The 144179-nt window shown below is 41.8% G+C and overlaps 2 protein-coding genes and 2 long non-coding RNA genes across 5 annotated transcripts; 2 read left to right on the forward strand and 2 right to left on the reverse strand.

Annotated features, from left to right (window-relative positions):
- Positions 1–303: 303 nt before the first annotated feature.
- GABRG1 (gamma-aminobutyric acid type A receptor subunit gamma1) lies at positions 304–88512 on the forward strand. 2 transcript variants are annotated; one of them, XM_075930486.1, is made up of 9 exons: positions 304–1033; positions 19596–19744; positions 24631–24698; positions 49425–49645; positions 54638–54720; positions 55887–56024; positions 59661–59813; positions 70836–71047; positions 81988–88512. In XM_075930486.1, exons 3-9 carry the CDS (start codon positions 24696–24698, stop codon positions 82264–82266), a joined length of 1089 nt encoding a protein of 362 aa, XP_075786601.1. In that variant the 5' UTR covers positions 304–1033; positions 19596–19744; positions 24631–24695; the 3' UTR covers positions 82267–88512. The 2 variants fall into 2 exon arrangements, with proteins under 2 accessions (XP_075786601.1, XP_006112001.1); XM_006111939.4 differs by having other exon boundaries at positions 309–1083.
- LOC142829652 (uncharacterized) lies at positions 64775–68439 on the reverse strand. The gene is made up of 3 exons (XR_012904306.1): positions 68195–68439; positions 65526–65694; positions 64775–65330 (listed from the first exon to the last, which is right to left on the reverse strand). It is a non-coding gene; the product is annotated as an uncharacterized LOC142829652 (long non-coding RNA).
- Positions 88513–117483: 28971 nt separating the features above from the next.
- Positions 117484–118551, reverse strand: LOC142829464 (uncharacterized). Its single transcript, XR_012903882.1, has 2 exons — positions 118100–118551; positions 117484–117597 (listed from the first exon to the last, which is right to left on the reverse strand). It is a non-coding gene; the product is annotated as an uncharacterized LOC142829464 (long non-coding RNA).
- Positions 118552–118645: 94 nt separating this feature from the next.
- LOC112546692 (uncharacterized) lies at positions 118646–122620 on the forward strand. Its single transcript, XM_025187465.2, has 2 exons — positions 118646–119054; positions 122093–122620. The coding sequence occupies exons 1-2, from the start codon at positions 118767–118769 to the stop codon at positions 122453–122455; spliced, it is 651 nt and encodes a 216-aa protein (XP_025043250.1). The 5' UTR covers positions 118646–118766; the 3' UTR covers positions 122456–122620.
- Positions 122621–144179: the final 21559 nt, after the last annotated feature.

The raw sequence follows: 144179 nt of genomic DNA on the forward strand, positions 1-144179 counted from the left end.
CCACGGAGGAGACCTGTGGGCAGGGGATCAGGCATTATTAATCTAGTAGATGGTGGGAGACTGCATAGGTGACTCAAAATAGCACTTGGGAGGTGCACTGCCCTTACCCCCCCCCCCCCAACCACTGTCATTGCTAAGTGGGGTGAACCCTTTGCCCCTCCGCCAGTGGCGGCTGCAGAGACTGAGCGCGGCGGGCAGAAGCTTATCCCATCCCCATAGCAACCGCCCGAGAAACAGGCGCTCCTACTGCGGCCGCCCGCTCTAGCGCCGCGGGCCTGGGAAGTGGGCAGCAGCCTCAGTGGTGCCTCCAGGTGCCTGCTAAGGGCGCGCGCGGGAACGGGCTACAGCGTCCGGTCCTCTGCAGCCCGCGGGTGGGAGGCAGGAGCGGCAGGTGGGCGGAGGCGCTAGCAGGGCTTTGCACGCCACTGGCTCCCTTGCACTCTGCTTGGGGAGGCATTCAGCCCCACGCCGCGGGGTCCCTGGCCGCGGGCGGGCACGAGCTGGCGCTCTGCCCCCGGGAGCGCTGTCCCCCGCACACCCAACAAGGCGCCTCCGCCTTGCTTTGTCTTAAAGCGCTTTGCAACTGCGTCCCGCTCGCCGAGGCACTGCTCGCTCCCTTCCCTCCGCGCTGGGGTCTCGCTCAAGCGGCGCGAGGCGATCCACGCCCCTCTGTGGCGGCTTGTGTTTGTTTCGCCTCCTGCTTAAAAAGACGCCAACCTCCCTGCCGAGCAGGTTTGCCTGCTAGTAAGCAGGCTCCGCCCCCGCGAGGGCTTGATTCGTCTAGCACTTACCCGGAGAATGTGTGGAGCAACCTGATGAGCTTATTGGCCAGGCTGCACGGTCCTGTTCGAGTCGAACCCTACCTGGCTGGGGGGTTGTCGCCTCTCGCGCCTACCTGCTGGGGGGACCCCGGGATTGCAGAGTAACTCCTGGAGAATCACTTGTAAGACGAGCAGAGGAGAGAGACTTAACGCCCATGGATTCACAGAGGCGGCCCTCCTGCCCGTGGTCTCTGTGCAGTCCCTGCAGCAGGGTGAGGCTTCAGCTTCTGCTTCTCTTATTGTCAGTGCGTTGGGGGAACGGGTAAGTACAAGTGACGCCGGGACCTAAAGTAGCTGCTTAGTAGCCTCCCTCCCTCCTTTTACTGATCGCTCTGGGACGTTGCGCGGGGTAGTAGCCCAATGTAATACGGAGATCACGGGCCGGTCTGTCCCGCTCTTTTCCTCCCTCGCTCCCCCCATCACCCAGCTCCTCTTTTACGTTTGTTGTCGGATCACTTTCAGCTTTCACTTGCATCACTTTCACCTGCCTGAGAGAACTGGGCTCTCGAGGAAGGGGAGTGCCCTGTTGTGGGCACACATCAAATCTTAACATAAACAATAGCACTCTTCGCAGCTACCTCCAGTGTGAATCTGATGTTGACAAAGTAAAACTTTCCTCGATATTTTTGTCATTGAGTTCCAAGCGCTTGTGGAGCCCCTGTTTCAGGTTCGCTGCAGTAAGTGATCTTCAACTTAGCCTTCTTTTAAGACATGGCATTTTTCTTATCACTCGATGTTCACTGCATGGGGAAGGGGGTCGGGGGGCACTGTGGAAGTCAGTACAGTTAGGAATCTTATCAGACCTTGTACATACTTGTTTCACCTGTTTCCCTGGAGGACCTTAATGCTCAACGAAAAGAATTATTCCATGAAGTCTGAAAGTTACCAGAGTTTCATTTTTAGCAGTGAGTAGTTGTATGCATTTATTGATTTGGTTTAGTTTGTGAAAAATAAATCCTTGTCATCTGACAAGTGTCTGGTGGTTGTTCCTGCAGCGGGAAAATACTCTGCTATAACTAAATAATTTGGAAAATGATTTAGTCTAATCATTCATTTGAAAAAGAAATAAACCAATATATATTGTACAAAAAGAAAGGCAACTGCTTATTGTATGTTAGTTTTCCACCACGGTATTGGTGGTATTGGCTTTAGGACATAGGTCCTGATCCTGCAAAATTCAAGTCAATAAGGGTTTTGCCCTTTTTCTCTAATGGAATTAGGATCAGGCACATGGAACACCTATGGAACAGTTGACTAGGTTCTGAGGTACTGTTCAAGTCTGTGAAGCGGAAAATGCAAGCGTTAAGAGGGATTGGAAGATTGATCATATGGACTCTGAAGAAAACATTTTCTACCATGCCAATATGATATTTATAAATATCCATAAAAGAGAGAACAATGATTTTGTTTTTTTACTTGCATCTTTGTTAATTCAGAGGTAACACATTATTCCTTTATTCTTTAATAAAAATTAAGCAACTATAAAATGCAATAGAATATTGTCCACTGCACTCTAGCTTTTTTAATTATATGCAGCAAATTATCATTCATAGATGATGATGCAGCAGCTGTGTAATGTCTAGAATGGGAAGAAATCCATTAGCAGAGGTTTAAAGAAATCCATTAAAAGTTAGCCCTCTCCCATGGTGACCTATCATTTGTCAATCTGTATGAAGTGTGCAGATCTTAGCTTATGTGTCATCATCAGAGAACTACCGTTAGAAAAACGACTGATTGCCTTTTTCTGAGGGATGTACTATTGTCTGTTTCTTTTTTAAAAGCTTGTCAGATTAAGGTAACATTTTTCAAAGGCATTGATGGAAATGATACCAGCTCAACTGTGCAGCTTCAGAATGTTTCTTAAGCAACATGTTGTGCCTCAGGTATGAAGGAAATTATCAAGGAGTTGAGAGAAAAACATATGTATCATTTTATCAGTTCAAAGACCAAATTTCAAATATAGGAAGAGTTATCTTTAAATAACTGTGGATGACAACTCATTTTTTACACATTAAAAATAAAATTGTTTTAGAGGAACAGGTATGAATTTTAAATTGTATATATTTAAGTAGCAGTAGATTTATAAATAGGTTAATGAAAAACCTGCCAATGAGAGGAAGAAATTATCTTGGATGAATTATTTTATTCTGGGCTGCACAATCTCTTCTTAGATAAAATGGAAACTTCAATCTAAGTATGTATGTACTTCTATCAGCTGTTTTCAAGCTTGCTTTTGATTAAGGGACTAATTATTAATGTTTGTTGTTTAGCATTTTTCCATGTGACCACAAATGGATATGTTTTCTAGTGACTGAGTCTCTGATGTGTAGTTTGTTACAGCTCACTGATGTTCTGCAGGGGCTCTCTGTGGCTATTTGAAGCTGTTCTTAATATTCTGCCACTAAGGTGAAATAAGAATGGAGGGAATATTTTGCTTCTCTGCATTCTGTTCTAATCTCTGTCACAGATGGCTTTTCCTTGACTCTCATGTGTAAACCATTCTATAAAGCAGCAATTGCCCCAATGCCCCAAACTGCAGACACTTTCAAAAAATTGCCTAGGATAGGAGATCCCCAAACTCTGATACAAGGTCCCCATCTTTCACATCACACCATCTTCAAAAGACCTACATTGGAAATTCTTTGTTTCATGTGTATGCTCTTATGTGTAAATACCTACAATCCCCAATGGCTGCTCTGGAAGTAACATACTTAATGTAAATCTAAAAGCAAGGAAACAAAAAATTAGTGAGTACCAGTAGTAGTACTTAGCTTTTAGTTTAGGTGACCACCTAGAGTCGCATGTTCATGAAAACCTTAATGTGCTTTCAGATACTAACCTTCCAACATCCTGTCTTCAAATCTTATCAAACTCCAGCTACTGTGTTTCACTGCAGTGTAGATATACCCAAACAGACCAAACCAGAATTCCCTTTTCTGTTCTTTTTGTACAATTCTGTGTACGGTTCTGTGTAAGGATGTTGGATGGTTGGTACCTTTACTGAGGTGAAAATAAGGTTATGGTGCTTTTTCCGTTATGTATGATTGTTCCAACACAACCATGTACAATGAAATCTCAGCATTATGAACTGATCAGTCTATCATATACCTCATTTGGGACCAGACTCTAAATCAGATGGCGGCAGCCCAAAAAGTAAATACAATGAAGTGCTGTGTTAAAAGTAAGATACCAGTTGAACCTCTCCAGTCTGGCACCCTGGAGACCTGACTAGTGCCAAACCAGAGAATTTTCCTGGTCCACAGAAGGTCGATATTGTTTAGCAGCATTACCAACACGTCAACTGCTTATTGGGCTCTTAGAAGATGTTTAGTAGTGAATTAGAGCTAAATAACAGTACAGAACACTGAGAGCCTGAACTGATGACTATAGACAAACTTTGAGACTCCAGGAAACTTGGCCACACTCATGATAAATGAACAAACGGGTAACTAAAATCATGCTGGACAAAGGATGGCACCAGACTAGAGGCTCAACCTGCACTAAAAAAAGGAAAGAAAGCAACATATTTCTTCTGCTTATAAAATTTCAAAACTGTATTAAGTCAGTGTTCAGTTGTAAACTTTTGAAAGAACAATTATAATTTTTTTCCCAGACTTATAAACCCTTCAGTAATGGAGGTTGTTCGTAACACTGAGTTACTGCTAGGGATGTGCGTAAACAACAAGAAGTCCTGTGGCACCTTATAGATGAACAGATTTATTGGAGCATAAGCTTTCGTGGGCAAAGATCCACTTCGTCAAATGCATGTCAATAATGGATACAAATATTTAATAAATTTTATTCCCTCTTGATGTATCCTTTATGGAAATATTTATATACTGAACTCCAGGTAGAAACAATGTTACTTTTTTCTCACAACAGTCTATCAATGAAAATATTTTCTATTGTGGTAAAATATGTATTTCTTAATAATTTATAAGAATAATGTATTTGTATGGACAATTACATGTTATTAACAACTTATTTCCTGTTATGTGCTTGGTATATGATGGGATGAGGCAGGACACTGTTGTCCATTAGCAGCTGTAACTGGTTTTGTTTTTTTAATCGAAGGTTGTTTTATTAGCATTTCACCTCATTTTTTGCATTTTCTTTATTTAATACACAGCGTAACAACTCATGTATAGTTAAATACTGAGAAGAAACTCTTCTGGAAATAATTATACTTCCTTTACAAGAGACTTAAAAGGAAACTTTTAGACTTTGGCAAACATGAAAGAGGTTATTAAAAATTTGCCAGTCACTTTAATATGAGGGTCTTGTGACCTACCTATCCCTCTATTTGAAGAAGAGGATCCCAATTACCTGTTCAGAAAGAAATCTTGAAAAAAGAATCCAGGAAAACTCCCATTATCCTTAATTAGTCTCCACAAGGATTCAAGGGTCTATCCCTGCAGTGTAGCTGGCAGAATTGGCATCTCAGTTTCTGCTTGAACCCACAGTGAAGTTACAATTTCTTATGTATGATAATATCTGGTTTCTGTTAGGGATGTGAAAGATTAACCAGTTAAACATTAACCTTAATGGGTGATGCTTATTGGTTCTGGGTAATTGGACAGGGTTGGAGGCCATCCAGAGTGACACCTGTCTGTGGTGAGCCCAGGCACATCGCAGGCAGGGGCTGCTCTTAGCTGTCTGGAGGAGCCCCTTCCTGCAGTTGTGAGGGAGGAGGGATGCTCCAGCCTGGCTGCAGTGGGCAGAGGGCTGCTACCCTGTGCTCCCCTTAATTGGTTAACTTGTTAACCAATTAACTGGGATTTTACATCCTTAGTTTCTGTGAATTCAAGAAACTAAACTATAGACGCAGTGCTATTCAAACCTCAAGAGTCTGAAGTGGAGGGACGTCATTAGGAGTCCCTAGCAGTACTATTAAATGGATGCTCCTATTGCTGATGATAGCCTGGGGGAGGGGGATGATTTTTTTAGAGATGAGATTTTTTTTTAATAATATTCAGTACCACTCTCCTGAAATAGTTTTAAAGCACTTTTTAAACTAAGTCCTGTAGACTAACACAATCAATTCAGACCCTGACAGTCTCTCTCTTTGGGATCCCTCGAATCAAGTAAGATTTCCCCTTGGACACCTATAACTGATGAGTGCATAGATGAGAAATTTAAGCCAATTCTGGCAAGGAACAGTCTCTGGCAGTAGCTGCATATGAGATCTCTATCTCCAGCGGCAATGACACCAGTGGTGCTAATTTGGGCTCGGGCACAATCCTTGCATCGAGCTCTCTGATCTTCTTCATGGAAATGTTGCATGACCTCAAAGTGATGGGCACTGTTCTTGATGGTGGTCCTCTAGCTTACCTGATCCTTCACTTGCCTCTCCCAAGTGTCAACATCAAGAACATCTCTTCTTAAGAACATCTCTGTAGCGCTTCGTTTTCACACCATGAGACCTCATTCCAGTCCTTAGCTGAGCGTAGAAAATCTGTTTAGGCAAATGTGTGTCAGGAATCCTGACCACGTAACCAGACCATCATAGCTGCCTGTGTGTGACTATTGTCTCAACGTTGTGAGAGTCAGCTTCTGTGAGGACACTAATACTGGTCCTTCTGTCTCGTCACATGATGCCAAATATTCTCTTCTGTTACCTTTGATAGAATTTCTTCAGATTTTTAATATGTTGTCTATAGGGAGTCTAGGCTTCAGCTCCAAACAGCAACGTTGGGATGACTACAGCATTGTAGACATCAATTTTGGTCTGCGTCTTCATGTCACAGTCATCGAAGACACACGTCTGTAGACTACCATAAGCTGAGCCGGCATTGGAGATTCGATGGCGGATGTAATTGTTGATGTGAGCATTGATGGACAGATAGCTTCTGAGATAAGAGAAGCTGTTGACATTCTCCAGAACTTGATCATCTGCTATGATGGTTGGTTCGTATAACGGTATGGTGGGTGTTGGCTAATAGAGAACCTTGGTCTTTCAAGCATTGAGAGTCAGTCCCAATCTGTGGTAGTCCATGCTGACAACATTGATGATTGCTTAGAGCACATCTTCTGAGGTGACAATGACCTGGGCATCATCAGTGTATTGGAATTCTACCACTGACATTATTGTGGTCTTGGTCTTGGCTCTGAAGTGGCCATATTGAAGGGCCATCCTGTAGGTTATTTCAGCTCCACCTGGGAGGTCATCTCCAATAATCTGGAGGATAGCTGCCAAAAAGATATGACAGTATATAACTGGAGTTGGTAAATGCCAGTTGAATGGCTCTTTTACAGGTTCAGTGTCTGCTAGTAGGTCTGACAGGCTTTTTCACTTTTAAGTTAACTAGATCCTCTCTCAAGGAAGCAGAGCCAAAGACCAGGGGTTGGAAGAATGGGTGGATGGACATTAAGACTAGTGTCAGAGGGGTAGCTGTATTTGTCTGCAACTTTAAAATAAAACCCTTAAACCTGTTGAGACTAACAAAAACTATAGATGGTATCATGAGCTTTCATGAGCACAACCCATATACTCATCTGAAGAAGTGAGTTTTGCTCACAAAAGCTCATGATAGTATCTATATTTTTGTTTGTCTCTTTGGTGCTACAGGACCACTCATTTTTAAGGTTATTATTAGACTAGTGGTGCCCCAAATTTTCAGTTGTCCTCTACAGCTGCATATTCTGTGTAGGGGTAAGGAGTGCCATGGTGCCTTGACACTGCACTACCTTCTCAATTAATATTGGTATAGCAAAGGAATTCCTTAACCATATTCACTTTTACTCTAAAAAAAAAGTACTAGAGTTACAGATTTTATTCAAAATAACATATTGACACATCCTCATTACATTCACCTCACTTCTGAGATCGGGTCAGCATTTCAGGCAGGGCACTGTCCCTCTACAGCCAGGTCTTTGGGGATAAGGACATGCATGGCACCTCTTGCTCAAAAAAGCTCCCTCCTTAAATACAGTCTATCCCTTTTTGCCCATGTGCTCCATATAGGAAATTCCATTCTCTTCTTACAGTCTTGTTTCTCTTTAGAGAGTCAATTTTCTCATGGTTGCTGGGCCAGTACCATCAATGTTGGTGGTCCTAGATTGCTCTGCATGACGTCACCAGGAGATGTGATCCTATTCTGGGCAACACATTTCAAATACACAAGGCTTTATTGTACAGGCAGTCCCCGACTTACGCGGATCCGACTTATGTCGGATCCGCAGTTACAAACGGGGCTGCCCCGGAGTACACGGACTGCGGGACCTTGCGGTCCCGCCGCCCGTGTACTCCAGGCGAGAAAAGCTGCTCCGCGTCTCCCTGGTCTGCAGACCAGGAAGACGCGGAGCAAAGCCGCTGCCCGAGGAGCGGCGCTACTGGAGCAACCCAGCAGCACCCCAGCTGCTCTGCCCCAGGGGTCCTGATTTAGCCGCTGCTGAAACTGACCAGCGCTGACCACAGGAAGCCCGAGGCAGAGTTGCTCTGCCTCGGGCTTCCTGGAATCAGCTGCTGATCAGTTTCAGCAGCAGCTGACTTGGGGATGCTTGGGGTTCTTAAGTTGATTCTGTATGTAAGTCAGAACTGGCAGTCAGTTTCAGCAGCGGCTGAATCTGGACGCCAGTTCCGACTTACATACAGATTCAACTTAAGAACAAACCTACAGTCCCTATCTTGTACGTAACCTGGGGACTGCCTGTACTTCTGGATCATGTTCTCAGCATTCATGGAATATCATATCCTTTTTCTATGCCTTGTCTCCTTTTATGATATAATAATTTAGACTATAAATTATCTATGCTTATGCTTTTATCTTGAGTCCTCTGATTGTTCTCCACTTATCTATCCCTGTTTGATTTAGGTGGATAGCTCTACATTAGAGTGTGTTTGTTTACATTTAATAACACATTTAATTGCAGGATCTGGCCAAAATACAGGTGTGTGTGTGTGTTGGTGGTAGTGGGCGGTGGGGGAGAGGGAGGAGAGTAGAGGGGGCTATGAACTTCAGAAATTCAAAGGCCCTTTCGACCTGACTCATATGTTATTAGAAACATCAGAAAGATATTAAAACATTAAAAGACTTTCCAATCCATATTGCTCTGATTTTCCTGTTAACTCCAAATATTTTTTACTAAGCAGGATTTGAGTAAGTAAACTCCTCACTATCAGTTATTGATATAACATTTTTTGATGACTATATTATTTATTAGGATAGGTTTTTTTTGTTTATTTATATACAGGGCTCAACAAATAATGTAATCTACTTGCCCGTGGCAAGTAGATTGCACTGGCTCTTTCGGGTAGCAGAACGCAGAACTGCATGAAACCACACACCTGGCGAGCGGGGCTCGTCATGGTTTGGCGAGCCCTGTGTGTATATATGTATAGATAGATAGATAGATATCTATATATATATATAGAGAGAGAACCCTGACTTCAGAAGATACTTTGAGGAAAAAGTTGAGATGGTTTCTACTACAAGAGAATTTTGCAATTGAAAATCCCAGTCACTTTTACAATGTCTAGCTGTTCTTTGGCACAGTCAGAATAAGAATCCTATTGATGTTCAGGTGGTAACATTAAACATATCTGAATAGGAGGAAGGAAGTGCTTCTTTGCTGAAAATAATGAGCATGTTCAAGTATCTTGCTATACAAAGACTTGCTTTAAGGGACCATGGTAATGAGACAGGCCACTGACTTGCTCACAATGAGTGCAGATGTGTACCTCAAATGCAAAAGTGGATGTCACAATTATCAAGCAGCATAAGTTTTGACATCCAAAATAAACTATTTGAAACATCCTCAAAATTACATTGGAGAGAATTGACATGTGAACATGAAGTAGAGTGAGAAACCATTGCTACTGTCATCTGTGTTGGAACAAAAAGATATATATGGTCCTCAGTAAGACAGATAGCATTTGCATAGCCTTGCCTGATAAAACCTTTTCCAGGAAGACTTTTTTTTAACCAAGACATAAAAACCATATGAGAAGATATTTCTTACTCTCTCACAGGCATAAAAAACATAAAAAATGTAACTTAAACTGACCCTGATAACATATTTGGCCAATTTCAGGTTTGTGTGTGTTTGTGGAGGAGAGGGATGGGGAGGAAGCCAGCTGTTATCTCTTTGTTTGCTTTTCAGCTTATGTTATCTTAGTCACACAAGAATCTTATTTCTTATCTCAAATTATGAAACGAGGGGATGCATGAAAATCTAAGTGTTGTCCTTTAGAATTCCAAAATGCTGGAAATAAGGTTTTGCAAATGCTCACTAAAAGCCCTGTATTAAAAAGCAGCTTATCTGAAATCCCTCTGTCAATCAAGATGTATTGTTTTGGAGTCACAAAATTGAGCTCATTTGAAATTGGCACAAAGAAGTGCTCGTGGCTCTGAATAGAGTTAGTTAAGTGAAAAAACTCAACTAACTTCTAGACAGCTATGTAAAATGGGAAACATTGTTAGGGTTTCGAATGACTTTAAATTGATTTTGTGTACTTCAATGTCTGAATAAAGCTTTTCAAGTGAAACCAGAAGAACATACATGGTACAAAAGAGCCCTTGTTATACAATAACTCTGCTACATTAGGTCCAATGATAATTTCAGTGAAATCTTTACAGCTGTTTACTGATAGCAAAAATAATTACAAGAAGTCAATTTAAAGTTTATTACAGATAGTTTTTTCTCTAAAATTATATGTAAACTAGGAGAGAGCAATGTCTAACCTCCTCAGAACATCATTTACATGGAATATCTTTTAGAATCTATTCTTCAGTAAGTGACTTTATTCACAGATTCAACTAAGATTTCATATCTACTGAAAGAGATGACAGACAATATCCTTTTCAAGTACCCAGAAATAAATCTGGCTGTACTCAAAGTTCACTTAGACAGCTATGCAAGCATCAGGTGTTGAAGGTCATTTATCCAAAAATATAAGAGAACTCGTTCAAGTGAACATTTTACTGTGACTAAACTTACCTTTACTGAGCTTATTATTTGTGGGATTTTTCAATGTCTTTGGAGACATATTGCTAAGCTCTGATGAATCAGAAGAGGGTTTTAAATGGGTTTTCATGAATGTCTGACTTCAACTTCATGATGTTTCCCTTTATCCAGAATGGGCACCACGTTGACAATAACGGGAGATAGCATCAATTGCATTTGCTCTTAGCAAAATGGCTTTCTTGTCCTTTTATTCTTTGCACTTAAAAGTGAGGCTGCAATCTTCCATTTTTCCAAAGTCAGGCTGTCATCAGGAAATGAGACTGAATTTCAAATCAGCTCAATTTTGTGACTCCAAAACAATGAGACTGGAGAGGAGGGGTAGGGAAAAGGGAATGTTTTGGAGGCTAGAACAGGAGGTTAGTTAAGCAGAAATTAAAAGGTACAGTGACTAAAGTAAAATCCCTTAGGCCCAACTTAAATGTATACCCCAAATTAAAAAAACACAGTTAAAGAACTAAAAAAGAGCTTCTTTGGCTTAACAACAATGTAAAGGAAACAGTGAGGGAAAAAAGGCATCTTTTAAAAAGTGAAAGTCAAATCCTAGTGAGCTAAATAGAAAAGAGTATAAACGCTGCCAAAGTAAGTGTAAAAATGTAATAAGAAAAGCCCAAAAGGAGTGTGAAGAACAGCTAGCCAAAAACTCTAAAAGTAATAACAAAATGTTTTTTAAGTACATCAGAAACAGGAAGCCTGCTAAACAGCCAGTGGGACCCCTGGACAATTGAGATACAAAAGGAGCACTTAAAGATGATAAACTCACAGCAGAGAAACTAAATGAATCCTTTGCTTCAGTCTTCACGGCTGAAGATGTTAGGGAGATTCCCAAACCTGAGCCATCCTTTGTAGGTGACAAGTCTGAGGAATTGTCACAGATTGAAGTGTCATTGAAGGAGGTTTTGGAATTAATTGATAAACTTAACAGTAACAAGTCACCGGAATCAGATGGCATTCATTCAAGTGTTCTGAAAGAACTGGAATGTGAAATTGCAGAACTATTTACTATAGTCTGGTGATCCCAGGAATTATAGACCAGTAAGACTAACATCAATACCGGGCAAATTAGTTGAAACAATAGTAAATAATAAAATTGTCAGACACATAGAAGAACATAATTTGTTGGGCAAAAGTCAACATGGTTTTTGCAAAGGGAAATCATGTCTTACTAATCTATTAGAGTTCTTTGAAGGGGTCAACAAATATGGGGACCCGGGGGATCCAGTAGCTGTAATATACTTAGATTTCCAGAAAGCCCTTGACAAGGTCCCTCACCAAAGGCTCTTATGTAAATTAAGTTGTTATGGGACTATAATGTTTTGTTCAGAGTTGTAAACAGCCTCCATTCCCAAGGTGTTTGTGAGATTTTACTTGATTAGCAATGAAGGGGTTAACAATGGGCTAACAGTAAGTGCAATGCTCTGTGCACAACAATCATAAAAGTAGGTGTAAATTTCAGCTCTTTTAGAAAATTGGTGACCTGAAATGTTGACCAAGTTCTGATCACTTTACTGACATCTCATCATACCTCTTTTTTTATAAGTATTATTCTGTGTTAGGAAGGAAAACGAAGTGTCCAAGTGCACAAAGTCATAGGGAAAACTGCACACTCCCCTGTGATTTGCACCCTATTAGTTCCCATTATCCAGAAATAAAATGTCTTATCAACTATAATTAATCATTTAAGTAATTTATTGGAACTCTTAAGGTCATTTTATTTAAAACATTTAATCTTTATGGTCATTGATTGCATTTAGGCATTTACAGCATGCATAATGGTACAATGTTGTGGTACTTCACCTTACATATGCTTCATCTGTCAGACCAATATAACTGCTCTATTTTTTACAATTCATTGCATAACCTCACAGATATTAATTACAAAGTAAAGCTCATCTGAATATTTTCCCTCATAGTAAAAGTAGAACACAGATCTATGATATTAAAGTCTAAAGATGAACATGTTGCCTGATGCTAAAAAGACTTATTCAGTCATTAGTCACTTATGCTCAAGGATTCATTAGTCATGGTAATGTCTCCTGTTAGTTGAAGGGTATAGAGCATAATTAGGGCACTTTTCGTCTAATTACATTTAACCATATATATGTAGTTGCTGTCCAGTTTATCATAACTACTATAATAAAAACAATCTGTTTAGAAATAAAATTTTTGTTTGCTTATTTTTATTTTAAAATAATTCATAGTATAGTCAAACTCAGAATCTGAAGTTTAATCCATGATAATTAGTGTAGTGCCATGGAACAGTAAATATTTAATGTTTGAGAGTCTTATAAAATTCATTCCTAATTTTAGTACCTACAAACATTCTTCAAAGGCTTCATAGAGAGTGGATCGTGTTGAGACAAATTGTATCTATTTTCCATAACTTTATACTTCCAGTAATACACAGGAGGAAAGAGGTTAATCTGTCATGCAGTAGAAATACCGAAATATCCTGTGACTGAAACTGGAAGCAAATAAATGTATACATAAAAATGTAAAATTATTTACCAATTCCTAAAATCAGAGGAGTGGAAAGTTCTAGTAGATAGGATTTTGCAGAATATTGAGAACAAAGGGTGGGTTTAATATACATGAGTATCAATAATTTATTTTTATTATGGTACAGTAATAAAAAGGCTTCTTTTCTTTCCCAAGTCTACCCTTGCTAGATAGTAAGCTACAGTCTTTAATTCAACGGTTTCACCTCTATGCCACAGAGAAGTATAGCCAGCCAAGAAAATAAATAAAAATATCCCTTACTTGCCATTAGGTAGGGAGAATATTGAGAGAATTTAAAATATAGATCCTGGATAAATAATCAAAATAAGAAATGGGGCATTTTATAAGAATCCTAAGCACTGGACTTATTTAAGTGAATTTTAAAAAACTGAAAGGTGCGAGGGTGAAATTCTTCTGGTTTTCCTAGTACCATCTTACTGATGGACATTGATGTTAGTAGTCTATAAAGGATTATATTTGTAGTATAGAATTTTGAAAGTTGAGAGGAGGGGGGAAAAGTGAAATAATAAAAGTTAAATTTAAATTCTTTCCTGTGCTTAATGGATAAAAGAGGGGAGACTATGGCAGAATACATTAAAATACTATATTTAGAATGTCCTAGAATCAAATGGACCTTTTAGTTATGCCCCTACCACTTCAGCTAAAGGCATAACTCCTTTAGTAATGAGTTGATGCCTCTTATCTTTGGTGCAGGAAAGTCACTAAAAGGGGACATCGTCATATCCACTTCATCTATTCCCTCAGAATTTCTTGGAAAAATCCTCGATCCCTAAAGTCACCCCACTCAGGAAAATCCCTGTATATGCATGGAGTCCTGTTATTTTAGTGAGTGTTTGGTAGGTGCAGATCTGTCTGCATGGAATCACAGTTGCAGGGCTTGAGCCTTTAAAAAAAATTGTACCATGCAGTAGTGATGTCTTCTTGCAATGTAAAATTTGTTGTAAATTGAATCTAGCTATTCATTATGCTCAAGGGAAAAGCAAAGACAGTACAACACCCATATTCTCTTACTAAATTTAATCAGTGGTTAGAATAGCCCGTTAGGTAAAAAAACCAGGGACAAAACGTAAAATAATAGCAATTGGTAATTCTGCAGAGATGAACATGCAGTTGTGAGACTTCTGTTGTTATTCATTTTAGTGTTCAGTATGGAGCTCCACTAATGGAAATCTTTAAATATTTAAGGCTATTTGTGTAATGTCTATACAGTACTATAAAGATGTCAAATGTTATGCAATGTCCTTCAGCTCTAAGGAGCTAAAGTGATTTCTATACTCTAATGGGGTGCTGGAACTTTGTACCTAGGTTGCTTAATACTTTCCATTATAAAAAATTCTTACAACTTTTTGAATAGTTATTAACACCTCAGTTTTTTGCTGTAGATTCTTTATTTTTTTTCCAAGAAGGAAAGCCCTGGGAATCAGAGAAGTGCCTTTTGCTCATTCCATGAAAATCCATTGAGCTTTGGCTGAATTCTAAACTGCTGAAACAGTAATTTCCTTGCTGTGCCTGCCTAGTTTTGTCAGCAAGCCAAACACCGTGAATACTAAAGTCTTGATGCTGCTGTGGTAGTAAGGACATGCACTGCAGTAGGACCCTCAGGAACAGACTGAGCAACTCTGCGATTTGTCGCAGGGAAAGGGTTGGGTAGGGAACACCGCTGGGCTCCTCCAGACTCCTGGACATCCAGCATGTAGCCTTAGCAGCCTAGTCTTTATTCTATGGGCACTACATAAGCCAGAAAAACTTTCCACTCCCAAAGAATTGTAGACATTTCTCTTCAGTGATTCAAAGCATGCACTGACTTTTGCAATCTGTAGATCATCATTTATAATGCTGCATCTTAATGGCATTAATTAATTATAGGAAATTAAAAAGTTTTTAAAACTAAAGGTGGGATTTTCCTAATCACTTAAGTGATTTTCAGTGTGACTTAGGATCATTAGTTGCTTAGAATAGATCTGCACTAAGTATTAAAACTTGCAGGAGTAACACTCAGAGCTTGGGTCTACAGGTGCCTGCCACAATGCTATAAACAGCTGTATAGATTTCAGGGTTGTGCTAGAGCTCAGTCAGAGCAGTGGGTTTTAGAGACTGAGTGCCAGCCCAAACTGCAAGGTTAACCCTGTTGTTTTTAATGCTATAACATAAGCCCTGTGAGACCATGTCTGTAGGTGTGGTCTCTGAGACTTGCTGCCTTGGATTTTAAAATGCAGTGTTGATGCACCCCCAGGCACTTTTGAAAAATCTTGTCCTAGGAGTACAATGGAAAAGAGTCATTTTAAAGCAGTTTTGATATGCAGCTTCTTCCATAGATGATGATTTCATTCCATTTTGTTGCCTAAATATCTTTGTTTCTCTTAGCATTACAATTAGGATTTATATGGTTCCATGTGCTTTATTATAATTAATGTAAGCCATTGTCTCTTTGTCAAGATACATTGTATGACTCCCATAGATACTGCTGGGTCAAGTTAAGTGTGGTAATATCTGTTGGTAAGCAAGACAACATTTTGAGTTTACACAGAGCCCTTCCAATAAAAGTTGTTACCTCGCCCAACGTGTCTCTCTAATATCCTGGGATCACCATGCCTACATTGTTACTATCGGTTTGATGCAATTTGTTTAATTAGAAACTCACAGAAATTCCTTGAAATACATGGATGAGTAACAAAGATTGCATACATTAGCAATCTATTTAAGAAATATTTAAAGGAATATTTAAGTCCACACTCATTCGATATAAATGAAGAAAAAATTACTTCCAGGCATTCTTTGACCTTTTGGAGATAATCTGAGTGGATCTATAGACACATTCAAACTCCAACCATTTTTCTTCTGAATCAGTGATAAATTATAAATGGCTTCTTATCTAATTGAATGGTAGATAATAAATGGGTATATAATAATTTTCCTTGTGTATTTCTTCCTTCTTGATGAAATGTATTGATCACAAACAACAGAAACAAAAATGAATATTATAGCAGTCTTGCTGCAGTATGTTTAAATGCAAATAAATTAATGACACAGAGCTTTTGGTTCCTAACCAAAAACAAAAATAAACATGAATACTTTAGGAATCTTTTCTCATTGTTTGGACCAAGTAAAATAAATATGTTCTGTTTTTAGAACATTTGGAGGCTAGAACCAAATGCTATTATAGGCAGAAGCCCCTGACTAGGGCTAGCACCAGCCAATGCAAACAGAGGTTGCTTTGCAGCAGCAGCAGCCCCTGTCCATGGGGGATGGGAAGAGGGGGACGGATCCAGCTCCATACTGGGACCCCCCACGGACAGAGGCTGCTACTGGAGCAGCCTTCCCTACCTCCCAGCCACACTACCTCTTACAAAGACAGTGGGGGTGCAGGCAGCACCATGGAGATGGTACTGGGGGAACTGGTTTTTAAGCCAGCTTCCCCCAGCACTGGCTCCTGTTCCCCTTGTGGGAAGCATAACCAGCAAAGGGAGGGAAGTGATTAGCTGAGTACGCCATTCGACTACCCAGTAAGCTTATGTTTATCGGGTAGTTGAATAGTTGACTACTTGTTTACATCCCTTGTTTTGGGAGTGATGTCACTGAGCACTTGAAGAAACATTAATGTCATGACCTTGATTCAGCATCCCTTAAAAACATTAGCGTTAATATTGTTCAGTAGTTTGAGAACTGCAAGATAAGTGCAAGCTGCTTTATGGCGGTGCCTTGTGGGATGCATCTCTTCAGTGATGGCACCTCCTTGCAATTCTAAAGCCCTTAGAATCCCCTCTGTGCAATGTCGAAGCCTCTAGTTCCACCATCTCACCACAGGGCAGAAGTTTTGATCTCTTCTGCTCAGTAGGTGGGGGGAGTGTGTGTGTGTGTGTGAGAGGGGGGGGGAGGAAAGGAGGGCGGGCATGTGTAGGGCTGCACTGTAAGACTACGTCTAAACTGCAGTGCTATTTTGGGCTATCAGAGGTATCCTGAAATAGCTATTCCTTTGGGACCCAGGGAGTGCCGGATTATCAGGTATGCCGGACTATCAGAAGGGGGGGCTATGAGGAGTCTGGGGTGGGGGTGGGGATGCCACCCCAGACCCCTCATAGCCCCCCCTTCCGATAGTCCGGCTCTGCCCCAGGCGTCCCTGATTCAGCCGCTGCTGAAACTGACCAGCAGCGGCTGAATTGGAGACGCCTGGGGCAGAGCAGCTGGAGTGCTGCCGGGTTGATCCCACAGCGCCGACCCTTGGTGTAGCGGGACCAACCCGGCAGCACCCCAGCTGCTCTTGGGGATGCCTGGGGCAGAGCAGCTGGGGTGCTGCTGGGTTGGTCCCAGAGCGCCGCTCCTCGGTGCTACTGGACCAACCCGGCAGCACCCCAGCTGCTCTGCCCCAGGTGTCCCCAAGTCAGATGCTGCTGAAACTGATTAGGGGTGATTCCAGGAAGCCCGGGGTAGAGCAGCTCTGCCTCGGGCTTCCTGTGTCAGCCGCTGGTCAGTTTCAGCAGCGGCTGAATCGGGGACACCTGGGTTAGAGCAGCTGAGGTGCTGCTCGGTTGGTCCAATAGCCCCGAGGGTTGGTTCAGCGCTAGGGGACCTACCCGGCAGCGCCCCAGCTGCTCTGCCTCCACCTTCCCCGATTCAGCTGCTAGTCAATTTTAGCAGCGGCTGAATAGGGGAAGCTGGGGGCAGAGCAGCTCCAATGGTCCAGCTGCCCGGAGCACTTCCGAGTTCCTGATGGTGCCGGACCATCAGGAGTGCCGTACCGTCGGATGCCGGACCATCGGAGTTTTACTGTATTTTGAAATATAACAGGCTCACTATTCCGGTATATCTCTTTCCACAAGGAGTAAGCGACATTTTGGAACAGATTTATTTCAAAATAAGTGCTGTGTAGACAGTGCCACACTTTGCGTACATCTAGACTACATGCCTCTGTTGTCAGAGGCATGTAAATTAGGCTACCAGGCATAGGAAAATGAAGCGACGATTTAAATAATCTCCGCTTCATTTAAATTTACATGACTGCCGCGCTGAGCTGACAAATAGCTGATCAGCTGTTTGTCGGCTCAGCGCGGTAGTCTGGACGCGCAGGTGTTGACATCAAAGGCATTTGTCGACCACCCAGGTATGCCACCTGGGATGAGGTATACCTGGGTGGTCGACAAATGCCTTTGATGTCGACACCCGCGCGTCCAGATTACCGCGCTGAGCTGACAAACATCTGATCAGCTGTTTGTTGGCTCAGCGTGGCAGCCATGTAAATTTAAATGAAGCGGCGATTATTTAAATCGCCGCTTCATTTTCCTATGCCTGGTAGCCTAATCTACATGCCTCTGGTGACAGAGGCATGTAGTCTAGACGTACCCTTTGAAATTGACTCAAAATAAGCCATGCAATTTGTGTAGCTCAAATTGTTTAGCTTATTTTCAGCTCCTGGTGCAGTGTATATGCACCCTAACAGTAAAGCTATGTCTACACTGGCACCCTTTTCCAGAAATGCTTAAAACGGAACAGTTTTCCGTTATAAGTATTTCCGGAAAAAGCGCGTCTACATTGGTAGGATGCTTTTCCGGAAAAGCACTTTTTCCAGAAAAGCGTCCGTGGCCAATGTAGAAGTGTTTTTCTGGAGAAAAGCCCCGATCGTCATTTTCGCAATCAGGGCTTTTTTGCGGAAAAGACTACTGTGCTGTCTACACTGGCCCTTTTCCGGAACAGTTTTTCCGGAAAAGGACTTTTGCCCGACTTTTTTTCTGGAAAAACACTGACAATTTTACAGTAGATCGTCATTGCTTTTCCGGAAAAGCAAGTGGCCAGTGTAGACAGCTGGCAAGTTATTCCAGAAAAGTGGCTGCTTTTCCAGAATAAGTGGCCCAGTGTAGACACAGCCTAAGAGAGTACTATGCGGCTCATGAGTTGCAGTTTGGCCACGCCTGGCATGGTGACTTTAAATACAGCAGATGAATTGGGAAAAGTTTAGGGAACCTGGCCTCTCAAAATAAAGGTAAAATTGCTGTTAAGATTTCGCTCGGCTTCACTTTATTTGTGATCAGATATTGTTTCTGAATGGCAAATTCTCCTCTCGACACATTTCTCAGTTGGAGAAGCTACTGGGTTTGCTCTGCTATTATAAAAAAGAAGCAATAAAATAGTTGCACATAATTGATATATGTTCTGGCAACAAAATACATTCAAAACATTCTTCTGCATAATAACTAGGTTGCCATATTTACTCTTTTTTATTATTATTTCATTCTTCCAGCAGTATATATTTTGTGTCACTATTTTTCTTCCCTCATATTTCATTCAACTATCTTTTAGTGCTGATAAGGCTGATGATGAAGATGACGAAGATCTAACAGTGAACAAAACATGGGTACTTGCACCAAAGATTCATGGTGGAGATGTCACTCACATATTGGACTCCTTACTTCAAGGCTATGACAGTAAACTTCGGCCTGACATTGGAGGTAAAATAATCTCACCTTATAGTAAATACAAAATATGAACCAGAGAATGCAGACATTCTATAGACTTTAATGAAATGTTGGCAAGTAGCTATTTGTTGTCAAGTCAACTGTTCATGTTATAATCAGAGCTAGATAAATGGAATATAAATAAAATGGAACATGTGAAAATAACTTTCTACTTTTTATGGCAAGCACAATAGAAACTGTATACTGTATATGTTTTTGTACTATGTAAACTATTTAATATTTGAAGCAATATCAGATGGATAACATCAGCAATTCCTTGTTTGTTTCATTTTGATATTTTAAATATGATACCGCCGATGAGAAGGTATTCCACATATAGAACTGTCAAAATCTACTCTGAAATCTTCAAATATTTATTAAAATGTTTCTACCTGGTATTCTTAACCCTGCTAGAGACAATACATTGCAGTCTGTTTCACTGTTTCATGAACAGGTTTAGTTAAACTCATTGCTTATTTGTTATTGCTTTTTTGTATCTAATTATGGTGAACAGCAACACCAGGATGCAGAATATATTGGAAAGACAGAATGTGCTGATGGGGGAGTGAAAAGAAAGTGTTGAATCAAATGAAATACAAATCTTAAATGAACCAAACTATACTATAGAATCTCTATGGATTGTAACTGCATACTTGAATAATAAGAATATTGCAGGAGGGATTTACTATTGACCACCTGGCCAGGATGGTGACAATGACTGTGAAATGCTCAGGGAGATTAGAGAGGCTATACAAATAAAAAAACTCAATAATAATGAAGATTTCATCTGGCTACATGTCATCTCAGGACGGGATGCAGAGATAAAGTTTCTTGATGCTTTAAGTGACTGCTTCTTGGAGAAGCCAGTTCTGGAATCCACAAGAGAAGCAGCAATTCTAGACTTATTGCTAAATGGAACACAGGATCTGATCCAAGAGCTGAATATAGCTGGACTGCTTACTTCAGAAAAGAAAACTAGATAAAAATAAGGAAGTTAATTAAATTATATCTTCTTATCAGAAATTAAAAAGGTAAAGTGCTAAATGTGAAATCCCACAAGCTGTATGGAGATTTTTTTAAAACATCATAATAAAGATTCAACTTACATTTATATTATAATACAAGCACAAAAAGTGCCTCTGTGGCTAAATGACTAAGTAAAAGTTAGTGAGAAACAAAAAAGTATCCTTTAAAAAGTGGAATTTAAATCCTAGTGAGGAAAATAGAAAGCAACATAGAATCTGGCAAGTGTAGTATAAAAGTCATAATTAGGCTACAAAAGAATTTGATGAACAGCTAACTGAAGACCCTAAAACTAATAGTGTTTTGTTTAAGTCCATCAGAACATCTCACTAACGGCTTTTACGCAAAGTAAGTATTCATGGGATAAGAGGGAGCTGATTAATGAATCAGTAGCTGATTTAAAAAGAGTAAACAAAGGATAGTAATAAATGGTCTGTTTTCACAGTGGAGAGGGGTACACAGTGGTGTCTGCCAGGGTTCTGTACTGGATCTCGTATTATTCATCATATGCATAAATGTTCTGGGAAAATGGGTAACAGTGAGGTGGTAAAGTTTGCAGATGATACAAAACTACTCATGTTAAGTCCAAAGCAGACTGCAAAGAGATCTCACAAAACAAAATGCCAGATGAAATTCAATGTTGATTAGTAATACACATTGTAAAACATAATCCAAATTATACATATAGAATGAAGGGGGCTAAATTAGCTGTTACTGTTCAAGAAAGAGATCTTGGAGTTATGGATAGTCCTCTTAAAATATCCACTCAGTGTTCAGCTGCAGTCAAAAAGGCAAACAGAATGTCAGGAATCATTAGAAGGAAATGGCTAATAAGACAGAGGTATCACATTGCCTCTTTATAAATCTATGGTGTACCCACGTCTTGAATACTATGTGCACATATAGTTGCCTCATCTCAAAAAAGGTACATTGGAACTGCAAAAGCTTCAGAAAGGAGCAACAGATATGATGAGGTTATGGAACAGCTTATGTATGAGGAGAGATTAATAAGACTGGGACTTCTCATTTTGGAAAAGAGATGACTAAAGAGGGTATGTCTGAAGTCTGTAAAATCATGACTGGTGCAGAGAAAGTAAATAGGGAAGTGTTGTTTACTGCTTCTCATAACACCAGAATTAGGGGGGTACTAAATGAAAGTAATATGCATCAGATTTAAAACCAACAAAAGGAAGTAGTTCCTCACACAACACATAGTCAACCTGTGGAACTCTTTGTCAGAGGATGTTGTAAAGGTCAAAACTGTACCACGGTTCAAAGAAGAGCTAGAAAAATTCCTGGAGGAAAGGTCCATCAATGGCTATTAGTCAGGATGATGTCCCTATTCTCTCTGTTGTCTGGGAATGGGTAACAGGGAATGGATCACTTAATGGTTATTTGTTCTGTTAATTCCCTCTGGGGTACCTCGTATTGGCCACTGTAAGAGGAGAGGATAATGGGTTAGATGGATCTTGGTCTGACCCAGTATTGCTGTTTTGATGTTCTTAGGGATCAGGGCTTCAAGACATTATATAGACACACAGGAAGAGGTGGCCTTCCCCTGAAGAGTTTACAGTCCAAATCAGTGATTTTCAATTATTTCCATTTGTGCATCTGTAACAAACATACAGGTTGAACCTCTCTAGTCTGGCACCCTTAGGCCTGATTGGTGCCGACCCAGAGAATTTGCTGGACTATGGGCGGGTGGGAGGGTGTCGATATTGTCTAGCAGAATTACCATCATACTTACTGGGCTCCTAGAAAACATTTAGGGGTAAATTAGAGCTAAATAATAGCACAGAACCCTGAGAACCAGAACCGGTGGCTATAAACAAACTTTATGGAACCACAGGAAACTTGGCCACATCCATGATAAATGAACATCCAGCTAACTAAAATCAAGGTGAACATGGATGTTGCTGGACCAGACAGTGTTGGATTACAGAGGTTCAACCTGTATTTCAAATGGGGATGCAGAAACCTTTGGAAATCTTAGACATAATGTGTGCCCCCTACTCCCCAAGGGGGTCTCTGGATCACAAATTGAACACGGCTGGCCTAAATAAAGGAAACTAAGTCTGAAAGGGAAACGGAGGCACCAAAATGTAAAATGACTTGTCCAAGGATATGGGTAGGGCCAGGATTACAACCTAGGTTTCCAGTCTCCCACACCAGTGCCCTATTCATTAGCCCACATTACCTTTCTGTTACTGAGAGTCTGTTGTCTTTGAATAAAACATAGATTATTACACTCCCTTCTCTGTTACTCTTCTCCAAAGGCAGGTAAATTTTTAGCCCTTTGCTTCCCTGGCCTAAACACTTGGTCCATTCAAAGAAATGCATACTACATAGTCATATCCCACTCTGCTACTTGTTGAAAGTAGACATTTAATAGAGAAAGAAACACAACCAGTCAATAATGCACTCATTCTATACTCCAATTATGTTGATAAAATCTTGTGTTGATTTCAACATCTGAAGACTGGCAGAACAAGATAACTTGACTGGGAATATCCTTAACTTTCAAGTAATGATATCCCACAGAAGAATTTTGGGTATTAAATTAATTTGGTTCATTTATAGCAGCAACATTTTTCTCTCTGAGCCTGGCACTCATGGGTTCAAATGCCAGAGTAGGATTTGGTTTCTTCCTGTTAAGAGCATTTCAGTTTGTAAGAACAAAGGGGAAAGCTGTGCTGTTAAAAACAGTGTCTGTTTTATGAGACACTGTTTCTTTTTCTGCCTGTTTCTGTTGATTGTCCATATGAAAGCTGAGAATTATGTCAATTTTGAAATGTAACAAGAGAAAACACCATTGTGTAGCAAAGTCATTTTCTGTACTTATCATTCCAATATTCATGAGCTTTGCTGACTACGTAAGAGCCACCTTGTTTGCTTACGTTCATATTACAGGTTGCACCTCACTGGTCCGACACCCTTGGGACTTGACAGTTCCTGGGTGAGGGATTTTGCTGGACTAGGGAAGGCCATTTTTGGACCCCTGCCACCGGTCTCCCTGGCCTGGCCGCTGGTCTCTGTCAGCTCCCCACCTCCTACTGGCCCTACTGCCCTGCCGACCTGCTGGGCAGCCATCACTGCTATGGCTCCACTGGACAGCCTGGCACTGGAGCTCCAGGTAGCCGCGTGCACTACACCATGGGGCTATGGGCAGCCATGCATGCCAGGGCTCCAGTCCCATGCATCACATGCCGGGGCTCCCTGGGTAGCTGCACACACACAAGGTGGTGGGGCTCCCAGCCCCTCTGGGCAGTCACACTCAAGTCTCCTAAACCCACTGGGCAGCCCAGCTATCCCACAGGGATCCTTACTGCTGGCCTTCCAATGGGACTCTCATCATTCAACATCCATGCTGGACCATGGATGTTGCCAGACCACGGAATCCCAGTTAAGAGAGTTTCAACCTATAATAATGCTTTTAAAAAAAATATTTCTATAGCTGAGTCCTGACCTTTCTAACTTACAAATGTCCATTCTATAAGGGAAAGGCTACTGTATATCCTCTAACACCTATACAACGGAACACCTTTATTAAGATAGCCTTCTTCCCATTACTGCTTCAGATTGTCACAAAACATACCAGGCAAAAGTAAGTTTTCCAGTGCAAAACACAGATTCATCTTGATCATTGTTTCATTGTGATTACATTACAATTGAGTTGTTTCACTATGATTCTGTGCAAAGTGATCAAATGCCAATCTTACGTTATGACTACCCCTTCTGTGTTTGATAAAAGGATCACTTTTATTCTTATTTGAATAAATAGCATTAATTACATTAACAACAGACAGTATTTAGAATTGATTACTTATGTGATTATTATGGTTACTCTTTTTCTTTAGTGAGAACTACAGTAATTGAAACAGATGTCTATGTTAACAGCATTGGCCCAGTTGATCCAATCAATATGGTAAGTCCTGACTGACTGAAAATATATTCCCTTAAATATTTGTGGGATAAATATGTAATGCCACCACCTCTATTCAAATTATTGCCTTTAACTACTCTGACTTTCATTCAATTATAATGTGAACCTGTAGTGTTTAAAAAAAACATATTATTAAGTTGAATTATGAGGCCATTATTGCAGACACTGGAGATGCTCTGTACTTTCCTTAATTTTTAAAATACTTTGAGAATAGTGTTTCGTAGTAAAATCCATCTCAGAAAGGTAATTAAAAAAAATCACGCTATTAAATATAATGACCAGCTTTTCACCTGAGACAAATCAGGCTAGTTTCTGAAAGTCAGTAGCGTGTACTGATTTAGACAAGGAGGGAATGTTGGACCGCAAGGGATGGAGGGGGTGCTCGTCCAGGAAGGAGGACAGTGCTGCCATGCAGTCCATCACATACATGGATGACAACACTCTTTCCTGGTGCTTCCCATTCCGTTCTGTGCACGCTCTCCTTTCCTGACACTCAGCGTGTATCTCCTCCAGCAGCATATTCCTCCACTTATATACACGCTCCCTGTCCAAGTTGGTGGATTGCAATTGCCGCTTGTACATCTCTTCCCTAGTCCATTTTCGCCTTCAGATTTCTGCCAGGTGGGAGCACACAGGAAGCTGACTGCTGTTCTTGCTGTAATGAAAAGTGTAGAGCAGACTTTACAAGAAATACATTGTAGTGTGTAAAGCCTTTTCTGTTAGAACAAAATGAAGGTCTCTTTAAAGACAATAGGGATATATTATGTACAAGGTCATAGTTATGCAGTCACTTTGCAGTAGGTACACCTTAGAGTTCTTAAGGGAGTAGCTGGACTCAGTTCGGTAGCAAGTATGCTAAGGGACAGGCTGGGGCATGAGCCTACAGGCAAGAGGGGAAGGGAATTTGTTTATGATGGCAGGGCGGGGCAGAAGCTCACTCAGTGCCCATGTGTTTGGCACCCCCTAGTTGCCAAGAGAATGCAACTTTCTCCTCCTATGGGATCATGAGGGCAGGAGAGGGGAGAAGGTCCTGGTGTGGCAAGAGGGCAGGGCCAGGTTCAAGCCATGCTTTATTGGGGGTGAGCAAATGGAGGTTTACTGCAGAGACATCAGCTAATAGTTTCCCCTGCTTCATCCAGGATTCTGTGTGAGAGATTGGTCTTCTATGAATCACACAGTGATAGGGAGCAGGTGCTGACTGAATGTGTCCAGAAACCTGGAGTTTACACTGCAGTTCTTTGTGCTGCAGCGATGCCAGAACAATTACTGCTGGCTTGATGTGGAAAAGTGTTCTACTGTGGAGGATGGAATAAGGCAGCCTTGTGAGAAGGATTAAAGAGTTCCTGTATGAAAGCTTTATGCAGATGTGCAGGGAGGATTTCCACTGCATTTCCAGACATGTTAAAAAGCTGTTCTGGGGATTCCCCACCCCACATTTAGGCACAGTGGCCACCAAAAATCACACCCAACTGCCTTATCTCACTTTTAGCAAGATTAAAAATGTGAACTCACCAGAAGTGCCCTCCCTGGGATCAGAGCCTGACTGTGAGGCTTCCTGGGAGGAGGGATTATTTCCAAAGTTATAAAAAGTTCTTGGCTTTCAGTGACAATAGTTGCCCCAGGCATCTGCTGAGCATTCTCCTTCTCGTCCTCTACCGTGCAGTCCTCCACACCACTGCCTGAGGCTGCTAAGTGTCTTGAGAGGAATCCACAGACTGGTTAGGGAAGCTGGTAGGACCCCCCCCCCCCCCAAGAATCGCATGCAGCTGCTCATAGAAGCAGCATGTTTGCAACGATGCTCCAGACCATCCATTTGCCTCCTTTGTCTTTTGATATGACTGCCTCAGTTCCTATATTTTCACAGGTCCCTGCTTGGTGTCCCTGATAGACCCTTTCTCCTCCATTCCCCTTGTGATCTTGGCTTAGATATCTGCATTTCTTTTGTTGGTTTGTAGTTCTTTAAGAACAGATAACTCTCCCTACATAGCAATGTGGTTCAGAACCATCTGCTCACTCCATGCTGGTGCTCAGCTGTGACCCTGGGTTCATGGAATTTGAACTCATGGTCAGGTGTGTTACATGCTTTGAGATCTGCTCACCATGCTGGCCACACAGGAACTGAAATTTAGTTTTTCCCAGGGCTTTTCCTGTTCACCTGGAGATCAGTAGAGTTGAAAGTTGTAGCCAAACTGGTCATCGCAGGGCACAGTGGGACACCTCCCAGAGGCCAAGAATGTCTACTTTTATAGTGCTGCATCTGCACTGCCGGAAAGTCAACTATGTAAGATCAAATTTAGTGGTTACTCCTCGTGAAAGGAGTACAGAAATAGACTTAAACAGCCCTTTAAATCAACAGACTCGTTGTTTGGAAAATCCACCTAATGTGGCTAAACTCAATTTAAACTCTCAGGCTGTGTCTACATTGGCACCCTTTTCCGGAAAAGGGATGCTAATGAGACAAGTCGGAATTGCAAATGCTGTGGGGGATTTAAATATCCCCCGTGGCATTTGCATGAACATGGCTGCCGCTTTTTTCCGGCTCGGGGCTTTGCTGGAGAAAAGCGCCAGTCTAGACAGGATCTTTCAGAAAATAAAGCCTTTTCTGGAAGATCCCTTATTCCTGATTTTGAGAGGAATAAGGGATCTTCCAGAAAAGGCTTTATTTTCCGAAAGATCCCGTCTAGACTGGCACTTTTCTCCGGCAAAGCCCCGAGCCGGAAAAAAGCGGCAGCCATGTTCATGCAAATGCCGCGGGGGATATTTAAATCCCCCGCGGCATTTGCAATTCCGACTTGTCTCATTGGCACCCTTTTCCGGAAAAGAGATGCTAATGTATACACAGCCTCAGTGTATACCAGATCTAAGTTGAATAAAGTGCTAGTTGCTGGAGTAAGGGTATCTCAGTTTGCCCTTGAAGAAATCACCTGTGTTAATATTGTATCTTTTCTATATTGAGCCCCACTTTTGATCTTCTTACTTGCTTTATTGAGTATCTAGAGCACTCTCACTGAACTCAAAGCAACTGTTCATGTGAGTAACTGCCAGTCAGTTTAGAGGTAGGTGGGGAGAATGTTATAATTTGGCGCATGTCAACTATACCTCAGTTATTTATCTACTATGTGTTTTAGAGTGTCTGTTTGTTCAAGAACTCCTCCTAGATAGTAAAAGCTAGGACCACCAAATGTGGTATAAAGCTTCCTCTTACCATAATGTAAAGCAGTGATGAGGCTCAGGGCTTGCTCTAGCATTGGGGAGCCTGTGCGGTGCTCCAGGCCCCCTGGTATCCTACTGCAGGGCTGGTGCACACAAAATTTACTAGGCTGGGGCCCCCCAGGCTCTGGTGTGAGAGGGGAAGGTGAGGAGTGTCAGTTGGGGGCTACATTAGTGAGGAGTTTTTTTTCAGTTGGATTTTTTGCTTCTCGCTCATGTGTGGCCCTGAATGAGTTTTCTGTGGGTCAGTGGCCCCTGACCCAAAAAAGGTTCCCCACCTCCGATTTAAGGCAACATAACGGTTTTGTTGTGCCAGGAAAACAGGATGTGCCTGGAATGGGATTGCTTCTCATAAAACCAAAAGAAAATGGACAGAACCATCAAAGCAAGGGCAATTCTCAGAACTTGCATACTAATTAGTCCAGAATAGAATACTGGTTGCTATAACTTTGGAAAAAAAGACAATAAGATTGTCAAATATGACACACAAGTACATCATGGAAATTTATTGCTGGCTTTATTTTCTCTCATGAAGCCAGTTTTATTGATCAGCCATAAGTCTTTCCCTTTTGGGTTTCTCATACGCATAACATAAATATATAATTCAATCAAATTCTTACATCCTCAGTGAAATAGAGAAAAACACTTCAAAAATGAGCAATTCTAATAAAAAGGGAAAATAAGTTATCACAAAGTATAAAACTGGGGAAATGCAAAGGACTGCATTAGCACCTGACAGTAGGTAAAAGGGTAGCACTATTTCACAAGTATGTAATCCATATTTGCTCAGTGGTACTCTGTCACCCTCTAATGGTCGCTGAGGTTTATAAGCCTGTGCTACTCTTATGTAAAGAAAGGTAGCTCTTTCAGTGCAGACAGTAGAGGCTCACTTTTTCAGGTCCAAAGATTGCAGTGGTGGGGAACTTTTTTTTGAGTCGGGGACCACTGACTTACAGAAAAGTAGGGGGCCCCAAGCTAGTAGATTTTGTGCACTCCAGCCCCCCGGATATCCAATGCTAGGGGGAAGTTCTGAGCCTCTGGGTCCAGGTCCAAGGTTCCCCAACCCTGCTGTAATGCCTCTCATGTTTTATCTGATATATATTAAATAAAATATAACAATCTTGATTTTTTCAAGCTATTACTACCTTTTACTTGTTATTTGCCACAGTTTTTCTTTCATACCCCCTTTCTCTCTTTCCTTTTAGCCTAAAACCAATAAAATGCTTATTTCTCCATTCTCCTCTTTATTCAAATAGCTCATTCATCATCACTCCATAAGCCGGGTCTTGGCTCCGGAGCCAAGCTGATTTCAATGTGAAGGAAGACTCTCATGTGCTTTGTTGAAGACAGCACTCCACTCTGTACTCTAAGAGGATTTGGAGGGTTTTTGTCAGCCTCTGCTATGCAGCGAGTGGCAGACTTCACTTCTGTTTGCCACTGATCTTTGACTGGTGGCAACAGGGAGCTGCTGCTGGTAAAAGTTTTGAAACAAAGGCCAGGCTTACACTAAAAGGGAAGGTCAAATTAGGATACACAACTCCAGCTATGTTAATTATGTAGCTGGAATCAACATACCTTAATTTGAGTTTTCCCCGCTGACCCGACAGTGGGATGTCGATGGGAGCAAACACTCCCATTGGTTTATCTTACTCATCTCAGGAGCACTGGCCACTGACAATGGCACCCTCTGAATTTGATTTAGTAGGTCTTTACTAGACCACTAAATGAAACTCTGGAATATTGATCGTAGCAGTGTCAATCTTCCCCAGAGTGAAGACATGATCAAAGAAGATGATTTGCAAAAGGAAAGAGTTAAAAGGGAAGCAAGTTTTTCTTTCAACTACTTATTTCAAGGTAAATACCCCAAATTCTACCTTTTTTCAGTGAGGTAGCATCCTAGGTTTGGGTACTAATATACTGCTGTTAGACTGATGTTTGGATGATGCTTTAAAAAATATACTTTAAAGCGTTGAAGTGTTCAGTCCATCTTTGAATTGATAAAGTGTTATTGTTATAGCCTTTGAAAAGGTTGTTAGCACATTATATTCTAAAGGCCTTTTAAAGTGCTTTTAGTATTTAGTGCCCATGAAAATGGTCTGATCATTGACTGCAAGAAATATCAAGCTATGTTGCATATAGACCGCTAGTTGTGTTCTAGCAGCATAAAATATGTGAATTCAATAAAACTGGACATTTTTTCAAAACCTTATGTAACTTGGTGGTACATATATGTAAAGTACACACACCTGAAGATCTTGAACCTCTTCCATATATATACTTTATTGTTACAAGTAACACATCACTATTCTATAGAAATTAGAGCAAAATAACTTTTGTAGTTTGTTAATTCTGTACATTTTAACAACTGTTTCATTGTTTCAACTTTATAAGTAGTTAGTCTACTCTGCAAAGCAAAAGCGGATGGGGGAAGAAGGGTGGTAATATTTTAAAAACATCATAAACCCACCAAAATTCGAAGGCATAATTCATGGAAATATTTATAATTAACTTATTTTAGAAAATAATGGTATCCTCTTATTTAGTCTGTTCGTATAACACAATGTAGTGAGATATAGCTTTTTTTTTGAACAGATTATAACACTGAAGAAATATGTAACATGTGCCTCTGTTTCTGAACTAGTCTGATAGAAAGATGTATATTAAGAAGAGCAAACCAATTATCTTTATGATTTTAGTCTGTCCCCCACTGCTGTCTGATGAACTCACTCATGCTTGCATGAAAAAAGAAGCTGTAAGTGTATGTGAGATATTTGATAGAATTTGTCTTTGCACCATTTTGTAGGTGTTGGCCTCCAGGATTTAAGTGCTACGTACATTTTAAACGGTGCAGACATGATCATCATTCTCTTGTGCATAAAATGTGTTTTCAAGCACCTGGTGTCGTTATATACTCACAGACCATATGATGTCTAAATAAATATTTTTCATGTATAGTATTGGTACAAATCTCTCTAGTCTTTGACATCAGACAGTAGCCACACAAAATATGGCAAAGAGGATTTTTAATGACAAAGGCCCTGATTCCTGACTAGATGATCATAATGGTCCCTTCTGACCTTAAAGTCTATGAGCCTATGAGTCCAGCAATAAGTTCTGAGACTTTATTTACATAGAACTTAGGCCCCGACTATGCAATGAGTTTCTAATACATATGACCAGGAAAGTGCATTTACTGGGGTTTTGCATAGATCCATATAGGGGTTTCAGATGATGGAATTCTTTCCTTATCCCTAACAGAGGCTGGGGTACACAGTCACACTGTGGTCTGCTAGTACTAATTCAAAGTAGTGCAATGGACAATGAGTCATGAGTCTAGTGCAAGGGAGGGTGGGCAATAATTTTTGACAGGGGGCCACTCCCAAGTTTTTGGAAAGCAGTCAAGGGTTGCACTTTTCCATGAGGAGGAGTGGGGTCTGGGATGGAGGTTGGGTGCAGAAGAGAGCTTGGGTGTAAGGGATTGGGGTGCAGGAGGGAGAGTGGAGTCTGGGAGACAGTTTGGGTGAAGGAGGCATTTGTGATCTAGTGCAGGGTTTTGGAATGTAACCTTGGGCAGGGGACTGAGTTGTAGGAGTTTGGGCTGTGACCTAGGGTAGGAAAGGGATTGTGATCTGGGGTAGGGGATTGGGGTGCCAGATCTGGGAGAGAGTATGGGTGTGGGAGTTGGGGGGGAGGGGGGTTGGATATGTTGAGTGGGGTGGCAGAGGGATGAGGAAAGGGAGAGGCTGGGGTGCCAGAGGCAGGTTCTGGCCAAGAAACTTACCAACCAGCAGTCCAACCTGCCTGCCTGCCTGCAGAGCTAAAGGCTTGCATAGCTTAAAACATTTCTCAGCCAACCTACCTGCCTACCCTGCACCTACACAGGCTGCAGGGCCATGTGCTTGTGTGAATAAATGAGCCAGAGGGAGGGGGTGGCTTGGGGTATGTCTACACTACCACCTTAGTTCGAACTAGGGTGGTTAATGTAGTCATTCGAAGTTGCAAATGAAGCCTGGGATTTAAATATCCTGGGCTTCATTTGCATCTTGCCGAGTGCCGCCATTTTTAAATCCTCGTTAGTGCGGACTCCGTGCCCGCTGCTACATGCGGCACGGAGTAGGTAGTTCGAATTAGGGTTTCTAATTCGAACTACCATTACACCTCGTTCCACATTTAACATTCCACATTCATATTTAAATCCCGGGCTTCATTTGCAACTTTGAATGACTACATTAACCACCCTAGTTCGAACTAGGGTGGTAGTGTAGACATACCCTTGCTTTGTGTGCTGCCTATTATTCAAACAGGCCAATGGGATTGTACTGGGGGTGGGGGCAGCACCTGAAGCTTCCCCCCCCCCTCTGGGGTCAGAGTTTTGGAAGACAAATGGCTCCTCCTCACCTTTTCTGAGCAGTGTGTGGAACAAGCAGGGAGCCTGCCTGGGACTTCCCACTGCATCCATGGGCCGAATCTGGCCCACGGTCCGTATTTTGCCCAGGCCCAGTCTAGTGGATCTTTATAGTTTATGGAATTTTCTGGCTATTTCTGCCCTGTTCCTTTCCATGGAGCTTTCGTGTAGCAGTGCTGATAAGAGTGCAGGTGATACAGGTGCCCCAGGAAAGACTTTCCCTGTCTTTTTCTTTGTACAGGCAGTCCCCGGGTTACGTACAAGATAGGGACTGTAGGTTTCTTCTTAAGTTGAATCTGTATGTAAGTCGGAACTGGCGTCCAGATTCAGCCACTGCTGACCAACCGGCAACGCCCCACCTGCTCTACCACAGGCCTGGGGCTTTGCTCCACGTCTCCCTAGCTGCGTCCCCCCCCCCCCCGGCAGACCAGGGAGACGCTGAGCAAAGCCGCGGAGGACCCGGGCAGGACGCGGCGCTGATCTGGCTCCTCTCCCCCCTCCCAGCAGACCAGGGAGAGGCAGAGCAGCTTTTCTCACCCCGGAGGACGGGGGCGGCGGGACCGGGCGTCCGCCGCTCCCGTTGTCCGGGGCGAGAAAATCCCCGTTCATATCTGCGGATCCGACTTAAGTCGGATCCGCGTATCTCGGGGACTGCCTGTATTGCAATACTTTGCTTATGAGTTTTGGGGAGACCATAAAAGAGACAAGTTATGGTAATTGAAGAGGAACATGGCAAGCTACCAATGCTTCTTTTATTACATATTTGACATAAAATATGGCCTGATCCTGTAATTTGTGTTAATCCAAAATGCTCACTAAAATCAGTGTCCACTCCTATTGAAGTAGTGGGAGTTGTGGGAGAAGGAAGACAGCAGAAGCTCTAAAGTTAGGAAATGTAGTTGTTTTACAGTGCTAAAAGGTACTGTAGGCCTCTCATAGCACAGGTAAACTGCATATGATCCCTGTCCATGAAGTATTCACAATGTAGTTTCACACACAGTACTATACAGAGGAAACAAATAATGGAGAGATAACTGGGTAATAAAGACAGGGACCATTTTAATGAGATTGTGTAGTTACTCACTAAAGCATGTGAACATGATGATTGGAGAAAAAATCTTTCTTGCATAGTTTGATTAAAAGTGTATAAAAAAGAAAAATCTCTTGGCTAACTCCCATATCTGTAATATGTAGGTAACAGTTTTGATCTGCTTCTATTTTAGCGTGATGTTTGTTATTTTTTTCTTGGATGTCAATTGAGATGTCACTATTTATTCATTTATTAAAGTTTATTAATAGATTTTTGGCTGTAATTATGCTTCAGTCTTACAGTTTCATTTCCTTATTATTCCTGCATATTTCTGATGCTCTTTTTTTAGTTTGTGTAACTCCTTTTGTGCCTCTTCCTAGTTATCCATTGAAGGCAAGATATCAGCCATACTTTGAAGTATAGGGTTATTATTTTTAATAAGGTAGAATATGTCAAAGAGTCACATACTACATAAAATGTTGCTTCACTAGGCACAGTGAATGGCATGGGCAGTTGTAAGGCTTAGTTTTTATCATCTTATTGCACCATTCCTTACTTTGATCTGTAGTGGTGCTGATCGTTACTTTCAAATATCAACTTTTAAATACCATTTATTCTTAAATTGTAATCACTAAGAAGCACTATGAATGTAACACACAGCTTCTTCAGTCATTGTTCCTTTTCACATCTTTAAAGAACAGAAACTTGTTCTCTTAAAATTCAGTTAAAGAATTATAAAATTTACATGAAACATTAAAATATAAGCAGTGTTGTTCAGAAAGTACACAGCGATAGATATGCTTTATTCCTATGCTAAAAAAATGTAACACCTAATATTGCATTAGTTACTTGTATTTTACACTGCTGCTGGATATTATTGAATTACATATTTTATTGAAAGGTTGTAAAGTGACCAATAGAAAGAAAAAGTGATACTTGGAAAGAGGCAGCTATTTTTATGAGTTATAGGGATTAAGAGCCTAATCCTGCATATGCGTAATGCACTTACTTCAGTTTATATGTATAAATAGTCATCTTCTCATTCTCTCCCTCATACATGTACAAACCACACAGACACACAAATGAAATCCTCTACAGGAAGAGTTGAAACACATAGGAAAAATGGGCCATATTTAAACAAATACATCTATATGGCATAGTGGCCTAAACCTACTCTAAAAAAGTAACTATAGTTCCAGGTAAGATACACAAAAATATATAACAACTATCCCAGCAGAGCAACTGGCCATCTATTTCTAGGATTATGTGAACCCTCCAGGTTTTGGCTCAAGATGGGCTTGTGAACTGAACTTTGCAGACATTGAGAGTGAAACAACTCCTGCAGCTTTATTTGTCAGCTTTACTGTGGAAACCTTAAATTTGAAAGATCAAGTTCCTCTTTGAATTGAGCTAAGAGAATACAATTTTTAAACCACTTTTCTTAATAAGGAAAGGTGGATTTTAATATCTTTTGCTCCCGTCAGCATTCTGTGCCTTACTTAGTTGATTTGTTGTCCACATGTATATTTAATGTTTGCTGAAAACATATATTTACAGCAGATGAGTAAATACTATTCTAGTAAGCTTGGCATTTGAATTGTCTTTTGCTTTTACATATACTTAACTTTAGAATCCATATGCCTATTATTAGTATTAAATTATTAATCACTGTGACTTTATAATTTCACATGGCCCTATAAATATACACAGTATTGAACAAATAGGAATTTATTTCATATTTGCTGTACATGCAATTTGGGTATTTTGTAGTAGATAAAACTTACTTATTGCTCCAAATCTTGTGAGGCAAAGCAAGTGAAATACATTACAGCTATTGTAAAGTCACTCAAAACTTGTCATCCATTAGCCATTTACAGAAAGATTGCTGCATTATATGAGGATCTTCCCATGTTGTGGTGTGGAATAAAGATTCTATGCCACTCCCCTTTCCCATGGCTGGTGCAAGGAGAGTGATTGGGAGGGAAAAGAAAGGGAAGTGTCTTTTATGGAACCTTTGGACAGTTGGCACATGTTAAAGCAGCTTTCAGGGACAGAACTAGAGCACAGGTGCCCAGAATGGTTTTGCCACCTTTGTATCCCTCTCGTAAATAGCATTTTTCTCTTGTCAGCCACTGCTGAGAATTTTGGAAATTATCTCTTAACAAATTTAATAACAACAGGAGTTGATCTATTTATGGTTCCACAAAGGTTTTTTTAAAAATGCTCTTCAGTGGAAAGACTATGCTGATTTCTGCATGTCATCTTATGAATGCCTTGATATATGGCTGCAGTTGTATTTAACACTGCATATGTAGGCAAGTTTATGTTATCATGAAATTTTAAAATATATACAGCCATCCAGTTCTTGGTTCAGGTTTTTTGACTTCCTATAAAATAACTGCTGTTTAAATCACAGTTGGCTTAGTTTTTCTGTATCTAAAATTATTCTTCGGATAATGGACAAGATACATGGTTCTATATCCTCTCAGCTGGTATAAATTGATATAACACCATTGACTGCAGTGGTGTATGCTGATTGTATACAAGTTGATGATTTGGTTAGGGCTAGCTTAGGTGTTTAGGGTCCACAGACAAAAATGGTAGTATACATGGCCAAACTATCACCAGAATATATGAGATTTAAGATGTCAGCGTACAGTATATGTATCTTAGATTAATATAGTTTAAGAAGTTGCAGAAAGTATGTGGAATAGAGGGACTTAGAGAGTTTTTGTTTTGTTGTTTTCATGTTTTCTGGTTTTCCAGTATTTGATATATATTTCAATTGTTGGTGTCCAGCTACACTATTACCTATATATATTTTAAAAGTATTTGAAATTTGTAATTGAAAGATACAGTTTTGGGAAATGAAATTCTACCTGGAAACCCACTGTTTTTTAAACTATTTTAATATCTACTTTTAAATGTAAGTATCAATTTTTGCTAATGCTATAAAAGACCATGTCTCCTTCATAGTCCTTACTCTTCTCTCTGTCTTCTACCCAACTTGCTCCCAACATATACAGGCTACTTGGCTTCACTATTGTGAAGTATTTTGTGATTTTCAGATTGTATAATAACAACAGACTGAGACCTTTTCTGTCCTCTTCCTTTCCTTCTCTCTCTGTCACTTCAGGAATGTGCCAGCTGCCAGACTCACTATCTTTCACTTTTCGTACCTTTTTAACACTTTCTGAGCTATCCTCTTCATTTTTAGTTAGACAATAAATATTTTCAAAATGTGTCTCTACCCATTTTTACTATTCACTAGCTCCTGTACAAACATTGCCTTTGAATGTGGTATTCCAGCTGTGAGAATCATCCTACCAAATTTAATTTCCCATGTATTATGTTTTCCATTACCATCCAATAGTTACTTTTACAGTTCATCTTGGCTAACCAACAATTACAATGCATTTTGACATTCTCAGAAGAAAGCCCGTGTTTATGTCATCATGTATATATACATGCTACAGTAGTCAAGAAGTGATGATTTCTCATCATGCTTGCATTTGTGCTCCATAGATGCAGACAGTAAGTACATTATAATTTGATTTTTTTTCTTTATTGCTCTTGGTTGAGTGTTATACATTTTTACGATGTTTTATTTTAGGTGCTGTGAAAAGTACCTCACTAGTATATTATTTCAAACAGTTTGGCAGTATGGAGTCCTCACTAGCCACTGCTGCTGGCCAAGAGGACCATGTGGGGTGGGGGGACATGGCAGGGAGAAGCCCATCAGCAGACATGAGAGAGCAGTTGCAGGGAGGAGCCAGCAGAGGTGGTAAGAACAGTCCTCAGGCACATAAGCACACATGCCTGCAGAGCTCCACATTTTCAGGTGCCCTATAAAGCTGCTTATTTTGCTCATGCCTAGGGACAACCCTACCCCCTCCTGTAGGCACCACCCTCACACATCCCATTGGCCACAATATGCATGGTGGGAAAACCGTGCGGAGCCACCTGGCCCTCTCCCTACAGGCTTCAGGGGTATGCCAGACACTTCAAGGAGCTTGTGACAGGCCAGCGAAGGCCCGCACTGAAACCAGCCAGGCGTCGATTCTGGCCCCGGTGGGAGGACGGGGAGGCATGGCCAAGCAGGCATGAGTCTATGAAGCTGCCCGCACCAAACCCCGTGCGGGGTAGGACTCCCCTGCCTTGGGAGACAGTGGTGGTTGGGGGCAGTCTGCTGCGCCCCGGACTAGGGACGTCAGGACGTAACCCTGCCCCCTTTGGCCCGACACTCCACACAGAGTGACGTTGTGGGAGGGGAAATGAAGGGCGGTGTGACCTCCGGTGAGAGGTTAAAAAGCCGCCCAGGAGGCAGAACCGGGAGAAGGACCGCAGGGAAGTGATTCCTTCCCGCCCTGTTGGAGTCAGGAGGCCGGGACGCTGGAGAACCAGGAAGGGGCATCCAGGACTCACGTCGGAACAGTAAGACCTGGTGTGCTAGGGCAGGGCCCCTAGGGCCGAGGGAGGCTAGGAAATAGCCCAGCACTTTTGGCGCCTGTGGGCTGACACGTTACGGGGTGGGACCCCGTCAGCCGGGTAACGGTAGTACCCGAACCCCTTAGGGCCCCGGGCTGGGACCCGGTGGAGAGGGTAGGCCCGGGTCCCCCTAGCACCACCCCATTATCTTGCATAGAAAACGCATAATCAAACTTGGGAAAATTGTGAGGGGCAGCCACCCCAGTGAGATGTAATTATAGACAGCTGGCCCCGGGAGGGGGGGGTCAAAGGACCACGTGATTCCTTGATCACAGGGCTCGCTGAGACCTGCTCAACCCAAAAGGGGGTGAGTTGGGGAGCTCGCGCCAGTCTAACTGCTGGACCCCGGGTCTTCAAGACAGTGGGCTTACTGGGCCCCACCCGTAAGGCGGGGGTGGGAGCTCGCGCCCAGACATAATCTTTCACAGAACTACACAGGGCCAGGGTAGGCAGGGAACCCAGTAGGAGCAGCTCAAAGTAAGTGCCAGACAGAACCTGCATCCTTACCTCTTGTCCCAGCCCTGGTCCCCTCTTGCACCCAAATGACTTCCCAGAACCTACCCCCCAACACTTTTTCTCATCCTGGTGAAAGTAAATGAGGGTGTGGGAGAGTGAACAATGGAGGAAAGGGGCTGGAATGAGTGGGGAATGGGGCAAGGCATGGCCTCTGGGAAGGTATAGCCCTAGTGTGTCAGGGTTTGCATAATTAAATCATTGGCAACCAGTTTGCCTCATTAGATTCCTATTTTACTGCTTTGAGGCTTCTAGTGCAGTAGTCTCCAACCTTTTTAAGCAGTAGATCACTTTTTGAATTGAAGTGCAATCCAAGATCTACCTCACACCCAGATATCCTTGCCCCGCCTCCTTTATATCCCTTCTCTGAGGCCCGGCCTCCTGCTCACTCCATCCTCCCTCACTTTCACCAAGCTGTGGGCATGATGAGGACTGAGTTGGATGGGCCAAAAATTGTGCGGAGGAGGTTCTAGGTGCAGGCTCCGAGAGTGTTTGGATGTAGAGGTGCTTGGGGTGCAGGAGGGGGTTTATGACTGGGGTAAGATTTCGGGATGTGGGCTCCAGCTGGGCCCTGCTTACCTCAGGTGGCTCCTGGGTGGTGGTGCAATGGGACTAAGGCAGGCTCACCCCTACCCTGGCCCTGCACCACTCGCAAAAGCAGCCCGCAAACTCCATCCCAAGTCCTGTTGTGCCCCCTCTTTGCTCTGTAGAGATAGGACACAAAGTGGGAGAGGGGGCACCGTGATATCAGCACCCTCTTCTCCCTCCCCTGCACAGCAAGTAGGAGGTTTTTGAGGGGATAGCTCCAAGGCAAAGGGCAGGAGAAGTGCAGCTGTGTGTTTGTGTGTGGGGGGGAGGGGAGGCAGCTGAAGTTCTGGCACTTGACAGCCTCTTGACCAAACCAGCCAGGATCACCTGTCAGAGGCTCCAAGATCTGCAGGTAGATCCCGATCTACTGGTTGGTGACCACTGCTCTAGGGGAATGGCAACAGCAGGCATACTTATATTTAAATGAAAAGCAATTCATCAGGAGTTCCTTTGCTGAATTAAACAAACAAACCCTCAAGTGTCATAACTACAGGAAGTACTCTAGTAAATATTCCAGGTAGAAAAATCATTAACAGGAATTATTTTTGTTAATAGTCTCTAATTTATACAGAAGAGTCAAAAAAACTCTTATACAGACACTCGTTTTGAACATTCATAATGGCACAGATTAGAGTGTGCACCAGATGTAACAAGAAAGAATATGAATTTATTCTAATTTAAGGAATCAAATGGACTTTCTCTATATACTGCCACCTCTTGCAAACATATTATTGAAGTATTCTTTCCATTAGGTTGGAATATGCTCACATGACAACCTCTAGTACAATTTGTGTAATGGGAATGATCTGATTGGTTAAAAGTTTCCAATCATAGATGAAATTTTGTTCTGTTCAGTTCAGTTTTTATAATCCCCTGATGCCTCTCCTCCCCGTCCTCTTTCCTCCAATATCAAGAATGTCAGAGTTACAAGTCACGATCTACTGGGACTCATTGGACTTCTCAGATCTGGCCATGGGGTCCTAAGGAACTAACTAAAAGTGATTGCTGAAACAAGCAATTTAATTTCAACTTCAGTCCCAGGGGATCTGCTTTTGATGAAACCATTGCTAAGCCTGAAGTAGTTCCTACAGCTTTTTTTAAAGGGTCTTTAAAATAACCCACTTGAGAGGAACCACATTTTAGAACTTTTGTTAATGTAGCTGTAAAGGAAAGACTGATAAATATTTTAATATATTGGAGATCTTGTTTGAAAGCCTTTGCTTGACATGTAGGTATATAGTGGGATGGGTCTGTGACAGAGAAAATAAGTGCTCACTGACAGCATATTTGTGAGATGGTGATAAAACAGCTAATATTGATAGCTTTCTTTCATGCGTTCCTGAATCTTAGATCATATTTTTTATCTTTTGTATTTGGCTGCCTTGATCTCCTAAACCTTTTATTCCCACATTAAACCAACTGAGTCTGTGAAATTTAGTAATATCTCTCCTTCTTGATGAGAGAGTGCCAGTGTATTTTCTTTAACTTTCTCAAATAAGAGAAATTCTTTTCTCAATTTTTCTTGAAATCTCTTGCTGAAAACTCTTTCTTTCAGTTTGTCTTCCAGACAGAATCTCTCCAAGGGGACAATGACCTCTAGACAGAACTGAGCAGAGATGAAGCAAATGGGTTTTCATCTTCATCTCTGCAACGTGTTTGAAGCAAGCTCAGACCTCTGTTGAGTTCTCAGTTCACATTTTTGCTGAAACAAGTCTTATGCTATTTTTTTGGACTTTTGGCTTAAGGAAATATGGTTGTATTTGTGTTTGTCCCATAAAGAATTAGGGCATTTTACTCTTAATTTCCTGTTTTCTGTATAAAATATGCTCCAATTAGCACATCCCTGCTAGCATGTTAGATCCACTTTGCTGAAAATTTCTCTTTAATACTCTCTTGTATTGTGAAATAGGAAGACTGCTAGAAAAAAAAAGAACATTCTTTGTTTTTGGATTTTTCTTACTCTTTGGTGTCATTGGAGCCTTCATCATGCTGGAATGGCATGTGGTTTCCATAACAGTTAGGCTTCAGAATCAATATTCTTCTAGATGTAATTCTGCAAAAGTTATTGCACAGGTTGTCAATCAGCTATTGCAAGTACATCCCATAGAACCTCACAGAGCAAGGTAATTTCCCCTTTCTCAGAGCCTTCTGACAAAAAGTAGCATCCAGCTCTATTTGAATACTAACTATACATATTCTTTTTCATTTACTATTTGAAATTGTGATCACAGGAACTGTCTAATTTGAATACCATGGAATGACTATTCCTGAGATTTTTCTTAATGTAGTTAGTTACTTTTTATTGATTTCCCCCCCTCCCCCCATTGGAACTATTCCACAGAGCAATTGCTCAACCTTTTGTGGAAAGGGTTCATAATCTGGCTGTTTGATGGTCATCCATCACTATTTACCATTTTCTCTACCTTGATTTATATTATAATGCTGCAGAATAATATTTGTGCCACAGTTGAAAAGATATGGAGAAAAATTGAGGTAAGCTTTAAATAATTAGTCAGGTTAGCTCTTTATTCAAGTCCATGGAAAAGCAGAGTTCTAAAGAGTTTAATGTCTGATTAAATGCCAAATATGAGCTAACACGTGTCATGGTCATTGAACCCTAGGTATAATTTGAGGCTAAATGTGAATGAGCACAAATTTTTTTTGTGGTCACCGATGACCTCAATTTTAGTCTGTATGACTATTTTATCACTCATTTCATTTCAAAGAGAAAGTAGTAAATCCTGTTTATTTTAATATAGTGGCACTAAAAGGCAAAAGGTTTGCAAAAAGGCTAATGGAAGAAGTGATAGAATTATTCAATGTAACTTTCTGTACCATAGTAACAGAGATGAAATAATCATCTGGAGAGAGATGCTGCAATAAAGGAGTATATTATAAATATAAAATACTGTTATGCTGGGTTGTATAGAAGTGAACTATTATTTTCTACACATATTATTATCTTCAATCATCTAGACCTGGCAAACACTGCAGACAGGATACTGGACTAGACAGATATTGAGTCTGATTCAGATCATAGGAATTGCTGCACTTATTCAGCAAATTTTAGGAGCCACATTTCTCCTTTTGTAAAGAAATGACAGTTCCTTTAGAAAACAGGGAATGAAATAGATAGCGGTTTTATCTTCCAGAATTCATGAATCCACTAAGAACAGTGCAGATTTTAGGCCAACACCAAAGTTAGGATCTTTCACTTGTCATTCTTCTTCTACTTCTCCTGATTATAGCCTGTATGGTTGGCCAGTGAACCCCAAAACCAGCTGAAAATGTCAGACAGCTGTGCAGAGGGATTCCATAGAAAAATAATGTAGTCCAAGAAAGTATTATGGATCCTCAACAATAGAGGGCTCCCTGCAGATGAGGAAAGATGAGAAAGTTTTGGAGGTGGCAGAGAAAGGGGAGAGTTACATATGGAGGGCCTCCTCTCTGACATCCCTCTCTCATGGATCCATGTATTTGGGTCCAGTTTGGCATAGCAGTGAACTATTTAGCAATATAATATTAATTTCATATTTTATGCACTAAGTTGTATTTAAACAGTGATCTATGCTTTATGTAAGGTGTTAGCAAAGTTGTGCCATGTTTTAAAAAAGGGGGTGGTGAAATATTTGTGCAATATACAATTCAGTCTGGAACTTGTATTTAGAACTAAAATATAAGATGATATAAGGAACTGGATTGGTCTGGCTGTTCCCTTGATGAAAATCATGTTTTTGTTTAAAGTCATCTAGTTTTTCTTCCTTTTTAACCTTACTTTGTTTGGGGTGGTTAGTATTCTGTGATTGTGAGAAAATTCTCTGCTCTGCTGGGTTTGATTATAATGTTACTTTGACATTTTTTTTTTTTGCAGTTCAAGTATGAAAAACAAATATTTAAAATGGAGCCTTCTTATTTTCCTGATCTGTTCCTTTTGTATATTAAAAACATCATCTGCTCACTTCAGTTACCTAGTGACTACTTTTTACTCCTATTAATGTAATAGAGGCAGCTCTAGGAGAGGGAGCTAGAGCCTATAATTTTCTTGTGTGTCTTCAAAAGAATTACTTACACAAATTTAATTAAATCTGAGTAACCCACTGAAGTCACTGGCATGGGGGGAGGGAGGAAAGAGAAGTCCTCCAGTGCACTATGCTTTGTGGTCATTTATGCCAGTGAAGAGTGAGTGCCAAAGAGTGCTTCCTATTCTGACTTGGTATAGCGTTCCCTGTAAGCTGTGTGCTTGTGTGGCCACTTATGAGAGATACAAATGCTGCCCAGCTGATTAGCAGAGCACCTACCATGAGGTTTTGTGTTTCTATTTGCAGTGCACATTTGCACATGCCTTGATGCACATAAAATTACTCTGCATGTGAATGGAAAAAAATCTGCACATGGATGGAAAAGATTAGAGGGAACATTGCTTGGTATTATTTTGCATCCACTGTGAACTGCTGTAGCTGACTATACCAAGCGTAAGCAAATGGACATCCTTGGAGGCAGAATTTAAAGACTAGGTTTGCACAGGTATAACTGGTGGCCTCACTTGACTCATGGAACCTCAACTGCTACTGATGGTAACTGTCAGGAAATAACCCACACTCTTAGATACAGATGATCTTGAGTCAGTCTTCCCATCTTTTTCCTTATGAGGCCTGCAACATCATGAGGCCTCAGGGCAGAACAGTTAGTGGGCCCTGATGCATACACAAGCTCTGGATGTGGTTTGCAGGAAATTTGGGTGGTGCTGCTCCTGCCCTAGCTGGTGTCCAGTTTGCTGCTGGCTTGCACTGCAGAGTGCACTCTTTCGGCATGGCCAGGGCTTCCGCCTGCCTGCCCAGTAGGGTTGCCAGTTGTCTAATCATGCAAATGCAAAGACTCTTGCCCTGCCCTTTCCTGGAAGCCCCACCCCATTCACTCCATCCCCTTTTCTCTGTTGCTCGCTTTCCCCACCCTCACTGACTTTCACCAGGCTGGAGCAGGCGGTTAAGATGCAGAGGCAGATGTGGGGTGCAAGCTCTGGGAGGGAGTTTGGGTGTGGAAGGGTGTGTGGAAGCAGATGAGGGCAAGGTGACCAGATGACCTGGTTTTATAGGGACAGTCCCAATATTTGGGATGTTTCTTATATATGTTCCTATTACTCCCCAGTTTCACCCTTGCTATCTGATTACCCTAGGTAAAGAGTTAGGTTCTAGAAGGGAGTTTAACCACTTAAACATCATGTTAAACAGGATTTTGCATCACTATTTGCCACAACTTAATTAATAAAAAATAACTTCAAATTCTATTTCTCCCCTCAATGAAGCGTGGTATTTTTCCTTTTTTTACATAGGCAACTAAACAATGAAAACAAAGCAATTGAAGCTTAGGGTTAATCGTGTGTGCCAGTATCATGATTTAATCATATGCCTTTTTCTTCAACCCTGTCCTTTCCCTTTTGTCTACAGAACAGTTTGCCTATATATGCTATATAAAATTAAAACATTGTTTAGGTTGCAAAACCAACAATTGGAAAATTAGAAAGTGCCAGAATTAAGACTGCCTATGCAACATTAATTCTATTCTCTTGTGTACATGCATTCTAATACAGTCTTTAATTCTATGGTCACATATTAATTTTCCACATGTTCCCCTGATTAATTCAATGCACAGGTTGAACAGAGCACAGGGAATGAGACTACTGCTCTATATTTTTATTATCATCATTCCATTCATGCTACTTGCATAAGAACATAAGAACGGCCGTACTGGGTCAGACCAAAGGTCCATCTAGTCCAGTAGCCTGTCTACCGACAGTGGCCAGCACCAGGTGCCCCAGAGAGGGTGGACCGAAGACAATGATCAAGCGATTGTCTCCTGCCATCCCTCTCCAGCCTCTGACAAACAGAGGCCAAGGACACCATTTTATCCCTTGGCTAATAGCTTTTTATGGACCTAACCTCCATGAATTTATCCAGCTTCTCTTTAAACTCTATTCTACTCCTAGCCTTCACAGCCTCCTCTGGCAAGGAGTTCCACAGGTTGACTACACGCTGTGTGAAGAACTTTCTTTTATTAGTTTTAAACCTGCTACCCATTAATTTCATTTGGTGTCCTCTAGTTCTTCTATTATGGGAACTAATAAATAACTTTTCTTTATCAACCCTCTCCACACCACTCATGCTTTTATAGACCTCTATCATATCCCCCCCCCCTCAGTCTCCTCTTTTCTAAACTGAAAAGTCCCAGTCGCTTTAACCTCTCCTCATATGGGACCCGTTCCAAACCCCTAATCATTTTAGTTGCCCTTTTCTGAACCCTTTCCAAGGCCAAAATATCTTTTTTGAGGTGAGGAGACCACATCTGTACACAGTATTCAAGATGTGGGCGTACCATAGTTTTATACAGGGGCAGTAAGATATTCTGGGTCTTATTTTCTATCCCTTTCCTAATAATTCCTAGCATCCTATTTGCCTTTTTGACTGCCGCTGCATTCTGTGTGGAAGTTTTCAGAGAACCCCATCATACTGTACGTATAGTTGGGGTTATTTTTCCCAATGTGCATTACTTTACACTTATCCACATTAAATTTCATTTGCCATTTTGTTGCCCAATCACTCAGTTTGGTGAGATCTTTTTGAAGTTCTTCACAGTCTGCTTCTGTCTTGACTATCCTAAACAGTTTGGTATCATCTGCAAAATTTACTACCTCACTGCTTACCCCTTTCTCCAGATCATTTATGAATAAGTTGAAAAGGATTGGTCCCAGGACTGACCCTTGGGGTACACCACTAGTTACCCTTCTCCAATCTGAAAATTTACCATTTATTCCTACCCTTTGTTTCCTGTCTTTTAACCAGGTATCAGTCTGTGAAAGGACCTTACCTCTTATCCCATGGCCATGTAATTTACACAAGAGCCTTTGGTGAGGGACCTTGTCAAAGGCTTTCTGAAAATCCAAGTATACTATATCTACTGGATCCCCCTTGTCCGCATGTTTGTTAACCCCTTCAAATAACTCTAACAGATTAGTAAGACAGGATTTCCCTTTACAGAAACCATGTTGACTTTTGTCCAACAAATTATGTTCTTCTACATGCTTCACAATTTTATTCTTTACTATTGTTTCGACTAATTTGCCCGGTACTGAAGTTAGACTTTCCGGTCTGTAATTGCCAGGATCACCTCTGGAGCCCTTTTTAAATATTGGTGTCACATTGGCTACCTTCCAGTCATTAGGTACGGAAGCCGATTTAAAGGATAGGTTACAAATCACAGATAATAGCTCAGCAATTTCCCATTTAAGTTCTTTTAGAACCCTTGGATGAATGCCATCCGGTCCCAGAGATTTGTTAACATTAAGTTTTTCTATTTGTTCCAAAACCTCCTCTAATGACACTTCAATCCGGGACAGTTCCTCAGATTCATCACCCACAAAGGACGGTGCAGATTCAGGAATCTCCCCAACGTCCTCAGCCGTGAAGACTGAAGCAAAGAAATCATTTAGTTTCTCCGCAATGGCTTTATCGTCCTTGATTGCTCCTTTTATAGCTCGATCATCTAGGGGACCCACAGGTTTTTTAGCTGGCTTCCTGCTTCTAATGTACTTAAAAAACACTTTGTTATTTCTTTTTGAGTTTTTGGCTAGCTGTTCCTCAAAATCTTTTTTTGCTTTTCTTATTACATGTTTACACTTGATTTGACAGTGTTTATGTTCCTTTCTATTTATCTCACTAGGATTGGACTTCCACTTCTTAAAAGATACCTTTTTGTCCCTCACTGCTTCTTTTACATGGTGGTTAAGCCATGGTAACTCTTTTTTAGGTCTCTTGCTATGTTTTTTAATTTGGGGTATACATTTAAGTTGGGCCTCTATTATGGTGTCTTTAAAAAGTTTCCATGCAGCTTTCAGGGATTTGGCTCTAGTCACTGTGCCTTTTAATTTCTGTTTAACTAACCTCCTCATTTTTGCGTAATTCCCCTTTTTGAAATTAAATGCCAGGGTGCTGGACTGCTGAGGTGTTCTTCCCACTACAGGAATGTTAAATGTTATTATATTATGGTCACTATTCCCAAGCGGTCCTGTAATGGTTATATCCTGGACCTGATCCTGCACTCCACTCAGGACTAAATCGAGAATTGCCTCTCCCCTTGTGGGTTCCTGCACTAGCTGCTCCAAGAAGCAGTCATTTAAGCCATTGAGAAATTTTTTCTCCGCTTTTCTTCCTGAGGTGACATGTATCCAGTCAATATGGGGGTAATTAAAATCCCCCATTATTATAGAGTTCTTTATTTTGGTACCCTCTCTAATCTCCCTCAGCATTTCTATGTCAGTATCGCTGTCCTGGTCAGGTGGTCGGTAATATATCCCTACTGCTAATTTCTTATTATTGGAGCATGGAATTTCTATCCATAGCGATTCTATGGAACATGTAGAATCAAATTAAATAAAAATATTAAGTGAATCAACATTATCTTTCACATACAGTGCCACTCTGCCACCCACCCGGCCTGCTCTATCCTTTCTATATATTTTATATCCCGGTATGATTGTGTCCCACAGATTTTCCTCATTCCACCAGGTTTCAGTGATGCCTATTATGTCTATCTCCTCATTTAATACGAGGTACTCTAGTTCACCCATCTTATTAGTCAGACTCCTAGCATTTGTGTACAAGCACTTTAAAAATTTGCTACTGGTTATTTGTCTGCCCTTCCCTGATGCATTGGATTCCTTTGTATGCCGTTGTTTGTCAGCTCTGGCCCATGGTTTGCCCTCTCCCCTCCTCTCTTTCCGACTACAGCTTAGAGAATCTCTATCAACGGATTCTCCTCTAAGAGAAGTCTCTCTCCGATTTACATGCATCTCCGCACCAATCGGCTTCCCCCCATCTCTTAGTTTAAAAACTGCTCTACGGCCTTATTAATGTTTAGTGCCAGCAGTCTGGTTCCACCCTGGTTTAGATGCAGTATTTATTGTCAGGGAAAACATACTAGTATCCACACTTGCAGAGAGGGCAACTAAAACTAAAACAGGAATTTGCCCAAGGAAGTGAATCAGCAACATCTCGGATTGCTCTTATGCATAATATTATTACATACAGGAGTGGCCAAATTTCCAGCTGGTGTCAATTGACAATGGCTCTGTTGATTTCAATTAAATTATGGATAATTGGCACCACCTAAACATTTGGTCTGAGGTTTTTATTTAACAAGGATAGGATTTTTTTTCCTTTTGTAAAACCTGGCTGATTTTTATGTTGCTGAAAACACACTGAACTGAATATATTCTGGGTATATTTAATTTCTTAGAAAACAAAGACATTTGTCCATCTGCGGTCAGTTTTACTTTTATATGACTGACACTATTCCTGTTTTTTGGACAGACCAACATTTAGAGTCTGTATTTGAGTCACTCTGGTCCAATGTTGAGCATAATATGTAAATGGAGTCCACATTAATTGATAATACAATACTTCCCTTTTTATTAAGTTGTATGCAAGACAGTTAATATATTATGATAAGGCACATTGCCCCTCCAAGCCCCTTAAAGCTCTGGAGATTCCTCCACCCCAGGAACTAGTGTGTTGTTCCCCTCTCCTGTCAAAACTAGCACCTCTACATGCCCTGGTCTACACTGGGGAGCTTGTTTTGAAATAATAAACGGAGTGTCCACACTACTGAGCTCATTACTTCAAAATAATGGGTTGGTCATTTTGAAATCAGTAGTCTTGCTTTCCTTGGGGAATAATGTTTATTTCAAAATTGTTATTTCGAAATAGCATTAGTGTGAACACTGTGGTGCTACTATTCTGAAATAACTATTCTCCAGAGTATTTCAGAGTACAGTAATTGCTCCCCAGGGCTTCTTGGGGCTGTGAGTTGAGCTAGCACATACACAATAATAAAGTCCGCCGTGGACTAATTTTGAGGCTTCCCTCTAATGTGGACATATTTTGATTTTGTTATTTCAGGAGTTATTAAATCAATTTAGTTATTTCAAAATAGTTTCCTTGTGTAAATGTGTCCCATGGAACCAAAGTCATTTAACTTGACTGGTAAATATTAATGGAAATGTGTAAAAAAAGACCGAATTTTACGCATGGAAAAAAACTTTTCAGAAAATCTTCAAGATTGTTTAAAAACATAAACATACAACCAGTCATAGAAACTCTGGTCTAACCAAGTTATGTTTGATGAAAGAGTAGTTCTGTCTCCACAGAGCAGCCCTAAGGCTCACAATCTTATATATAAGAAAATATGATCCTTTGGCAGCTGATTTAGGGATGTTCCAATTATGTCACCCATTCCTTAGTTTCTCCTTTTATATCAGAGGCTAAAATACTGTTCAATGCTCAATCAGTACCAAAGACTCCATAGCAGAATGAAGGAGCTAACCTTAAATTTAACCTTTTAAAATAAATATTTAGCATATAGGCTTTGATTTTGTGTGTGTACATAAATATAAACATATGGTTATTTCTGTTTTTTTTTCTAGGAATACACCATAGATATAATTTTTGCCCAGACTTGGTATGACAGTCGCCTGAAATTTAACAGCTCAATGAAAGTGCTTATGCTCAATAGCAATATGGTTGGAAAAATTTGGATTCCAGACACTTTCTTCCGGAACTCAAGAAAATCTGATGCTCATTGGATTACAACTCCAAATCGTTTGCTTCGAATCTGGAGTGATGGACGAGTGTTATATACTCTGAGGTAAGGGTTCATTAACAGAATAGAAAAGATAGAGCACTTCATTAATATTTTCACTCATTATTTTAATCTGCAATCCATTAAAATTAAACCTATTAATTTTAAGACTTTGAAAACAATTGCAACTGACAAAAATAAATGAATTATTGTTACTAAGCAAAAATATTGATGAGGACTTTGAGAGGATTATAGTAAGCAGTAACTTCTAGGTCTTCTTTGCTTCCGAACTTCAGAGGACCAGAAATAATGTAGAGTAGAATTTGTTGTGGCTTAGTCAAGTGGAACATAAAATATATGCTGTTGTAATGTACTACTCAACAAGAAAGTAAATAGAAACAGGGGACAGATTTGCTTAATTTAGGCTCAAGAAGACAGTAAAGATAAATGTAATAAGATGTAATAAGATTAACGTAATGTGACAAGCCAATACCATAATTTGTGTTTAACTTCTGAAGTGTCACTACTTCAGCTGTACACTGGACAGTAGTTACTGTACTGAATTGAACTCCTAATTGTCCCTTATAGCTATTTTGCACAAATTATGTTTTAAGAAAAGAAAACACCAAGTTAACATATTAGTCCTAAATACTTATATATAATGTGCAGTAGGAAGCAGATATTTGCCAGTATAGAAAAGTATCCAGTAATAATCCATTAGAAGTAAAATTTAAAAAAACCCTCTAACATGATTTAAAAGGACATTTAAGTTGATTTTATAAAAATTGCCTTATTTTTAAGAGTGTGGTTTTCTTCTAGAGTCCTCTTTAAAGAGTATATCCTACTTTCTAGAATTTCATGCTCATCTGATTATGTTTTTTAAGTATCACCACCAAACTTGCTCAAAGCCATGTCTTTTCCTGTTGCCAGTTGTTGTTCTAGGCCTGCCAATTGCCGCTGTTTCTGAAACTCAGTAAGGGTACATCTACACAGCAACATTATTTCAAAATAACTTAGTCCACATCTACACAGCAGGCAGTTCTTTTGAAATAATGTTGAAATACAGTCAAGCTAGAGGACTTCTTACTCTGACTCCTATAACCTTCATTGTACGAGGAGTAAGGCAAGTTGGCGGAAGAGTGCTCTATCTCAAAATAAGCGCTGTGTAGATGCGCTCAATTTCTAAATAAGCTACACAATTGACGTAGCTCAATTTGCGTAGCTTATTTTGAGTTAAGTCCTGCTGTGTAGATGCAACCTAAGAGCAGTGGATGAGAGTGATATCACTAAGCTAGTCTATGAGACAGGGAGTGCAGCTGACCTTCAGCAAAACTCAGTGCTGTCCAATGTATACATTTGTATTAGGGAAAGAGATGGCCTGAATTTGGCCTAAAGTGGAAGTAAATGGAGAAAAGCAAAGTTCGTACAATAGTGAATGAAGGTGCAACAACAGGCTCTGACAACACAACAGGACATTGGGCTATAGATACCCCAAATGGCCTTTGCCATTTCCCTTTTGGCGCTTTGTGGAGTAAGATTGGCACTTCTTCACCTTCAGCTTGACAGGCAGGCTGAGTTTCCTTATTTTGTCTCCCCTGAGGTTTGGTCAGCTGGTCTCTTCAAGATACCCATCTATGATCCCAAACCTAATTTATGTTGTCTTAAATAAAAACTGATTTCATTGAGCAAATCACTGAAAAGAAAACACGGGGTATAAACTTTCAGATTGAAATAAACTATGTTTTCTACAGCATGGTAGAAGTTCTTTCCTTCTTGCATTCTAAAGTCTGTCTGTCTTAAGTGGTCAGGTCAAATTTCTAGACAGGCCCCGAAAGAAGTGTGTATATAAAATAATACTTCATAGTCCGGTTTTCCTTGTCAGCTTATCCCTTGCACCCCTCCATCCACTCATGAATATGTAATCATAGTATTACTCTCAGAAATCCATTTAACTTACTCTTACCAAAGAAAAGGGGAGATTTAATAGCATAAATTAGAGACTGGGGCCTTATTCACAGTGGAAGTCAATGGGCACTTAGGGACCAAACATGTGCCTTTGAAAGTTTTTTTAATAGATGTAAAGTGTAATTTTCAAAAGCCCCTAAATGATTCAGCAGCCTAAGTTTTAGTTTCTGGAGTGATTTAGGGTGCTTATCTTTTTGAAAAGTTACCCATGAGCATCTTCTCTTTAAGAGCCTGATCCTGTTACTAATATTAGTACCACTAGCTTCACTGAAACTATCTACATGAATGAGATCTGCAGGATGGGGCCCTATGTACTCAATTTTACTATTGCACATCTAGGCACCAAGCATAATGATTCCAAATCCCACTTTGAGAAAACCCATTAGAATGGGGTATGTCTACACTACAGCGCTAATTCGAACTAACGCGTCTAGAACTAAAAACTAGTTCGAATTAGCGTTTTGCTAATTCGAACTAGCATGTCCACATTAAGTGGACCCTGAACAGGGCTTAAGGATGGCCGGAAGCAGTGCCGGCAGGGCATCAGAGGAGGACTTAGAGCATGGAGATGCTGTCTCAGGCTAGCCGAGGGCTGTGCTTAAAGGGTCTCGACCCCCACCCCGGACAGACAGTTCTCGGGGTGCCCCGCTTGAAAACCAGTCCTGGCTTGGAGTGCCCGGAGTGCCCACACTGGGCACATCACACCACTCGGCCATCAGCCCGGCTGCACTTGCCGCAGGCTGCCATCTGGGGAGAGGGGGGCAATTGGGGGGCTGCAGGAGAGCTTCCACCCCCAGAAGCCCACAGAGCTAGCCCAGTCCTCCCCATCGGGGGCTCGTGCCCCATTCCTCCCTCACCTCCTTCCACTTACCCTTCCCTAGCCCCTTTTCTTGATGTACAAAATAAAGGACAATTGTGTTCAAAAATGGAATCTGTCTTTATTGAACAAAACTGGGGGAGACTGGGAAAAGGAGGTGGGAGAGAGGAAGAGAGCGGCTGGGAGAGGGGAGGGCAACTAAAATGATCAGGGGTTGGGAACAGGTCCCATATGAAGAGAGGCTAAAGAGACTGGGACTTCTCAGCTTAGAAAAGAGGAGACGGAGGGGGGACAGGATAGAGGTCTCTAAAAGCAGGAGTGGGGTGGAGAGGGTGCATACAGAAAAGTTCTTCATGAGTTCCCATAAAGAAGGACTAGAGGACACCAAAGGAAAGGAATGGGTAGCAGGCTTCAAACTAGTAACAGAAAGTTGTTCTTCACAAAGCAAAGAGTCAACCTGTGGAACTCCTTGCCAGAGGAGGCTGTGAAGGCTACAACTAGAACAGAGTTTAAAGGGAAGTGAGATCAAGTCATGGAGGTTGGGTCCATGGAGTGGTATTAGCCAGGGGATAGGAGTGGTGTCCCTGCCCAAAGTTTGTGGAAGGCTGGAGAGGGATGGCACGAGACAAATGGCTTGGTCACTGTCTTCGGTCCATCCCCTCCAGGGTCCCTAGGGTTGGCCGCTGTTGGCAGACAGGCTACTGGGCTAGATGGACCTTTGGTCTGACCCAGGACGGCCATTGTAAGCTCAGGGCTCAGGGTCGGGGGTCTCAGTGGACCACCTTGATTTTCATGCACTCCTGCTCCTGGGTGGCCAGGCTGGCAGCTCTCCTGCCCTAGACGGCCACCTTCCTGTGCCTAGTGCGGAGATCGTGGATGAGGTCCACGATGTCCGCACTAGCCCAGGCGGGTGCCCGCCTCTTGCGGTCCCGGGCAAGCTCCCGGGAGCCACCAGCCTGGTCCCGGGAAGAGGGGGAGAGCTGGGGGGCATCGGGTGGGTGGCTCTATCCGTGCCAGGTGCAGGGTCTGCTGGCTGGGTGCTGGCAGGCTTGCACCTGGCACGGGCACCGTAGCCAGCCCGTGCCCCTTTAAGGGGTCCGGGGCCGGGAGGGGGGCATAGAGTTTCCCTGGTGTTGGCCAGAGTGGCCACCAGGGAAACCTGGGAAGCCTTAGCCTCCCACTAGTTCGAATTAAGGGTCTATACAGCCCTTAATTTGAACTAGCTAATTCGAACTGGGCTTAATCCTCGTAAAATGAGGTTTACCTAGTTCGAACTAAGCGCTCCGCTAGTTCGAATTAAATTCGAACTAGCGGAGCGCTAGTGTAGCGCCTATCAAAGTTAGTTCGAACTAACGTCCGTTAGTTCGAACTAACTCTGTAGTGTAGACATACCCTAGGTTATTAGGTGGTCTAACATATAACCATCTACCAATGACTTTTGCACAAAGGACATGTGGTTTAAGACGTCCAGGGCGCAGTAGAAAGAGCACAGCTCTAGGTCCTTTGCTAATTGCTGATGAAGAGCTCTCCCTCTCTTGGGTAAACAACACTCTCCTACAACTCTCCCTCCTCTTTGAGGTGAGAACAGCTCCTATTTTAATCAACTTGTACTAGTGAAGAGCTGAAAGGACACAAAAATAGAATGCATACTTGATGTATTTTGTGAGTAACAAATTAGCATGACCAGACTCACAGGTCTTCAAATAGTACTTGGTGATTCTTTAGAGATGATAATACTTTTTTTATATGCTCAGTCCCTAATACACATTCATTGGCCCCAAATGACTTGCATGCACTCTCATATGTAGTCTTAAGGACCTAGGTCAGTGAGGGACAATCTAGACTAGTGAGAATACCATATAAGTGGCCCTTCTTCATCTCAGTTGGTTGCAAGATTGTCATAATCGAGACAGTCTCCCGGAATAGGATAGTTTCGCTAACTGCGCTTGTGTACCTAGAATTTATAGGGTGTGCCGATTGGACCATAATAGTGCTATGATTGGATGCAGAGGTTGCACACGGCTCTCACAGGTAATATTATGCGCATCTCTTCATGTACCCGTGCTTTAAGTGCATGTCACTTTTGTAATAGTGGTAGGAAAAACCTACACAGATGGAACCCAGCAGAATCCGGCAATCTTGTGTGTGGGCAATGGTAAACAAAACGCCTCAAGGGCCACACAAAGCACACAGCATGCAGCCCTCAGGCTATAAGTTGCCCACCACTGGTCTAGGTGCTTGAACATAATCTCACTTATATTTTTTGTTCTAATTAGGTTGACAATTAACGCTGAATGTTATCTTCAGCTTCATAACTTTCCTATGGATGAGCATTCCTGTCCTCTGGAGTTTTCAAGCTGTAAGTGGTAAAATATTAACTTTCTATTATTATTTTCTATTTTCTATTATTTAAATTCAAACTTTCTATTATTTAAACTCAACTAGGCATTGTCAATCTCCTGATAGCAGCATTTCATACCTCAGTAGACGGTTTCTCCATTTTTAACCATCCTATTACGAAGAGATTCCTCAAGGGACTCGAGAATGTGTATCCACCAAATAAGGCCCCACCCCCTTTGTGGGACCTAAATCTTGTTTTGAACTGCCTCGCCAGACCTCCCTTTGAGCCACTGGCAACAGTACCACTTCCTTTCCTTTTTATGAAAGTCTGTTTCCTCTTAGCCATCACCTCCGTCAGGAGGGTGAGCGAACTCAGCATTCATGTCAGAACCTCCTTACACAGTTTTCACAAAGGATAGGGTCATACTTAGACCCCACCCCACGTTTTTGCCAAAGGTCTGTACAGAATTCCATCTTAACGAACCGATCGTATTACCTACCTTTTTCCCAAAACCACATTCTTCGCAGACAGATGCCAGCCTGCACACTCTGGACATCCGGAGGGCTCTGGCCTTCTTCCTAGAAAGAACAAAACCATTTCGTAAATCTGAAAGACTTTTTATCTCCATTGCTGAATGATCCAAAGGGACACCAATATCATCTCAACGAATCTCAAAGTGGATATCGACATGTATAATCAAATGGCACTCTCTGGGCAATAGACCGCTCCAATGCCCACCACAAGCACATTCTATTCGAGCCACGGCTGCTTCTATATTTATACTTTTTAAAGCAAATTAAGTATGAAATAAATGAAGAAAAGTATCTACCATATTTAAACTTTAAAAATCATCTCAAATTATGCCCCTCAGTTTAAATGTAATAAAACAATCATTCTAAAGAAACAGAATCACTACAAATTATATTGAAATATTGCATTATTAATTTGAGATATACATTTCCCTTAAATGACTATTTCTGTATCATTTTGGTTGGTAGTACAGTTGGCCAATTAAAACTAAGACAACATTTTTAGGGTAAAGCTTAACAGTATATCAGGTATGCTATAGAACAGTTGTTTTCTAATCCAGTTACTTGGGTTGTATCTAATTTCAGAGATCACAAGTGAAAGCGTTCTTTTCTATATGCTGTGAATGAATACTTGTTTGCTCTACTTTGTCCTAGATGGATACCCCAGAAATGAAATTGAATACAAATGGAAGAAAACCTCTGTTGAAGTTGCAGATCCCAAATACTGGAGATTGTATCAGTTTGCATTTGTAGGATTACGAAATACAACTGAAATTTCCCATACTATGTCTGGTAAAAAAAAAAAAAAAATCTGATGTTTCCTTGCATGCGTTTAAAGGGTTAGCAGCCTATGCACTTTCATTGTTTGCCTAAATTGTGCAAAGAAATTGGAGAAAGGGGTAATGAACAAAGTGGCAAAATTTGCGGATGACACAAAATTGCTCAAGATAGTTAAGTCCATATCAAACTGTGAAGTGCTTGAATGGTGTCTCACAAAATTGGATTACTGGGCAACAAAATAGCAGATAAATTTAATGTTTATAAATGCAAAGTAATGTAATATTTGCAAACATTATTCCAACTATACATATAGAAAGATGAGGCTTAAATTAGCTGTTTACACTCCAGAAAGAGACCATGTGGATAGGACAGCTTTCTGAAAACATCCACTCAAGGTGCAGCAGCAGTCAAAAACAATGTTGGGAATTATTAAGAAAGGGATACACAAGAAGACAGAAAGGCTATGTCAACACAGGCAGCTTCTCGCGCAAGAACTCTTTTGCAGAAGAGTTCTTGTGCGAAAACTCTTCCACAAGAGAGCGTCTACACTGCCATATGCTTTTGCGCAAGAGCTTCCATGGCAGTGTAGATGCTCTCTTCCACAAGAAAGCTCTGATGGCCATTATAACCATAGGGGCTTCCTGCACAAGGAATTCATGTTGCCTGTCTACACTGCCCTCTTCTGGAAGAACTCTTGCACAAGAGGGCTTATTCCTCGTGGAGGGTATGTCTACACTACAGCACTAATTCGAACTAACTTAATTCGAATTAGTTAATTCAAACTAAGCTAATTCGAACTAGTGCATCTAGACCTAAAAACTAGTTCGAATTAGCATTTTGCTAATTCGAACTAGCATGTCCACATTAAGTGGACCCTGAACCGAGGTTAAGGATGGCCGGAAACAGTGCCGGCAGGGCATCAGATTAGGACTTAGAGCGTGGAGCTGCTGCCTCAGGCTAGCCGAGGGCTGTGCTTAAAGGGACCCGACCTCCACCTCGGACAGACAGTTCTCAGAGGTTCCCCGCTCGCTTGTCTAACTTGATGAGGGACAGAAAAGCATTCCTGGCTTGGAGTGCCCTGAATGCCCACACTCGGCACATCACAGCACTCAGATATCAGCCCAGCTGCACTTGCCGCAGGCAGCCATCCGGGGGGCGTGATCAATCGGGGGGCTGCAAGAGAGCTTCCACCCCGAAGAGCCCGCAGAGCCACCCCAGTCCTCCCCATCGGGGGCTCGTACCCCATTACTCCCTCACCTCCTTCCACTTACCCCTCCCTAGTCCCCCTTCCCGATGTATGAAATAAAGGACACGTGTGTTCAAAAATAGAAACTCCCTTTATTTAACAAAACTGGGGGAGACTGGGGAAAGGAAGTGGGAGAGGGGAGGGCAACTAAAATGATCAGGGGTTTGAAACAGGTCCCATATGAAGAGAGGCTAAAGAGACTGGGACTTTTCATCTTAGAAAAGAGGAGACGGAGGGGGGATATGATAGAGGTCTATAAAAGCATGAGTGGTGTGGAGAGGGTGCATAAAGAAATATTCTTCATTAGTTCCCATAATAGAAGGACTAGAGGACACCAAATGAAATGAATGGGTAGCAGGCTTCAAACTACTAACAGAAAGTTCTTCTTCACAAAGCAAATAGTCAACCTGTGGAACTCCTTGCTTCAGGAGTCTGTGAAGGCTAGAACTATAACAGAGTTTAAAGAGAAGTTAGATAAATTCATGAAGGTTGGGTCCATGGAGTGGTTTTACCCAGGGGGTAGAAATGGTGTTCCTGGCCTCTGTTTGTGGAAGGCTGGAGATGGATGGCACTAGACAAATGGCTTGGTCATTGTCTTCAGTCCATCCCCTCCAGGGTACCTAGTGTGGGCCGCTGTCGGCAGACAGGCTACTGGGCTAGATGGACCTTCGGTCTGACCCAGTACGGCCGTTCTTATGTTTTTATGTTCTAAGCTCGGGGCTCAGGGTCGGGGTCTCACTGGACCACCTTGATTTTCATGCAAACCTGCTTCTGGGTGTCCAGGCTGGCAGCTATCATGCCCTAGATGGCCACTTTCCTGTGCCTAGTGCGGAGGTCGTGGATGTTGGAGGCCTCCCCCCAAACCTCAATGAGGTCCACGAGCTCTGCACTAGACCAGGTGGGCGCCCGCCTCTTGTGGCCCCGGGCAGTCTCCCAGGAGCTGCCAACCTCGTCCTGGGAAGAGGCAGAGGGCTGGGTGGGAGCAAGTGGCTGGCTCGTGCCGTGCCAGGTGCAGGGTCTGCTTGCTGGGTGCTGGCAGGCTTGCACCTGGCACAGGCACTGTACCCAGACCGTGCCCCTTTAAGGGCTCCAGGGCCGGGAGGGGGGCAGAAGAGTTTCCCTGGTGGTGCCCAGAGTGGCCACCAGGGAAACCTGGGAAGGGCTAGCCTCCCACTAGTTCGAATTAAGTGGCTACACACCCCTTAATTCGAACTACTTAATTTGAACTAGGCGTTAGTCCTCGTAGAATGAGGTTTACCTAGTTCGAATTAAGTGCTCCGCTAGTTCAAATTAAGTTCGAACTAGCGGTTTGTATGTGTAGCACCTATCAAACATCTGTTAGTTCGAATTAACTTTGTAGTGTAGACATACCTGGGGAGAGGAATAACTCTTCTGGAAGAAGCCCTATTTTACAATGCTATACTGTAAATTTACTTCTGGAAGAACGCTCATGCAGTATAGACAGCAGATAAGTTTTTGTGGAAGAACGGCTGTTCTTCCGCAAGAAGCTGCCAGTGTAGACGTAGCCAAAATATCACATTGCCCCTATATAATGCATTATACTTCCACATCTTGAATAATATGTGCAGAATAACAGGTGCCTCATCTCAAGAAAGATCTATTGGAATTGGAAAAGGTTCATAAAAGGGTAACAAAAATGATTTTGGTATGGCATGGCTGCCATATGAGCATAATTAATAAGTCTGGGACTTTTCAGCTTGGAAAAGAGATGACTACGGGCAATATGTTTGAGGGCTATAAAATCATGACTGGTGTGGAGAAATTAAATAAGAAAAAATTATTTACTGCTTCCCATAACACAAGAACTAGGGGGTCACCAAATGAAATCAACAGGCAGCAGGTTTAAAACCAACAAAAGAAAGTATTTCTTCACACAATGCACAGATATTGTGATGGGCAGGACTTCAATAGGGTTGAAGAAGAACTAGATAAATTCTTGGAAGATAGGTCCATCAATGACTACTAGCCAGGATGGGCAGAGATCGTGTCTCTAGCCTCTGTTTGTCAGAGCTGGGACCAGATGACAGGAGTTAGATCACTTGATGATTACTTGTTCTGTTCATCCCTTCTGGGGCACCTTGCATTGGCCACTGCTGAAAGATAGGATACTAGGTACCTGGATAGCCAGTATGACCGTTCTTATGTTGTAAGAAACCATTATATTTGTGTGGGTGCTGCTAGTGTCTAGGGCAAAACAGAATTGCACATGACCTGTTATAATGCACAAAAGTCCTTTGGCAGTTTTATTTAAAAGGAAAGTACTATGTTTCCAACTGTAAATTTTACAACATGGTATATATTCGGAACAAGAATTCTGACAAATTATGAGTCAGAAAATCATGTGCACTATCTAATTAGAATTGTTGGCTTTTTCCTTGTAGGGGACTATATAATCATGACAATCTTCTTTGATCTGAGCAGACGCATGGGATACTTTACTATTCAGACATACATTCCTTGTATATTAACAGTTGTTCTTTCATGGGTCTCATTTTGGATTAATAAAGATGCTGTGCCTGCAAGGACATCATTAGGTATGTATGTTCCTAATGCATAAAAATCTTGAGAGAGAAAAAAACCAATACAAATATCCATGGCTTTAAAATTAAGATTCTTGGCTTGCACCAGAGGACAGCACAGGAGATGCTGGAAATGCTCACGGGAATTCTGATCCAAACCCTGTGGATCTGAAGTTGTGCTCATAAAGGAGTTTTCTATATATGCTCTTCTCATCATCCTGCATAAGTGGCAGCACAGTCAATGACCAGGCACAGGGTCAAGATTTTCCTGCAGAGAGAGTTGTGGAACACAGAGGAAGTTAATTTTCTCCTTCGAGATATGTCCCTGTGAGTCCTCCACTGTAGATCAAGATGCATCCTTAAACTTTCGATTGGAAATGTTAACAGCAGCTCCCCTATGGACTGTGCATGTGCAGTGTCTTGTGAGCTGTCAGAGATTGAACAGTATGTGCTGGGCCTGAGCTCCTCAGTTCCTCCTCTACCATCCCTGGCTAGAGACAGAGTTCAGCAGCCCCAGTTCCTTACCTTTGACTAAATTTTTGCCTTATAATTAGTCATAATCCCAATTTCCAGTTTCTCGCTCAGATTAGTTCAAATTTACCAAACAAACCGCTCAGCTTGCTGTCATGACTAGCTCCTCAGGCTGTAAAAGAGGGCAATAATTCTGGTAGGGGACCACTCCAAGATTTTGGAAAGTGATCAAAGGCTGTACTTTTCTGTGGAGAATGCACAGGGTCTAGGAAGGAGGTTGGGCACAGAAGGGCACACTGGGTAAGGCACTGGGGTGCAGGAGACAGTGTGAAGTCTGAGAGGAAGTTTGGGCAAAGGAGGGGGTTGTGACCTGGGTCAGGGAATAGGGATATAGAGTCACGGAGAGAGTATGGGTGCAGGAGAGGATTCTGGCCTGGGAGAGGGGCACTAAGAAGGGATGCAAAGTCTGGGAGGGAGCTGTGACTGGAGAGAAGGGGAAAAGGGGGTGCAGACTACAGAGGGTATAGGTGGTGACTTGGGGTAAGGGATTGGAGTGCAGGGTCTAGGAGGGAGTGTGAGTGCAGGAGAGGAGTGGGTTGGGGGAGGAGTGTAGGAGGGGTACAGGGTCTGGGAGGGAGTTGTGACCTTGGGCAGTGGATGCAGAGGGTTTGGATGGTGACCTGGGAGAGGGAGTTAGGGTGCAAGAGGGGCTGGGGTACCAGAGGCAAGCTCTGGTTGGGAAGCACTTACCTAAGCCAGCAGCCCTGCAGCACCCCAAAGGCAGGCTGGTTTCCCTGCCTGCTGCAGCCCCATATCACTTAAAATTGCAAGCTGCAAATCACAGGTAGCTCTCAGCTCCGGGAGGGGGGAAGAGTCTTGCACTCCTCCCATTCTCCAGGCCAATCTCTCAGCTCTTATTGGCTGGTTGTTTCCAGCATATAGGAGCTGAGAGATTGGCTAGGGTCAGTTCCTATTGGCTGGTTGTTTCCGGCCAATAGGAGCTGAGGATTGGGTGGGAGGGGGACAGATCACACAAAGCTTCCCCCCTCCCTGCAGAGCAGAGAGATGTACGGACTGAGCTTTAAATCATGCAGTACGAGCCTGAGGGTCCCTGCAGGGTGGTCCGCAGGCCGGATCCGGCCCTCGGGCCATATTTTACCCAGCCCTGCAGTAAGAGGTGCAGAGAGAGGATGCTAGACCTCCTGCTTCCCCTCCTCTCCTGGAGCCAGAGAAAAGAGCTGACCAGCCAGTATAGGACATTGCTCTCAGTGCCACAATTATTAGCAATTAATTGTCCCTCACAGTGCAGAAGGCTAAGTTACCTCTACTCCCTGCACCTATGGATGAGCTCACACTCTTCCAGGACCTCTTCAAAAGAGTAGTCAATGAACTCAAAATTAGTTTTGAGAAAGTATCTGAAACCCAACATAAGTTCACTGACATAATGTAAGCCACCATGTTCTCTAAAATAGCAATACCAATCAATAACATCATCATGGAACCAGCTAAAGTGGTGACGTAGACCCCAGCCACTATGAACCACACCAACAAGAGAGTATGCAGGAAATATTTTGACCCATCTAAGGGATCTGAATTCTTCTTTACATATCCACTTCATTGGTGACTGGGGCAGCAAATCAAAAAAGTAAACAACAGTATTCTTGCTTCACTCCATCTGATAAAGAAAACAGGATATGACCAATGACCTCTTGCACTCCATGAAGGAGTCATGTGCCACACTCAGATTACTCAGTATTCAGTAACTTACCACAAAAGAGAGACAATACAGATACCATCTGTCCCACCTATGCGTAACAATACCAAAGATAACATGATACACATCGATAATAACGCCATAGAACCCAATGTCGTCACCCTCAACAGCAACCCAACCCCTTACTGCAAACAAGCAAATGTGAAGCTTTAGTAAAGGGTATAGGAGACCTCATGACCTACCTAGCACCTGCTGTAACCATCCATTTGTTTGACACCGTCTGCACCCATTCTTCACCAATTGAGTAGCTATCACCACAAACAGATGGGTCCTTGAAATCATACAATCGGCTATACCATTCCATTTCTCTCCATCCTCCTCATCCCTTTTCAGGAACCCTTCTCACAAATACTTGCTCCATATAGAAGTTCAATATCCCATACAGCTGGAAGCAATAGAGCAGGCTGCTCAACACAGAGGGAATGGGTTTTATTCCCACTATTTCTTGAGAGAAAAGAGAGTTGGTGGCTAAACAGGTTAGTCAAGAAACAAATATTCTGGACGGTTATCCTCTCCATAAATAATTCTGGAGCAGAAAGAGGAAGATTGGTTTTCAGCCCTAGACCTCCAGAATGCACATTTTCTTGTCACTATACATGCTGCCCACCACTGTTTCCTGTAATTTTGTTTTGGGGGGCAAATCATTACCAAGATAGAGTACCCTGGTCTTTCATCTGCACCCCGAGTATTCTCAAGAGTCAAGTACTTGCTTGTATGGTAGACTATCCCTCTCAACTTCCTATGGGTATGTCTACACTACAGCGCTAATTCGAACTAACTTAGTTCGAATTAGTTAATTCGAACTAAGCTAATACGAACTAACGCATCTAGAACTAAAAACTAGTTCGAATTAGCATTTTGCTAATTCGAACTAGCGCGTCCACACTGATTGGACGCAGGGGCGCATTTAAGGGCGGCTGAAACCGGTTCTGGCAGGGCATAAGGTCAGTAGTTGCTTTGTGTGGCTGCTGTTTGAGGCTATCTGAGGCTCGTGCTTAAAGGGACCCCCCCGGACAGCCGGTTCTCAGCTTTCCCTGCTTGCTTGCCAACCTCGCCGAGGGACAGCAAAGCGTTGATCTCTGCGCCCGTGTGTGTCAGTGCTTCCCTTCGGGGACGTTGCCACAGGTGGCAACATGGAGCCAGAGCTCGCCCTGCACCTTCTGGTGCACTTTCTGGACTTGCTGCTGCAAGCCTGCCAGCAATGGCTCGAGGCTGCCTGGCACCACCTGGTGCACGTCGGCCCCCTGCCTCTCCACCTGGCCGCCCTGGGGGCCGTGGAGGAGCCGTGACGGCACCGGCGTGCCCCGCCGCATCTGGCGTCTGGACACCAGCAGCGACTGGTGGGACCGCATCGTCCTGGAGCGCTGGGAAGACCGACAGTGGACCCAGAACTTCAGGATGAGGAGGGACACCTTCCTGGAGCTCTGCCAGTGGCTCGCCCCTGCTCTGCGCAGAAGGGACACTCGCATGAGGCCCGCCATCCCCCTCCAGAAGCTGGTGGCCATTGCCCTCTGGAAGCTCTCCACGCCGGACAGCTACCGATTCGTCGGGAACCAGTTTGGCGTGGGGAGAGCCACCGTTGGAGTGGTGCTCATGCAGGTATGGCACTCGTCTGCCACTGTGCCGGGGAGGAGGGGGGCTGCAAGGAGGGGATGGGCCACCCCAGGGACAAAGGGGGGGAGGGAGGAGGCGAAAGCGCCCCGCACAGGAGGGGTCGGTCTGTCCCGGCCGTACTACAAGCCGCCAGGGGGGGTTGCTTCCGGGAGTGGGGTGTGGGGCACTGCCAGGGCATGAATGCTCCCAGCCACCCGGGCGCCCCACTGATTGGCGCTTTGCTGTGTCTCTCTCCACAGGTGGTCAAGGCCATCAACCGGGTGCTGCTCCGCAGGGTGGTCCGCCACGCCGACCCGGACGCCGTCATCTGGGGATTCGGCACCCTCGGCTTCCCCAACTGCGGGGGGGGGGGGGGCATCGATGGGATGCACATTCCCATCCGTGGCCCGGAACACCAGGTGTCCCGTTACCTGAACCGCAAGGGGTACTTCTCCATCCTCCTGCAGGCCGTGTGTGACCACCGGGGACAGTTCACGGACATTAATGTGGGCTGGTCCGGCAAAGCACACGATGCCCGGGTGTACCGCAAATCCTCCATGTGCCAGCGGCTGCAGGACGGGACCTTCTTCCCCGACCGCCACATCAGGGTCGGGAACGTGGACATGCCCGTGTGCCTGGTGGGGGATGCCGCCTACCCACTGCAGCCCTGGCTCATGAAGCCCTACACGGGGCACCTCAATCCCTCCCGCCAGGCCTTCAATGCCAGGCTGACCAGGGCCCGCATCGTGGTGGAGGGGGCCTTCAGGCGACTGAAAGCCCGCTTTTGATGCCTCCTCACCCGTCTGGACCTGGCCGAGCACAACATCCCTCCCGTGGTGGCAGCATGTTGTGTGCTCCACAATTTATGTGAGAGAAAGGGGGAGGCTTTCCTGCCGGCCTGGATGGCTGAGGCTGACCGCATGGCTGGACACTACGGTCAGCCCCGCACCGCCGCTGTCCGGGAAGCCCATCGGGGGGCCGTCCGGATCCGGGAAGCCCTGTGGAAGAGCTTCCTGGTGGAGGAGGAGGACTGACCTCTCCCTGCATGCCCCACTGGGGCCTTCTTCCACCCTACCCCCTTCCGCTTTCCCCTCCCTACCTACTGTCAAATAAAGACACCTGTTTTTCAAACAAAAACGTCTTTTTATTTAACATAACTTGGGTGGGGGGAGGGAGGAAGGAGGGTGGGAGAGAAGAGGGGGAAACCTGGGACGAGGGAGCTGGAAGAGGAGGGAAGGGAGGAAGGGAAAGGGAAGCTCAGGGGTGGGAATCCGGCTGCCTCTCCTGTCTCGCAACACTGCGGGTCCGGGGGCATCGGTGGGGAATGGTTGTGGAGGGTGGGGCAGGAGGGATGGGGGGTGTGGAGGAAGCAGGAGCAGGAGCAGGAGGGGGAGCAGGGGGATCAGGAGGGGGAGCAGGGGGATCAGGAGGGGGAGCAGGAGGAATTGGGAAGCGGTCGAGCAGGCTCTGGAGGTGGCCTCGCAGGGCACGGCCCTGCTCCTCCAGTGCCTCCAAGCTCCTCCGGCGCAGCCTCAGGTCCTTCTGGACCCAGTGGTCCTGGATACGGAGCTGTTGCTCCAGGAACTGGAGGTGCTACCTCTGGTACTCCTCCTGGTTCCTGGCTCTCCTGCTGGCCTGGGCGCGGGCCGCTGCTGCAGGCAGGGTGGTGCTCCCTGCAGTCCCAGGTGCTGTGGCTGTGGTGAAACAAGAACAGCGGTCAATTACCCCAGGGGCCCAGGTGTATGAAACCCAGCTCCCCTCTGCAAGGCCAGGGCCCCTGCAGGATCCCCAGCTGCTGCTCCGTGGTGGGCAAGGCCCAGGCGCACGGTCCCTGGGCTCCCTCTCGCCCCAGCCCCCCGTACACATAAGGGGAGCACGATGGTACTCACATGTGGACACCTCCCCGGCCTCGGATGACACAGGCGAGCGGCTCTGTGGGGTGCCTCGGGGGTCCCGGGTCCTGGGCAGGCTGCTGGCAGGCTTCTGGTTCTCGGAGCCCTCTTCCTCCTCCTCCTCCGTCTCTGGGAGCGGTCCTTCTGCCCCGGGGTCTATCACGTCCTGGTGGGCAGAGATGGCATGAGCCCCCAGGAGGCAGGCTATAGCCTGGAAGTGGGGGCACGCCTCCGGGTCGGCCCCTGGTAGGCAGGCCCGGGAGTAGGACTGCCACAGGTCCTTGATTTTCCAGTGCACCTGCTCCCGTCTGCGCTGGTGGCCCCTGGCGGCCAGGCTGGCAGCCATGCAGCCGTAGACTGCCGCGTTCCTGTGGCTAGTGCGGAGATCGTGGACATTGGAGGCTTCCCCCCAAACCTCGATGAGGTCCACGATCTCCGCACTAGACCACGCGGGCACCCGCCTCTTGCGGCCCTGGGCAGGGTCCTGGGAGCCGCCAGGCTGGTCCCAGGAAGAGGGGGAGGGCTGGGTGTCATCGGGTGGCTGGCTTATGGGGTGTCAGCTGCTGGGTGTGCTGGCATGGGTGCTGGCAGCCTTGCAACTGGCACAAACTGTGTAGCCAGCCTGTGGCCCTTTAAGGGCTCCGGGGCTGGGAGGGGGGCTGTAGAGTTTCCCTGGTGTTGGCCAGAGTGGCCACTAGGGCAAGCTGGGAAGGGCTAGCCTCCCACTAGTTCGAATTAAGGGTCTACACAGCCCTTAATTGGAACTAGTAAGTTTGAACTAGGCTTAATCCTCGTGGAATGAGGATTATCTAGTTCGAACTAAGCGCTCCGTTAGTTCGAATTAAATTCGAACTAACAGAGCGCTAGTGTAGCGCCTATGAAAGTTAGTTCGAACTAACGTCTGTTAGTTCGAACTAACTTTGTAGTGTAGACATACCCTATGTGGTGGAATCCCTTTTCGATCCCCCATCAATTGTCATGCATCCCTCACAGGATGGGGAACAAATATGATCCACCTCATGACCCAGGGCCATACTCAATGCCTGCCTCCACTTTCTTCTGCTAATCAAAACTCACAAGATTAGACTCAACCTCACACATGTGTTTTATGTGAACAAACAAGGAGGGAGCCCAGTCCTGCACTCTCTGCACTGAGGCTATAAAACTCTGGAACTGGTGCTTCCGTATAACATTCACAGCTCTGTCTTATGTCTACCCAGGTCTCAGAACACCACTGCATAATTATCACTGAGAAATCAATGATGTGGTTCTATCCAATGTCTACCAGAGCTGGGGTGGCACCAACTGGGTCTATTTGCCTTAGCAAACAACAAGAAATGCCCCACTTTCTGCTCCAGAGTAGGTCTGGGAACAAATTTGTGGGGAGACGTCTTCAAGTTCTCACGGACCAATGGCCTCCTATATTCATTCCTACCAATACCCCCAATAACAGGATAATTCAAAAGATACAGACAGACAGATCCTGCCTCATACTAATTGCTCCAACATGGCCTAGACAATATCATCCAGTTGTCCTGATTTCCCTTCCCCCCCCCTCACAGGCTCCTATTCCAGTACAGAAGCTAGTGGTATCGCTCCAATGAAGGACATTTTTATCTCAAAGCATGACTACTCATGAAGAATTAGAATGTTCTGAACCAGTCCAGGCAGTTTTTCTACACAGTTGGACACATGCTATTTGCACAATGTATCTCCAAACATGGAAAAGGTTCACGTGTTGCCTAATACGTTTTTTCCACCCCTCTTCCACTCCGTCTAGACTGCTTCTTAGAACTGAAATTGTTGGGCTTCTCCCCCAGTTCAATCAAAGTTCACTTTGTGGCAATCATGGCATTCCATCATGAGATTGATAGTGACATTGTCTTTGCCCACCTTGTCACTAAGAGATTCCTGAAAGGCATTCAGATGCTATGTATACCCAGACGTACGACCACCAGTAGAACCCTGGACTTACACTTAGTCCTCCAGGCCTTGATGTACAAACTCTTTGAAGCTACCTGTTCCCTTCTCCATCTATCCATGACAAACTACTTTTTGGTGGCAATTACATCAGCCAGATGTGTCAGAGAACTCGGAGCCCAGATGGTGGAACCTCTATACACTATATTCTTCAGTGACAGAGTCACATTACACACACATCCTAAATTTATGCTGAAGATCCACTTCTCCAACCCATCTCCCAATATTCTTTACCAAACCATTCACTAATGTATTTGAAGCAGCTGTGCACACACTTGATGTACATAGAATATTATCCTTCTATCTGGATGGGATGAAACCATTCAGACAGACTGCCAAGCTGTTTGTTTCAATCACTCTGTGCTTATAAGGCAAATGGATATTAGGCTGAATACATCTCTGGTACCAACTGAGACAAGTCCAGCCTGCTAAATCTGTGTCCACCTCTACTTCATTTCTCCAGAATGTTCTGTTCTCTGACATCTGGGCATCAGTTCTCATCTTTGCTAAATATAACACTCTCATGCAAGGCCCCTCATCAACCGTGAGACTGGGAAGAACCGTACTATCAACTGCCCTCTTACGTGATCCTAAGCCCCAACCATCTTAACAGATACTACTAGTACACAGTCGCCTATGTTGGACTACTCACAGGGACATCTCTTGAAGGAGAAGAGGTTACTTACTGTGTGCAGTGACTGACATTCTTCAGGATGAATATGCCTTTGGGTGCTCCATTATCTACTCTCCTCTCCTCTACTTTGGATACTGGTGCACACTCTATTGTAGAGAAGGAACTGAGGAGTCCAAATCATGCACGTGCTATTCAAGCTCTGACAGTTCACGAGGCAGGCACTGCACATTCATGGCCCATAAGGGGACTGCTGTCAAACTCTGCAGTCGAAGATGCAGGGACTTACTTTGACCCACAGAGGAGCACTCACAAGGACACCCATCTAGAAGAAAGTCAGTTACTGCACATGGCAAGCAGTGTGCCCTCCAAACTGTGCAGCAATACATTTTCACAGGTAATAATTAATCAGCCTTGCCCAGTCAGTTAGCTCCATGCATGGAGCCCTGAGCCTCTGACTGGGTGGGGCTGATTAATCACCTGTGAAGCTGTGCTGCCCCACAGTTTAGAGGGAACATTGACCGTGAGTAACCTCCTGTTCCTAGATTAACTAATCCCAGTTTTTAACATACCTGTGTTTGTTTTGGCCTAGGACCATGGGGTTTCTCTTCTCTTGCTCCTTTCTCAGTGAGATAGAAGGGAAAGGAACTTGTAAACAGGAACAATAGTTGTGTTTAATGTCTGATTCTCTAACACTTGCAAAAGTTAGGAGTATCTCAGTTGAAAATAATGATGGAGTTAAATGTGTGAGAGCTGAATAAGTCCCCATTTCCATAGTTTTGTTAGGCTCCATGTCAAGGATCTGATTGCAGCATATCAGTCTAAATGTATCATCATCCTTTCGATATGGGTTCTGTTTTAACATTTGGTTAAGGCACTCATTCCAGCTCATTTAATAATTCAGTTTAAGAAAAGTAGTAGCCAAAACAGTTTCTCCTTTTAAAAGTACTAAAGAAATCATATTTATTTTTGTTAACATATTGCAGTTATTTATGCTCTCTTCAAAAGTACTGACATCAAATAAACACTTTCAGTTTGCAGGAGAACACTTACAAATGTAGTTGCAAATAAATCTCTTAGTTCAATATACTGTTATTTTAGTACTGGAGTATGGGAGACAGTAATTTATTGACAGCATTATTGTACAGAAAGAACACAAGAAGATACAGATTTTTTTTAAATCGCTTAGTTCCATGTTATTTAATTAACAAAAAGTTATATAAAATTTTAGTGACTAGAGTTTAAAGCTAATGATTTGACACATCTCCTGATATTTAGAATCTATATATAAAATACCTCTAAAGGATAGCATTCAAACTTTGGCCTTAGTACAGTCTGAAAAGAAAATGTAAATATGGCATCCTATGTTCTTGATTTATTGTCTCTCGCCAACTGCATAAACAATTGGTCAACTACCAGCCCTGGAAACTTAACCTAGGATATAACAATCAAGCTAATATTTTCCAGCTCTTATACCAGCAACAATAACCCTATTCGAATTAAAATGTGTTTCAGGTATGTTCTAGCGATGTATAGTACTGCACCTATAATTTATGCCCTTGGATTAATTGATGTTGACTGATGTGTAAGCAATAAAGAACCCTAGTTGACTGTCAGATTCCATGATGATTTTACTGACTGGTAGATGAAATGGTGTGGTCGTCAGATATTTTACTTGTAAATGGAGCTAATGTGATATGACATCATTGTGGGGTTTAGGGGACAAAAAAACCCCAAAACCATGCTGACTGCTCGCCCCTCCCACATGTATGGCAGATCATTGACAGAAATTGTGCCTTTCCAAAGCACAGTGATTCAGATTTTTGAAGGTACCTAAAATGCAGATGGGCACCTACTGGGATTTAAAAATACCTATTGGGAGATATTTAAAATCCCACTAGATTTTTATCAGTATTATCAGCCGAGTCAATCTGGAACTGGAGTAACCCTTGAATTCTGAAGTTAATCCTTTTGAAACAGAAAATACAACAATTTTATATTATATTACATTAATGAATTGTGATTTGGTGCAGATTCTGAATGTATAGTCATTAAAATCAGTGTGATGGGCTCGTATGTCAAGTCTGTGTAGTGAGTCGTATGTGGAATGCTTCTGTGAGTTAGAGCATTCATAGAGTTGAAGACCAGAAGGGATCATTAGATCATCTAGTTTAACCTCCTGCCTGTCAGGGGCCATTCCATACTACCCAGTTACCCCTTTCTTCTGGATTTTTCTGGGTTAAGTGGGACACCTTTTTCCTAGATGTTTGTTCTTTATTTGTATTGTTTAAATGTTTAAATTGTCTGTGTTCTCCCAGCACAGTGCAGAGTTAAGTACATTGAAAATTTACATTAACAGGCCTTTACAGCATTTTATACAGAATTATTTGGACTTGAACTAGAGACTAAAATCATCTCTCTCTCTCAGCCCCAATACTGGTATTTGGATAAATGGGGATGAACTTGTGGCACACTTATCGGTGCTGATGTGAAGCCTCACCAGTCAATAGGCTCTGTGTAGTGCAGGGGTCAGTTTGCTAAGATCTGATTGTACTGGGAAATACTGTGCCTGTTTGCTTGTTCACAAAAGTAAATACATTAATGCTTAACAACTACATCTGTTTGTAGGATCATTATTGAATATCTCCCTTTGTTCCTTTATTTCCTTGTTCCTTTCTTTTCTTTCTTTTGAACAGGTATTACTACAGTATTGACTATGACAACACTAAGTACAATTGCTAGGAAATCTCTTCCCAAGGTTTCGTATGTGACAGCAATGGACCTTTTTGTTTCAGTTTGCTTCATTTTTGTGTTTGCTGCCTTGATGGAATATGGAACCTTGCATTACTTCACTAGCAACAAAAAAGGGAGCAAGGAGAAAGAAAAGGCATCAAAGCACAAGCCAGCTGTAAGTTTAAGAAATTTGGGAAAAGTCTGCTTAATTGTAGTGTCTTTATTATATTTTTACTAAAGGATATTTATTAATTATTATTGTTATTGTTGTTATTATTTATTATTATTGATTTATTTGTATTACCATAATGCTTAGGAGGCCTAGTCATGAATCAGGAACCCACTAACTAGGTCCTGTATAAACACAAACCAAAAAAATTCTCTCTCTGCCCCCACGCAGACTAAGAAGAATCTTTAAGAGGCTAGCTGGCAAGCTGTGAGGTAAACAGTCAGGGTAGTTAACATGACAGCCTATCACTCTTGGATTCATTTCCTGATAATGGCACAAATGAACATAGATTTAGGCTCATTATACTCTCTAATGGATGTAAGATGAGCCAAAAAAGCAGTTAAACATACTTTCCATGGCTTCAAAGGAAAAAGGCCCCAATCCCTCATTGGCTGTGTCCACACTCAGGGGTTCTTTCGAAAAAAGTAGCCTTTTTTCGAAAGAACTTCCCCTGCGTCCAGACTCAAGCCGCGTTCTTTCGAAATTAAATCGAAAGAACGCGGCTTTTCTTTCGACGGCGGTAAACCTCGTTTCACGAGGAAGAACGCCTTTTTCGAGGGAGATCCGTTGAAAGAACGTGAGTCTGGACGGGGGGAGCCCTTTCTTTCGAAATTATTGGCCTCCAGGAACAAGCCCTGGTGGACAATCTGGGCCATGGGTTGCACGTCTGTGGTTCCTGGCTGCAGCCATTCCTTAAAGGGACATGCGCACCCTCACAGCCACTTGTTGCAGACAAGGAGCCAGAGCACACGGCGACCTTGCTGCAGCATGTCACAGTCCCAAGAGCGTCCTGGCCCTTCCTCCGAGCCTTCTGGGGACCCAGCCAAGGGCTCCAAGCGCCGGGCACCATCCTGGTCCGGCGCAGAGATAAAGAGCCTGCTGGAGCTGTGGGGAGAGGAGGAGGCCTTACAGGCCCTCAAAAGCCGGCGGCGAAATGCCGAAATTTATGGCCGCATGGCTGAAGCCCTGGCCCAGAAGGGCCACTACCCCCGCACCCAGGACCAGGTGCGCTCAAAGGTGAAAGAGCTGCGCCAGGGCTACGCCAAAGCCAGGGAGGAGAGCTCCCAGTCTGGGGCAGCCCCCCACTACTGCCCCTACTACTCCGAGCTGGACCAGATCCTGGGTGGCAGTGCAGAAGCACGCATACCACGGCGGTTCGTGCAGTCCGGACTGGCAGACCCCGTGGTGGACGCTCCAGAGCGGGAGCTACAGCAGTCTGGAGACGGGGACATGGGCCCAGAGGAGGAGGACACCGAGGAGACGGCGACCCTCACCCTGGAGCCAGTCACCCAGACCTCTGAGGCCTCCCAGGCGTCATCTGGCGCGGGAGAGGAAGCAGCAGGTGAGTACAGTGAGTTTGTGTCACACCCGGGGGGGGGGGAGGTAGGTGGGTGGGTGCACAGTGGGTGATGCACAAGGGAAACCTGTCATGCTCAGGCTGATGCCCAGGTCACACACACACACACACACACAGTGTGACCTTCAGAATGTCTGCTTCCTCTGTCTCAAGGGAGAGGGCATGCCCTTTTGGACAGCTGTTGCACACATGACTGATTGTGATAGAAATGTAGCCGTGTTACTCTGATCTGAGGAAGTGGGTCTGGCCCTGGAAAGCTCATCCCCTAATAAACCATCCTGTTAGTATTGTAAGTGCTACAGAGTCCAGTTTATAGGACTGATTGTGTCTTCTTCTTTTCCTCCACAGCCGGACCAGCCGTGGAAGAGGGCCGCAGCACCCCAGCCCCACCTCCATCTCCATCTCCACCTCGGAGACATGGGAGCCACAGACACAGGCGTGTCTACGCCGACATCCTCCGGCAGCATGTCGAGGCTGTGCAGGAGCAGAACACCATCCTGCTACAGAGGGTGGAGGCAGAGGAGCGGTGGCGTGATCGGCTCATGAATGAGCTGGTCCTGCAGCGCACGGTGCTGTACGCCACCCTGAGGGAGGTCAGCGGCTTGCCTGCTGCTGTGCCTGGTCCTGCTCCTCCAGCACCCCATGACCCCACCCCACCAAACCCCCCTTCCACAACAGCAGTCCTTTCCCCCCTTGGACCTCCCTCTCACCCAGCCCCCCCAGCTCCCCAGCCCCTCTCTCCCCCTGGCCCTCCTCTCCCCCAGGCTTCCACGTCCCAAGAGCCCCCCAGCAGCCAGCCAACCGACAGGTGCATCACCCGATCCCGTAGCCGGGGAGCACCCCAAACACGAGGCCCAGCCAGGAAAGGGAAATCTGCCAAGCCCCGTTCAACCTGATCCCCTTCCCCCCTCCAGGTTTCAATCACCCCCATCACCCCAGTTAAAGCACAAACAAAGGGTTAAAGGCACTGTTTGTTTATTGTATATAGTTTGGCAACAACAAAAATGAAGAAAATTTTTGTTATTTTGCCACATTGTTTGATTATATGTACAAAATTATAAATAAGTAAAGAGAACATTTTATTTTGAAACACACCCTGGTGTAAGTGATGTGTCCAAACTGGGTCAGGAGATGGGTTGTGGAGGGAAGCTTTTATTGGGGGCCAGGGCCCAGTCCCCAGGCAGAAGCCCCTCAGTGCACTCAGTGGCCTCCACTGGAGAATTGCTCCCGGAGGGCCTCCCGGATGCCAACTGCAGACCGGTGAGCCTGGCGGATGGCAGCTGTCCGGGGCTGGGCAAAGAGCCTCTCCTGGGCATCAGCAGCTCTCCCCCACCCTGGTAGGAAGGCCTCCCCTTTCCTCTCCACGAGGTTATGGAGGACGCAACACGCGGCCACCACCTCGGGGATGTTGGTCTCCCCCATGTCGAGGCGTGTGAGCAAGCACCGGAATCTGCCCTTTAAACGGCCAAACGCACATTCCACCTGGTTGCGAGCCCGGTTAAGGCGAGCATTAAACTGCTCCTTGCTCGCATCCAGCTGTCCGGTGTAGGGCTTCATCAGCCACGGCATCAGGGGATAGGCGGCATCAGCCACTATGCACACCGGCATGTGCACATCCCCAACCGCAAACTGGCGATGGGGGAAAAAAGTTCCTGCCTGAAGCCTCCGGTACAGGTACGAGTTCCTGAAGATGCGGGCATCGTGTGCCCGCCCTGACCACCCAACACAAATGTCAGAAAACTGTCCACGATGGTCGACCAGGGCCTGGAGGACCATAGAAAAGTAGCCCTTTCTGTTTATGAATTGGGCTGCTCAATGGGGCGGTGCACGGATGGCAATGTGTGTCCCATCGAGCGCTCCTCCGCAATTGGGGAAGCCGAGGGCAGCAAAGCCGGCCATGACGCTGTCCAGATCCGGTAGACAGATGAGCCTGTTGAGCAGCTCCGAATTGATGGCCCTCACCACCTGCAGAACGAGACAGACAACAAAGTGTTAGAAGGGGTGCCTTATGTCTTAGGAGGAGAACCCACCGCCCACCTTCCCTCTCAACCACCCCGGGAATCCCCTCCTCAGAACCCCCCCCCCAATTCAGGGTGAGTGGAGGAGCTCCCTCCCACTCCCACTCCCACTCCACTTGGCCCTTCCTGACAGTCTCCCTTCCCCCCACCCCAAACTGTGACTGTCCCCAGACAATGACTTACCTCCATCAAGACGGCCCCGACAGTAGATCTCCCCACTCCAAATTGGTGTCCCACAGAGCGGTAGCTGTCGGGGGTTGCCAGCTTCCAGAGGGCAATGGCGACCCTCTTTTCCAGGGGGATGGCGGGCCGCAGGTGGGTGTCTTGCCGTTGCAGAGCAGGGGCGAGCCAGGTACACAGCTCCTGGAAAGTGGTCTTTCTCATGCGGAAGTTCCGTAGCCAGTCTTGGTCATCCCAGATCTCCATCACGAGCCGGTCCCACCAGTCAGAGCTGGTGTCAAACCTCCAAACACGCCTGTCCACGAAAAAGTTCGGAGGCAAGGGCAGTGTGGCTGCCGGACGGGGGAACCCCTCGTCCCTCTGGTCTGGGTCCAGCTCGGGAAGGAGCCTCATGATTGTCTCACGAAGATGCAGCAACAGCTGCAGTATGGTGTTGTGGGGCCCTCGCCTGCCCAGGGGCAGCTCTGACTCCATGCCACAAATAAGGGTCTGCAAGCAGAAAAACCTCAAAAGAAAAAAGCTGCTGGGGTGTCCCAGGAAGCTGAGCACTCCAAAGCAGCACTGCAATGCCTTGCAAATTTCCTCAAGGGACAGCAAAGGCAGCTGCAGGAGCAGAGCAACGGGTGTTCAGGAGTGTCCCTCTCACCACGCGTCTCTGCAAAGGGCAGGCAGGCAGCACCCGGAAGGAAATGCTGCCCCCATGCCCTGGCAGAAGCAGTTCCGGGTGGCTTTCAATTTCGAAAGAGCGTCCGGCAGTCTGGACGCTCTTTTTCGAAATAGCGGATCGATCTTTCGATCCGCGCATTGTAGTCTAGACGCGCTCTTTCGAAAGAGCCTCTTTCGAAAGATGCTTTCGAAAGAGGCTCTTTCGAAAGAAGCCTGCAGTCTAGACACACCCATTGGGATCCATTCAGTAACCCATGTGAGTGATGAACCCCTCTGAGGATTCAGAATGTGTACAGGGTCCATGCTAACACTTCCAAATGCAGGATCTGACCCCAGACCGTAGTTGCAGAAACGTTGTAGGTGGATCGAGGTTATGGGATTTCACCTTGACTGACACGATCATCTTTGGATACTTGTATAGAAAACATATCCAACTTCAGAGAGAATTCTTTATTCCTTTCATGAAAAGCAAATTTCATAGTCTCATTTAAAGATGTTTTTAATTGAATCAACACTCTAGCACTGCAGTCTGAAATTTTGTTGAGTGTGAAGCACCACACAGCAGACGTGCAGGAACAAATATTAGACTATTGTAATAAACCCAGTGTTCTAATATATAAAAACTGTTCAGCGTATTTTCCAACAAATAGTAAAAATACTTCACACTAAGCTTTAAATTAGCAAAATATTGAGATAAAGGCATTGAATATCTTATGCACTGAAATACAAACTGAAATAGCCTTATTTCATAATAATTGAGGCTTGGTCCCCACTTTCTTTGGGAAACCATGTAGGAAGACCTAAGAGGCAGGAAAATGCCCCAAAGCTGCCTTGCTGGAAAGTTCCCTTCCAAATCATTGAATTGAAAGAAGACACAGTTTGGTGGCAATATCACCACACTGGTGACTTAACACTTCCTCCTTTTTTCCTCTTCACCCTAAGGAAATCTGAGACTGACATATAGAACATGCTTTCATGACCAAATTTAAAAAAAGTTTGGAGAGAGTGAAGGTGAACATTGCTGTTGGAATCAGGTTCTCTAGCCTGGCTGAATAGTGTTTCAATGGAGCCCAGGAGAGAAAGGAGGAGATGTAACTTTAAATCACCTTCGCAGCCTTATGATTCTAGGGCAGTTCAGCCCAAGTGGCGAACCATGGCAACTGCCAGGGAAAGGAAGGCTTGGAGCCACTTTGTTCCAAGTGGTAGGAGCATATGCAGTCACAGATGGAAGGGGAGCCTAAGCAAGGGATAAATTGATGGGAGGGGGTGACAGTGATAAAGGTTCTGAGGGGATAGCGGGTCTGAGCTGCACTTCTCAGGCATGGCTCCAGGGAGGTCATAGAAACGTGTACTCCTGCAGTATGTGTCTATGGGGCACAGTACACCGAAACAGAAGTGGGATCTCTCAGCGTGCCAAAGAGGAAAAGGAACTTAGAGAGTGTGGGAGGCAGTGCCGCCTACCCAAGCCAGAGAGACGGGGAGAAACTGCCATCAGTTTAACTTATTTAATCTGCCTCCATCACCGGTGGAGCTGAATGCATCTCATGTGTTTTAATAATAGAAATAATTATAAGAATCTCTCTTCTTTCCCAGCCTGTGGGGAAAAAGAATTGGCTAATTTTATATATTTGTTCATAATAACCTTTTATTAATATTAAATGTCTTTTATCAGAGTCAAAATATCTAACCGCCTCTTTTGAAATAGTGGCAGATCATTAACAATTAAAGTAATGGAGATGCATTAATACATAATAGAACTCCTAGACTTTAATGAATTTTGTTTCATAAACTAAGCATTTGTGTGATATTCTGCAAAATGGTACAAAACTTACAGTATCTAAAGCAATATAAAAATACTGTATTGGTGAGTCATGCATAGTCTCAATTACTGAATATGTAGCTAGAGATGTGTCTAAGATGAGAAGCAGTGATGCAATATCTAGAACATTGCTCTCGATAGTATTGTGTGTGGTCCTTTTAGAAATGTGCTTTGTTTTTTAAGGTCTGAGAAATGCCCCCATCTGTTCATCCAGATTTCTTTAAACAAATGAAACATATCTGAGTATTTTTTTAAATTTAATATATTTAGTTATAAAAGAGACCGAGCTTATGAAAGAGGTGTGGTTTTTTTTTTTTTTTTTTTTTTTTTTTTTTTTTTTTAAGTTCAGTGACGTTTAAAATGCAGTGAGATTTCTAATTCCAAATGGAACAATTACAGAGAAGCCATACAGTAACAAACCCTGATCTTTCCTGATACCTTTCTTCAAGTTCCCTATTCATTCCTGTTTTTTTCTTCTGATTATGAATGTGCTATTTTTAAGCCAATTTAATTAAAAATATTATGTATAAGTTTTTATGAAAAGGTTTAATTTACACTTGTTTTTAAAGGATGGCCTACAGAAATCTTCTGTTTAGAGCTGGGCCTTTAGTAAAAGATTATTACTCTATGTAATAATATAGTTACATGTGTCAAGATATTGTAGCTGATTAGAACAGGTCGCTTACTAACATGTAGGGGCAGGAAGTGAATTCATCAACAGCATTTTACTTCTGTTAGTATTCACATAGCTGTTTCACTGATGACTAATTTTTATGCCCAGAGCCAATTAATTTTTATGCCCAGAGAAAAGTTATCCATGTCATTATAAAAAGGGGGTACTTTTTCCCCTTCACTGAACTTAATGCACTTTTGTAATCCCAAAAGTGTAATCATAATAAAATATGAATATGCAGCATATCAGTATGCACTATATAAAGGTATCAGCGTGTCATATAAATAAGCTAAAGGATACATCCTGTCTATATAGACTCATAGCAGCAAGTTTACTACAATATATGGAGATGAAAACTTTTTTTCCTATGAATAAAAGCATTTGAATAAATAGTTATTGTCTTGGCAATAATGGAATGGTAAAAAGCTTTCTGAAAGTAGAATATTCATTAAGCTAAACGTTTCCCAGGCTGTAGAAAATAAGTTTAGCAAAAAAGTTGCACATTTTTGAGTCCTTTATAATGTATCACATGGATGCAGATTACACAAAAGACACACTTGAGAAATGTAAAACAACAAAAGGTGTATGAAGTGTTGTTCTAGCTGTGTGTCCCCAAGATACTAGTGAGAAAAGGTCAGTAAGGTCATATTTTATATCTTACACAGAGCTGTTTTTCAGGTTTGGAAAGGGTACATGCCAATCTACCAGCTGAGGATCTGGCCTTTCCTAACATCTAGATTTTCCTTAAATGTTTACTTTTTTAAAGGTTTTTTAAAATCCTGTGCTTTTCTGCTCTTTTCTTTCCCCTTTCTCACTCTCATGCTATCTTCCTTCTCTCTCTATTATTTCTTTTCCCCCGTGTACTAGGTTTTCTCTTTCTTTTTTTGTCTTCCTCTTTTGAAACACTGTGCTATGGATCATTCTAATAATTGTCATTCTCTGAGTCCCTCTGTAGAACGTACCACTAATTCTTCTCATGACCATACTGATGACTATTGTATGACTCAGGTCTCTCTCATGCTGAATGAGTTTGAGGAAATCACATCTGCAGGATTCTCAGCTCTTTGTTGGCCTAAAGAGAGAAAGCCCAGTAGGCATTATACAGCCTCATTCTTCCACATGTTCTATCCTTTCCTGTGGCTTTCTTGGTCATATACTGGAGCAAATAATTTTGGGTTGTGCACGTTATTTTTTGTAAATGGCACTTACCCTGCTGGATATGTGCTGACATTATATCTTCCAGACTAGACACAGGTTAAACTGTATCTTGCTCCTAATGGTGGGTGTACCTCTTTCCACTCTTTTAAATGCATATGTTTCTTATTCTACTGTTCCACCTTCCACTTATTGTCATGCTTATGTCATAACCTCTTCTACTACAACATTTCATCTTTTTATAAGCAAGAAAATCTAGAAGCTAGGAACCTAGATTTGCCTCAGATACTTCTGATTTTAGGTAAGAAGAAAAGGGGACATGTTTTAACTGTCTGGGTAAGTGTGTTCCTTTACTGGATATAATCAGAACCACTCAATGGCACATCAGAGACCTTTCCTTTGAGTAGTTTCAAGATTCTTGGCTATCTTTTTACACAGATAGTCAAGATACCTATGACACAAATAGCTGTGTCATCTTGAATAAATGACTTCACAGCTTTGGGCCTCAATTTTCTCTCTTATATTATGGGTATAATAATATTTAACTACCTTACAGAGGTACTATAAGATCATAATTAATTACAATGCTGAATAAGAGGTATACACTATTCTGAACAATTTTGTGCTTCTGCTTCTTAACAATTTAATACATTTTTGAATGATTTGCTAAGTGAGTAGTCAGTTAAAAGAAAAATAGTTTCTGCATAAAATAGTTTTATGCAGCTCTCACTGCTCTTCCTTGCATTTTACACCAGTGAAACTGAGGGAGTCATGTGGTGTAAAACCAGCGTAGCCCTGTAACAAATAAGGCCCTGTATTTTTCTACTTATTGGTATAAAATAGAAGAAACATCTGTTGATTGTGAATGTAGTTGATATTGTATTTTCACAAAATTGGATGCAATTAGCTTCTTCAGGATAATAATTAGTTCCTGTTCAAAAATGAGAAACTGCAGTCTTTGCAAAATGCCCATGCTTATGATACAGTTGATATAAAATGTTGAAATACATTATTTAAATAAAGTTTCAGCATGTCAATGTACCACTTCCATACAAACTCTGGAAGACTACTGGCTCCAAGGATGCATGGGCATAAATCACTTTATTAGCAAGGAATTGGAAACCTATAGTGTTCAAGGCAAGAGTCTTGTAAGTGGTGAAACAGCACCCTAGAAGTGCAAGAGCCCAGATTACTTTGGTTGACTGTTATTGGCCATCTTGTATGTTGTTTCCTTGCCCCCACCATATACACTCACAACTCTTTTAGAGAAGTCCCCTTCCACTTTTTCAGGGACTAAGGTTATAAATGCTTTTATTGCAAATTTGTGCTCTCTTGTCCTATCTTCTAAACATATTTCTTTCCATTTCTTTTGGTCTCATTCCTGTTCAGAAAACGGAGGTGCTCAGAGTTCTGGAAGAGAAAAGGAAACACGTATGAATATCATACAGGGATAATGTGAGGGATATCAATTTCTTTTCAGTCTGAGAATTCAGGAGGGGGACTCCATATCTGGCTGAAAGAAAAGATAAGGAGAGTGAATGAGAGGACAAGTGAAGAATGTGGGGTTAAGATTGGAAAGAGGACAGAGTAGGGAATGAAGAATAACAGGAAAGCAGGTGATCAAGGAGTCATGGAGGAAGGAATCAGAGCCCTGAAGATAAGAAATAACATGGAAAAAAGGAGACCAATAGATGGAGGAAAGATTAAAGGAAATAGTGTGAGTAGGATGGACAAAATTCCGATAGTAGAACAGAACATACTTTGTATTGCCCAATATTGATTACTAAATTACTATTAATAATATCAAGTGTTTGATTTCACTTGTCTGATGAGATTATATACATAACACATTGTTACCAGGCTGCCTTTCCATTTGGTATAATCAATATAATTAACACATGGTGCCATATTAATCTCTGGGGGTATGTCTACACTACCCCGCTAGTTCGAACTAGCGGGGTAATGTATGCATACCGCACTTGCTAATGAAGCCTGGGATTTGAATTTCCCGGGCTTCATTAGCATAAGCGGGGAGCCGCCATTTTTAAATCCCCGCTGCTTCGAACCCCGTGTAGCGCGGCTACACGGGGCTCGAACTAGGTAGTTCGGACTAGGGTCCTATTCCGAACTACCGGTACTCCTCATGAAACGAGGAGTACCGGTAGTTCGGAATAGGTACCCTAGTCCGAACTACCTAGTTCGAGCCCCGTGTAGCCGCGCTACACGGGGTTCGAAGCAGCGGGGATTTAAAAATGGCGGCTCCCCGCTTATGCTAATGAAGCCCGGGAAATTCAAATCCCGGGCTTCATTAGCAAGTGCGGTATGCATACATTACCCCGCTAGTTCGAACTAGCGGGGTAGTGTAGACATACCCTGGTTCAATTTCACTGATTTGAATGGAGTTCTGTAGGGGAAGAATTTGACTCTTGGTTCCTCACTGCCTGGGTCTTCTATTCATCAACTTTAGTTCTAGAAGAGACCATTAGATTATCTAGTCTGACCTCCTGTATACAAAGGCCATTGAACATTCATCCAGTTACCACAGTATTGAGCCTAATAACTTTTTTGGTTAAAGCATATCATGTGGAAAGGCATGCAGGCTTGATCTGAAGACATTAATAGATTGACAATCCAGCATTTTCTATGGCAGTACTATTCTCATCCTGCTTATGAACAATTTTGTGACCCAAGTTTCAGGCTGCAACTAGGTTCCAAAATGTTGTTTGTGCTAGATAGATGGGATCACCTAACTCTGTAGAACCAATTATTCAGTAGTTTGACCTCCCAGAACAATCCACTCTGCATTGTACCATGTGAAAAATATTCATGATCCTTTGGCCTCATCAGTTAATTATATAAAATGTTTCATAATTGAAAAAGTTTACAAACTGATTTCTTCCAACATGGAATTCTATGTATTATACGTTAAAATGTTCGTAGTTGGGCGTTGCCCAAGGAAACATAAATGTTAGTTTTTGTTTTTCTCTCTGACAATAATCAACATACTATTTTCTTTAGAAATCGTCTGCAATTGCTGTTCGTCCTGGATCAACATTAATACCAATTAACAACACTAATCACCTCCAACAACGCAATGAGGATTATGGATATGAGTGCCTGGAAGGCAAAGACTGCACCAGCTTTTTTTGTTGTTTTGAAGACTGCCGCACAGGTTCTTGGAGAGAAGGAAGAATACACATACGTGTTGCCAAAATTGATTCCTATTCTCGGATCTTCTTTCCAACAGCCTTTGCTTTGTTTAATCTTGTTTATTGGATTGGCTATCTTTACCTGTAAATTTCTGAGATTTGACAAACTCAGAAAAGGCATAACTCAACATTGATACTGTTTAATGTACCTCAGTGAACAATATAAAATTAGAGCTAGTCAAAATTTCTGAAATTTTGGATGAAATTTGAAAATGTGGGAAAAAAATTAAAGGAAATAAAATGACACTTTCAAACTTTTCCCTCTCTAATTATATTATATTTTAAGATTTGAAACTAGAGGTAAAAATTTTTTAAAAATAAATCCTGTCTTTTGTCCAGCTCTAACAAAATGCAGAGAAACCAGTGGTTAAATGGCTGAATCTGGAACCTCTTTATAACTTCTAAATTTTGTTTTTTTTAAATGGAACCACAGCTAAACATTATAGCATTTCTTACACCAAAGTTAACAAAGCCTTAATAAAACAGGTGTAGCAGCACCGTTATTGGACCAGTCTCATATCTACCTTTTCTACCACAGAGTGACTTTTAAAAATAAAACTAAACTTTTATAAATGGATGTTTTAAAGAGGTTGGCATGGAATATTTGTCTGGTCCATTTAACCATTTGTCCTCCGCATAATACTGGTGACAAGTATGTATACATCTGAATGCAGTTCATTTTCGCTTAATGAAAGCAGTACAAAACTGACGTGTTACATGAAGGGAATAATAATTCTGAACTGGTGTGATTCTGACCATCACATAAGTACTGTGCTTAAAACTTTAGTTAGATTTATGCTTACATTTTTCCCTTTATTATTTAGTTCTTGGTAGTTTTCTGAGGTTCTGAAGAATTGGCCAGATCTGCAGAGATCCTTAACTAGTGTAAATTGGTGCAGCTCTGCTGTTTTAAAGAGAATCTTCTACTTTATACCACAACAGGATCTGATCTTTGAGCATAGTGCTTCTCCTTCCTCTCTCCTGCTCTCTACTCACAACCAGTCTCATACATTTAAATGGGACTATCTAGGGTTGTGATAACCATTGTACTCAGCAAAGTTTTCAGGACTGGGGACCAGCTATTGTTCTCTCCAGCTTTACCATTACTGAAGTCATTCTTTCAGGGACATTGCTTTCAAATTCTGGCCCTCAGAAAACTTCTTCCTTCACTTCCTAAGAAATCCATATTGTTCACAGGTTAATCCAAAATGGTACCGCTTCTATTGATTCACTTGGTCTCTGTCTCTGTCTGAGCCCAATATTAAATAGCAGCAGTCCTTGTACACCTGTAATATGAATTGATTCATAATGGCCATTGTAATCTTTAGAAATGTCTGTCAGAAAACTAATCTATGTATTTCAGATTATTCTCCATGGTGTGACACATGCCTAAAAATCACAGGACCCCATCATGCAACCCCTCCTCACTCAGATGTTACATTGATATTAGTAGATGTTATGCAAGTGGTGGACTTTTCAGACTCAGCTCATGCTTGTTGAATTTTGCTAGCAAAATCAATTAGCACTTTTGTATCACAAATCATTTTGTCTTCACTGCAGAAAAGTATACACTTTCCTACTTTCTGTCCTCTCATAGACAATGAAACTTGTCTCAAGAGAAACTACAAAAATGAACTGCAAAATCGAGTAATTTCTTAACTAAAAGTCAAACAAAAGAGTCAATGAAGACAATTTAAGGGGGATTTATTGGAGCAGAGTTGACTGCTGGAAAAGGGTCATGGTGCAGATTGCACTGTACTGGAGGCTATCTCCACAAACTATTAAGAAAATAACTAATAATCTTGAAGTAGACAAAAATGTATCATTTTAAAGGAGGAAGACCCTAGAGTTCTATTGAATATCATCCCTTCTCTGGATTTGTCTCAGAAATATAACTTTTCCTTACAGTAGCTGTTTCTAGGAACAATATCATTGGATGTGCATTTGTATCATGTGATGTGGACAAATTGGAGAAGATCCAGAGAAGAACAACAGAAATTATTAAAGGTCTAAAAAACATGACCTGTGAGGGAAGACTGAAAGAATTCTGCTTGTTTAGTCCAGAAAAGAGAAGATTGAGGGGGGACATAGTAACAGCTTTCAAGTATCTAAAAGGTTGTTACCAGGAGGAAGGAGAAAAATTATTCTCCTCAACCATTGATGATAGGACAAGAAGCAATGGGCTTAAATTTTAGCAAGAGAGGTTTAGATTAGACATTAGGAAAAACTTTCTGTCAGGGTGGTTAAGCACTGGAATCAGTTGCACAGGGAAGCTGTGATTTTCCATCATTGGATATTTTTAAGAGCAGGTTAGATAAACATCTGTAGGTGATGGTCTAGATCAGTCGTGGCCAACCCGAGGCTCATCAGCTGCATGTGACTCTTCCCTCCCCCAGGTGCGGCTTGCGAAGCCCCCTGCCCTTCCTCCCCTCGTGGCTTATAAGCCACCCCTATGTCTCCAAAAATGGCCCTCTCCTCCTGGCTCCTTGTGCTGACTTGGAGAGACATCCAGCATGGCCATAAAAGATGGCCTCGGGCTTCAAAAAACCTCAAAATATGTTTAAATGTGTTTTCTTAAAGGGGCAGAGCTTTTTTTTTTCTTGCTAGACAACTTTGCCCCAGCTCTTCATGCTGGATCCACTATTATCTTGGCTCTTTGGCCACCCCTGGTCTAGATGGTGTTTGGTCCTTCTATGAGAGCAGGAGAGTATACTTGATGACATTTAGAGGTCCCTTCCAGTTTTATGATTCTGTGATTACATGCTAAATTCACAGGCCCAGAACCTCACAAGTATTTAGGTGCCTAACTCCCATTGAAATCAATGGATTTTAGAAGCCTAATCATCTTTTGAAGATCTGGGACCTACTCCATATAACAGGATAACTGCATTTGACCCCAGCATTCAATGAATAATGAAAGGCAGTGATTCAGGGCAAGGTCGGAGGGAGAATGCATTGATGGATACAGTTTAATGCAAATTTAATTCCAAATTTTTCCTGATAGTATAGAAATGATCAGGAGAATTTGAAAGACTGTCACTGACATTATCAGACTGCTTTTCCTTGGTGACCTTTTCAAAACTCAGTGTTCCCTACTTGTTAGAATGGGGGAAAGGTGATGCATCATCTAAAAATGTGTCCTAATCTACTATCATTTTATTATTGTTTAGCAATCCACTTTCTAGGACATGTTCAGATAAACTGAAATGGAGTCAGTTCCAACTACCACTGCATTTGTGATGTTTTGACTGTGCACTGTACAGGACACGCATAGCCTTCGAATGCAGTGAGGGTGGTTTTAATAACACTAGGTTAAAGAAACGAAGGGTCCTGCACTTACTATAAAACTAAAGGCTCCATCAACTCTCCTTTAAAGAAAAGGAGTTTAAGGAGTTCAATATTTGCAGGAAGAAATCAGTGCTTCACTGCTGCAAAGATGGCAGTCTCTTGGCACATCAAGTCCATCGTTTCTATTTCATTTAGTTGTCAGTTGCCAATCAGCCTCTTAGGAATGAATTAGCAAAGAGAGAACATCCTGAATTGGCAGCAGATGGACAAAAAAGTCTGTCAGTGCTAATTTGTATGAAACAATGTAAGGAAGTTTTAAAGCTATTGAATATTATGGCTCTTTGGCTTATTAACACACTTGCTTTGTTTTCTTGACCAACTTTTATGTGTACCTCATTGGTTTCTGGTGAAATCATTTCAGCTTTTCATAGTGCTTTGAGTGCAACCAGAAATGGGAATGCAGTGAGCTATAACTGGGCATGCAATAAATGTGTTGATATAGCCCCATACACTTCCTTTCTAACCTGCATGTAAATGCTTTCCATAGTTACCAAGACATCTAACTGAAGTTTATGAAAAATGGCAGGAAGTAGAGATTAGATGTAATCATCTTTCAAACACCCCTAGCTATCAAAGGGAGAGTGGCTTATTTGCTGAGGCATGCCACTGTGAGATTTACAGGTCTAGAGTACTGCACTCTGGCCCTGCTTCAGGATAGCACTTAAGGGCATGCTTAAGTCCACCCCTTTTCAGAATAACACTTGGCCTGTATTCAGGAAAGCACTTATGCCTGTGCTTAAGTGATCTCATGAATAGTAATGTTTTCCGAAAAGAAGGCCTTAACACATTTTAAGTGCTGCCTATTGAAATCAATGTGATTTAATGACTGAGCCCTAACAATCATGATCCAAAATTTATTTAAGTCAGTGGCAGGTTTTCTCATTGACTGCAATGGGCTTTAGAGCAGCTGCCATATAAATGAAGAGGAGTGAAAAATGGAAATAGAGAAAACTGCAGGAAACTGTGCTTCATAGACTTGGAAAATTTCTGAAATATGTCTTGTGTAAGACCCTAAGTGATACTTTTGTAGTCAAGTGATCATCTCTTTGTTGTATAGTTAATGCCATTAAATGTGTTATTTTGTAGCAAAATTTTGTGTATTTGATTGTATTTTGGTCATCACTCCCAGTATTTGAATGTTTTATTTTGTGTAATGACAAGATTAAGCCAAAAAAATGAATTCTGATTACTGTGCTTCACACGATTTCTTTCAATATGCTGTATGGGCCAGGTCCTTGTCTTATGACATGGTTGAGTCACAATATTTTAAAGGAGAAACACTTCAGACAATGTTGTTTTGCCTCGGTAATTACCTGTTGCTTAGTCGTTATGTTAATGTATGGTTTGTTTTAAGATCATATTTGAAGGATGCATTGTAATTTGTTCATAGTAATGTGAAGTCTTGGCCTGTCTTTAGTATCAAAAGCTCACAGAAAAATATTAGATTTATTTTTTAAATATTTGTAAAAAACAAGATATTTTGTTTGTGTTCATCATCATCACTGTCCATATTTTCAGATTTACTCCAAATAAGCTTAATTTATATTTTAAAAATATCCTTATTAGTATTTAAAGTTAAATTGCACAATGTTGGAATTCTTCTCTACATAGTCATATTTTCAAAATGATCTTTTATCTGTTTTATTGTATTCATCTAAAATGCAGCTTCTGATTATGCAGACAGCAATTGGAAAGCAAAATCATTGTTCATGAGCTAAATTAAACAAGTTGTTAAAATACAAGAATAGAATTTGACAGAATTGCTTTGCTTTCATTTCTGTAAAAGCGTAAACCTCCAACACATCTTGATAAATATGGCAAGTAAGCAATTTGCCGAGGTGTAGAAGTCCCACACCAGCCGGTCTGCACAAATAAAGCATGCACATGGCAGAGTGTATGCTAAATAAACTCTCCTGCCTTTGAGTAAGGTTGAGATTTTCAAAAGTATTCAGTGTTGGACTAATTTTGTTCTTAGTGAGGTCAATGGGGGTTTTACCAATGACTTCAATGGGAAAGAATTCGGTCACTTTTGACAAACTTCACCCTAATATCCTAGCCATTGTATTACCTTGCCTTCTTTTAGCTAGGGTATCTTTCAGAGATGCTCATAGTGATGCTGTTGTTCTCCTTATAGCTTAATTTATTTTGTTTTTAAAATAGCAGAAGAAAAAAATTGTAACCAATCAGATTTAATTATTTCTTATTTTAAACAAGATCTGGGGTCTTTTCTAGAGATGAATGATTGGCTGAAAGGAGATAATAGTATTAAACTTATTGGTCATGAATTCTTGTGAAATATGCTATTTTAGGGATACTACTGCCATTATAATCTTAAAAGAAGGTGGAAAATATTTTTGTCTTAGCTGATTAAGTTTCAGTTGGAATTTAGAGAGCCTTTCTTGAGAATTAATGCCCTCTATCGCAAGGTTGCTTAAATCACATTTTCTTGTGCCATAAAAATGTTCACTGTATGTGCAGAAAAAAAAATCAAAGTAAATAGTTAAATTTTTTTTTTAAAATGTATAATTTAGCACACTGCAAATTGCTCATGAAATTTACCAATGACTCACTAAAGAAAATAGGTTCATTGTATACTACAGGTACAGAAAGAGAATTAGGTGTCAAATTGTAGGAAAAGTGTAGCTAAAAATAAAATGAATAAATCGATATAATCCTTGTTTCCACAGAGAGGTTTTATTAACTTGTTCCATAGCCAAATCTAGGTGAACTGTAGCAGCAGTCTCGTGATTTTTAAGGAAAAATGACTAACAGCTAAGCTTCCTGAGAGCCCACTGCAGAGACAGATTAGGGGTCCATCTCCAAATGTCTGATACTTGAAAGATGTTACTATGTTTCCTCTGTCTTCTCCTTTCCAGATTAAACAAATCCAGTTCTTTCAGTTTTCCCTCATAAGTCATGTGGCTTACTTTTAATTATTTTTGTTCCTCTTCTCTCTACCTTCTCCAATTTGTCCACTCCTTTCCTGAAACATGGCATCAAGAATTAAACACAATGCCTCAGTTGAGGTCTAATCAGTGCAGTGGAAGAAATGCTTCTTGTCTTTCTTACAACATTCCTGTTAATACAGCCCAGAATTACTGTTTTTTTTTTCAACAGTGTTGTACTATGGACACACATTTATTTTTATCTGTTCATTATGACCCTGAGATCCCCTTTCCACAGTATTCTTTCCTAGACAGTCATTTCCCATTTTGTGTGTGTGCAGCTGATTGTTTCTTCCTAAGTTGAGTACTTTGTATTTGGCCTTATTGAATTTAATCTTATTTACCTTAGATCACTTCTCTAGTTTCTCGTGATCATTGTGAATTTTGATCCTATCCTCCAAAGTACTTGAAACCCCTTCGAGCTTTGTATCATCCACAAATTTAATAAGACTCTTATTGTACTTTTTGTCATTTTCTAAATCATTGATGAAGATAGTGAACACAACCAGACACAAAACTGATACCTACAGAGCCCCATTCATTATGTCCTAGCAGCATGACTGTGAACCTTTGATAACTATTCTCTAGGAATGGTTATCTAACCAGATATGCACCCACCTTATAGCAATTCCATCTACATTGTATTTCCCTCATTTAGTAATGAGTATGTCAAATATTTTAGTAAAATCTAGGTAGATCCTTTCTACCACTTGCCATTTATCCACAAGACTTATCCTATTATAGAAAACTGTTAGGTTGGTTTGGCATGATTTGTTCTTAACAAATCCATGCTGACTGTTACTTATCACCTTATTATTTTCCATATGTTTGCAGATGGTTTCCTTAATTATTGCTAAGCTGACTCGTCTGTCATTCCCTGGGTTGTCCTTATTTCCCTTTCTATAGATACACACAATAGTTGCCCTTTTCTAGTCTTCTGGAATTTTCCCTGTCTTGAATGATTTTTCAAAGATAATAGCTAATGGATCAGATATATCCTCAATTAGGGTATGGCTAAACTTCAAGGATCTATCAGAAAAAAATATGCAAAATTCACTCTGCATTTTGCGCATCTTCTTCTGATACTTCTGTCGGAAGAGGCTTTTCTGAAATTTGGCCTATCTAAACTGGGCCAAATTTTGGAAACCCCCTCTCTTTTGAAAGCCCCTTCTTCCTCATGGAACAAGGGACACAGGGGCTTCAGAAAGAGCACATTTGCTCTTCTGAAAAAAAAAAAAAAAAGCAGAAGAGCAAATGCATTTCCTGGACACAGCAGAGTTTTTTTCAGGATACTTCTGGTATCCAACCTACTCCCTCCCCCCCCCCCCCCCCCAAAGGCTAGCCGTACCCTTTGTTCTTTGAGTGATCTAGGATGCATTTCATCTCGCCCTGGTGACTATAAGACATCTGTCTTCTCTAAGTAATTTTTTATTTGTTCTTTTGTTATTGTCTTTGTTCTTTGAACCTACCCTATTGTCACTGGCATTCGCTATATTATGTGTCCTTCTTGGTGAAAATCTAAGCAAAGAAGTCATTGAGCACATCTGCCATTTTACATTTTCTGTTATTGTTTTTCCATCTTCATTGAGTAATGGTCCTACACTGCCCTTGGTCTTCCACTTGATTCTAATATATTTGTAGAATGTTTTCTTGTTACTCTTTATGTCTCTAGCTTATTTGAGCTCATTCTGTACTTGTGCCTTTCTAGTTTTGCCTCTACATACTTGTAGTTTTTGTTTGTATTAATCTTTTGTAATTTTATTTAGTTTACACTTTCCGTAGGACTCCTTTTTGATTTTTATATCATTCAAAATCTCCTGGATAAGCCAGGATGATCGCTTGCCATACTTTCCATCTTTTTCTGTGCAGTGGAATAGCTTGCTCTTGTGACCTTTGCAATATTCTCCAAAGAGACATTTTGTGTTGTGATAAGTTGTCTACACTACAAGGGTAGTAATAGGATTGTGAGCTGGAGAAGTTACTCACCTGTTTGCACCTGAAGAGTGGGCCAGACAAAAGTAAGGAGGAAGCCCAACTGGGGAGAGATGGAAGAGAAGAAGCCTAGAACAGATGAATGGATTGTTGGAGATGTGCCTGAAAAGGAAAACTCCAGTGGGACATTATCTCAGGAGGGATTGTGAGACCTTCCTTGTGGTGTCTACTTTTTTCCCTCCACGTGTGTTTGCTAGCTTCAGAGACTGATCTTGGTCAGTGGGGTTGAATTTTTGCAGTGGATTTGCTAAAATGTACAAAAGGTATTGGTTCTGGTATGGGAAATGGTAGATTGAGTGCCTGTGCAGAAATATAATGCTTCCTGCTGCTTCTATCCTTTCTCCTGCCTTGAAAAGACAGATGAGGGGATCCTAGTTGTGAGACCAAATCTCCTGTAGACAGTAGGCCATGATCTGTTTGAATGTAGAAAGGTAATAATATGCGTCTATCTATCTATCTATCTATCTATCTATCTATCTATCTATCTGTCTGTCTGTCTGTCTGTCTGTCTGTCTGTCTGTCTATCATATGATGGCAATAGAGGAATTGAGGCTATCTTAGTATGGCCCTGATTTTCAAAGTAAGGTATGTGGAGGAATTTGTACTGGCATTTTGAAAATGCAAATATATGATCTGTGTTCACTTATTGGGCATTCATGCACTGAAGGCAATCACAATTATCTGCATATGTGTAACTTTAAAAATCTGGCCTTATTGCCTCATGTTATTCTTTAGGGGGTTTTTTTCAGCAGTGCCCACTGTGTGCAAACATAAAGAGCTAGATTAGGATATCTTTATTTGTGTTGAATCCATATATAGTCTCTTTATAATCTACAATACTATTTAATGGGAGGAACAGCTTCAGAATCCTGGCTGAATGGAAATCAGGATTTCTATACTGAGTAATTTACAGGGTTTACAATTCTTAGCTCTTATTTTTTTCATAAATCTGACCTTTGAAATCTTTGTTTTCCCTCTCACTGACTTTATGCTAATCGATTAAAGTTGATTTTAGACTTAAAATGCAAAAGAAATCTTATCCATAGCAACCCTGGGAAGACAATACACAGCACTATAATTTTATTGGGAAGAAATGGGATTGCATTAGGCTAGCTGCTTGTGTACGTACACACTTGTGCGGTCCCAGACAAAAGTTATAATGTAAGTAATTTTTAATTGAGCAACTCGCCAGGCCCCTAGCTAAGCCTGGGAAAGCTGATCTGCGCTTCTGGAAAGGGTGGGGCTTCAGTCAGAACGGGAGGGGCTGGAGCAAGGGGAGCCATCCCTCAGTGCACCCAGCATGTGCTGTACTCTCTTCCCCCTCCCCCAGCAACTCTCAGAGCTGCCTGGTGTACACCGCAAAGCACTGGGCAGCCAAGAAACCTGGGCCCTTTTGAATCACTGGGCTATAGGGCAACTGCCCTTGTTGCCCCTCCCTCCAATTGGTGGGCCTGTTCATTTCACTTTGATTTTCAAATTGACATGTCCTCTCTTTTCATGCTGTATGTATTCCCTCCCGAAAGCATGGCACAAGCCACCTTTCTGGTGCTTTGGTGTCTTGGATTATTTTTCAGAGCCTGTTTCAACCCAGCACAGCCCTTGGAGAAAATGACGAATACATACTGTGATTCTATTCACAAGGAATATAACCTAAGACAGGAATAACAAAAGACAATACAAGCCCTAATCAATGAAATGCCATACTCAGAACAATATAACAGAGAGAACTATACTGGAGACAGGGAACAAAAGGTCTGTATTAACTAAAGCAACAGCAATATAACTCCTCCACCTCCCCCTGCATTTGCAATTGTACACAGATCCCAGCTTCCTCCCTTAGCACTGTACAAGGTAGATGGGACACTGAGGATAATTCCTATGATGAGTGCTACAGTGCTGTGAACATTTGCCAGCTTACACCAAAAGAAAGGGTTCCCTTTTATGGTATCTTGTGCTCTGGATAGGACGAAGTGTTTAGCTAGAACCCTGTGGAGGTCTCAACTGGCATTGGAAATGTAAGCCTGTATTCATCCCCAAATTCCTTCCAACAGACTGACTACTGCTTCAGTTTTGTTGTTCTCACTACGACTATACAGATACATACATTTCTGTTGAATTGTTTGGCACAATTCCAACAAGCCAGTATTATAACACAGAAGCTTCAGAGTAGCCCAGCAAGCTTTTAATATGATTAGGTCATGATTTGTTTAATCTCTTTTCTAAGATCATGGTCTCTCAATGCCAAATTAAAGCACTTGTATTAAATAGAATGTTATGCGATTCTCTATTTTGATAAAGTATCTTTGCCAAGTTAGAATCCTGTCCAAGCTTCACTGTAATTTAATATTTGACAACATTATTAAAGGTAGTGACCATGCTGTTAGAATTCAGAGCCAGTAAACAAACAAAATTATGTCCATCCCAGGCATATTTGAACCACAGTGAGTATAGTATAAAGGAAAATTAGAAAGCGGCGAGGAGTCCTGTGGCACCTTATAGACTAACTGAAGTGTTGGAGCATAAGCTTTCGTGGGCAAAGACCCACTTTGTCAGATGCAAAGACAAAGTGGGTCTTTGCCCATGAAAGCTTATGCTCCAACACTTCAGTTAGTCTATAAGGTGCCACAGGACTCCTCGCTGCTTTTGCAGATTCAGACTAACGCGGCTACCCCACTGATACTAGAAAATGAGAATGACATTTATTTTTCTTTAGGATGGATGGGAGGGTTTACAACCTTTACAAGCAGATCAATCTCTGACCTAACGTTTTGGTATGTTTTTGTGGCATATTTTCTTATGCTACTGAGCACTGGAATAATTTTTCGGAGGCAGCTGTACGCTATTAGGTGGTATACGAAATAAGAAGAATCTAGGAAACACAACCAAATGTGTTAATGCAACATGAAGTTCTGCACTGTTAAAATATAGATAAGGTATAATGATGCACAGTTGTCAGGGGTCACTTTATTTTTTTAGGGGAGAGAACATTGCATTTAATTTATTATAAAAAGTGTAAAAGGTTGAAGGTTAGCATTTCAATGGCTGCACTTAAATTTTGAAATTCAGACTTCCAGTGAGGAGCTAGGGGCTAGCATTGGTGAATACCCACCCTTAGTGCAGTTATCTGTATTCATCCATATATCTTTTTGAAAGCTTGTGCTTGTTGCAGAGCAAATGTACATACTCGTTTACCCTGGAATGGCTCTCTGAAAGCCAGGTCCTTTAAGCTTTCTCATGGTGGACACTAAAAAATGGAGGCAAATCATTGTCAGATATGAAAAATGCAGTCCTTTTATAAATGGGAAGACCAATTTACTTCAGAATTCAGTAAAAGCTGCCAACAAAACTTAAAACCCAGAAACTCTCTCTAAATGTTTGTTGTTTTTCATGCCTGCCATATTCTTTTATTGCCTGAGAAATGGAGCAGAGAAGGAAGGAGGATTTTGCTTTACTGACACACTTTAGTCCACCAGTTACCTGACAGCAGCAGGCTGCTGTTACTTATGAATTTCAGGGAAAACAGTAGCCCCTAAACAGAGAATATGGCTTGGTATTAGATGGAACAATGTTATTGGCATCTCAGCAGATACTTTTTAAGCATGATCAGATAATTGTCAATGGGATTAATTTTATTTCCCCCAAAGACAGACAGACTCCAATTGTCAGTGGGGTTGATATACATGCCCTACATTAAATTTTAGATGGTGTTTGCTGTAGTGCTGTTTAAAAGATGTTGAGTTTTATTTGAAGAGTACAGAATGCTTTTGTCAAATCGATGACTTCTCTCAAAATGTTAAAAATTTCCTTCAAGCAGAGGTAAAGCCCAGAAAACTGAAAAATATTTAGCTTAAAAAATGAATGGTTGTAAAAGTGTGAAACAGTGTGTGATCATTCATATTGGTTTGCTACTTTAATTATAGCAAGCAGCACTTCAGTATAATGAGAGATCTTAAAGCCAGCAATTCAGACAGATTTTTAAAAAATTTCTTAGGCCATCCTGCCAACCTGAGTGATGCATTGAGCTTCAGGGAGGCGTGGGTATAGATAGAGTGTTCTGAGATCCTGCTTAGTCCTACTTCTCCTGGTAAAGGAAGTAATGTGGAGGCAGTACTTTCAATCCAGGTGGGTGAGAGTATACAATATAATTTCCCAGTGGTCCTCTCAGACTGATTTACAAGAATAATGTTAGTCAGCTCAGGGTGGACACCCCGCTCATAAAGATGAGATATAAGTGCCCTGCCACACAAGCCCCTGAAGGTAAAATTTACTAAATAGTATGAGGGGGACAGAGGGATAGGGATCTGAGGACTCCTACCTCTCTAGCAATCCTAATTTCAGGAACCTGTGCCAAGAGAGAGGCACAGCCCAAAGGAGTGGCAGCAAGTGTTTATATAAGTCAGGATTTTGAGCTGCTCTGTGGACTTTTTCAGGACTTGGTACAAATTATATAAACCTTCTGAGAGTTGCCTATGGGCTGATTCACAATTCAGAGCATCCCCAAATCTTCTGTGGCATCTTGAGCAGTTGCTCTTACTAATATGTGCCCCCTCTCCACTAGGCTTGTACAGGGTTGTGGTATGGAAAGCACCTGGTTTGTAGAACGTAATCTGTGTATTTCATTTTGTTTATATTGAGGTACATAATAACGCTAAGGCTCAGTTTTACCTTCCTAGGATTGCCAATGTGCTCTATTACATGTATGCTTCAATAAAACTGTGCTACTACACAATACCGCACCTATGCGATCAGAGTGTAATTTAGAAAGCAGTTTACTTCCCAAACTAGCTTCTACAGTTTGGGGTTTTTTGAAGTACACACAAGATCTTTCTAGGCCAGGTCTGGCAACATCCATAGTCTGCTAGAGAGCTTTAGCAGCTGGAAATGGGGACAGGCCAGGGGTCCGATGGCAGAGTGGCTGGTGGCTGGGAACAGGGTCAGAAGCATGGATGGAGCCATGAATGCAGCTGTTCTGCACTATTAAAATATAGATAAGGTATAATGGTGCACAGTTGTCAGGGGTCATTTTTTTTTTTAGGGGAGAGAACATTGCATTTAATTTATTATAAAAAGTGTAAACGGTTGAAGGTCCTGCCAGACCGCAGATGTCGCTGAACCAGAGTCCTGGTTTAGGGAGGGGCAACCTCTAGTTAAATGTACAGCTGCATTATGACCTTGGCTTCTGTGTGGTGGCTAGCTGAGGTGCCATTTGTAATGGCTGTTTTTCTGATCGCCTCTTCCATTGGGAACTGAACTGCAACCATCAAACTAATTTCACACAGACCAAAGAACAGTCATCATGTACCAGCCTGGCCTAGATTTGAATTGGTAACTGAGAAACTACAGGATCTCTAGCCCATTACCTATCCCCAGAGCCATATAGTCACCGATTAACTTTACCTGGCTCTCTGTCCTCTTCCCATTCATTCTCTCCTTCAGGCAACATTGCTTGAGTTGTAGCTATAATCTACCTTTCTCATGACTCCTATTCTATCCCATCACACTCTTTTGTTCCCTGTGCTTGTTAGCTGGAGAGAACTATTAGAAGGAAAAACTCATTATTTGAGAATATTTTGAAAGGCAGTAACTATGGTAATAACTGTCTGTCTTAAGGAAAAGAGAGGAAGTTGGTTATGGGCTCAGGCTGCTGTTAAAGTCTGATCCCATGTCTTAGAATATAAAACCAGACAAACTCTCATAAAAGAAAAAGACAACTGTGAGGATAAAAGAGTCCAGTTTTACTCTAAGGGTGTGTCTAGACTACAGGGTTTTGTCGACAAAAGTGGACTTTTGTCGACAAAACTATACCTGCGTCCATACTGCCTTTGAGTTATGTCGACATAACGTCAACAAAACTCAGCAGTTTTGTCGACGTATGTAAAGCTCATTCTACGAGGAAAAATGCCTTTTATCGACAGAGTTCTGTCGATAGAAGGCATTATTGCAACTACACTGTCCTTTGCATCCACACTGTCATGTCGACAAAGCGGCTTGCTTTGTCAACAGAACTGGATGTAGTCTAGACGCTCTATGTCGACATAAGTTTTGTCGACAGATTCTGTCAACAAAACTTATGTCGACGTAAGCCTGTAGTCTAGACATACCCTAACTGAGCCCACAGCTGGCAGCATGTGTTTCTACTGGTGATGCACATCCTCACATGCCTTGGTGCTCATAAAAAAAATGTATTCTGAAAATGGATGGAAAAATTTGAGGGAACATTGGCTTCCAGTGGGGGCTGCAGCTCCCCCATTTAATCTTCCCACACACACAGAGGTTACAGCCGCAGAGCATCTGCATAACGGGTACCTATGATGGGAAATCAACTCCTTCACCCCACCAGTGCCACCCCACCACTTGCTGGCAAGTGCTTCCAATCAACACCTCCCTGTCTGTTCACCCACATCCTGTTTGCCATGATCAGCTGTTTCCATGTGGGAGGACCAGAGGAGAATGGAAGAAACAAGAGCCAGGTATAATCAGGAGAGGGGACTGAATGGGGCAGAAAGTGGGGGTGGAGCAGAATGAGGCAGGGCCTTGGGGAAAGAGGTAGAGTTGGACATGGGGCAGAGCCAGGGTCAGGCACTCACAAGTACATTAGGACATTGGCACCTGTGTTTCCAATGCACTAAAGACAAAAAGTCATTTCTTAGCTGCCAAAATACTTGCAGTTCTGATCTCATTGAGAGTGTGTTGCAATCTGTGTCACATAATGTGTACAATATGTAAAACAGGCATTGCTTGAGACTTGGGGATGCAAGTCTTTAATTCATTGTATAGAAAATAAAATACAAGAAAAAAACTTTACTTTTGTCTCAGCAAAATTGCTCTCTTATGCTGAATGTATAGGTCTAGATTCTTTCTTTTGCTCAGTGGTTATCTTGTACCTTTTGTCTGAAAAAAAAAAATTCCAAAACAAACTGCAGCTTGAATCTGCAGAGCTGAAATTCATATGCAAACTTTACAGCATCAGACTGGGTTTGAATAGAGACAGGGAGTGACTAGCACACTACAAAAAGTAATTTCCCCCCTTTTGGTATTTTCACTTTCTTATCAACTGTTGGAAGTGGGCCACAGTGATTTTTGCAAATGACTCTAAGCTGGGGGAGAGGTAGATACAGTGGAGAGTCGGGATAAGGTCCAGACTGACCTGGACAAATTGAACTTGTCCTTGTTGAACTTCATCAAATTTCTTTTGGACCAATACTGCAGAGTCCTGTACTCAGGATGTAAGATTCCCAAGCACTGCTACAGGCCAGCGACCAAAGCTAAGCAGCATTTCTTCAGAAAAGCACTTGGGGAGTATAATAGACATGAAACTTGATGAGTCAATAGTGTGTCCTTGTTGCCAAAAAGGCTAACAGCATATTGGGCTGCATTAGTTGCAGCTTTTGCCAGCAGATCTAAGGAAATGATTATTCCCCTCTATGCAGAGGCGCCACATCTGGAACATTGCCTCCCCCACCACCAGAAAGTATGTGGACAAATTGAAAAGAGTCCAGTAGAGGGCAACAAAAATTATTAGGGGGCTGGGACACATGATTTATGAAGGAATTAGGCTTTGTCTGCAGAAGAAAAGAGTGAGAGGAGATTTGATAGTAGCCTTTAATTACCTGAAAGAGGACAGGAGTTCCACAAAGGATGGAACTCAGCGGTGCAGATGACAGGAGTAGAGCTATGCAAAGAAAAGTCGGAAAAAGAAATGCAAATTGCGAACCGCAGCTTGTGTATCTTTTTCTGCTTTTTTTTCAGAAGAGGTTTTTTCCAAAATTTGACCCATCTACACAGGGCCAAATTTTGGAAAAACCTCCTCTTTTGGAACATCCCTACTTCCTCATACAATGAGGAATGCAGGGACACTAAAAGGACACGTCCGCTTTTTTGAAAACTGTTCTTAAAAAGTGGACGTGTTCCTTAGACATGGCATAGCTTTTCCAGGATACCTCCAATATCCCAGAAAAGCTTTACAATGTAGACAAACCATAGGAGATAAATGAGAAGCAAAGGTCTTAAGTTGCAGTGTGGGAGGTCTAAGTTGGATATTTGGAAAACTATTTCACTAGGAGAGTAGTGAAGCACTGAATGGATTACCTGGGGTGGTGGTGGGATCTCCACCCCTAGAGGTTTTTTAAGGCCTGGCCTGACAAAGCCTTGGGTGTAATTGTTTATTTGGGATTGGTTCGGCTTTGAGCAGGGGGTTGGACCTCCTGAGTTCTCTTCCAATCCTAATAGTCTGTGATTATGTTCCTTATCTTAAGTTCAGCTGCTTCTACAATAAATATAACTCAGTGCTGTGGTATAGCTAAAACAATCATAAAGTCTATTACCAAAGATCAAGAACTTAAGCGACAATGAGCAAGAAAAAGAGAAAAGTTATATATAAGCAATTTTATAACATGTATTCTTGAAATTAAACTTTAACAGGATAACAATCTGTCTGAAGCAGTCCTATGCTTGCACTTCCAAGAATATAAACATGCTTTCTATTTCTTCCGGTACAGGATAAAGAGGTGGCTTTTTGCCTACGCCTTGCATGGTGTCAAGTATCAGGGAGTTAGCCATGTTAGTCTGAATCTGCAAAACCGACGAGGAGTCCTGTGGCACCTTATAGACTACCCGAAGTGTTGGAGCATAAGCTTTCATGGGCTAAGTCCCACTTCGTCAGATTCATGTCTATGTCACTTTTGCCTATTCCTTGTAAACCCTAAAATTCATGATTTTTCTCCAGAGTCAGGATGTCCCCCCAAACTTATACAGCAGCAGGGTGACTATGCTGATTTTATATATACATAGGGCTTCCACTGTGTTTCTTACAATACTGAGGCAAACAGGTAAATATATTCTTTATCTGGCAAAGACCTATTTTATCAACCGTGCTGTGATTCAGACTTTAAGCACCATGCATGCACATGGTATTTGCACACACATTTCACAATGATATTAATAAACACTATTGCTCCAGCTTTTATGAAAGACCTTACTGCGCAATCTCCGAGGCACTATGGCGCTGCAACTATTCCTGCTCAGGGATGGGCTTACAGGCATTGGTTTAGTCTTAGCGATGATACAGGAACATTATATCTACACCATTAGTTACAAGCATAGAAGCACTGAGCAGGACGTGTGTCAGTTCCTTGACTGGTATAAATTAGGATAGTCCACTGACTTGGGTGGGGGCCAGTTAGTACTGGGTTTGGGGAAAACCTGTTCAGATTCAATAAACTGAGCCAAACCTTTGCTCAGAAGTTGAACTGAATGACTGTATTTGGAGGTTCCAGATAATCTTTCTTCTATCTTTGGTCTGACTGTGCAGTACCTGGGTTAAGAACAAAAGCAGAAGAACCAAAGGGGGTTTCTTTTCCTAAACTATACCAATAATACTTCCTCCTCAGTGGAAACCAAGGGGTATTGGGAAATCTCCCAAGAAATCTGACTCATGTAAGGCTGCAGAAGAACATGGTTTCAACTTCTGAATTGAGCATTCTGTCAAACTTTGGGTGGTGAGGACAGATGGGCTCATTTAGAGCATCTGGGTCAGGAGAGAATTTGTATACTACCATCGGCTGTTCTCACTGGCAAGGCAATCTTACAAAACCTTTAAATTAAAAAAAATCTCCTTAGAGAACAAATATCTAATTCAAAAGTACTACAGAAACTCAGACCTCTTTCTTCATCAACAAGACATGCAGTCTAAAGGTTTTCTTCTGCAGCTCTATCTCATGTGAGCCATCAGTTCCCTTGATTACAGTACAGGCAGTCCCCGGGTTACGTACAAGATAGGGACTGTAGGTTTGTTCTTAAGTTCAATTTGTATGTAAGTCGGAACTGGTACATATTGTAGGGGAAACTCTAGCCAAACATTTCTCCAGAGCTCAGTTTTATTCTCCCACACCTCACTTCCCTCAGTCCTTTATTCTCAAGCTGAGGTGTCTGCTGAGAAAAGCCGCTCCGCGTCTCCCTGGTCTGCTGGGGTGCGGAGCCGCTAGCTTCGCATCTCCCTGGTCTGCTGGGGAGAAGCAGCTAGTGCGGGGTTGCCTCACCTCGTTTGTAAGTAGGGATCCGATGTAAGTCGGATCCATGTAACCCGGGGACTGCCTGTATAATTCATCTTCATAGACCTTAATCTGCTACCTCAATCAGCAAGAAAATGTATGTGTTACTAGTAAAACTCTCAAACTCTAGAGGCAACTCCTGGTGCAGCATTCTTTGCTGATTCATATTACTCCTCTATATGCAACTCCCTGAGCTGAGAGCAAGAATACCATTGTTAAGGAAAGCAAACCTATTGTTAGTTAAATAATGTTGCTATACCACTCAAATAACACTAATATTTGCCCTTTGCAAGGAAAAATATCTATGCTGTTTAGGTATTCCGTCAATCTTGTTTTTGCTGTCCTTACAGGAACCTGTTAAGTTGTCATGTTTTGAATCCAGGATGCCTTTTCATGAAACTGATTATTTACCATTTAAAAATCACAACCATCTGGGATTAAGAGTTGTTAGTATTATTAAAACATGAAAGGCACAATTGCTGCCATTTGGAAAACATTGCAAAAGAGAGGCCAGATTGCAGAGCAACCTGATTGCTGCGACACGCTGACAGCAGAATATTTGTTTACCATTTTTACTTAGCAGGCTACTCTGAAAAGTGCCACTTGTTTAAAGCAGTTGTACAGCCTGACACTTATTTCACTTTAAATTAAGCTATATATGACCTGGAGGAATAAGAAGGTATATGGGTAGCCCAGACAACTTAAAATAGGAGAAGCTCCTAGTTAGGGACATTCTTTGCAGAAGGACTTTTGAGGTCTAGTACAGCTGCTGCAGGAGGGATGAAGGGTATTCAGGCTATAAAGGCTCAGACAGAGTACTTGAAAAGATAAGTGGCCTTTTCAATTCAGCCAGAGCCCAAAGCATATTCCTGAGGTGTTCAGGCTGATTAAATCCACCTGATAGTGATTTTTTCCCCCTGAATCAAAATGGTCACACAAAACAATAGCTAGGGTAGTACAAAAGCATCTTAAAACAACAAGGACCCTTTTGAAGATTTGCTACCTCCTTTTCAGTCAGTAAAAAGAACTGAAGTTTTAAAAAAGTAAGACATTAAAGGAGCACTGCCAAGATTTCTTAAAGCTTTTTATTTCTATAATTTGATGTATCCCAGGAGATGCTAAAAATGCTTTTCTCCCCTCATGTTTTGACCTCCCCCCCTTTTTAATTAAACTAATAGTATCCTCTCCCTGGTAACTAAGGAGTATGAAGTTAGCACAACTTTTTTTGCTTGCCCGCATTACTGATGACATTAGCACAGCTGGTGTGTGTACTGAAGTTGGGTATGAACTAAGAATTTCTATCCAGAAGTGGAGTGAGTTTTGTTTTGTGCACCAATATTGAGGTCATGAATGCTTATCTGGATGTGTGGCCCCATTGCACCTCCCAGTTACTAACAAATATCTTAGATGTATACGTTATGCAAGAAAGAATACTAAAACCAAGGATAATTAACATTGTGCTGCAGCTATTCTCTGCTTCCCCCCTCCCCCGGGGCCATAGGAGGCAGACCAGAAACATGGCATGAGGTAGACCCAAGGGGTTGGCTGGGTCCAGTGTGAGGAGCACATAGAAAGAGAGACACAGCCAGCTGAGGGAGAAGCTGCACCAATCAAGGGAAGTGTGACTCAATCCTAAAGGCATCAGTTCTCAGGTTTACAAGGTTTGTGTTAATGGCACTTCCCCAGACTCACTGGGGGTATGTCTACACTACCCTCCTAGTTCGAACTAGGAGGGTAATGTAGGCATACCGCACTTGCTAATGAAGCCCGGGATTTGAATTTCCCGGGCTTCATTAGCATAAGCGGGGAGCCGCCATTTTTAAATCCCCGCTGCTTCGAACCCCGTGTAGCGCGGCTACACGGGGCTCGAACTAGGTAGTTCGGACTAGGGTGCCTATTCCGAACTACCGTTACTCCTCGTGAAACGAGGAGTAACGGTAGTTCGGAATAGGCACCCTAGTCCGAACTACCTAGTTCGAGCCCCGTGTAGCCGCGCTACACGGGGTTCGAAGCAGCGGGGATTTAAAAATGGCGGCTCCCCGCTTATGCTAATGAAGCCCGGGAAATTCAAATCCCGGGCTTCATTAGCAAGTGCGGTATGCCTACATTACCCCGCTAGTTCGAACTAGCGGGGTAGTGTAGACATACCCTGGGACACATGCAGTCTGCCTACCAAGGAACGTGCACCACCCTCCTTCACTCTATATCTGACCACCTCACAATTGCTAAGGCATATGGCCTCACAACTGTACAGCAGGGAAACTGAGGCACAGAGAAGATAAATGAGTCACCCCTATACCACTGTCTGCAGAGTGGTACCCTAACCACTGGTCCAACGTTTCTACCAGCACCTGTCCCACTGTGGAAGGATCGGGGACATGGGAATATTTTGATTGGCAACTCTTTGTGGCAGGGCTGGCTTTTTGTTGTGGGTCTATAGTGTCTGGAAGCATGGGTCGCTGGTCCCTTGCTGTGGCACTCCAGTGATGCCTATGGCACAATGTTGTGTGACTAACATGGCACCAATTACTACCTCTACTCTTTCTCCAGCATGGATCCAATGGTACCAGGTCCTATGCCCTATGCCCACCCTCACACTATCCCAGTCCCTTCCAGCAGGGGGCAGCACTGACCACCACCCGCATAACTAGCTTTATTCCATTTCTGCCTTGGAAACATTAATGGCGGAAAAGCATATGAATTCCCAGCCCGCAGCAAAGCAAGTGTGTTACTGCTGCACACACACTGGTGCTCAGATTAACAACAGTCTTGAGTCTTGGATCCCACCCTTTTCTCCCCTCCCCACACAGCTCTGTGTTCATTGGCCAGATATATGTATGCTACCCACAGGAAGTCACAGTGACAAGGTGAATTAGAATGCATTACAGTCATACATTAGCATGCAAGCATTATATGAATAATTAAACACTATTTATAAAAAAGCAACAAAACAAAATGGACAGAATTATCTTTCTCCCCTGCTCCACGGGCCTGGCCCCAGGAGAAGCCGCACTGTAGTCCAGGCTCCAGCGACCACCTCTGGCCTGCCGTGGAAGCAACCACCATGGAGCCCTGGCCTTAGCACCAGCTCTTCCTCAGGGCTGGAGCTGCGGCCTGTGCCATGCGCTGACTTTCTGGCAGCTCCCACCATGTGGCCCCAGTTACCTAAGCAGCAACCAACTACGCAGCCCCAGCCGCTGGAGCTGGAACCAGGGCCAAGGGGAGGCTGTCCCAGGTTTACGGGGCAGCCACATGCCACGTGGCTCCACTGGGTTGTGTGGTGGCCGTGAAGCTGGAACCCACCATGCCACTCACCCTCCAGGTCCAGCAGGAAAGTGAATACTGCTGCCCAGCTCTACAAAAGCAGTGGATGAACTTATAATTCACTCTGGTGTGGAAAAAGTGAATAAGGAAAAGTTATTTACTTATTTGCACAATATAAGCACTAGGAGTCACCAAATGAAATTAATAGGCAGCAGGTTTAAAACAAACAAAAAGAAGTTTTTCTTCACTCAGCACACAGCCAACCTTTGGAACTCCTTGCCAGAGGATGTTGTGAAGACTAGGATTTTAACAGGGTTCAAAAAAGAGTTAGCTAGATTTATGGACGTTAGATCTATCAATGGCTATTAGCCAGGATTGGTAGGCATGGTGTCCGTAGCCTCTGTTTGTCTGGAAAGGGATGACAGGAGAGGGATCACATGAAGATTACCTATTATGTTCCCTCCTTCTGGGCATCTGGTTGTGGCCACTGTCAGCAGACAGGATCCTGGGCTAGGTGGACCTTTGGTCTGACCCAGTATGGCCGTTCTTATGTGTGTTTGGCCGTGCAGGTATGAACTACAGCACCTTATTTTAAGCCTTTTACAAAACCCTTCAGCTCAAACATTTTGGGTTTTTTGAGACATGAATCAAATTTTGCTTTTAAAAGCTTTGCTATTTATGTACCAAGTTGACATATGGGGTAAATCACCCAGGTTCTTAAAAACTGTAAGTAAACAACCCAAACAGAAAAATGTGGTAAAAATTAAACATTCCTTTCTACCTATCAGGGTCTTATTTTCTTCCCACGAAGAATACATTCTCTGCCTGATGCCATGTAGGGCCACAAAGCTTATTCCTGCTGTGACCACCACAGCCATGATGAGATGGCCGGTATGCATTTCAGCATCAATGAAGAGGTAACCCCCAGGAACGTCAGCCTAGCCATTCTGTGTAGTGATGTACCTGGCAGGAATACCAACACCATCATGTGCTTTCTAAGGGCATGTCTATACTAGGAAATTATTTTGAAATAACCACATTTGAAATAATAGCTCCTGAAATAACTATTTTGAAATAAGCTTATTCCCCAAGGGAAGCAGGAGCACAGATTTCAGAATAACCAGCCTGTTATTTCAAAATAACGGGCAGGGTAGTGTGGATGCCCATGTATTATTTTGAAATCAGGGAAATAACTCCCTAGTGTAGACCAGGGTTTCATGCTCACTCTCTTTCAGAAGGCTTTTAATATACACATAGCTGATGGAATGGTAGTCAGACTTCTACATAAAACTGCTACTGCTCTGACTGGTATCAAAATTAATATCAGGCTCTGGAAATATTGAATGGAAGGAAATTCAGCAATCTCAGACAGGCAAAATAATCTCTGTAGGAGTTGGACAGCTCAAAGAAATGAAAATTGGACTCAGAAAAAGCAAAGTCCTTTTAGAATATGATTAATTATTTCCTGCTGTCTTATCATTAAGATGAGAGACAAAAGTACACAGTCAAACCCTGAACCCAGATAGCCTTGACAAAAATATTGCAAGTAGTTCAATATAGGAATAGATAGTAGTAAAACACTAAGCTCCAAAACATTTAAAGTTTAAAAAATGTCAGTCATTGAAAATAAAAACAGTGAACTTTAAATCTTGGGCTGCAATTAAAAAAAATAGAGTAAACAAAAAATGGACTAAATACTTTAAAAATAGACTACCATTTTCTAGAAACTTCAGAGGGGTAGTCAAGTTAGTCTGTACAGGAAAAACTTAAAAAAACAACAAATAGTCTGGTAGCACTTTAAAGATGAACAAATCATGTAGATGATATCATGAGCTTCCGTGGGCACAGCCCACTTCTTCAGATGATCTCGTTTGCTTGTGGGCATACTCAGAACTAGAGCTGATGGAAACTTTTCAACACTTTGATAAAAAATAGGGGAAATATTTCCCCAAATTTCCCTTCTGTCAGGGCACCTCCTTTCCCCAGTCTAGAAGGGGTGAAAGAGCTGCTCTGCACTCAGTCAGCCCAGTCCTGCTGCCCCTTAGCACCTATATTATCTTTTCAGTCATGGAAGGAGAATGGCAGCTCTTTCAAAGGAAAAACTCCAGCTGTTGCTAGGTGGCACTCAGCAGCAAACAGAAGTACTTCACAGAGCTCTTGAGCCCCAGGGCATAGGCTGTCTAATGGCAAAACTACACAAGAACATCAGCAGCTTGAGTGTTTTGAGAACACAGAGGGACCAGCTTTTCTTCACCTTTTTTTTTCAGAGCCATGAGATTTGGCCATGGTGGCTTGATTATCTAAAGGATAAGGAGCCTTGACCTTCCTCCCAAGGGCTAGTGGCAAAGCCCAGTCAAATTCTTTATATATTTTATATAATTTTGCATATAATTTTGTTTGGGGGATTTAGATATTTCATTTCATTCCCCTTAGTCCCGTAGGCCTGTATATATATATGAAATAAACCACACTTTTTTCAGTGAGGATGGGTAGCCTGAGGGTGGTTTGAGGGCTGGAGACTGAGTCCAACCTGCAGTGGTGGCTACTGTCCCACGAGATTGAGCCTGGCTTACCACTGTGGTCATTAGGCCTGACATATGTTCAGGTTTGGCTTGATTGCTCTCTCCCTGACACCAGTCCGAGTAGAGGAGGTAGGTGAGCCAAACATAAACGGTGTTGCAACCTCATTTGTTAGGTCACAGTGCAACTCAGGAAGTCTGGCCTGCCTGCCTCTTTTTGTTTTATGCTTTCTTACTCATTTTGATTCATACTATTTTGAAAAAAAAGGGGGAGAGGGAGACTAATTATAGGCCTTTACCTGGTGTGGGACTGGAAGGGCCTGTCCTTTTTTTTATGGGATATGAAGGTGATTTGCTATTTGCTTCTGGGCTACTTTTAAACTCCACAACCCCAGATCAGGGGCTGGCTCTATAAGTAGTGCATCTGGAGGACTCTACTCCAAGTCTGGGACCTAGATGAGTCTTATTGCTGAGAGAAGGCTATCTAAAACAGGAGGTGCCCCCTCACTCCAAAGTGGTGCTGGAGATATACAAACTACTATTCCCTCTCCCTTCAATAGGATTTTACCCACATGATCTGAATAAATCAGGTGAACTCTTGGTCAATGCTGATTACTTGCATCCATTGCTGTTGGTTGTTTCAGCAGTCTTGGGACTTGAGCATGCATCTGTAGTGACACTGCCCTGATGATTTATATTGGTTCATGTCTTATATGTGGAAAGGGATACCAGGTACTCAGTAACTTGTTGCATGCTGCCACGCTGGTGCGTGTCTAACAAAATCAAGAATAAAAAACTCTGCTCAGCAAAAGAAGAGCAAAGGAACACAATGATCCCACTAATATTTTCCAGCCATGTGTGAGTGTTTTCCATTCATGTGCAGAATAAATTTTTATGTGCACTGAGACATTTGCAAATAAAAAAACCCTAGCTGTGGCTCTGCTAATCAACGGGGCAGCATTTTAATTTCTCCTAAGCAGGCACAAAGATCACAGTTTACAGGGAATACTGACGGAATGTGCTGTTTCTCGAAGGTTAGTTCCAGGGCCTGGGAAGAGAAAGGGCAACTTTGGGACAAAACACCAAACCTTAGCCCAGCTTTGAATCCAGATTGTGTTTGGATTCAAAACAAATGATCAAATACACTTTTCTGGCTTTGGGTTGTGGTTTTGTTGTGACTATATGGTACAGCTCTCAGGATCCAGAATTCTGATATGCAGTGATCATTCCCATTAAAGTATTTTCCAAAAAGAGACTGAAATAAAGTGAACTCTGTATAAATAGCCCATAGGGATTTCTTAGCCCACAACCAGTGATAAAGTTGTATTAAATATATTAATCTATTTTAAAGTATAATATAAGAAAGAGAGAGATTTTCATCCTGTAGATCACAGCTCTCCTGACAGATTTGCCTGAGTAGAAAAGGTGCATATTCATTTTTTGCCCTCCAAGAACCACTGGAAATGAATCTAGCATAAACTGTTTGCAGCTGAAGTCTCCTTTTTTTAGTCTGTGTCTTTCACTTTCAAATTCATGTAGCTCAGGAACTTGTGTCCACTTCTCATGTTTCATCTCATTTTCATAAGTAAACCTGAGACAGCCTTTGTCAGAGCAAACTTTTCTTCTTGTGTTGAATTGCATCAAGAATAAAGCACTCTCCTGGTTGCAGGGTATTTATGGGTTACAGTTTCAAAGCATCTTTCATCCATAGAGATGCATTTGACTGTTACCTTTCACCATTAGAATGGTCATCCCATGATTCAGAAGGCCTCACACATTTTAGGAACCTATACTATGTACCATGCTCTAGTATATAGCAATGTACTTTGTGGGAAAATGTCCAGTTGCCATAGGTAAAGCTGTACATTTAGTCCTCTTATCAAATCAGTTGATTACAACTGCACGCTGCTTCCCATAATTATACAATGTGAAAAATATCCTCTCCCACAGACTTAGGAATGACACTTGGTATCTAATTGCCTGACTCTCAGGTGAAAATATAAATACACAGCCAATTGGAAAGAAGAGAGGAATGTAGCTTTCCTTCAGAAAAATGGTGCAAATCTGTTATCTAGATGCAGGTACAACTGTGAGTAGACAACAAACTGGGTAACTGTGAAATGTCAATTAGTTGTATATATGTTGTTTGCACAATTTGTGAATACATTCTTAAAAATCAGATGGTTAATGTGAGCTCTTAATTAATGGGCAGAGACATATTAACATAAAATGGGTAGGATTATAACTCTGCTTCCTAAGCCCTCCCACCACTGTTTTGACAGCTCCAGCTAATTACGGGAACAGCGTCCCTACAATCTGTTCAGTCAAACCTGGAAACTGTTAGAACCCTGGGCAATATTGTATTCCTTATGTATCATTAACCAAGGAAGAGGCTCCTTGGTGGGAGGCATATTCATGCCAGTTACACGCCGTCCATTGCATAAACTGTGAACTTAGTTTTATTTAGAAATATTAACCTGTAAAACTTCTGATTGCTTGCAGTTCATATCAGAGGTTTGTCAGCACCTAGATAAAGACCCTGGGAAACTGAAACATTCATCTCTGATTATATTTGTATTAAATCAGGAATTCAGAGAGAAAAAAACAGAAGTCTGACATACCTAAAATCTAGGATTTGATATGAATTTAAAACATTTGTTGAGACCTCCGTATTTTTAATGTTACTATATATATATATATATATATATATAATTTGAGGTAAAAGGATTAATTACCTACAGGAGAAAGACACCCTGACATTCAGGAGGTGAGGAGCTGCAAATAAGACAAAAGGGCTGATTCTGAATGTGCATTAGGCATGGTGGTGTCAGTATAACACATAAAAGCTGTGTCCCAGCTGCTGTGCCTTAGGAGATGCCTAGATTGAGAGACAGAAGAGGATAACTAGCACTTCATGTTGCTCTGCAAGGGAAGGTGAGAGTATATGGATGCTCAGCTCTTTCTGTATACCCTCTACCTACGTTTCTGGGTTGGAGTGTTTGTAACTTTAACTGAGTTAATAAGACTATTACCAATATAGAACATTTTTCTGACATGTAAGTGTTTGAACCATGCAAGTAGGGGTTTCCAATTAACCAGGATTTCTAATAACATTGAGATGAGAGTGTTAACTTAGAATTTGTAAGTAATAATATAATCAATATATAGTCAATAGATTAGGCAATGTCTCCTTACTTCTAAGTACACATCTGGGTGGTTATAATTTTTCTCTAACAAGAATGAAAAAAACCCTATTCTGGTGGCAGCCAGCAGCATGGAGTTTCCTAAAACTTTCATTATATTTCACAAACAACTTCACAGCCCTCAGCCGATCTAGAGATAACATTTCAACTACTTCTATAACCGGGTGGGCAATAATTATCACAGGGGGGCCACTTAATGGCTACGTCTACACTGGCCCCTTCTTCGGAAGAGGCATGCTAGTTTCGAACTTTGGAATAGGGAAATCCGCGGGGGATTTAAATATCCCCCGTGGGATTTAAATAAACATGGCCGCCACTTTTTTTCCGGCTTGGGGAAAGTAGGAATAAGAGATCCTCCGGAATAGGGCTTTATTCCGGAGGATCGCGCCAGTCTGGACGCTCTTTTCCGGCTTTTCCCCAAGCCGGAAAAAAAGCGGCGGCCATGTTTATTTAAATCCCGCGGGGGATATTTAAATCCCCCACGGATTTCCCTATTCCAAAGTTCGAAATTAGCATGCCTCTTCCGAAGAAGGGGCCAGTGTAGACGTAGCCAATGAGTTTTGCTATGTGGTCATGGTCTGGCTCCACTCCCACGCCCCTCCCCTGAAGGGGTGGGATATAGGGCAGAAGGGGTAGGGCCAAGGACTAGTCTCCCTTGGGAATTGTCTGGGGACAGCGGCTTTGAATTAAAAACACAGAAATGGTCTCATGGCTCCCAGCCCTGTCACTACGGCATTGCCTGGCAGCCAGCCTGGATTGCTGCGGCTATTTGTGTCTACACTGCAACACTATTCTGAAATAACTTAGTCCTTGTCTACACAGCAGGCAGTTATTTTCAAATAGTGTCAAAATACTGTCAGGCTAGAGGAATTCTTACTCTCACTCCTGTAACCCTCATTGTACGAGGAGTAAGGGAAGTCGGAGGAAGAGTGCTCTATTTCAAAATAAGTGTTGTGTGGAGGCTCCCTATTTCAAAATAAGCTATTTTGAAATAAGGTACGCAATTGACGTAGTTAGAGTTGAGCCCTGAAGTGTAGATGCCCCCTAAAAGGCTCACATCTCTGGCCCCTGGCAGCACCGTGATCCTACGGAAATTCAGTGGCATGGGCAGCAAGACATAAATAGAAAGCAGCCAGATGCAGTCAGGGTGGATCAAAATGGTAGGCAGGCCGGATCCAGCCCCTGGGCTGCATCTTGCCCAGCCCTGTTCTGTAATCTATGCAGGAGGATGGTAAGGTAGTATGAACAGAAAGCATGGAGCAGATACACTTGTCCTCTGTAGACAGTTGCATGTCTGGAGGGGAGATGATTAGGGGTCCAAATTCTTCAGTCTTTACATGGTTTTGAAACTGAAAGTCTAGAAATGAAGGAAATTAGAGTACAGCACACAGCAAGCAGGCCGTTTTAATGCCCATCTCCCATGAATATATGAGCAAATAGCTACCAATTACTCTACTAGATGGACATCCTGACTTAAAAGGAAGCCACTGGACTATTTATGGGGTGCATTGGTAATATCCCTGCTATTGTATAAAAGAAATAGAGGCAATAGGATGTTTCTATCCGACTATATAACCAGTTACGACATAGCTCATCTTCCCCCATAGCTTTTCCAGCTTGTTTTCTATGTTTTCTATGCTGTGCAAAGATGACTTGTGTGGCTTTGTGCTAGCACCCACTAGAACACCTTGCATTGTCTGCCAGTGATGCATGTGCTCGAGCAGCTAGCTACTTTTGCCTGTGTCACCTCAAAGCCTTCTGGCAGCAAGAGATGTTGCTGTGTCCTTAGCTTGCATTTTTGGTAGCACATTCTGAGTAAGAGCTACGTCCATTTATCTCTGGTTAGACAAACTCTACACTGTACACAGTAAACTGTACTCCCAGCTGGTGTAATTAATTGGGCTGAGAATTCCAAATGACAAAGGGTGGAGAGAAAAGTAGACCAATTAAACTCTACCTCTTACACATGCAGAAGGCCAGCTATGCAGGGAGGAAGAAAGCAATTTCATCTGTCAAATATATTTTTACTTTCTAGTTTGCTAACCGACAAGTGAGAAATGTTAGTGATGGTCACATCAGCTCAGTACACGTGAGCATCTATTCAGGTATCCTAAGAGCTGCCACTTCAGAAGTCTGTGCTTGTGTTGATTAACTGGATTACCTAGAGTTCACAGCTAAACACCTTAAACTTTAGCCTTTTTCCAAGGAATTATAGACAGCTTGTGAAGATCATCATGGGTGTTGTATTAATCAGTTACACATATCCAGTCACTGGCATTAGGATTGTGGGTCCAGTGATGTGAATCCCTAAAAAGCTCTTGTGAATTTTATATATTATGCAGAATGATTCCAAACTTGGCACTTCACCACTTTATAATGAATGACAATCACAACTGATTTAATGATGAGTGATCTTCCCATTTTTTTTCACTAAACCTCTGAAAGGTCAGAGGTTTCCCCAAACCATATGAAAACCTCAAACCTCCATTTTCAGTCACAAGCAGAAATGAAAATAATTTTAAAAAAGCAATCTTTCAATCTCAGAAAAGGTTTGAGTCCTGCATGGCTGGTGTGCCAGGTGAGTAAATTTCATTAAAATGCACTTGTTTGTCAGTAGTCTCTGGGGCGCTTTTTTCTTTGTTTAAATGTAAACAGCAAATAAGTGGTGTCTTTACTACAATGAAGGAATTTTCACACACCCCCACCAAACCCAAAAAAATTTATCTAGTAACACTAGTTTTGGATGGGTTGAGCTGGTTCAATCTCTAAAACTGGAACTTTGCCAAGTGTCTTATATTTGTAATCCACCGCTTGCCAGTTTAGCTGTGTGTGTGTTTATGGCCTCCCTGAGCTTGTTTCAGATCTGATATTACTAATTTGGACATAGATTATGGACATGATTCATAGTTGTGAAATAGATTTTTTTAAAGGTGTCAGATAAGCCATGATGTTTAGGCTCAACCAAAGGTAAAATTTCATAAATGCTTGGAAACCACTTTTTAAATGGCAATATCAATACTGAGAGAAGGTCCACAATGGTCGTCTCACCTGCATTTCAAACATATAATATTATGATGCAATGTAGCCTTGGAGTTGTAATTTCAAATCATGCTGCAGGAAACTCAGAGGTTTCTCTTTTCCAATAGCTTTCATTCCCAGGAGTTGGTATTAGAAAGGTAGCTCTACAATATATGTTTAACAGTTTTGGTGGCATTTCATCTCAATTTCTGTTTTCTATACCTGAGAACTACTGGTTAGAAATCTACTTCCAACATTTGAATGGACCCTATTTCAGAGGCGTATTTGCAAAGTTTGCAATTATATGTCAAACAAATAGCTGGTCTGCAGAGCAACACAGACTTTGGCAGCCTGTTGCTAAGGTTCTTTTCTGCAGGAGTTAAAATTTAGTGTAACTTTACTAGAATTTGACAAAAACCTTAATATTTGCATTAGGTCTGAATAGAAACCAGAAGTCCAAATGTGCCAAGGTCCAAATGAAAAACAAGAATAAAAGATCTCTGCCTAAACTGAAAGAATATATCACAAGGTAGTTTCACTTACTATGTGTCAAAACTTGTGCAGCTCTGCTAAATTTACTGGCCACATCAGTTTATTGATGCCCTAAAAGGGGTGGGGAGGGGAGAGAGCTAAAAGTGAACTAAAGAAACTAAAAAACAACAAGTGGTTTGGTAGTGTTTTATAGACTAAAAAACATGTATCATGAGCTTTCGTGGGCACAGCCCACTTCTTCAGATGATGGAGTTTTGAGTTTAAGATGTGCAGACACAAAATAAATATGGGAGAAGGGGGAAGGGAAAAAAATGGAAGGCAGTCAAAAACAAGGAGCAGAGGGTATGAAACTATCAAAGGGAAAACCAAATAGGCAGAACTGGTAATCAGTAAGCACCTAAAGAATGGATAGTTAAAAGAAGCAGATAAGGATCATAGGACAGCTGTTAGGGTATGTCTACACTGCCACCCTAGTTTGAACTAGGGTGGCTAATGTAGGCAATCGAAGTTGCAAATGAAGCCCGGGATTTAAATATCCTGGGCTTCATTTGCATCTTGCCGGACGCCGCCATTTTTAAATCCCCGATAGTGCGAACTCCGTGCCCGCGGCTACACACAGCACGGAGTAGATAGTTCAAATTAGGCTCTCTAACGTGGAACGAGGTGTAACGGTAGTTCGAATTAGAGAGCCTAATTCGAACTACCTACTCCGTGCAGCATGTAGCTGCGGGCATGGAGTCCGCACTAACGGGGATTTAAAAATGGCAGTGCCCGGCAAGATGCAAATGAAGCATGGGATATTTAAATCCCGGGCTTCATTTGCAACTTTGATTGCCTACGTTAGCCACCCTAGTTCAAACTAGGGTGGCAGTGTAGACATACCCTTAGGCTATGTCTAGACTGCAAGCCTCTTTCGAAAGAGGCTCTTTCGAAAGATACTTTCGAAAGAGCCTCTTTCGAAAGAGAGCATCTAGACTGCACGCGGAACTTTCGAAAGAGCAAGCCGCTTTTTCGAAAGAAAGCACCCAGTGAGTCTGGATGCTCTCTTTCGAAGAAGCCCTATTTACATTCAAGAACGCCTTCTTTCGAAAGAAGCACTTTCGAAAGAAGGCGTTCTTCCTCATGAAATGAGGTTTACCGCCGTCGAAAGAAAAGCCGCGTTCTTTCGATTTAATTTCGAAAGAACGCGGCTGCAGTCTAGACGCAGGTAAAGTTTTTTCGAAAAAAGGCTACTTTTCCCGAAAAAACCCCTGAGTCTGGACACAGCTTAGAGAGGAAGGGTACTACCCACTGCTCCTTGTTTCCTGCCCCTTCCATTTTTTCCCTTTTTCCTCTCTCCCTTCTTCCCTATTTATTTTGGGTCTGCACATCCTAAACTCAAAACTCCGGTCATCTGAAGAAGTGGGCTGTGCCCACGAAAGCCCATGATACCATCTACATGTTTTGTTAGTCTATAAAGTGCTACCAGATTAATTTTTTTAAGTTTATCCTGTACAGACTAACTTAGCTACCTCCTGAAGCTCCTAAAGAAACTAAATAACCCTTTGGCTATGTCTACACTGCACTCTAAATTTGAAATAAGGTATGCAATTTGCACTATGTAAATTGCATACTTATTTCGAGTTTATTTTGAAATACGCTATTTCGAAATTTGGTGTTGTCTACATAGAACCAAATTTAGAAATAAAGTGCTATTTCGAGACATTCCTTAACCCTCATGCAATGAGGGTTACCCGGATGCTGAAATAGCACGCCCTTCATTTTGAAAATCATTTTGAAATAATGGGTGACATATGACGATGCGGGGGAGCTATTTCAGGATACCTCTGTTTCCCAAAGTAACTCTGATGTATAGACATACCCTTTATGACCTCCTGAGAACTACGGTATATAGAAATGACAGCACAAACCCAACAAAATGTGACAATGTGTGCTATATACTTGATAGACTGAAAAGCACCAGAAAAAGAGATGGTTATGGTTGATGGCAGACAAATGCTCAAAATGAAATGATTAAGGAAATGAACAGTTACAAAAGGAATAAATTATCACATCTTTATTTTTGTGAATTTAATTTTGATTTTGAAGTGACCTGTGTAGGGCCAAATCCTACAATCAAGTCTGCATGTGTAGAATATCCATGCAAAGCCACAAAGATCCATTTATATGGATGTGATTACTAGATCATAGTTCTTGTTAAGTTAATAATGTGCAAATAACATGCAGAACACTCTGACTTCAGCAGGAGCACAATGTTATAAATGAAGCCATCAAAGGCAATAAAACACTGTAGGTTTGCTCTTACCCATGGGCTACGTCTACACTGGCATGATTTTCTGGAAATGCTTTTAACAGAAAAGTTTTCCATTAAAAACATTTTCGGAAAAGCGCGTCTAGATTGGCAGGACGCTTTTCCGCAAAAGCACTTTTTGCAGACAAGCGTCCGTGGCCAATCTAGACATGCTTTTCTGCAAAAAAAGCCCCGATTGCCATTTTCGCAATCGGGGCTTTTTTGCGGAAAACAAATCTCTGCTGTCTACACTGGGCCTTTTGCGCAAAAGTTTTTTGGAAAAAGACTTTTGCCCAAACGGAAGCAGCATAGTATTTCCGCAAAAGCACTGACAATCTTACATGAGATCGTCAGTGCTTTTGCGGAAATTCAAGCGGCCAGTGTAGACAGCTGGCAAGTTTTTCCGCAAAAGCAGATGATTTTGCGGAAAAACTTGCCAGTCTAGACACAGCCAGGGAGTTGTGCAATTGACTTTATTGGAACCAAGGCTTTACCCTCTGAATCCAGAACAACAGACAAAATGTCAAAATATATTTCCAATCCTGTGATATCTAACAAGATTAGTGGAGATGGTCACTTTTTCATATTTGAAAATTAGAAATATTTTCCATCTTTCTATTTTAATTATGAATTTTTAAAAAATGTTCATATTTTAAGTTTTCATCAATTTCTTCATGTGCCTTCTCTCCCATCCACCTCCAACAAAATCCTCTATTGATTAAATATGGTCTTTTCTATACAATTTCTGAATTAACAAAAGACCTTTGTGAGAACAAACTTTTTTTTTCTGCCTTCCCAAAGAATTAAATTTATTTGTGGTTGGTGGGATGGAGAAAATCCCTCAATAGCAGCTAAAGAATTGTGTGAGATTTGTTTAACATGTCAATTTTGGAACTGGTTCTGTTTAATATCTTCATCAACAATTTAGATATTGTAACAAAGAGTATGTTTATTAAGTTTGCAGATGATACCACGCTAGAAGGAGTTGCAAGTGCTTTGGAGAATAGGGTCATAATTCAGAATGATCTGGACAAACTGTAGAAATGGTCTGAGGTAAATAGGATGAAATTTTTTAGGACAAACCCAAAGTACTCCACTTGGGAAGGAATAATCCATTTCACACATACAGAATGGGAAGCAACTGTCTAGGAGGGAGTACTGCAGAAAGAAATATAGGGATCATAATGGACCGCAAGCTAAATATGAGTCAACAGCGTGACACTGTTGCAAAAACACCAAACATGAATCTACGATGCATTAACAGGAGTGTAGTGAGAAAGAAGCGAGAAGTCATTCTTCCTCTCTAATCTGTGCAGATTAGGCCTCAATATTGGAATATTGTGTTCAGTTCTGGGCACCACATTTCAAGAAAGATGTGGAGAAATTGCAGAGAAGTGCAATAAAAATGATTAAAGGTCTAGAAAATGTCACCTGTAAGGGAAGACTGAAAGAACTGGATGTGTTTAGTTTAGAAAAGAGAAGACTAAAAGGGGGACATGCTAGCAAATTTCAGGTATCTAAAAGGGTGTTACAAGGAGGAGGGGAAAAATTGTTCTCCTTTACCTCTGATGATAGGACAAGAAGCAATGGGCTTAAATTGCAACAAGGGAAGTTTAAGTTGGATATTAGGAAAAACTTCCTAACTATCAAGGTGGTTAAACACTGAAATAAATTGCCTAGGGAGGTTGTAAAATCTCCATCTCTGGAGGTATTTGAGAGCAGGTTAGATAGACATCTATCAGGGATGTTCTAAATAGTGCTTGGTCCTGCCATGAGGGTAAGAGCCTTGACTTGAGGACCTCTTGAGGACCCTTCCAATTCTAGTGTTCTATGATTCTATAAGATGAAACTTTTTTGGAGAAAAAAATGTAGATTCTGTGCTTCTGAAATATTTGAGAATTCCAATTGTGCCACATTGTTCATTTTAAGAACATAATTCTAAAAACTGAAATGTCTTTTTTTAAATGTCAAATGTTTCAATTTTTGGTTAGAAGTGATTTTTACCTCAATTTCCTTTACTTTTATTTTAAAAATCTATAATGTGTTTTAAATGGCCAAAATAAAACCAAAACATTGAGTTCAACCTGACTTTTTACTTTTTTCAATCCACCCAAGCTTGTTTTCATTTTTTGTCTTACCAGAAATGAATTAAAAATACTCGTTAGAAATGTCAGTGAACCAAAAATTGGTTATTCACCCATTTTAATAGCCACTCCCAATGGACTTACAATCCAATTTTGCTTCTGCCAACATCAGTTTCATTTACTTTGGTGCCTTCAAAGGTATTCCTTTTTTATACCTGCAAAAGTCAATCCATAATTATAAATCAAATGGTAAAATACAATATATGGCATTGTGGTAGCTAGGTATGGAAAGTGCATATAAAGTAATTCTATCTTTTAATCTTAACTCTCTGGCAGCTACCAATTCTCAATGATATTCACATTGATTACCTGTATTGATCAGCTTTTAAAGCAAGTACACAGATGTACATGATTTTATCATAAAGCAATAATGTTACACAGTTTTTTTGTCAGACTATACATACAACATTATTCTCAAGAAACAGAAAATATGTATTTTATGAATATGTTCTATCAGCAATTAGCTTTGATCTTGATTGGGAACTCAAGATACCATTGTAGTTCTGTTCAAATAATATTTGAAAATATATCACATCTAAGGGTGTCTCTTAGAAATGGGGTCCCAAAATCAAGACAACAGTAACAGTTAAAGTTGAGGACTTAGTTGTTGTAATGAAATAGGTATTTCTTTATAAGAATAACAGGCTGGATCCTTACCTGGTGAGAATCAGCAATGAAGCTACCCTGATTTACATTTGGCTCATCATGTTTGTTTATTGAGAGAGAAGTGTTAGATGCATCATGTCTTTATCTTTTTGTTTCCTTGATTTTTTTTAAAAAGTATGGGTTTGTGTATGATGGGATATGTAAGTACCCAAGCAACTGAATTGGATTTTTAAAACTATTTTGAGAGCTTAAAAATGCATTGTCAACAAGAAGGAAAAAAAATAGGAGCCTATTCTTCTCTTTAATGTTTTAGACTATTGAATCAGCTACTAAATAAGTGTCTCCAGTGGTTAGGAAACCAGCTGTCAGGGTGGAGGAATTACTTCATGTTTTGCCTTCTTAAGAGGGATTTGTGACAATGCTGTAATGGTGCCTTTAAGTAAAAGGGGAAAAAAAAGAAGGACTTAAAAATGCACTTGCCAATGTCAAGGTCCTTCAGGAAGGAGGCAATGCTGCTGAAGGACCCTTTGTGAATTGCAACTGTGCGCATGTTACCCATTGTGATGTAGTAGCCTTTTCCTGATACTAGACCAGGCTTGGTCTCAGCACAGATGGATCTGGCTAGAACTTAGGGAGGTCAATGAGATGATGGCACTCTGTCGTGGTGCTCTTTAAAGGGCATTTGGCTATTTTTACTTCATCAGAACATTCAACAATCATGAACATCATAAATACTCTCCTGTCTCTGCTGTTTGCCTTTTTGGCTGGGCTGATCCTCATTTTTGGCTTGATTGTAATGTTTTGCATCCTGCTTTTCAGTACAAGGCTAACTCTTACGCTTGGTGAAACCAAGATGGTCACCGTGTTTGAAAAAGCAGCAATGGTGACTGAATTTGTCAAACCCAGTCCAGTCACCAAACCAGAAACAATCCACCTAGTAATCGAATTTGACAAGGCTGAGCTACTTGCCAAACTGGCCAAGGAGATCGCTCCAAACTACAGTGTGGTTGGTATTGGCATTTTCTTATTCCAGGCATAATTTAGAGTACAAGACTCAGTTTGTCTGTTCTGCCTATCAGAATGAGTTAATGTGTGAATGGGTGGCTGTGTTCATTGTTCATTTAGAAATACTGCTAACTGATGACTCAAGGGCTCCATTTTCTCTTCTGTACGTCTACACTGGCCCCTTTTCCGGAAGGGGCATGTAAATTTCACGAGTCGTCTTAGGGAAATCCGCGGGGGATTTAAATATCCCCCGCGGCATTTAAATAAAAATGTCCGCCGCTTTTTTCCGGCTTTTAAAAAAGCCGGAAAAGAGCGTCTAGACTGGCCCCGATCCTCCGGAAAAAGTGCCCTTTTCCGGAGGCTCTTATTCTTACTTCAAAGTAAGAATAAGAGCCTCCGGAAAAGGGCACTTTTTCCGGAGGATCGGGGCCAGTCTAGACGCTCTTTTCCGGCTTTTTTAAAAGCCGGAAAAAAGCGGCGGACATTTTTATTTAAATGCCGCGGGGGATATTTAAATCCCCCGCGGATTTCCCTAAGACGACTCGTGAAATTTACATGCCCCTTCCGGAAAAGGGGCCAGTGTAGACGTAGCCTTATTGTCTGTGTAAAATCTTACCAGTGTTTCACAGAATTCAAGAAAGAATTGTCTTAATCCTTCCCAGCTCTGAGGTTATGGCTACACTGCAGAGTTTTGGGGCAAAAATCCATTGAGTGTCCACACTTCAAGTGATTTTTTGTGCAAGAAAATGTACAGTGAATCAACAGAACAGAGGGGTTTTTGTGGTATAGGTATTCCTCCTTCTATGAGGAATGACTCCTTTTTGAGCAAGAGCTCAAGAGCTCCTTGTCTATGGATTGGAAACAGAGTTTTTTTGTGCGAAAACAGCCTATCAAAAGAAGCACAGGTGCTCTGGTGACCATTCTGTGAATGGCAATCAGAGCTTTCCTGTGAGACAGCGTCCATGCAGTCTGAATGCTCTCTTGTGCAAAAGCGCATCATTTTTCCAATGCGCTTTAGCAGTGTGGACACGCTCTTGTGCAAGAAGTTTTTGCAGAATATCTCTTCTGCAAAAAGCTTCTTGCGCAAGAATCCTGCAGTGTAGATGTAGTCTCTGAGGGTATGTCTACACTACCACCCTAGTTTGAACTAGGGTGGTAATGTAGGCAACCGGAGTTGCAAATGAAGCCCGGGATTTGAATTTCCCGGGCTTCATTTGCATAAAGCCGGGCGCCGCCATTTTTAAATATCCGCTAGTGTGGACTCCGTGCCGTGCGGCTATATGCGGCACGGACTAGGTAGTTCGGACTAGGCTTCCTAGTCTGAACTACCGTTACTCCTCGTGAAGCGTAGTCCGAACTACCTAGTCCGTGCCACGTGTAGCCGCACGGCACGGAGTCCGCACTAGCGGACATTTAAAAATGGCGGCGCCCGGCTTTATGCAAATGAAGCCCGGGAAATTCAAATCCCGGGCTTCATTTGCAACTCTGGTTGCCTACATTACCACCCTAGTTCAAACTAGGGTGGTAGTGTAGACATACCCTGAGCGTAGGAGTGGGAGTTATTCCTATTCATAACATTATGAATGCAGACATGAAGGCAATTTGAAGCTAAGAAATCACTTTTGGAGAACTTAATTGATATTATAGCCCTCTTTCTTTGGAATATGTGAGGTGGTGGCAGACATGAACAACTTGCTTTGGAGTACCCCTTCACTTTTAATACAGGAAAGAATAATGCTGAAGTCTATTACTTATATTTATATAGAAGTTGCTGTTAATATAAGGTGAGATTCTGCCATTCTTACTCCTTTTCAGATTATAGTGTGGTGTCTTTATTTATTTAGTCCTCTTCTTCTAAAGCAACAGAAATGACCAGGCCAGGAAATGGGTGCAGAGTGAACCAGGCTTCAGAAATGTCACTGTGCATTCTATCACAGGGATTGGCTGGGTGGTTCTTGCTCACAGGCTCAGGGTCTACTGATTGCCAACTGTGGGGTTGGGAAGGAACTTCCCCTGAGGTCTCATTAGTACTCACCTTAGGAAGGGTTTTACCTTCTTCTGTGAGAGGTTGTTTAATTGTGGTTGGATCTTCTGATTCAGGTGAATTTCTTGTTGTATCTTATTTATATTGCGGTAGCACTTTGGATCCATATTTGTGAATCAAGACCCCATTGTGCTAAAATAAACAAAAAATATGGCCTATGTCCCAAACCCGAATAATATGTTAGGCTCAGTTGCTATTTCTTACATATCAACAATTATTTTTGAGCAGTTGGGCTAAATATCAGAGGAAAAAGAATCCTTCTAGTGAGAACTGTTAATCTGTGAAATAATTCTTGTAAGAAACTAATGAAAGCACTAGTTCCTGAGGCACTTAAAATTGCACAATATACTTAGAAAACAAGAAATAGTTCTATATTGGTAAGTGATTTGTATTTTATAGGCTAATAGGACTTTTTTCCATCTAAGATGAGCCACTAAATTTAGACCTCTAAAAGTAGAGTAGAAAGAAACTGACTGCATATACCACAGAGAAGTAGGTGAAAATCTACAAAGTTTGTGTTTACTTACAATGTTTTGTCTTAGATTAGATTGTCTATGGAGCACTTTCTAGCACTTACTTGTTTGCACCATACCTAGTACAGTGTAGTCCTGATCCTGAATTGGCTGCCTAAAGCACAACCACAATAGTAATAATAAACAGAAGACAAATAAGATGTTGACTGTTCAGATACCTTTTTGTGTGGGGTTAATAGCATTGGAGAATAATTGCTATTAAATATCTGTACCCATACTTATCACAGAATAGAATCTGAGATTCATAGAAATCATGTTTTTCCTTTTCGCTTAGAATAGAAAATAGCTGTAGTATTTCTGATACTTTGCAAAATGTAAGTGAATACTGACTATTGAACAACTAGAATAAACAATCTTCTCCCAGGCCATTACAATCAATATTCTGGCATTTGAGCCACTGTTCTCAACTCAGACCTGAGCATGCTAGTTTTAACTTCAATGCATCTTTTTTCCCTAACAAAGAACATGCAGATCTCTGTGAAAAACAAGACTTGGACTGGCATCTCTGTGAAAGTGGATCCCAATAACAACACTTGGCATGCCAAGACCAATATCCAAATCAAGTCTGATGCCCAAGAAAACATTGAGTTAGAAGAGGAAACCATCATTTTCAGCTGTAAACAACTGAATAATAGCTGTACTGTAACAACGTACAATATTGAAAATGAGCCCACAACCCAGCACCTAGAGCTGAGTGATATTGTGCGCTTTATCTTGAAGATGTTTTACGGCACTCTCCAAACGCCATCAACTCTAGTATCCACTGATGCCAATGAGATTAGCAAGAGTAAGGAGGCAGAAATCTACCAGAGCAGTGAAGAGTAAGCCTGCCCTCTTCCCATCTGGAAGTTTAACACCGTTTATAAGGTTACAACATTCAAGAACCCACTCCTGATGAATTGTTGTTTTTGAAGCATAAGAGAGACAGTACTTGCTCATCTGTTACTCAATGATATGTGGAAAAAAAATCAGGGCATGCTGCACTCCTGACACTTGCTTATTATTTTCTTTATAGTTCTTTATGTTATACATATAGCTACCATGTCATTAGCATCCGCAATGCCACGATTCACTGCTCAATTTTGCTGTGTGAGATAAATTGCATGTTACAGTCTCGCAGTTTCACTATTGCTGGCAGAACAATGGGGGGAATTTATTAATTTTACAGGGGGATTGTTTCCCCTTTTGTCTCATAGAAATTCAATATTTGATGAAATTTGAGAAAATATTTCGAAGTTTCATGAGGACCAGCCTTCACCTTAATCATAAGCTATGGATGGAAAAAAACCTATCAGAGTATAATTAATATCTCAGGCATAAGATTAGCAACTAGTTTTAATGCTACCTTTTATGCACAACAATTAAAACAGTACACATAACGCTTATTAATATTTGCACACACTACCTTCTATGTCAGATGCATACTTTACTTTTGCATTATCAGAATTAGTCTCCTCCTGATAGCAGAGACCATGTTAATCCATGATCTGAAGCAATGGATGAGTTGCGTCTCCAAAGCCTGTGGGTCATTTGGCGGTGAGTTCTATCCTTGCCACCATACAAAGCTGAGGTTTTAGCACCGCGAAGTGAATTTCACTCAATCAGTTTCTTTTATGGATCACTTCAATAATACCATAACAGGTCAGACTTGTAGCTGGTCTGAATGGGTATGGCTCCATTGACCTGAGTGGTGCCACACCTGTTTGCATCAGCGGAAGATATGGTCCAATTATATTTATTCACACAAATACCTGAAGTGAAAATTGAATCAATTACAAAAAAAAAAAAAAAAAAAAAATCCCCATGAACCTAATTTCCAAACTTCAATGTCTAAAGTCAATCCCCTATATCCATATTAATGCATCCATATGCCAATTTTAAATTTCAAAATAGCATTTAATTGGCTAAAATGTAGACTTAGGTGCTAGCTTTAGAAACCCATGTTCAAAACTTGGAACTTCTATTTAAAATATATAGAAATCTACATGATTCGAGTGAAATAGTAATACAGATATAGAGTAAGCCATAGCTTTTGCAATGAGGGACATAAAACCTAACAGCTTTAAGCACACTTTAACATTAGTGAGCTAAATTCTACTTTCAGATGTAGATGAAATCAATGGAAGGTGCCTTCAAACATGGGAGCTCTGAATTTAGCTCAGAAATTTTTCATTCTATATACTTTGCTGCTGCGGGCAAAGATCTCTATACACAAAAAATACAGTTCTTTCTCTGAATCCTATAAATAGGTGAAAGCTCCCCTGTGAAGTACAGTAGAGTGTATCGGTAGAATAGTAGTAGTTTCACCATATAGCCAATTTAGCAATTTTCAGAAAGTAATGTTCTCTGCCAGTCTCTCACTAAAAATGTAACTCCAGGAGTAGGGTTCTATGGAATTATGCATCTCCGGAGATCTCATTTTACTTGCTTCTATTCTATAACATTACCACTGCAAAAAATCTATGCCTGATTCATCTTGGTGAGTATCTTGGTAATGTTTAGAATAATAATTTATGGTCTTTAAAATGACATTTTGCTATTCGTGTGACTTTTCACAAAGTTACTTTTCATAATGCAGAGTTCAGACCATGAACTCAAACATTGTAAGAAGGAAATCTGTTCCACTGAAATTCAGGATAGTGAATTTACTTGATGTCATGAGGGGCACAATCAATTATTTTCTTTTTTTTCCGAGCTGTATGCTAGTTAAGTGCCTTTTGATCATTCCAGTCTGAGGAATTCTCTGAAAACACTTTTTCCTAAGATTGATTTATTTCTGAACAATGTCTACAGAAGAGATTCCATATGACAAAAAAACACAGGTCAAGGGTTGTCATATTTTTGGTATGAATACATTGCAAGAGTGTTTCTGTTCCCATAATATAATCAGTGGAATCTCAAATATCTGATGGTCCCTGAGATGGTCAGTTTGCTTATCTGTACATCCACATCCCTTTATAGTCAACATGTGACTCTTATATGCACAGTGCTTTGGCATCAATGGCTTTTCATGCTGAGAAAATGAAACTGTGCTTTTAAAGAACAATCCTATATTTCAGCATTAGGTCCTCTGTGTGTCTCTTTCTCCCTCCACCCCCTTTTCTTTGGTACTGCCAGATCTATCTGCTCTAAGAACAAACTTGAAACTATTTTAAATACTTATATTTTTTTCCCGGAGAATATATTGTCCTTAAATGAATGAAATATTCATTTAAGATGTACATCAGATTTTATCTGATTATCTGTCAATTCCTACTGTAGTAGTATTAAATCTTTTGTGCCACCTAGGGTTCTCACAGTGGTATGAAGGATGCTTTCTCAATATTAAGTGGCATATTTCTTGACCATGGTTCATTTCCTACCATAATTTTACAGGGTGTTTATCAGCTAAATCTAGCAATAAATCTACCTCTATTTCTGGGCATCATAATGTAATACAAGGTTTGTCAAATTTCAACTCTTGTGGAATGCAAAGGGAGCATCGGTAGAACAAAATAATTCTTGGTTTGAATCTCATTTAATGGCAATAGCCCTTTTTCAGTTGTGAGAGAAAGGGTTTTTATTCCTAAATTGTTTTGTGTTCTGTACTACTTGAAGGGGAGATTTACTATTTATTTTTACACATTGAATTATTTTAGTTCTTGGCCCAAAAGGAAGTAACAGAATAAACACTACTCCCCACAACCAGCACCAAAATCAATTCAATGAGATATATAGTTCTAAAACATCTTCAAATTTAGATAATGTTCATATATGATCAAATTCGGGTTTTGGAATACCCCAGAACAAGAGTTTACAGGCATGGTGCAAATATATACTTAGAAAATAAAACTAGTAAGAATGAATAGGCATGAATTTTTTTCTTTCCCTCATTCTTCCCACAGTTGAAGTGGAATTCGATGAACAAGCTGATCCTGCAGCCCCTTCTGTGATGAGCAGTCGAATTTAAATCAATTGAACTAATAGGGTATGTCTAGACTACATGCCTCTGCCAGCTGTGACTGCTCAGCTGATCGTCGGCACAACGCGGCAGTCAAGATGCGGATTGGTCGGCGAGGAAAGCCTTTGCTGACCGATCCCTTATGTCTCGTGAAACGAGGTTTACAGGATTGGTCGGCAAAGGCTTTCCTTGCCGACTGATCTGCGTCTTGACTGCCGCGTTGTGCCGACGATGAGCTGAGCCGGCACAGCGTGGCAGCCATTTTTATTTTAATGAAGCGGGGGGATATTTAAATCCCCGCTTCATTGACCATGTTGGGTAGTCTAATTTATATGCCTCTGCCAGCAGAGGCATGTAGTCTAGACATACCCACAATGTGAGCAAGTATATGAGAGTCATCTATCACCACCTCTCCTCTCTTTATCTGCAGTAATACAAGCAATATGTTCCATTTGTATACTTTCCCATCCATTTATCTCATATCAATGCCTTAGAATTGAATTCTCTCCCAATGCCCTTTTGGCATGCCATCATCCATCATTCAAATCCTCCTTAAGATTTTTGTCTTCTATGCTCTCCAAAAGAAAAATAAAAAATGATAGATAAAACAAAACAGCTCCCCAGACTTTCATAATTCTCAATTCACCCTCCTCTGGAAGCTTTTCTATTGTAATGACTTGCCGTGGTGTAATCCATGGAGTAAGATGTCAGTACAAAGGCTGGCTATCTTTTCCAAACACTGAGTGGGGGTAATCCTCCTTTGGATATGTATTGGATATTTCTGATACAGAGAGGCATGATTTAGTCACATGATATTAGGATTGAATGTGATCTATAAGCTAATGGTTCAATATGTATACATGTTGTTTCTGAGACTACACAGGCCAGATTTGCTGAACCAATAAACTGAAATGCTGAAAACTGAATAGAAGTAAAGCCTTGATGTGTCCATTTGTTTTTATATTCTTTACTAAGGAAATAATGGAACACTAGGTGCTTATTGTTGTAAAATTATGGTATCTCTTTGTGTTTCAAAATATCACATATCATTAATGGCAGGAATTGACTTTGAGAAATAGATTAACTCTTAATTGTTTTTGTTTCTGATAAAATAGGCACCTTGCTTTCACTGGGCAAGCCACATAATCCAGTTTGTTGTCTGTGGGGGTGAAAAACTGCTGAGGAGCTGTTTGCAGGATGCAAGTCTAATTCTTTTGAGGGTATCACAGGACAACTGCAAACTGTGATGAACTTTGATGGTTACTCCAATCCCTGGGCTTCATTATTGCTGCCTTGCTAGAAACCTGTAAATTAGTTTCTTTCTAAGGGGGAGAGTATAATTATTGCCAGACTTATTGACAATCTGCAGCTGGGCAAAGCCACTATTTAATAGAAACATTAAAGTTCTCAACATTTGTTTACCTGAGAGACATGCAGTGGATATTGTTGCATAAGGCTTTTTGAGTTACCTTTCTGTAATGAATATTTTATCACTTATTCTCAGATCATGTCAATGATGGGGGAGTGATATTTTTCTTTATTATACTTCATTAAAGTGAACTATTCTGTCTTTTTGGAAAAAAAGTATTTTAAAACATGTACTTTGACCTTTATAATTTCTCCCTACGGATGCGCAATACCCAGGAAAGAAGCACAGTAGTCAGATTAACCTCTGTGACAGTTCATCTTTGCTGTTATAGAACTACAGGACCACTCAGAATTAATTTAGCCTCAGAGAAATTGGATAGTCTCCCTCTTTCATCTCAGGCATTTTAGGAGGGTCACTTCATGCCCTTTTCGCATAATGCATTTGAATTTTAGCACAGAAAATAAAATGTCACATTTTACTCTTTGATGGACACGCCATTAAACTTGAAGGTTCATTTAGTAATGGTTCATCTTGTCAACAGAGTTCAAAGTCATAAATAATCTGTATTCTGTAATCTCTGATGTATCTAACTGACGTATGAATCCTGGAGATATATAGTGTCAGATGAAAACCATTTGCCTTTCATCATCTTTCACTCTCCTCCCATCAGGCCCTGTGAGTTGTGACTCACCCCATGGTCCCTAACAGACCCAAGTAAATAAGAACTAGGGGTCACCAAATGAAATTAATGGGCAGGAGGTTAAAAACAAACAAAAGGAAGTTTTTCTTCACATAGTGCATAGTGGGCCTTTGGAACTCCTTGTCAGAGGAGGTTGTGAATACCGGGACTTTAACAGGGTTCAAGAAAGAACTAGATACATTCATGGAGCTTAGCTCCATTGATGGCTATTAGCCAGGATGGGTAGGAATAATGTCCCTAGCCTCTGTCAGAGGCTGGGAATGAGAGACAGGAGAGGGATTGCTTGAAGATTCCCTGTTCTATTCACTCTCTCTGAGGCACCTGGTATTGGCCACTGTTGGCAGACAGGATACTGGGCTAGATAGACCTTTGGTCTGACCCAATATGTCCATTCTTATGTTCTATGTGCTAAGTATTTCCTTCCTTGAACCTTTTCCTAAGTTAAGTGGAAGAGGAAAAAGAGGAAATGGATGGAGGTAAAAAATGAGCTAAATTAGCCAGAATGTTCCATAGAATCTCTATGCTCCAATAATAAGGGTATGTCTACACTACAGCGCTATTTCGAATTAACTTAATTCGAAATAGTTAATTCAAATTAAGCTCATTCGAAATAACGCATCTAGATACAAAATCTAATTTGAAATAGCATTTTGCTATTTTGAAATAGCACATCCACACTGATTGGACTCTGGATCGCATTTAAAGGCAGCTGAAACTGGTTCCAGCAGGGCATCAGGTCAGTAGTTGCTTTGTGTGGCTGCTATCTGATGCTATCTGAGGCTCGTGCTTAAAGGGACCCCCCCTGGACAGCTGGTTCTCAGCTTTCCCACTTGCTTGCCTACCTCGCTGAGGGACAGCAAAGCATTTTCCTCTCCATCTGCTTTGGTCACTCTCATTTGGGACACCACAGCACTCAGCACCATGGAGCCAGAGCTGCCCCTAGGCACTCTGGTGCTCATGTTGAATGTCTTGCTGCAAGCCTGGCAGCAACTGCTGGAGGCTGCCTGGCACCTTCTGCTGCAGGCCAGCCCCCTGGCCCTCCCTCTGCCCCCCCTGAGGGCCCTGGAAGAGCAGCGCCCAGACGCCAGCATGCCCTGCCGCATCTGGCGTCTGGACACCAGCAGCGACTGGTGGGACCACATTGTCCTGGAGCTCTGGGGAGACCAACAGTGGAACCAGAACTTCAGGATGAAGAAGAACACATTTCTAGAACTCTGCGAGTGGCTCGCCCCTGCTCTGCGATGACGGCACACATGCATGAGGCCCGCCATTCCCCTCCACAAGCAGGTGGCCATTTCCCTCTGGAAGCTCTTCACACTGGATAGCTGCTGATCCATGGGGGACCAGTTTGACATGGGGAGATCCACTCTCAGAGCAGTGCTCGTGCAGGTATGGCACTCACTGGCCACTGGGTCAGGAGGGGAGCTGCAAGGAGGACATGGACTGCCCCAGGGAAAACAGTGGGGTGGGGGGAGGTGGTATAAGTGCCCTCCCCAGGAGGGTTCAGTCTGTCCCAGCCACACTACTGACCACTGCAGTGAGGGTTGCTCCTGGGAGTGGGGTGCTGGGTAGTGGCAGGGAACAAACACTCCCAGCCACCCGGGCACCCCAGTGACCCTCTGTTTTGTGTGTCTCTCTGCAGGTGGTCAAGGCCATCAACAGGGTGCTGCTCTGCAGAGTCATCCTCCTTACCAACCTGGACGCGGTCATCCAGGGTTTGGCGCCCTGGGCTTCCCCAACTGTGCGGGGGCAATCAACGGGACGCACATCCCCATTCATGCCCCGGACCACCGGGCCTCCCTCTACATCAACAGAAAGGGATACTTCTCCATGATCCTGCTGGCCGGGCCTGACCACCGGGGCCAGTTCATGGACATCAATGTGGGGTTTAGTGTAGTAGTACTCTCTGAGCAGAGATTTTGCAGCCGCCCACCATCAAAGAAAAGGCTTCCAGGCTTAAAACTTGCTGATTTATAGCTGGGAGGGCAGATATCAGAATAGAGAAGAACTCTTTGGAAAGCAGAGGAGTAGAAAGTGTTCTGAATAAAAGGGGCATAAGGAACTACACTTAATGTACATGAGGATTAAAAAAAAGAAGAATGTCAAGGAAGGATATTTGCCATTTTACATTATATTGACTACTGACAGAAAAGTTTTCTACTTGATGTCAATGGATGCACAGTGAGAATACACAGATAGCATCATTCATTGCTTTTTAAATGTATTAACTCTGGGGAGTTACTAATGAAACTTTTGCTTCCCCAAATACATTGGAGCACTGGCCTCTGAGCTCCAGTTTTATGTAGTAATCTGCCCTCTGCTGGTGGCACTTCTCAAACCTCACAACATCAAAGTCAGGGCTTGGAAGGACTTTAAGGGTGTGTCTAGACTACAGGGTTTTTTAGAAAAAAATGGCTTTTTTTAAAAAAAACTTCCCCTGCATCTAGACTGCTGCCGCGTTCTTTCGAAAGTAAATTGAAAGAACGCGGAAGTTTTTTCGACTGCAGAAAACCTTGGTTTACAAGGAATAACGCCTTTTTTGCAAAAGTGCTCTTTCAAAAAAAGGTGCTATTGAATGCAAACTGTGCTTTTTCGAAAGAGAACATCCAGATTGCCTGGGTGCTCTCTTTCGAAAAAGCAGCTTGCTTTTTCAAAAGTACTGGTTGCAATCTAGATGCTCTTTTTCAAAAGAGGCTTTTTCAAAAGAAACTTTTGAAAGAGGCTTGCAGTCTAGATGTAGCCTAATAGAGCAAGAATAATAGGATTGTGGTTTCCTCCTGCCTTCATGTTTAGAGGGGCTGGCCAGAGGAGTTCATTTAAGTCATTGTGAACTGTCTAGGAACCTGCATTAGGGGGAGGCTGTCTAGCTAATTCTTTGCTTTTCCAGTCGGCAGGTGTCCATTGTAGGTATTTGTTACATAGGGAATCTGGTTGCCTAATAAAATGAAGTTGGAAGGAGACTTATGGGAAGGCTTTCCCTAAAGAAGCTGGGAAATGGGATTGAAGTTCCTAACATCTCGTACAGCAAGGAGACAACCATCTTTTCCAAGTCTTTTAGCCCTGAGATGAGGGAGGGTTGCATGTGTGGGATTCTAGCAATGAGCTTGGATGAGATTTGGAGAGTTGGGGGGCTAGCAATGGTTCTTCTCAAGGAAGTGGAAATGTTTGACAAAGGAATTGTGAGCTGGATTGTAGGAATTATTGCAGATAATTCCCAGATGAATTAAGTAATAAAGTTGTAGCCTAATTAAACTACACCAGAGTCCTGAACAGATAGGGTTGATGTTATAGCCAAATATATAAATCAAGGTTTTGTCATTCCTGAAAGTACAACACTGTCTTCTATAATGTGAATGTTTAAGAACACTAGAAAGAGCATGGATGGGTAAACTGTCAATTTTGTTGCTATTATAGAAATAAAATTAATTCTATTAAAGTCCCTTACATCTCAAAGAATCCCCAAACCCTCTACTAATGAACTTGGTCTTTGTTCCTACAGATATTCATGTGTCAACTTTTATAATTTTACTCAATGTAAATAGTCAAATGAATAAATTTAAGCATAAATGTTTGTAGGATTGGGGTCTTTATAGTCAGAAAAACATGACTCATCTCAGAAGTGTAGCCATTAACTATATGGGTGGAAATCTTCCTCTACTGGTCAGCATGCACCAATGACCAATATCAGATAGCAGTGTAAGTTGAGTAGCATCCCCATGAGAAAGCTCTACAGATAAACTAGGAGGAGATTGGTTGCTCTGTTGGCACATTCGAGTTATTCTTGACAGGTAATTTACAATGCCCTTTCATAAGTTGGGTATAGCCATAACACTTAACAGTACTTAGAGAAAATGAGCTCTCTAGACAGTGCAAAAATAAACCAAAACCCTTGTTACAGTCAAACTCTTGCCTTTTTTTTTCCCAGCTGCAACTGGGGAGAGCTTAAAAGAGAAATCTGCTTCTTGACATCCTTTGCATGTTGAGGCCATTGCGTGCTGAATGCTCTCTGACTCAGAGATGCCCTGCTAGCTCTCGTACACATTCTGAAAGAGGATTTTTCCTTAGAAGATTTCACAGAATTCCAGGACATGAAGCATGACTCATTTTATGCCTCACAAATTTCAATTAGGCAGCGCCTTGCTGCTTAATGATGAGTTGTACCTTTGCCTCTACAGTTCATCACTCCTCCCTGATGCTGTCTTGCATTTATAAATGCCACGTGCCTGACCTTGTCACCCTTTCCCCTTTTCACATCTGGTTGTCTCATAGCAAGCAACACAATAATTATCCATGGGAACTGTCCCAATCTGTGAATTTCCAACTGAGACTTTTGGATCGTTTTAGCGCTAGTGACAAAGGAAAAGGTTTATGACAAATCAGCACTTCCTCATCACTGTTTATAACAGAGAGGTTGATCCTTAAGAGGACTGAATTGTACCGTACGTGCTCTACTTTTGCAGTGGTAGAAAGCTATCCATTATAGATTAGATACAGGGTGATTCAGCATGGGATAGCTATTTCTGGAAGAAATAGAAGCTGCCTCTCCTTTTTATTTTCATATTTTTAAAAGCAATGGGCAGGGTCTCAGCTTTTCTTAAGTCCCCCTTTTAGCACTATAGTGACATCAGAGGGTTTAAAACTGTTTTAGAGGAATAGCAGAGGACTCATTTTTTTACAACTAACTACATCTGCTCTTTGGCCCCTCACAGCACAAGGTGAGTCCAGGGCATGTCAGGGAAAAGTCCACATCAGGGGTGTACCGAATCTGGCCTAGAGGCTGGATCTGGCCCACCAAGCCATTTGATCTGGCTCACAGCCCACCCTGCCACTGTCCCCAGGCCAATCAAAACCTAGGGGGAGGGGAGCATGCAAAGTCTCCTCCCCCTGCCAGGGGAGAGTGGCACCAGAGGGAACCACAAGCTGTTCAAAACGGCTAGTGGCTCCCTCTAGGTATTGTGTGCCCTGGCAGGGCAGGAGTGGGAGACCCTATATGCTCCCCTGCCTCCAGGCCAATCTGGACCTTTGGTCAGGGGAGGAAGCAAACTCTCCTCCCCACTGCCAAAGGCATGCAGCACCAGAGGGAACCATCAGCTGTTCAAAATGGCTGGTGGTTCCCTCTGGCCATGGTGTGCGCCTGGCAGAGCGGGGCAGGGAGACCTGCATGAAGTCAGCACCACTCCCATGGCATGTGGTGCCTAGAGGGAATCGTCCCTTCTGCCTGAGGCCCTTCCCCTTTCACCAGAGGCTCCGCCCCTTCTGGGGCCAGCCTGTGGCCCCTACCAACTTTGGTGAAGTGGCCCCCTCTATAAAAATTATTGCCCAATCCTGGTTCAGATGTAGTGCACTACAGGGATAGCTTGTGCTGCATGAGGACTTCTTTAGAACAACAAGCCACTAGAAAGGTAGCATAAAGCCTCCTTTATGCAGTGTGTATCCAAGCAGCACTCAATGACTGGGCAGCTAGCTAACTGTGCAAACTTTGCATGCAAAGTAGCAATTTACATTTTAATAAGTAATACCCTTTGATTTATTACTCCAGTGTAATTTACCTTATTAAAAAGTTGATTTAATATTTGAGAGGGCATAGAATTAAAAAAACTGCTCTGTTGAACACTCTCCCCTTTTGCTATTTACTTATTTACAACTTTGGGGCCTTCCAGGAACTGGAATCAGATATCAATATTCAGCTGCTAGCTACTCAAACCATGTAAAATATTAAAATCTGATAAAGTAAGGCTTGCATGAATTTCTAGCATAGGATAGTGTAGTGTAACTCTAGGACTATACACCTGAATAACCATAATCTTCAATTAAAAATATTTTTACTTAATAATTATTGTTATGAATGTAGTAGATAAGATTTATTAAATTACCTAAAATCATATGCATCAATGTTTTGTTGGAAATGATGGTGAAAATTCTGCATATAATATTCCATGTTTGCACATGGAGAGGAGATGACTGGAAGAGAGGAATAGTGTTGGCTTTATTGTCCAAATGGAGAGCTCTTCTTTGAGTAAATTCACTGTATATTCAACTTCGGTAAGTGCATCTCCAGTGCACTGGAGTCTCAGAACTTTGCCTACCAATACTCCTGCCCTAGCCATGTAAGAGCAGTAGCTACTAACTCCCTCACCTTCTGGGTGTGATGTATTGTCCCATCTAGTGGCACTGAGACCACTTACAGAGAAAATAATGAATGTGCTCTACAGCCTTAGCTCAGGCAGTAGAGGAACATGTACTACGCTCCAGAGATCCCAGGTTTGATTCGACCTGTTGGCGTGACACAAGCATTTTCTGTCATGTGGGAGACACATTCCTCAGAGTGATCCCCACACATGGTGGTTGAGTCTTGGGCTATGTCTAGACTGCAGGCTTCTTTCACAAAAAGCTTTTCCGGAAGAGATCTTCCGAAAAAACTTCTTCCGAAAGAGAACGTCCACATTGCAAAAGCTGAATGGATGCTATCTCACATTTAAGCTGTGCTTGCTATGGATGGAGTAGCTACCAGAACACCTATTTTTTTCCCTCTTTCCTCTTCTTTCGAAATAACTCCCTCTTCCCTGTCCACACACACCTTTTTGTGAAAGTTGTTTCAGAAAAAGGCTTCTTCTTCATAGAAAGAGGTTTACCAATGTTGGAAAACCCCCTCTGTTCTTTAGATTTTTTTTTGGAAAGAACGTGATTGCAGTGTGGATGTAATTGAAGTTTTTTCAGAAAAATGGCCATTTTTCTAACAAAATTCTGTAGTGTAGACATGCCCTCAATGAGTGACACATTAAAGAGCAGTGCACCAGGTGAAAGTCATTCACAAAGGAGATTCAGGTAGCAAAAGATTTGCACTGAAACAGCATCTGCGTAGAGTGGACCATGAAGTCTGATTGGTGATTGCCTTTAGATCTGGCAAGGGAAGCTTTGCTCCATGTTGAGTTCTGGCATTTCCCCACAAGAGAAAGAGAGGGTCATTCATCCTTGTCTGGGACAGTGAGGAAGAGGTCCATAAAATGAATCAGGGCCATTCCCGAGTTTGAGGCAACTCTTCCAAGTATATACTTGGTCTAAGGCTGAGGTGGACATAGGAGACAGTCTTGTTGAGGGTCTCTTGGTAAGGATAAAGGGGATAAAAACCCAAAGGTGATGACATGGTAAGGGTCTATTAGAGACCACTTACGCAGAAAGAAGAGGTGGTAAAGGATGAAGCACATCCTTCTAGTTCCATCAAGTTGCTGAGCACTCCTGTACAGTGCTGAGCATCTTCAAATTCCATGGACTTCACTTTGTGAGTCTAGTAATGATCCAATTTTTCACTTGATAAAAGATTTATTTAAGTAGGATGAAGACAAAATATTTTATTGCATAATATTTAATGTCTGAAACAGCATTACTATCTGCAAAGAGGGTGAGTGAATTGCAGGCTTTGATGACAGAGCCAACATCATTCAATTTTTTAAAGACATAGTAACCGTGAAGTCACATGCTAAGATTTTATCCAAAGTGGTGTCTCAGTGTCACTTAAGCCAAGTTACATATTTGCCAGTTTTCTTCCCTAGTCTACACTGCCTCTAGGGGAACAGCTTCTTCATGTATTGGATGTTTGGTGATATTTAGTTTTTCATCTGACTAGCCCCAAACTTTTCCCTTCCTTACCTTGTTTGTTTCATATGCAGCCTTAATGAAGAGTCAAGTTGTCTCTGCAACAGATGAACTCCAAGTGGACAACTTCCTATTATCATGACAGATATAATCAAAAGTATATGAAATAGCCCAGGCTAAGCCTCCTCAGAAAGTGCAAGCTCATTCTATAAGTGCCCAGGCAACATTTTGATGGAATTTCTAAGGGACATTCCTATACTGAACATTTGCAAGGCTGCCACTTGGTCCTCTGTGCATGAATTTACAAACCACTGTGCACTATGCACTATGTCCAGATTACACACAAAGTCCTACAGTCTCCAAGCCCTACATCTCACAAATGATTCTTGCAAGTCATTTAAGCAAAATACATGGCTGCATTTACTTGAAGAAGAAAAAAAAAGTTACTTTCCTGTTAATGGTGTTTTTTGAATTGCAATGTAGCTGCATATTCCATAACCCATACCCTGTATCTTCTATATCAGAGATTGTACTTCTAACATTAAGCAAGAAAGAACTGAAAGGATGGCAGCGCTGCCAACAACATACACATAGGACCAGAGGCTGAGGGCCTATAACTGCAGGCCAATAATCCCTGCCTCTCCCAATAGTGCCAGGCAACGTTCTCCAGGACTGTACATGCACATACCTAAGTGTAATACATATCTGCATCACATCTTGAAGAACAACATTTACAGGGAAATACCTATTTTATTCATTGGGACTATGGATATTGTTTGTAGATCAATTACTACTAAAATATTAAATCTCTTAGGATGTTAAATTCTAGATTAGCCTCAATACCAGCTAAAAAAATGAAAGAAAATATCTCTGTTGTTCTCTGTGGAATTCTATATTTAGAACAGAAGCCTAATATTTACATTATTAGGATCCAGATTTGCTGGAGCCTAGCATTGCCAAGAAATGCTAATAATGATATTAAGGACTCACTTGACTTGCCTAATTGTAACATTATTTCTGATAGAAGGCTGCTATATTATAATTCAAATTACAGTTCTTTAAACACATTTTCATTGCCTTAATTAGAGAATCATATACAAGATGTTTGGCTGCTTCTAATCTACTTGAATGAAAGTTACCATTTTTTCCCTCTTTAGCTGTTATTTTAAACCAAGAGGTATTGTATTGTATTATACATCTTGTTTATTGAATGTTATGAGGCTACTACTGTAGTGCTCAATGTATTCAGCTTAAACAGGCCAATCTGAAATTTTATTTTATTTTAAAGTTGCTGTTTTTTAAAATTCCAGGTTCTTTGTATTACAGTTCAGCTTTATTTCTATGTATAAATTTGTGTGTGCAATTATATTGTTTTTTAAAAAGTGATTTAAAAAATCAGATTGGCTTTTTCAAAAATACATTAAATATTATACAATAAAATACGGTCTGTCTGCATCCTACTTATTTGATCTTTCAACAAGGACAAAAATGGCTCATTACTATACTAACAAAATGAAGCCCATGGGATTTGAAGATGCTCAGCACTTCATAGGAATGCTCAGCACCTTTCAGGAACTAGTTGGATGTGCTTCATTCTTTACCACGGAAGTTATTGACAATCCCTATGTGATTATGAGCTGAAAGAAGGCTTAAACTGGTTAGTCCCCAGTAGAGTGAATGAAGAAGAGTTTTTGATGGTGGCATTTCAGTAATTAAATGCTGGAGTTAGTCCATCGCCATCTGTCATTATTCTGTGAACCCACTCTATTGAACACTTAATTTCCTGTGAATAAAATTTTCTAAAAATATCAACACCCATGTTAAATACGGTATAAAAAACCTCAAGGCTGGAATATAAAGCATATATTGCAAATAGAGTTGGACACAATCTTTCAGATCTCTAGTTTAATCACTCAAAATGCAGGTTTTGATCAAAACTATTTGTATATTCGACATGAATAATTTCAGCCCCTATATTTTTGGAGAAGCTAGAGTCACAAGGGGACAACACATCATCCACGAAACTACCAGAGAAGAATTCTTCCCCCTTATACTCTTTAGCATAATGTTTAGGGCATTGCCTTGGAATGTAAGAAATCTACATTTCAGGTCTCTTCTTTGAATCAGGTAGAGTGGGGAATTGCAGCACGTGATCCTGTATCCCAGGTGAATGTTCTAACCAGAGCACAATAGAGTTACATCTTCTCCAGTAACTTTGTGAATGGTGTTTCCAAATTTCTTGGGTTTTAATAATAATAAAAAGTAGCTTAAATGCCGTCAAAACTAAATAAAAAATTTTAGGCTTGGTCATATACAATGTTTTGTTCTACTGAAATTGAATGGGAAAAAGGTTTCTTGTTCCAGTTTTCTAGAACCATTTTTTCTTTAGGTTGATTTTTGTGTGTGTGTGTGAGGGAGTTGGTTTGGCCAGGAAACCAAAAAAATCAATCATTCACACTAGTCTAATTGCAAAATGTTTATCCATTTTTGCCGCAGGAAAGAAGTCACATGGTCACTTAGTCTATATTGGGGTATGTGAGCAGCAGTCCATTTCCCATACTGAGCACCACAAAGCAAGGTCTGCAATTTGAAGGAAGGCCCCAGCAGCAGGATAAAGATTGCTGTAGGAAGCACCAGGATGTGAGTATTCTTGTTATAGAAGGCAATATATTTTATTGGACCAACTTTTGTTGGAGAAAGAGACAAGTTTCTGAGCTACATAGGGCTCTCATCAAGATATGAAGATAAGCTCCATGTAACTTGCTCTTTTCACCAACAAAAGTTGGACTAATGAAAGATATTACCTCACCTAAGCTATGTCTACACAGCAGCATTATTTCACAAGAACTGATGTTATTATGAAACAACATAGTCTGCATCTACACTACAAGCAGTTATTTCAACATAATGTCAAAATAATGTCACGCTGGAGGACTTCTTACTTCAATTTCTGTAACCCACACTGTCTGAGGAGCAAGGGAAGTTGGAGGAAGACTGCTCTTTCTCAGACTTCCTGCTGTATAGACAGCACCAAAAGAATTAAGCTATTTCAACTTAAGCTACACAATTGACATAGCTGAAGTTGTGTAGCTTATTTCGGCTTTAGCCCTGCTGTGTAGACGTGCCCCTATACTCTTCCTATCATGTCAAATTCAATTTCATCATAAAAACATTACCTGAAATACTTTTTTTTATTTTAAAAACTGCACATGTAGCCTATACAACATGATGTCTCATACCACTGTAGTTACAATACACAGAAATCCCATGGTCCTTGAAAATATACAGGAGAATCCATGACTAAGTATAATTATACTATCAGCAACTGAATTCATCACCAACATTGTCAGCTAAAATGTCATTTTCTAAAATGGCTTATTTAGTTAAAATCAGTTTATAATCCACAGTGGTTAAAATATGTAAATTTTCAAATTAAAAATAGGTTTCTAAAAATAGATTTTTTTGCAAACACTTACTCCTTTATTTGGGCTATTGCTCTTGTTTCTTTGCTTACCCAAATAATTGGTCATCGCAATCGTATTGTTCATCATTTGGTCTGTTTCTCTCAAAAGCCTTGACAGGCCAAAAGTCCAACATTAGAACAGACTTTATGCACCCATGTAACAAGTCATCCAGAGAACAACATTTAGGAGAACATCTTGTGGCATCTTGAGGTGACATATCTGAAAAGCGTAAGATGCTGTCTCTGGCCAATGGCCCCAGCTAATGGTCCCTCCTGGCCTTAAACTCTATTAATGCATTTGGAGTCGGTGAAGTTAGCAAAGTGCTGCTGAAGAGCTGATCGCCAGCCCTAGGCCTGTTGGATTACTTCAGCTTGGGTTTAATTAATTCAAAACCGGGCCGAAAAGGGATCACAGATTCCAAGTTTCTAAATCTCAGCTAGCACTTTTCAGTTGGAGGCAAATTGGAATATTCTAGCCTAGAAGCCAGAGGTCTGATAAGACAAGATGAGGGTTGAAATGACTGACAGTTATTGTGGATTTTACTAGCATAAGTTAGACAGCCACTATTTTTAGATGCAAAGGGCTTCGAGTGCCATCACTTTTACATGGTGCACATACCCCATAGTCTGAAAAAGCACTTAGCAGTTTTAAATGGGTCTCTTGAACCTGATATGTATGCTGAAAAGGACTCTCACACACCTTTGTGAAAGCTGCTGTTATGTTGGGTGACTTGATAATGAATTTACAGTGAAATCTGCACAATGTTTTATAAGCAATCAACATTTGTGAGTCTATATTTGCAATTTCCTTTTAATTTCAATACCACAATTGAAGTTTAATTAGAAAGTGCTTTTGTGGAAAAGCGTCCTGCCAATCTAGACGCGCTTTTCCGAAAATGTTTTTAATGGAAAACTTTTCTGTTAAAAGCATTTCCAGAAAATCATGCCAGTGTAGACGTAGCCCATGAGTAAGAGCAAACCTACAGTGTTTTATTGCCTTTGATGGCTTCATTTATAACATTGTGCTCCTGTTCTGCCATGGCCACTTATGCGGCCTATATGGTTCTTTTAAGTTCGGATTTGATATAATCACAGTGCATGTATTGTGAAGTTTCTAAAATCTCTCTCTATATATTTTAGAGGTATCTTTCTGTCTGTGTGTCCATCTGTCTGCAAGTCTGTTCAAGAATTCCTCCTAAATGGGAACAGCTAGGACCACCACATTTCGTATGCAGTTTCTTCTTATCCTAACTTAAAGCAAAGTCAGGGTTTGGTTGTGGCAGGAAAATGGTATGTTCCTGGAATTCAATTGTTTTCCATAACATGGAAAGGGAAGGGGCTGATCAGAGGGACACAATATTGCTCACTTGGAGAACTGATCATGGGAGACAGCTGTATGGCAGAGTGACCACTGAGAGCAACCACGCCAGGAAGGGAGTGGCCAGCTGGTGACAGAGCTCACCATCTTGCTGGCCTTCAGCCTAGGTAAGTGGTGTCCCTACCCCAAATCTTTCCCTCCTGGCACTTGACCTCAGTACCTCACTGGGGCTGGGGGTGGGAACCCTCATCAGTCCCACCACTGTGGTCTCCCCCAGAGCTTTGCCTCCTCCCAGAATTACAGGTGCCCCCCCCCAACATGCCAGATGCTCTCACCTACAGGAGCAGAACTCCAAGCAACTGATCCAGTGTTCACTGATTTCAGCAGAAAGATTCCTTTTGATCTGAATGCATCAGGACCAGGCTGAATAAGAGGCATGTATATTGGCCAAAAGTCTCTACAACAAAGGATTAATCGACACAAATCAGATATTTGAAATGGTAACACACAGAAACCTGTTGGGGAATATTTTATCTTGCCTGGGTGCTCATTAATGGGTCCAAAAGTGACTATATTATTTCAAAACAATTTAAAAAACAAACTTGAGAGAGAAGCTGAAGAACTTGGTTTCATTTACAAATTTGACACCTGGAATCAAGGTCTGAATGAAGACCTGAATTGGATGAGCCACTACATACCCCACCCTAATGACATTTTTATGTGAATGAAGCGGTTATTTAAATCGCCGCTTCATTTTCCTATGTGTAGTAAACTCATCTACATGGCTCCGTCGATGGAGCCATGTAGTCTAGACAAACTCCGAGGTGCTGCAGGACTACCAATTGTTTTTAAAGTTTTTTTTTAGTTATAGACTAACATGCTTACCCCTCTGACAAAGGCAGAATTTTGGGAGGGATAAGGGATCTTTCAGAAAAGGCTTTATTCTCCGAAAGATCCGCGTCTAGACTGGCGCTTTTTTCCGGCAAAGCTCCGTGCCGAAAAAAAGCGGCAGCCATTCTTATGCTAATGAAGCGGGGGAGATTTAAATCCCCGCTTCATTAGCAATTGCGATACGTCTAATTTGCATCTCTTTTACGGAAAAGGGATGCAATCTAAACGTAGCCAAGGATTAAATGTCCAGTACTGAGCCTTATTTTTCCTTATCAGAGGTACAGATTCTTTTTTTTTTTTTTGGTCCCTGTGAATAGTGATTATCTGGCTTGCCAGTATATAGGGGGAAATGAGATTGCTAAACATAACTCATAATTGAACTAGCAATTTACACAGAAATGCAGATAAAATACATGGCTAGCTTGGATAGTAAAACAACAAGAAAGGAGCTCATATCTTAAAATAAATTGAAACCTTTTTCATCTAACCAGATCTAATATTTGGTTTGGAAGCTTCAAGGGGCTGGTTCATCATATTTTGCTTGGCTGCTGGACACTCTGATAGCCATAGCTCTCAGTAGGAAAGCTCTCTAGTTATTTATTTCTCTCCATACTATTGCTCTGTAATTCTGTATTTTGTTAAAGTGGGAATCTTGTCAGAGACAGAAGTATTACAAATATCTGTTGATTATTTTGGGGCTGTTTAAATAGAAATCAATGATATTTCTAGATGTGCTGATTCCCAAATAATGTGTAGCATTATTTATTTATTTAAAACCCCATAGAAGTAATTTGAGCTTTCAAATGTGTCCATGTGGTGAGAATGCAGTATTTCAAATCTATCGTTACGCCTCTGGTAATTAGAGGGTAAAAATATTCTTAGGAGAAGATTTTTTTTCAGGATCTGTTGCATATAAAAGGACACCATCTATATGTGAGCCCAGTGGCCTGAAGCTCTAGATGAAAAGGAGCTCTCTGTTCCTAGCTAAAACAACTTTCACAGAACTGTTTCATATGTATAAGTTATTTACCCAGAAATGCAGATAGATAGATACTCCAGAGGTTAAATAGGAAAAAAGAACAGAAGGAACATAATTTCCATGAACATTCTATCCAGAATGTCTCCAGTGACCTGTGTGAATCACTATTACAGTACAGAAATTCAAAATCCATTGGGTAGCAGCAACTCAACTGAGAAAAAGCACAAGAGCTTTTACCTTGTGGCAAAGTCTGTCTATTATATATTAATAATTCCCATTCACTGATTCAGCTCTGGTGGGAACACTCTTCAATGGGAGAGAATGCTAGAGTAAACTCAAGAGACAGGTATCAGCTGAAGCCACAAGGGACAAAAACAGAGCAGAGTGAACTCTGATGAGAACCATCCAACCCAATTCAAATAAAGCTTTCAATCAGTATAGCTGGCTTAGGTGGTGAAGCCTAAGGGCTGGGCCAGTCAGCATTTCCTTAGGGGCTGAGGCAGGCCTACACAAGTAAATCTTCGAATTCAGGAACTATGTTACCTACTGACAGAAAATGGAGGAAGTAGCCAGGGAGACAGCCATTCTAGACTTGATTCTGACCAACAATGAGGAATTGGTTGGGACTCTGAAAGTGAAAAGCACTTGTGTAAAAGTGTTCATGAAATTATTTGGGTGAAATGAAGGAGTAAAAGCAGAATAATATATAAGGAGAAAAAGATAGATCAAGAAAAGAGTGCACTCTTCTTATTGGCAAAGAAGCACTAATAACATTAAGAAAGCTGAAGTGTTCAGCTATTTTGCTTCAGTCCCTACTAAAAAATGTTAATAGTGAACAGATACTCACAATTAATATCAAAATAAGAGGAAAGGAAAGCAAGCCAAAATAGGGAAAGAACATGCTAAAATCTATTTACATAGTGTAGATGTACCCCATTCTGCAGTACTTGATGAAATTAATCCTAGGACATTTAAGGAAGTAGAAGAAGCAATACTGGAATGATTAACAATTATTTTTAAGAACTCTAGCAGACAGGTGAAGTCCCAGAGGGCTGGAGAAGGGCAAACCTAGTACCACTTTTTAAAAAGGGGAACAAAAATGACTCAAGGAATTATTGATCTGCCAGCCTTACTTTGATAAGCAATCAATTTGTGAGCAGCTAGGGGATAAAAGGGTTATAAGAAACAGGCAACATGGATTTGTCAAAAACAATCATACCAAACCAACGTAATTTCCTTTGACAAGGTTACTGATCCGGTGCACAAAGGGAAGCAGTAGAGGTGATATATCTTGATTTTAATAAGGATATGTCTCACATGACATTCTGATAAGCAAACTAGAGAAATGTGGTATAGATAAAATTGCTATAATGTGGGTGCACCACTGGTTGAAAAAAACATACTCCAAGTCCAATGGATAGTGTACAAGGAGTTGCACAAGGATGAATCCTGGATTTAGTACTATTCAATATTTTATTAATGAGTTGGATAATGGTATGAAGACTACACTTACCAAATTTGAGAATTTTAACAAGCTGGGGTGGATTTTAATCATTTTGGAAGACAGGATTAGAATTCAAAATTACTTCAAAGAATTGGTCTGGTCTGGTCTGGTCTGGTCTGAAATCAAGAATATGAATTCAATAAAGACAAGTATGAAATGCTTCAATTAGGAAGGAAAAAAGAAATGCACAACTACAAAATGGGGACTAACTGACAAGGTTGTTGGGCTGCTAAGAAGGATCTGGAAGATCTAGTGTTCACAGATTAAATGAGTCAACAATGTGATTCAATTGCAAAAAAGGCTTCTTTTCTGAGGTGTATTAATAGGAGTGTTTTATGTAAGACAAGATAGGTAATTGTCTTGCTCTACTTGACACAAGTATATGGTGTTCAGTTCTGGGTACTGCTCTTTATGGAAGATGTGGACAAACTAGAGAAAGACTAGAGAAGAGCAACAAAAATGATAAACAAAAATCATAAGAAAGCCTGAAGTATGAGAAAAGGTTAAAAAAACTGGGCATGTTTAGTCTTGAGAAAAGAAGACAGAAGGGGAACCTGGTAAAACATCAGATATATTAAGGGTTGTTATTCACTAAAGGTAGGACAAGAAGTAATGATCTAAACTGAAGCAAAGGAGATTTATTTTTTCCTGCTATCTTTTCTAACTTAGTATTTAAACTCTGGAATAGGCTTCTAAAGGAGGTTGTGCAATCCACATCATTGGTGTTTAAGAACAGGCTGGAGAAACATCTGTCAGGGCTGGATTAGGTTTATTTGGTGGTCCCTCCATGCA

Source organism: Pelodiscus sinensis, chromosome 5 (genome assembly GCF_049634645.1).
Source record: "Pelodiscus sinensis isolate JC-2024 chromosome 5, ASM4963464v1, whole genome shotgun sequence".
In the NCBI taxonomy this organism is placed as follows: domain Eukaryota; kingdom Metazoa; phylum Chordata; order Testudines; family Trionychidae; genus Pelodiscus; species Pelodiscus sinensis.

Excerpts from the sequence above, each read along its gene's own strand:
- GABRG1 (XM_006111939.4), top strand. The coding sequence starts at position 977 with ATGGATTCACAGAGGCGGCCCTCCTGCCCGTGGTCTCTGTGCAGTCCC. Across the intron at positions 19,745-24,630 it reads ACTTCGGCCTGACATTGGAG|TGAGAACTACAGTAATTGAA; the intron begins GTAAAATAATCT and ends CTTTTTCTTTAG. Across the intron at positions 71,048-81,987 it reads CATCAAAGCACAAGCCAGCT|AAATCGTCTGCAATTGCTGT; the intron begins GTAAGTTTAAGA and ends TATTTTCTTTAG.
- LOC112546692 (XM_025187465.2), top strand. The coding sequence starts at position 118,767 with ATGAACATCATAAATACTCTCCTGTCTCTGCTGTTTGCCTTTTTGGCT. Across the intron at positions 119,055-122,092 it reads TCGCTCCAAACTACAGTGTG|AACATGCAGATCTCTGTGAA; the intron begins GTTGGTATTGGC and ends TCCCTAACAAAG.